This window comes from Scyliorhinus torazame, chromosome 4, assembly GCF_047496885.1.
Source record: "Scyliorhinus torazame isolate Kashiwa2021f chromosome 4, sScyTor2.1, whole genome shotgun sequence".
NCBI classification, from domain to species: domain Eukaryota; kingdom Metazoa; phylum Chordata; class Chondrichthyes; order Carcharhiniformes; family Scyliorhinidae; genus Scyliorhinus; species Scyliorhinus torazame.
In genome coordinates, this window is record NC_092710.1 from 340,382,193 (window position 1) to 340,509,067 (window position 126,875).

General features: G+C 50.4%; 2 protein-coding genes and 1 long non-coding RNA gene across 4 annotated transcripts; 2 read left to right on the forward strand and 1 right to left on the reverse strand.

The window, feature by feature from the left end:
• Window positions 1-60,294: 60,294 nt before the first annotated feature.
• Window positions 60,295-89,745, forward strand: glo1 (glyoxalase 1). Of its 2 annotated transcripts, none has more exons than XM_072500270.1 (6): window positions 60,295-60,467; window positions 62,834-62,916; window positions 63,956-64,096; window positions 71,513-71,580; window positions 78,534-78,623; window positions 88,960-89,745. In XM_072500270.1, exons 1-6 carry the CDS (start codon window positions 60,393-60,395, stop codon window positions 89,049-89,051), a joined length of 549 nt encoding a protein of 182 aa, XP_072356371.1. In that variant the 5' UTR covers window positions 60,295-60,392; the 3' UTR covers window positions 89,052-89,745. The 2 variants fall into 2 exon arrangements, with proteins under 2 accessions (XP_072356371.1, XP_072356372.1); XM_072500271.1 differs by lacking the exon at window positions 60,295-60,467 and adding an exon at window positions 60,474-60,630.
• Window positions 89,034-97,184, reverse strand: LOC140411182 (uncharacterized). Its single transcript, XR_011940835.1, has 2 exons — window positions 95,173-97,184; window positions 89,034-89,823 (listed from the first exon to the last, which is right to left on the reverse strand). It is a non-coding gene; the product is annotated as an uncharacterized lncRNA (long non-coding RNA).
• Window positions 97,185-107,634: 10,450 nt separating this feature from the next.
• On the forward strand, window positions 107,635-109,543 carry LOC140411180 (cold-inducible RNA-binding protein-like). The gene has a single exon (XM_072500272.1). The coding sequence runs from the start codon at window positions 107,736-107,738 to the stop codon at window positions 108,261-108,263; it is 528 nt and encodes a 175-aa protein (XP_072356373.1). The 5' UTR covers window positions 107,635-107,735; the 3' UTR covers window positions 108,264-109,543.
• Window positions 109,544-126,875: the final 17,332 nt, after the last annotated feature.

The window sequence follows — 126,875 nt, forward strand, 5'->3', positions numbered from 1 at the left end:
TTGTAACGACGCTTGCCACCGGGGCCGCGTACAAGAGTCTAACCCATCTAATGAACCCCTCCCCGAACCCAAATCTCTTCACCTCCCACAAATAGTCCCACTCCACCCTATCGAATGCCTTCTCTGCATCCATCGCCACCACTATCTCTGCCTCCCCCTCCGGTGGGGGCATCATCATCACCCCCAGCAACCTTCGTACATTGGCATTCAATTGTCTCCCCTTAACAAACCCTGTCTGGTCGTCATGTACCACCCCTGGGACACAATCCTCTATCCTTGTCGCCATCACTTTGGCCAGCAGTTTGGTGTCTACGTTTAGGAGGGAGATGGGCCTGTATGACCCGCACTGCAGCGGGTCTTTGTCTCGTTTCAGAATTAGCAATATCGTCGCCTCCGACATTGTCGGGGGTAATGTCCCCCTTTCCTTAGCCTCATTAAAGGTTCTCGCCAAAAGCGGGGCCAACAGGTCCATATACTTCCTATAAAATTCCACCGGGAACCCATCTGGTCCTGGGGCCTTCCCTGCTTGCATGTTCCCAACTCCTTTGATCACCTCATCCACCTCAATCTGCGCCCCAGACCTGCCACCTCCTGCCCCTCCACCCTCGGGAACTCTAGCTGGTCCAAAAAGTGTATCATTCCCTCTTTCCCCTCCGGGGGTTGGGACTTGTACAGCCTCTCATAGAATGTCTTGAACACCTCGTTCACTTTCCCTGCTCTCTGCTCCATCTTTCCCGTTTTGTCCCTAACTCCTCCAATCTCTCTCGCCACCCCCCTCTTCCGAAGTTGTTGGGCCAGCAGCCGGCTCGCTTTTTCCCCATATTCATCTTGCATCCCCTGTGCCTTCCTCCACTGTCTCTGCCTTTCCCGTGGTCAGCAGGTCAAACTCCGTCTGTAATCTTCGTCTTTCCCTGTATAGCCCTTCGCCTGGGGCCTCCGCATACTTCCTATCCACCCTCAAAATTTCCCCTACTAATCTCTCTCTTTCTTTACCCTCTTGTTTCCCCTTGTGGGCCCTGATGGAAATCAGCTCTCCTCTAACCACCGCCTTCAGCGCTTCCCATACTACTCCCACTTGGACCTTCCCATCGTCATTGACCTCCAGGTATCTTTCGATACATCCCCTCACCCTTCCGCATACCCCCTCGTCCGCCAGTAGTCCCATGTCTAATCGCCAGAGTGGGCGCTGCTCCCTTTCCTCTCCCAGTTCCAGATCCACCCAATGCGGGGCGTGATCTGACACGGCTATAGCCGAGTACTCCGTTCCTGCCACCCTCGGGATCAGTGCCCTTCCCAAAACAAAAAAGTCTATCCGGGAGTATGCCTTGTGGACGTGGGAGAAAAAGGGAAACTCTTTACCCATCGGTCTGGCAAATCTCCACGGATCTACTCCCCCCATTTGCTCCATGAATCCCTTAAGCACCGTGGCCGCTGCCGGCCTTCTCCCGGTCCTGGATCTGGACCGGTCAAGCACTGTGTTAAAGTCCCCCCCCCCCCCCATTAACCAGGTCCGGGATACGTCCCAGCATTCGCTTCATGAATCCCGCGTCATCCCAATTCGGGGCATATACGTTCACCAGCACAACCGCCTCACCCTGCAATCTGCCACTCACCATCACATACCTGCCCCCACTATCCACCACTATGGTCTTAGCCTCGAACGATACACGTTTCCCCACGAGTATTGCCACCCCTCTGTTTTTCGCATCCAACCCTGAGTGGAATACCTGTCCCACTCATCCTTTCCTTAGTCTAACCTGATCCGCCAACTTCAGGTGCGTCTCCTGGAGCATAACTACGTCCGCCTTCAGTCTCTAAGTGCGCAAACACCCTTGCCCTCTTAATCGTCCCATTTAAACCTCTCACATTCCACGTGATCAGCCGGGTTGGGGGGCCATTTACCCCGCCCCCCCCCCCTCGTCGACTAGCCATCCCCTTTTTTAAACCATCTCCTTACCCAGGTCTCACGCACCCGTCTGTCCCCCAGACGGCGCCCTCCTGTCCCGACCACCTCGTCTCGTATCAGCTCCCCCTTACTCTCAGCAGCAGCAACCCAGTTAGTCGTCGTCCCCCCCCCTCCCCGATCCCCCTCTAGCTTGATTAGTCCCCCCCATATTGATTCCGGAAGTCAGCTAACTCTGGCTGACCTCAGCTTCCCCCGTTCACTCTTTGAGCTCCCTGCGTGTGAGGCTCCCTTCCTTCCTGCGCCCTTTGTTGCCGCCATAGTTTCCATAGCGCGGGAAAATACCCGCGCCTTCCTCTCGGCCCCGCCCCTAATGGGCCAGTTCCCTCATTCCCCTTCCCTGTCCCCTTTTCCACCGGTGCCCACATTTCTTCATGTCCCCCACATCGGGGGGAGAAAAAAAAAATTCCCCGTCCAACATTATTATACATTAGCCCTCCCCTCTCCCCACTTTATATTTCTGTGCCACTACCTCGCTACCCCTCTCCGGGCATCAATTTCTCAAGTCTAGTCCAATTTCTCTTCCTGAATGAATGTCCATGCCTCCTCCGCCGTCTCGAAGTAGTGGTGTTTGCCCTGATGTGACCCACAATCTCGCCGGCTGCAGCATCCCAAACTTGACTTTCTTCCTATGGAGCACCGCCTTGGCCCGGTTGAAACTCTCCCTCCTTCTCGCCACCTCCGCACTCCAGTTTTGATACACGCGTATCACCGCGTTCTCCCACTTGCTACTCCGTGTCTTCTTAGCCCAGTTCAGGACCGTCTCCCTGTCCCTGTAGCGATGGAACTTCACCACTATTGCTCTTGGTGTTTCCCCTGCCTTTGGTCTTCTCACGAGGACCCGGTACGCTCCCTCCACTTCCAGAGGGCCCGTTGGGGCCTCAGCTCCCATTAGAGTATGGAGCATCTTACTCACATATGCCCCAGCATCCGCTCCCTCTGTTCCTTCGGGGAGACCTAAAATCCGTAGGTTCTTCCTCCTCGAGCTGTTCTCCAGGGCTTCCAGCCTTTCTATGCACCTCTTGTGTAGTGCCTCGTGCGTCTCCGTTTTTACCACCAGGCCCTGTATCTCGTCTTCGTTCTCGGCTGCCTTTGCCTTCACTCCACAGAGCTCCATCGCCTGGACCTTTTGTGTTTCCTTTAGTCCCTCGATTGCCAGTAACATCGGCGCCAGCACCTCTTTCTTGAGGTCCTCCACACATCGTCGGAGGAACTCCTGCTGTTCCGGGCCCCATACCATCTGGGCTCCCTCGGCCGCCATCTTGTTTCTCCCTTCTCATCTCTGCCGCTGCTCCAAAGGATCCTCCGCAATCCGGCCACTACTGTCGCTCCTTTCCATCCACACCTGGGGGGACTCCTTCCTTTGTCACCTCACACTGGGTTTGGCCGCAAAAAAGTTCCGTTGGGGCTCCCGGTAAGAGCCCAAAAGTCCGTTGAAACGGGAGGTGCCGAAACGTGCGGCTTAGCTGGTCATCGCCGCAACCGGAAGTCGTGCTCCGATTTTATTGTGCACTGGTGTCTAGTTTTGGCCACCAGCTTCAAAAAGGACGGACATGCTCCAGAGTTCATGGAATTTACAGTGCAGAAAGAGGCCTCTTGGCTCATCGAGTCTTTACCAGCCCTTGGAAAGAGCTGCTGTTGCTCTATTAATAATGTTGGTGAACCCCAAGCCTTCCCTTATATCGATCAAATGACCACACAACCAGTTAGTTGGTTCAAAAGATGGTTTATTTACATACACAAGAGTTAGCTCGACATGCAAACACAATATCCACTACGAGTTAGACGACACCTGTCAGCTACAATAACCTATACTTAACTTCAGGGCGACTGGCACTGTGCAAATGGATAAGGCCTTTATTTGGATTTCACTTGGCTGGTTCGAAGAAAGTGGCTCTGTCTCTGCTGGGCTCATCCGTAAAGTAGCGATCGCTGGTCTTGAACTTGGCTGGCTTTTCCTGCTACGATTGGGTTGGCACAGGCCGGATCCAAAAGAGACAGAACACATGGCTGTCCTCTCTTTTATCCCTCTGGGATTTTGCGCTCTTTGGGGCGGTCCTTAACCTTGGACCCAATAGTTCGACAGGGCTCTGATCACTGTCTTCAATTTAGGCCAATAAAGGGGGCGGGTCCTCAGTGGTCATTGACCTTGGCAGTTGGGCTTTCTGAGTAAAGGGAGTGATCACTCTGTGGCTGTACCGGTTGCTTTATTGGAGTTCTATTGTCCTGGGAAAATGGGCCATTAAAATGCAAACTAGCGGGGGTTTTGATCAGGCCTGGTTACCTGTGGTTCAGCTACACATAGGCTCTGTATCTGTCTGAGTCCTGGGTTGGCCATAACTCCCATGTCCTTTGCAGATGGCCATCTTAGATGGCTACATTCCATCCTCTTGATCCTGAAGGCGAAGCGTGGTGGATCACATTATCGATCCCTGTTCATCCTTGGTGGACCGGTCACCCTTGGTCAAGGCAAGGTTCTACTCTATCTTATAGTTTGGGACATTTATTTAATATTCAATTAATACATTCATAAATTAATTCATCTCTAACGGTCACTATAATTTAGGTCACGATAAAACATTTAATTTATCCGCACAGTTGATCTCTAGCTAACGCTCTCTAAGCTACTCTCATGCTGCTGGTGAATATCAAAGAACATATATACAGTACAAAATTTAAAACCGCAGCATCACATTTCTACTTAATTCTAATAAAGTTAAAGAGGTACATGGTTTATTCTTAGCAGCGATTGGTACATGAGTTTATTTTTGTTGAATTCCAAAGAAGGGGGATCGGACTGTATATATCGGGGAGCGGGAGGCTTTTGCTCGCCATTTACGGAGTCGGAGTGTCTGAATGACACTGCAGATTATTGCAATTACTATGTATGAAAGGGGGTTCCATTTGGCAATGTTTTCGCACCAAGTGGGGGTTTCGATGTCTGTCTTTACGTGTGGTGTAGTGTCCGGGCTGGTGGTGGCCTGCTGTGTGGTAGTGTTCGGGGCTGGTGCGGGGTTTGTTAAAGCAGTCCGTTGCGCGCGTAGTTGCAGAAGTCCAGCGATGATCCAAATGCATGTCAGCAGTCCTTGCTTCATCCTGTGTTTTGTTTTCCGTGTAATCCTGTGGATGCAAGCATAGTATCTGTTATTATCTTTGGTTAATATCTCGTTTTATTAGTCTTTCTCTCCTTACTCCAATTACGTGTTATGATTGTCACCATGTGTGACTCCCTCATTTTTTTTTCAAAATACCATTTTGGAGAGACAAGAAATGCAAATTTTTAAAGTACAGAGACTCTCGCAGCTTGTGGTCGATGCGGGGAGTGGGTGGACAATTTTTTCGACCAATCTTTTCTTTACTTGCAACCAGTGATAGTTGAGGCTTATCTTAACCAGCCGAATTTCAGGGCAGCCAGTTCTATAGAGTTTCGTCCCAGGGTTCAGAGGTAGTTCGCGTGTAGCAGCGTGTATAGCAACCAATAGTGTCATATGTGTAAATAGCAGGTGGAGAGCGACCAGGGGGTCGTGGAAAGTAAAGGAAAGAAGTGGTGAGCGTACGGAATGTGGCAAAATGCATTCTTTATACCACAACCAAAGGGAGAGTAGAGAAGGTGAAACTAAGGCCTGCCAAAGACAGTGTAGAGAACCATTCCAGAGCGCATGAAGTGAAGGGAACATGAAGTGCGTGTGGGCCGCTGCAGGATAAGAATGTGTGAAATCTCCGTGTAGGGCGGGGGTTAGTGCCGTTACGCCACTACCCGAGCTTAACTGACCGGATGCATTTGGGGTCCTCGGGTAGGGCGGGGATCAGTGCTGTTACTCCCGACCTGGATGATCTGATTGGACGGTAAGAGTTTGTAGTCGTGTGGAAACTTGTCATAAAGACTGGGAGAGGCAGCACGCTGGCGCAGTGGGTTAGTCCTGTTACCTCACTGCACCGAGGTCCAAGGTTCGATCCTGGCTCTGGGTCACTGTCTGTGTGAAGTTTGCACGTTCTCCCCGTGTTTGCGTGGGTTTCGCCCCCACAACCCAAAGATGTGCTGGTTGGGTGGATTGGCCATGCTAAATTGCACCTTAATTGGAAAAAATGAATTGGGTACTCTAAATTTAAAAAAAATAAAGACTGGGAGAACAGTGATGTGTTTCTTGACAAAGGTGTGCCTTTAACTGACATTGGGTATCATACCCTCGAATCAGAAGAGTAATTTTGTGTCGGGCCTGCGGTGGGCTGGAATGGACTAATTTTTTGTGCAAGCTTCTCTTAATTGGGTTATGGATAGTGGGGTGGTGTAAACGATATCCGGCTCATCCTGATCCGATGACTTGCGTTGTGTGGTAAACGGATTCATGGGGGTCGAATTGTGAGTGAGGGGTGTGTGCTGCCCGTACAGTCAGTGGTGCGGGTACTTTTCTTTTTGGGGCGTGAGGGGCTCGATTTTGATTTCCCGTATCCTCTACGTATCTTTGGCCGCTTTTGTTTAACTCTTGTCAATCGGGAGCATCTTCCTCATCTAAATCCTGCCCGAAAGTGTACCTGAAGCCATTCTGCACAGAGTAGCGACTGTAACTTCTTCTGTCGGCATTTAGCATGGTCAAAGGTACTCTGCCTCTGTTCCTTAGTGGAGTTGTGGAGCGCTCTCAAAGCTGCTTTTAAATCTGCGCATTTGCTAGTTAGCTGGAGCGACCTGTTGTTCTGTTTCCTCTCTTACTAGGACTGCGCGCTGTGTACCTTGGTAGGCTTTATCGTTCTGGGTCTGGAAGCTACTAAGGTGAACTAGACAAGATTGATGTGCGCGTTTTACATCGCCCATTTCCTTATCCTTAGCTGCTAACTGTTCCCGGAGTTGCTCAATTATCTTCTCGCTTTCGTTACTGTTTCCCTTGTTCTTTTCTTCCTTCTCAATTAACTGCCTACGGAGCGTCTTCACGACCTCCTCTGTGTCTCGCAACTGTGCCAAACAGGACACTATTGCCGTCGGCTTTCTGACATTCCCAACATTTTTCTTGTGGACCTTGCTTAGATTCTCCCACCAAATTTGTCCTATCTTTCCTGGACCTGACTCAGCATTAGCGCAAAAATTCGACCAAAGGGGCCATCCTTTCCCCTTTAAGTATTTCCTTAGCTCTTCCTCCCATATGGGGCATTGCTCTGCTCTGTTGGTCACTGCGAGCTCGGGTTCCTGTGGATTAATCAATCTTTCCATTGCTTTAGTGGCCATTGCTTCTCTTATCTCTTGCTCTACTTTTAATTTGGGACAGGGGAATAAGGCGGCGATTTGAACAGCGGGTATGGCATAAGCTATTTTCCAGCTCACAATCCCTCAATAGTTGTACATGATTCTAACGAGTTTACCTTAGTCTTCCTGTTAGGTACGCATGCAGGTTAGTACACACTTCCGAAATTCGGTTATTTGGTCGATATGGGACTTGCACTTGTGGTTCTTTCTCTTTCTCGCAATTGGATTCCAAGTTTGTGGGTTCTCTCGGAGTGACAAAGTCACTTCTAATCGAGTCCCATCAGAGTCCGCCAATAATGTTGCTCTATTAATGTTGGTGAACCACAAGCCTTCCCTTGCATCGATCAAATGACCACACAACCAGTTAGTTAGTTCAAAAGATGGTTTATTTACACGAGTTATCTCGACTTGCAAACACAATATCTACTATGAGTTAAACTACACCTATCAGCTACAATAACCTATACTTAACTTCAGGCCGACCGGCACTGTGCAAATGGATAAAGGCCATTTCACTTGGCTGGTTCGAAGAAAGTGGCTCTGTCTCTGCTGGGCTCATCCGTAAAGTAGCGATCGCTGGTCTTGAACTTGGCTGGCTGTTCCTGCACCAATTGGGCTGGCACAGACCGGATCCAAAAGAGACAGAACACATGGCTGTGTCCTCTTTTATCCCTCTGGGATTTCGCGCTCTTTGGGACCAACCATAACCTTGGACCCAATAGTTCGACAGGGCTCTGATCACTGTCTTTGATTTTGGCCAATAAAGGGGGCGGGTGTCTTAGTAGCTGGGCGGGTCCTTAGCAGTCATTGACCTTGGCAGTTGGGCTTTCTGAGTAAGGGGAGTGGCGCCGATCAGTCTGTGGCTGTACCGGTTGCTTTATTGGAGTTCTATTGTCCTGGGAAAATGGGCCATTAAAATGCCAAGGAGGGGGGTTTTGATCAGGCCTGGTTACCTGTGTTTCAGATACACATAGGCTCTGTATCTGTCTGAGTCCTGGGTTGGCCATAATTCCCATGGTCCTTTGCAGGTGGTCACCTTAGATCGCTACACCACCTAAAGCCCACAACTCCACCCTATCCCAGTAACCCCACCTAACCTTGTCATGATATGCAAACATGCAACCAATGAACACTCAGAATAGGACACAACCAATGGGCAGTCAGGACACTCAGAGGTGGCATGACATAAACACTATAAAAGGAATGAGGCACTCACACCCTGCCTCTTTCCACAGACAGACATCTAGAGAGTCAGACAGGGTTGATCTGCAGCATCACACCCCAGCACGTGGCTCAGAGCAAGCTGGTACAGTTCGACTGAGTTACTTCAGTTAGATCAGCAGAGAGTTGAACTAATTTGAGAACTGTGTTAATAGTTCAATAAACATGTTGAACTCATTTCAGAGTTAAGACTGCATCAAGTAGCAGCCTGTGTTATCCGAAGCAGCATAACACAACAAACCTTTCTGGACACTAAGGGCAATTTAGCATGGCCAATCCACCTAACCTGCACATCTTTGGACTGTGGGAGGAGGAAATCGGAGCACCCGGAGGAAACCCACTCACACACGGGGGAAAAAGTGCAGACTCCACACAGTCACCCAAGCCGGAAGTTACTTTTTAAATAGATGAGTTATTAGGAAAGAGAATTTCAGTTTCACTGAGACTTTCAGCCAAGGAGACATGGATTTTAAAAATGGAAATAGGCAGCAGATCTTGCAACAAGTCTGGAGAGAGGAACAGAGTAAATGGGCGGGATTTTTCAGCCATTGCTGCCAGCGGGATCTTCCAGTCCTGCGGAAGGGGGAGGGGGTGACAAATCCTGATGTTTCCGGTCGATGACTTCCCTTCAGAGCGAGGAAAAGTTAGAAATATGAGAGCTTTTGATAGCACTTCAAGGTGGCTATTTTTGAAAGAGAAATGTAAAGTAACGTCTTGCATGTGAATCCCTTTTAACAAATTAAACACTAATACAAAAACAAATGCATTCTGTGCAATACTGGGAAAGCTTGTCTGGGTAGGTTAGAGGAAAAACACTGGAAGGGTCCGTGTGGGTGAATTGTAAATTCTGTACAACGATGAGTTGCATAGCCTTTCTCATTCGTGCAACTCAAAATGCCTGGTCATGGGTCTGAAGAAATTGTTTTTTAAATTCATTTTGTGGAAGGTGGGTGTTGCTGGCTAGACCAGCATTTATTGCCCATTCCTAGTTGCCCTTCAGAAGATGATGGTGAGCTGCCTCCTTGAACCGCTGCAGTCCCTGAGGTATAGGTACATGCTCAGTGCTGTGAGGGAGGGAGTTCCAGGATTTTGACTCAGCGACAGTGAAGGAACGGCGATATATTTCCAAGTCAGGATGGTGAGTGACTTGGAGGGGAACCTCCAAATATGGGGGTTCCCAGATATCTGCTGCTCTTGTCCTTCTGGATAGTAGTGGTCGTGGTTTGGAAGGTGCTGTCTAAGGAACCTTGGTGAGTTACTGCAGTGCATCTTGTAGATGGTACACACGGCTGCCAGTGTTCATAAGTGGTGGAGGAGTCGAATGTGGAAGGGGGAGCAACAAGCGGGCTGCTTTGTCCTGGATGGCATTGAGCTTTTTTATATATAAATTTAGAGTACCCAATTCATTTTTTTTCCAATTAACGGGCAATTTAGCGTGGCCAATCCACCTACCCTGCACATCTTTGGGTTGTGGGGGCAAAACCCATGCAAACACGGGGAGAATGTGCAAACTCCACACGGACAGTGCCCCAGAGCCAGGATTGAACCTGGGACCTCGGTGCCGTGAGGCAGCAGGGCTAACCCACTGCACCACCGTGCTGCCCGGCATTGAGCTTCTTGAGTGTTGTTGGAGCTGCACTCTTCCAGGCAAGTGGAGTGTTTTATTATTTTTTTTCATAAATTTAGAGCACGCAATTGTTTATTTTTGACAATTAAGGGGCCATGGATGCCCAGTCTTGAGTTGCTCGATCTGTTTGAAGTCTATCCCATTTAGCATGGTGGTAGTGCCACACAACACGATAGAGAGTGAAGACAGGACTATGTCTCCACAAGGACTGTGCGGTGGTGGTCGCTTCTATTGACACTGTCATGATTTGAACTAATGTGGCAGGGGGATGGGAACCGATGCAGAAAGTCGGAGGGAAGTAAAACGGGGCCAGAAACAAAAAGCAGTAAGGGGGAAAGTGTAAAGCAGAGAAGCCATAGTCAAAAATCAAAAAGGGCCACAGTACAGGGTACAGTGACTGAGGAGAGTGAAAAGGGAGGTGGCCAAGGCAGGATTGAGGGCGTTGTACCTAAATACGCGCAGTATGCGGAACAAGCTAAATGAGCTTGTTGCGCACATTGAAATTGGTCGGTACGATGTTGTGGGCATCACAGTGACGTGGCTGCAAGGGGATCAGGGCTGGGATCTAAATATCCAAAGATATATGTCCTATCGAAAGGACAGGCGGATGGGCAAAGGGTCGGGGGTTGCATTGTTAGTATGGAATTAAATCAATAGCAAGAAGCAATATAGGATCTGAAGGCATAGATTCTCTGTGGGTAGAGTTGAGGAATTGCAAAGGTAAAAAGACCCTGATGGAAATTATGTACAGTCCCCCGAGCAGTAGTCAGGATGTGGGGCAGAAAATTAATCAGGAGATAGAAAAGGCATGTAAAAAAGGCAATATTACAATAATCATGTAATATGCAGGTGGACTGGGAAAATCAGGTTGGTAGTGAATCCCAAGAAATGGAATTTGTGGAATGTCTTAAGAGATGTTTTTTTTTGGAGCAGTTTGTGACAGAGCCTACTAGGGAACAGGCAATTTTGTATTTGGTGATGTGTAATGAAACAGGCTTGATTCGGGAACTTAAGGTGAAGGAACCATTAGGGAACAGTGACCACAATATGACAGAATTTACCCTGCAGTTTGAGAGGAAGAAGCTGCAATCAGATGTAATGGTATTACAATTAAATAAGGGTAACTACAAAGACATGAGGGAGGAGCTGGCCAGAGTTGATTGGAAAAGGAGCCCAGCAGGGAAGACAGTGGTACAGCAATGGCAGGAGTTTTTCGGGGTTATTCGGGAGGCACAACAAAAATTCAACCCAATAAGGAGGAAACATGCTAAGGGGAGGACAAGGCATCCATGGCTGACAAGGGATGTCAAGGTCAGCATAAACGCTAAAGAAAATGCATACAAAGTGGCGAGTATTAGTGGGAAGCCTTTAAAAGTGAGCAGAGGACAACTAAAAAAGCAATAAGGGGGGGGAAGATGGAGTATGAGTGCAAGCTAGCTAATAATCTAAAGGAAGATAGGAAGTTCTTTTCAATATATAAAAGGTAAGAGAGGCAAAAATAGACATTGGACCACTGGAAAACGTGGCTGGAGAAGTAATAATAGGAAACAAAGAAATGGCAGATGAACTGAATTGGTACTTTGCATCAGTCTTCACAGTGGAAGACACCAGTGGGATGCCAGAGCTCCAGGAGAACCAGGGGGCAGAGGTGAGTGCAGTAAGCATTACTAAGGAGAAGGTTCTGGGGAAACTGAAAGGTCTGAATGTGGATAAATCACCTGGACCGGATGGACTACACCCCAGGGTCCTAAAAGAGATAGCTGAGGAGATTGTGGAGGCATTGGTGGTGATCATTCAGGAATCACTGGAGGCAGGAAGGGTCCCAGAGGACTGGAAAGTGGCTAATGTAACACCGCTGTTTAAGAAGGAAGGGAGGCAGAAGACTACAAATTATAGGCCGGTTAGCCTGACTTCGGTCATTGGTAAGATTTTAGAGACCAGTGTTAAAGATGAGATCGCAAAGTACTTGGAAGTGCATGATACAATAGAACTGAGTCAGCACGGCTTTGTCAACAAAGAACAAACAAAGAACAAAGAAATGTACAGCACAGGAACAGGCCCTTCGGCCCTCCAAGCCCGTGCCGACCATGCTGCCTGACTAAACTACAATCTTCTACACTTCCTGGGTCCGTATCCTTCTATTCCCATCCTATTCATATATTTGTCAAGATGCCCCTTAAATGTCCCTATCGTCCCTGCTTCCACTACCTCCTCCGGTAGCGAGTTCCAGGCACCCACTACCCTCTGCGTAAAAAACTTGCCTCGTACATCTACTCTAAACCTTGCCCCTCTCACCTTAAACCTATGCCCCCTAGTAATTGACCCCTCTACCCTGGGGAAAAGCCTCTGACTATCCACTCTGTCTATGCCCCTCATAATTTTGTATACCTCTATCAGGTCTCCCCTCAACCTCCTTCGTTCCAGTGAGAACAAACCGAGTTTATTCAATCGCTCCTCATAGCTAATGCCCTCCATACCAGGCAACATTCTGGTAAATCTCTTCTGCACCCTCTCTAAAGCCTCCACATCCTTCTGGTAGTGTGGCGACCAGAATTGAACACTATACTCCAAGTGTGGCCTAACTAAGGTTCTATACAGCTGCAACATGACTTGCCAATTCTTATACTCAATGCCCCGGCCAATGAAGGCAAGCATGCCGTATGCCTTCTTGACTACCTTCTCCACCTGTGTTGCCCCTTTCAATGACCTGTGGACCTGTACTCCTAGATCTCTTTGACTTTCAATACTCTTGAGGGTTCTACCATTCACTGTATATTCCCTACCTGCATTAGACCTTCCAAAATGCATTACCTCACATTTGTCCGGATTAAACTCCATCTGCCATCTCTCCGCCCAAGTCTCCAGACAATCTAAATCCTGCTGTATCCTCAGACAGTCCTCATCGCTATCCGTAATTCCACCAACCTTTGTGTCGTCTGCAAACTTACTAATCAGACCAGTTACATTTTCCTCCAAATCATTTATATATACTACAAAGAGCAAAGGTCCCAGCACTGATCCCTGTGGAACACCACTGGTCACAGCCCTCCAATTAGAAAAGCATCCCTCCATTGCTACTCTCTGCCTTCTATGGCCTAGCCAGTTCTGTATCCACCTTGCCAGCTCACCCCTGATCCCGTGTGACTTCACCTTTTGTACTAGTCTAAAAGGGAGGTTGTGTCTGACAAATCTGTTAGAGTTCTTTGAGGAGGTAACAAGGAAGTTAGACGGACCTCCGGTTGCGGCTATGCAGAGCTAAGTCGCACGTTCGGCAGCTCCCACTTGGAACAAACTTTTGGGCTCTTTTCAGGGCCCCCAACTGCATTTTTTCAACATTTCCCGGTGTGGGACGAAGACTGCAACATTCCCCCGATGGTGTATGGCTTGGACCAGGAGCGGGGTGACTAAAAAAGTGGTGGTGAGCCCAAAGAAAGTGTGAGGGAAGAAGTGCAAGATGGTGGCGGGCGGGGACCAGGCAGCGTGAATGCAGTGGGCACAGGAGCAGCAGGAGGTTATCCAGCACTGCTTCAGGGAGCTCAAAGCGGACCTGCTGGAGCCGATGAAGGCTCCTATTGGCAAGCTGCTGGAGACCCAGATGGCCCAGGGGGTGGCGATCCGCGAGGTCCGACAAAAGATCTCAGGTAACGAGGACGAGACCTTGGGCCTAGCGGTAAAGGTGGAGGCGCTCCACAAGAAATGGCAGGAACGGTTCGAGGAGATGGAAAATCGGTCGAGGCGGAAGAATCTGCGGATCCTGGGCCTCCCGGAGGGGCTGGAGGGGTCGGACGTGGGGGCTATGTGGTCACCATGTTAAACTCGCTGATGGGAGCGGGGTCCTTCCAGGGGCTCCTGGAGCTGGAAGGGGCCCATAGAGTGCTGGCGAGGAGGCCCAAGGCTAACGAGCCGCCGCGGGCGGTGCTGGTGCGGTTTCATCGGTTCGCTGATTGGGAGTGCGTACTCAGGTGGGCCAAGAAAGAGAGGAGCAGCAGGTGGGAGAACGCGGAGGTTCGAATATACCAGGACTGGATCGCGGAGGTGGCGAAGAAGAGGGCCGGGTACAACCGGGCGAAGGCGGTGCTGCACAGGAAGGGGGTGAAGTTTGGCATGCTGCAGCCGGCGCGACTGTGGGTCTCCTACAAGGACCGGCACCATTATTTTGAGTCCCCAGAGGAGGCGTGGGCCTTTGTTCAGGCCGAGAAGCTGGACACAAACTGAGGTTCGGGATGGGTGGTCGGGGATTGTTGTTGGACTACATTTTGAGGGGGGGTTCTTTGTTCTTGTTTCTTTTTGATTCAGTGTGGGTGGGTTGGGCACTGTTTTGGCCGGGTCTGTCTGGTGGGCTCTTGGAGGGGGGCAAGTAAACGGAGTAGGGGTGGATGGCCGATAGGGGGGATGGGGCCCCGTGAGGGAGGGGGAGGCCCGAGTCGGGGGTGAGGGGACTGGGGCTGTAAAAGGAGCTGCGCCAGAGAAGGCGGGGCCGGGCAGGTGGAAAGCGCGGGCTTTTTCCCGCGCTGAAGGCTGGAGGGTGCGGGGCCGGGGCGGGGATGTGCGGGTTGTTTCTCGCGCTTGGGATGGAAGGGGGAGGCGGAGAGCCTGTGGATGGGTAATGGAGGAGGTGGGGATGTCCCACAATGGGAGAATCAAATGACTGGGATGGAGAGGCGGGAGTGACCGGGGTCAGCAGGAGTCAGCTGACGTGTGGGAGTGCAATGGGGGGAGCAAAGCAGCTAGGAGGGGTCCTAGCTATGGGGGGGGGGGGGGGGGAACCGGGTTGCTGCTGGTATGGTCAAGGGGGAGCTGGAGCAAGTAGAGGGGGTTGGGACGGGGGTCTGCCGCCATGGGGAACGGGCCGGGTGTGGGGTGCGGGCGCATGGCTGGCCGAGGAGGGGTTATGGCTAGTCGGCAGGGGAGGGGGTCGGGTAGCCCCCCGATCCGGCTGATAACCTGGAATGTAAGGGGACTGAACGGGCCAGTTAAGCGGGCCCAGGTGTTCACGCACCTGAAGGGGCTGAAGGCGGATGTGGTCATGCTCCAGGAGACACACCTGAAGATGGCAGACCAGGTAAGATTGAGGAACAGGTGGGTAGGTCAAGTGTTTCATTCGGGGCTGGATGCCAAAAATCGGGGGGGGGGTTGCGATCTTGGTGGGAAAGAGGGTGTCGTTCGAGGCGTCGAGCATTGTGACAGACAATGGCGGCAGGTATGTAATGGTAAGTGGTAAGCTGCAGGGAGAGAGGGTGGTGCTGGTCAACGTGTACGCCCCGAAGTGGGACGATGCGGGTTCTATGCGGCGCATGTTGGGTCGGATCCCACGGTGTTGGATCCAGCACTGGACCGCTCCAGGTCTAGGACGGATAGGAAGCCGGCGGCGGCTAAAGTGCTGAGGAGGTTTATGGACCAGATGGGAGGGGTGGACCCTTGGAGATTTGCAAGGCCGGGGGCTGGGGAATTTTCATTCATCTCGCACGTTCATAAGGCCTATTCCCGAATTTTTATTATGAGCAGGGCGCTGATAGCGAGAGTAGAGGATACCGAGTACAAAGAACAAAGAAATGTACAGCACAGGAGCAGGCCCTTCGGCCCTCCAAGCCCGTGCCGACCATACTGCCCGACTAAACTACAATCTTCTACACTTCCTGGGTCCATATCCTTCTATTCCCATCCTATTCATATATTTGTCAAGATGCCCCTTAAATGTCCCTATCGTCCCTGCTTCCACTACCTCCTCCGGTAGCGAGTTCCAGGTACCCACTACCCTCTGCGTAAAAAACTTGCCTCGTACATCTACTCTAAACCTTGCCCCTCTCACCTTAAACCTATGCCCCCTAGTAATTGACCCCTCTACCCTGGGGAAAAGCCTCTGACTATCCACTCTGTCTATGCCCCTCATAATTTTGTATACCTCTATCAGGTCGCCCCTCAACCTCCTTCGTTCCAGTGAAAACAAACCGAGTTTATTCAATCGCTCCTCATAGCTTATGCCCTCCATACCAGGCAACATTCTGGTAAATCTCTTCTGCACCCTCTCTAAAGCCTCCACATCCTTCTGGTAGTGTGGCGACCAGAATTGAACACTATACTCCAAGTGTGGCCTAACTAAGGTTCTGTACAGCTGCAACATGACTTGCCAATTCTTATACTCAATGCCCCGGCCAATGAAGGCAAGCATGCCGTATGCCTTCTTGACTACCTTCTCCACCTGTGTTGCCCCTTTCAATGACCTGTGGACCTGTACTCCGAGATCTCTTTGACTTTCAATACTCTTGAGGGTTCTACCATTCACTGTATATTCCCTACCTGCATTAGACCTTCCAAAATGCATTACCTCACATTTGTCCGGATTAAACTCCATCTGCCATCTCTCCGCCCAAGTCTCCAGACAATCTAAATCCTGCTGTATCCTCAGACAGTCCTCATCGCTATCCGCAATTCCACCAACCTTTGTGTCATCTGCAAACTTACTAATCAGACCAGTTACATTTTCCTCCAAATCATTTATATATACTACAAAGAGCAAAGGTCCCAGCACTGATCCCTGTGGAACACCACTGGTCACAGCCCTCCAATTAGAAAAGCATCCCTCCATTGCTACCCTCTGCCTTCTATGGCCTAGCCAGTTCTGTATCCACCTTGCCAGTTCACCCCTGATCCCGTGTGACTTCACCTTTTGTACTAGTCTACCATGAGGGACCTTGTCAAAGGCCTTACTGAAGTCCATATAGACAACATCTACTGCCCTACCTGCATCAATCATCTTAGTGACCTCCTCGAAAAACTCTATCAAGTTAGTGAGACACGACCTCCCCTTCACAAAACCGTGCTGCCTCTCACTAATACGTCCATTTGCTTCCAAATGGGAGTAGATCCTGTCTCTAAGAATTCTCTCCAGTAATTTCCCTACCACTGAAGTAAGGCTCACCGGCCTGTAGTTCCCGGGATTATCCTTGCTACCCTTCTTAAACAGAGGAACAACATTGGCTATTCTCCAGTCCTCCGGGACATCCCCTGAAGACAGCGAGGATCCAAAGATTTCTGTCAAGGCCTCAGCAATTTCCTCTCCAGCCTCCTTCAGTATTCTGGGGTAGATCCCATCAGGCCCTGGGGACTTATCTACCTTAATATTTTTTAAGACACCCAACACCTCGTCTTTTTGGATCACAATGTGACCCAGGCTATCTACACCCCCTTCTCCAGACTCAACATCTACCAATTCCTTCTCTTTGGTGAATACTGATGCAAAGTATTCATTTAGTACCTCGCCCATTTCCTCTGGCTCCACACATAGATTCCCTTGCCTATCCTTCAGTGGGCCAACCCTTTCCCTGGCTACCCTCTTGCTTTTTATGTACGTGTAAAAAGCCTTGGGATTTTCCTTAACCCTATTTGCTAATGACTTTTCGTGACCCCTTCTAGCCCTCCTGACTCCTTGCTTAAGTTCCTTCCTACTTTCCTTATATGCCACACAGGCTTCGTCTGTTCCCAGCCTCTTAGCCCTGACAAATGCCTCCTTTTTCTTTTTGACGAGGCCTACAATATCACTCGTCATCCAAGGTTCCCGAAAATTGCCGTATTTATCTTTCTTCCTCACAGGAACATGCCGGTCCTGTATTCCTTTCAACTGACACTTGAAAGCCTCCCACGAGTACTCGGCGATAGCCATTTCGGATCATGCCCCGCATTGGGTAGACCTAGAGCTGGGGGAGGAGAGGGACCAGCGCCCGTTGTGGCGCTTGGAGGTGGGGCTGTTGGCGGACGAGGAGGTGAGCGAGCAGGTCCGAGGAAGCATAGAGAGATACCTGGAGGCCAACGATAACGGAGAGGTCCAAGAGGTCCAACGGAGAGGTCTGGGAGGCGCTGAAGGCGGTGGTTAGGGGAGAGCTGATCTCCATTAGGGCCCACAAGGAGAGGAGAGAGCAGAGGGAGAGGCTGGTGGGGGAGATGGTGAGGGTAGACAGAAGGACGCGGAGGTGCCGGAGGAGGGACTGTTGAGGAAGAGGCGCAGCCTCCAGGCCGAATTCAACCTGTTGACCACCAGGAAGGCGGAGGCGCAGTGGAGGAAGGCCCAGGGGGCAGTTTATGAATATGGGGAAAAGGCAAGCCGGATGCTGGCGCATCAGCTTCGGAAGCGGGACGTAGCTAGGGAGATCGGGGGAGTTAAGGATAGGGGAGGGAGTGTGGTGCGGAGCGGGGTTGGTATCAATGGGATCTTCAGGGACTTTTATGAGGAACTGTATCAGTCCGAGTCCCCACTGGAGGAGGGAGGGGTGGGCCGCTTTCTGGACCAATTGAGGTTCCCGAAGGTGGAGGAGGGACTGGTGGTGGGATTGGGGGCCCCGATTGGGCTGGAGGAGCTGGCCAAAGGGATAGGGAGCATGCAGGCGGGGAAGGCACCGGGGCCGGACGGTTTCCTGGTCGAATTCTACAAAAAATATGTGGACCTGTTGGGCCCGTTGCTGCTTAGGACCTTCAATGAGGCAAGGGAGGGGGGGCTTTGCCCCTGACGATGTCCCGGGCACTGATTACATAGATTACATAGAACATACAGTGCAGAAGGAGGCCATTCGGCCCATCGAGTCTGCACCGACCCACATTAATCCCTCACTTCCACCTTATCCCCGCAACCCAATAACCCCTCCCAACCCTTATGGACACTACGGGTAATTTATCATGGCCAATCCACCTAACCTGCACGTCTTTGGACTGTGGGAGGAAACCGGAGCACCCGGAGGAAACCCACGCGGACACGGGGAGAACGTGCAAACTCCGCACAGACAGTGACCCAGCGGGGAATCGAACCTGGGACCCTGGCGCTGTGAAGCCACAGTGCTAATCACTTGTGCTACCGTGCTGCCCATGACTTTTGAACCCGGGACAAGGATCCCCTGCAGTGTGGGTCGTACAGGCTGATTTTGTTGTTAAATGTAGATGCCAAGGTGCTGGCGAAGGTCTTAGCCACGAGAATTGAGGATTGGGTGCCGTAGGTTATCCACGAAGACCAGATGGGGTTCGTGAAGGGGAGGCAGTTGAACGCGAATGTGCGGAGGCTCCTGAACATCATTATGATACCGGCGAGGGAGGGGGAGGCGGAGATAGTGGTGGCGATGGACGCTGAGAAGGTCTTCGATAGGGTAGACGTGGGTGTACTTGGGGGAGGTGCTGTAGAGGTTCGGGTTTGGGGAGGGATTCGTCACGTGGGTTAGGCTGTTGTACGAGGTCCCGATGGCGAGTGTGGCCACGAACAAGAGGAGGTCTGAGTATTTTCGGTTGCATCGAGGGATGAGGCAGGGGTCTCTCCTGTCCCCCCTGCTCTTCGCACTGGCAATTGAACCCCTGGCTATGGCACTGAGGGAGTCGAGAAACTGGAGGGGGTTGGTGCGGGGTGGGGAGGAGCATAGGGTGTTGCTCTATGCGGACGACTTGCTGCTATATGTGGCGGACCCGGTGGAGGGAATGCCGGAGGTAATGAGGATCCTCAGGGAGTTCGGGGATTTCTCAGGGTACAAGCTCAACATGGGGAAGAGCGAGCTGTTCGTGGTTCACCCAGGGGACCAGGAAAGGGGGATTGGTGAGCTCCCACTAAAAAGGGAGGAGAGGAGCTTCGGGTATTTGGGGGTCCAGGTGGCCAGGAGCTGGGGGGCCCTGCATAGACTTAATTTCACGAGGCTGGTGGAGCAAATGGAGGAGGAGTTTAAGATGTGGGACGCGTTGCCACTGTCCCTGGCGGGTAGGGTGCAGTCAGTCAAGATGACGGTGCTCCCAAGGTTTTGGTTCATGTTCCAGTGCCTCCCCATTCTTATCCCGAAGGCCTTCTTTAGGCGGGTCAACAGGAGCATAACGGGGTTTGTGTGGGCGCGAGGATCTCCGAGGGTGAGAAGGGTGTTCCTGGAGCGGAGTAGGGATGGGGGGCGGGTCTGGCCCTGCCCAACCTCTGTGGGTACTACTGGGCCGCCAATGTGGCGATGGTGCGCAAGTGGGTGATGGATGGGGAGGGGGCTGCATGGAATAGGCTGGAGACAGCGTCTTGTGAGGGTACGAGTCTGGAGGCGCTGGCAACGGCGCCACTGCCGCTCCCTCCAATGAGGTACACCACGAGCTCGGTGGTGGCGGCTACCCTCAAAATCTGGGTGTAATGGAGGTGGCACAGGGGGGAAGTGGGGGCCTCGGTGTGGACCCCAATACGGGGGAACCACTGGTTTGTCCCAGGGAGAATAGATGGAGGGTTTTCGGGCTGGCATAGGGCAGGGATAAGAAGGTTGGGGGACCTGTTTGTGGACGGGAAGTTCACGAGCCTGGGTGAGCTGGAGGAGAAGTATGGGTTCCCCCGGGGAACACCTTCAGGTATGTACAGGTAAGGGCGTTTGCCAGGCGGCAAGTGGTGGAATTCCCGCTGCTGCTGCCACACACGGTACAGGACAGGGTGCTCTCGGGGGTGTGGGTTGGAGAGGGGACAATCTCGGCAACATACCAAGTCATGCAGGAGGAGGAGGTCTCGGTGGAGGAGCTGAAAGGTAAGTGGGAGGAGGAGTTTGGGGAGGTGATCGAGGAGGGGACGTGGGCAGATGCCCTTAGGAGGGTGAACTCTTCCTCTTTGTGTGCGAGGCTCAGCCTCATACAGTTTAAGGTGCTGCACAAGGCACACATGACCGGGACAAGGATGAGTCGGTTTTTTGGGGGTGAGGACAGGTGTGTTAGGTGCTCAGGGAGCCCAGCAAATCACACCTGTATGTTCTGGGCATGCCCAGTGCTGGAGGAGTTTTGGAAGGGCGTAGCAAGGACGGTGTCGAGGGTGGTAGGATCCAGGGTCAAACCGGGCTGGGGGCTCGCAATATTTGGGGTTGCAGGGGAGCCGGGAGTGCAGGAGGCGAAAGAGGCCGGTATTCTGGCCTTTGCGTCCCTGGTAGCCCGGCAAAGGATTCTTCTTCAGTGGAAAGATGCGAGGCCCCCAAACGTGGAATCCTGGATCAATGATATGGCGGGGTTCATTAAATTGGAGAGGGTGAAATCTGCCTTAAGGGGATCGGTACAAGGGTTTTTCAGGCGGTGGCAACCGTTCTTGCGGTAGACAATCGTCAGCAGCAGCAGTAACCCGGGGCGGGGGGGGGGTTCTATTTTATTTTTGTTTGTCTATACTGGGGGAACTGAGGGGGTGTATATATTTCCTATGTTTGCTTTGTGTTAATTCGGGGTGGTAATTTATTATTTATGTATGGGGGGTGGGGGGGCACGGGGTTGTTTTATTTTGTTTTGTATTGGGTTCCTTTTACATTTTGTTGTTGATATTTTGTGAAAACTTCAATAAAAATTATTTATAAAAAAACAACAAGGAGAACCAGTGGACGTGATTTATTTAGATTTCCAGAAGGCCTTTGACAAGGTGCCGAATAGAAGACTGTTAAATAAGTTAAATGCCTAAGGTGTTAAGGGTAAGATCCTGGCATGGATAGAGGATTGGCTGACTGGCAGAAGGCAGAGAGTGGGGAAAAAGGGGTCTTTTTCAAGATGGCAACCGGTGACTAGTGGTGTGCTTCAGGGGTCTGTGCTGGGACCACAACTTTTCACAATATTCATTAATGATCTTGAAGAAGGTACTGAAGGCGCTTGCTCAGTTTGCAGATGATACAAAGATCTGTAGAGGGACAGGTAGTATTGAGGAAGCAAGGGGGCTGCAGAAAGATTTGGACAGGCTAGGAGAGTGGGCAATGAAGTGGCAAATGGAATACAATGTGGAAAAGTGTGAGGTTATGCACTTTGGAAGGAGGAATCTAGGCATAGACTATTTTCTAAATGGGGAAATGCTTGGGAAATCAGAAGCATAAAGGGACTTGGGAGTCCTTGTTCACGATTGTCTTAAGGTTAATGTGCAGGTTCAGAAGGCAAATGCAATGTTAGCATTGATGTCAAGAGGGCTGGAATACAAGACCAGGGATGTACCTCTGAGGCTATATAAGGCTCTGGTCAGACCCCATTAGGAGTATATGAGCAGTTTTGGGCCCCGTATCTAAGGAAGGATGTGCTGGCCTTGGAAAGGGTCCAGAGGAGGTTCACAAGAATGATCCCTGGAATGAAGAACTTGTCGTATGAGGAACGTTTGAGGACTCTGGGTGTGTACTCATTGGAGTTTAGAAGGATGAGAGGGGATCTTATTGAAACTTACAGGATATTGCGAGGCCTGGATAGAGTGGACGTGGAGAGGATGTTTCTGTCATGATATTCACATAAACATATCATGGTGCAATCACACACACACACTGATGGACAGATCAACGGACCAATCAACATCACAGCCAATCACCAGTGAGAGCACACGCACTATAAAATAGGGAACACCACAGTTCCCGCTCATTCCAGGAGGAGATAGCTCAGAGCACAGAGCTCACAGCGTGCCACTCAGACATACACCATGTGCTGAGTGATCTCTAAGATAGTGTTAGGGCTGGGTCCACAGGTTAACGGGCAAAGTACGAACCACAGCCATGAGTTAACAGATGTTGTTATCAAGAGTAATAAAACAGAGTTGTACCATCTACAACCGTGTTGGTTCGTTTGTATAGCGGAACACCCAACACGACATAGTACCAGGTTTGGAACCCAGCAACTGTGAGACCTACCTGCACATCTTCAGAGATCCGCCATCCTGCGCCATGGACACCATTAGCCCGCCGCAGCCGCTCCAAATCGCTGAAAACCTCGGCGTCAACTGGAAGCTGTTTAAACAGCGCTTCCAGCTCTTCCTAGAGGCCACAGAAAGGGAGAATGGCATCGGACACCAGGAAGATCGCCCTCCTCCTCTCCACGGCAGGGCAACACGCCATCCACATCTACAACTCCCTGGTATTCGCGGAAGGTGAGGACAAGACGAAGTACAAGACGGTCCTTCTAAAACTTGAGCAACACTTCAGCGTCGAGGTGAATGAGAGCTTCGAGAGGTACCTCTTCCAGCAGCGCCTGCAGGGTAAGGATGAGCCTTTTCAATCTTTTCTGACATACCTCCGTATCCTCACGCAGTCCTGCGGCTATGAGGCCACCTCCGATTCCATGATTCGGGACCAGATAGTTTTTGGGGTCACCTTGGGCACCCTACGCCAGCAGCTCCTCAAAATCAAGAGCCTCACCCTAGCCACCGCCATCGAAACCTGCGTCCTCCACAAAAACACGACCAGCCGGTACTCCCAATTCCAGGTGGCCGAATCGGCACGGCAGGAGTCCTACGAGGCCGAGCGGGTCCAGTCAATCGAGTTCCTCCCGGCCCGCGGCCCGGACGAGGGCGGCCATTTTGCGCTCTTTCCGCGGCCTCCCGCGCTTGTACGCGCCAAAAGAGACGTCGATGCAGAGGGACGTGATACACAGGCACGCTCTACGCAGGACCGAACTGCGCATGCGCGGTGGCGCAACGAACGCCATGACGTCACGACGTGTGGCAACTGTGGATCCGCACATTTAAAGCGGCAATGTCCAGCAAAAAATCGACAATGCCTCCGCTGTGGCAAGATGGGCCACTACGCTGCCTGCTGTCGAGCAGCTCAACCTGCCAACGCTCCCCAGTTCCGCCAGCCTCGCAGGGACGTGCGAGCCATTCAGCCTCCATACACCGAGCCATACCCTGACAACGTACAGACCGGTGATACAGACGACCGGGAAGCCTTCCGCGTTGCGGTAATTGACAGAAATCGGATGTCCCGAAGTAGGACCCACCAACCGATGCCAGTGCACAGCGTTAATCCGGGTGATGAATGGTGTGCCACCCTAACGGTCAACCGATCACCAATCACACTCCGTTTAGACACTGGTGCCTCCGCCAATCTCATTGCATGGTCAGCCTTCTACACCTTGAAGGTCAAATCACCGATTCGGCCATCCCGCTGTCAGTTGGTCGATTACAACGGTAATGTTATCCCGGCCATGGGATCCTGCCAGCTCGAGGTTACACATAATGCATACACAGCCACACTGTCCTTTCAGATAGTTGGATCATCGAAGGACTCCCTGCTAGGCGCACAGGCGTGCAAGGTTCTCCACCTCGTTCAGCGGGTACACACTCTGTCTCCAGAAGGCACGTCCAATTTCCCGGATGCAGACTTTAGGGCACAGCTCCACTCGCTCTTCGTCCACAACCAGGAGGCTTTCGAGGGCATGGGCACACTGCCCTACACTTACAGAATACGGATCAAACCGGATGCCACCCCGGTCATTCACGCACCTCGTAGAGTCCCAGCACCACTCAAGGACCGCCTCAAGCAGCAGCTGCAGGATCTCCAGGACCACGGAGTGCTTTCCCGGTCACGGAGTCCATGCCATGGGTCAGCTCCATGGTGTGCGTAAAAAAGCCCTCTGGCGAACTCCGGATCTGCATCGACCCGAAAGACCTGAACAATAACATCATGAGGGAACACTACCCCATACCCAAACGGGAAGAGATCACGAGCGAGATGGCCCGGGCTAAAATTTTTACCAAGCTTGATGCCTCAAAGGATTTTTGGCAGATTCAGCTGGATCAGTCCAGCAGGAAGTTGTGCACCTTCAACACTCCCTTTGGCAGATACTGCTACAATAGGATGCCGTTTGGCATCATCTCGGCATCCGAGGTGTTTCATCGGATCATGGAACAGATGGTGGAGGGCATCGAAGGGGTGCGCGTCTATGTTGACGATGTCATCATCTGGTCCACCACACCACAGGAGCACATCAGTCGTCTCCAGCGCGTCTTTGCTCGGATACGAGAACACGGCCTGTGCCTTAACCGAGCCAAGTGTTCTTTTGGCCAAACTGAGCTAATGTTTCTGGGGGACCACATATCCAGGTCAGGGGTGCGTCCGGATGCAAACAAAGTGACAGCTATGACAGCCATGTCGCAGCCGGCAGACAAGAAGGCAGTGCTACGCTTTCTCGGGATGGTCAACTTCCTGGGGAAGTTTATTCCCAACCTAGCCTCCCACACAACGGCTCTTCGCCACCTGGTGAAGAAAACTACGGAGTTCCAGTGGCTGCCCGCACACCAGAAGGAATCGGAGGAGCTCAAGATCAAGCTCACCACCGCCCTGGTATTGGCGTTCTTCGACACTGCTCGAGATACAAAGATCTCGACTGATGCCAGCCAGTCCGGCATTGGGGCGGTACTCCTGCAACGGGACGACACTGCATCATGGGCCCCGGTCGCCTGTGCCTCACGGGCCATGGCCCCCACAGAACAGCGCTATGTGCAGATTGAGAAGGAGTGCCTGGGTTTGTTAACTGGCATAGATAAATTCCATAACTATGTGTATGGTCTCCCTCAGTTCACTGTGGAGACCGACCATCGCCCCCTGGTCGGCATCATACAGAAGGACCTTAATGAGATGACATCTCGCCTCCAGAGCATTCTGCTCAAGCTCCGGAGGTACGACTTCCAACTGGTCTACACCCCGGGAAAGGACCTCATCATCGCGGATGCCCTGTCCAGAGCAGTGAGCACATCGCCCGACTCGGAGGGGTTCGTCTGTCAGGTCGAAGCGCATGTGGTCTTCACATCAGCCAATCTGCCAGCTATTGATGCAAGTCTGGCCCGTATTCGCCGTGAGACTGCGGCTGACCCCCTTCTACAACGTGTGATACGCCACATGATGGAAGGGTGGCTCAAAGGACAGTGCCCACAATTCTACAATGTCCGGGACGACTTGGCCGTCATTGACGGTGTCCTCCTAAAGTTGGTCCGGATTGTGATCCCACACAGCATGCAAAGGCCATCTCGGGGTTGAAAAGTGCAGGCGGAGGGCCCGAGAGGCGGTATACTGGCCGGGCATCAGCGATGACATCGCCAACATGGTGCTCAACTGCCCCACCTGCCAAAGGTTTCAGCCGGCGCAACCCCCTGAGACGCTTCAGCCCCATGAGTTGGTAACGTCCCCCTGGGCGAAGGTGGGTGTGGACCTTTTTCATGCGCTCGGCAGGGACTACGTCATCATAATTGATTATTTTTCAAATTATCCGGAGGTCATCCGCCTGCACGACTTGACATCATCAGCTGTAATCAGAGCATGTAAGGAAACCTTCGCTCGCCATGGCATTCCGCTTACCGTCATGTCGGACAATGGGCCCTGTTTTGCGAGCCAAGAATGGTCTTCTTTTGCCGCTTCGTATGGCTTCACACACGTGACGTCCAGCCCTCTGCATCCCCAGTCAAATGGCAAGGCGGAAAAGGGCGTCCATATCGTGAAGCGGCTCCTCTGCAAGCCTGCTGATGCCGGATCTGACTTCTGTTTAGCCCTGCTGGCCTATCGCTCGGCCCCACTGTCCACGGGCCTCTCACCAGCCCAGCTGTTGATGGGTCGCGCCCTCAGGACCACTGTACCGTCCATTCATGTTCCTAAACCCAACCATGCTCCAGTACTGCAAAGGATGCGACAGCAGCGTGCTGAGCAGAAGGTGGCACATGACACTCGGGCAACTGAGCTTCCTGCCCTGCCGCCTGCAGACAACGTCCGCATCCACCTACCAGAGGGTGGCTGATCGGCAACTGCCGAAGTTCTCCGCTGCGTGGCTCCCTGCTCGTTCCTGGTTCGCATGCCTGATGGCTCCATTCACCGGCGTAATCGGCGGGCCCTTCGGCTGCTTCCGCGCTCGCTACGTGATCATGCACAGGTGCCACGTCCTCCTGTTGTCCCTGATGTCGACTTCGTGGAGCTTCCTGCCACCATGCCTATTCCTCTATTGCCAGTGGCCAGGCCCATTCCTCAGCCGGTGGATCCTGACCCACCCTTGAGGCGGTCAACTCGAATTCGTCGCCCACCTACTAGGCTGGACTTATGAGCCTGTTTGCACATTGGACTCACTGAATTGTTGTGCAACAATGTTAATGTGTTTCTCTTTTTGTCGTTTCAGGAGTTCTCGTTCGATATTTGATGATTGCACTTGTTTTGTTTGTGGTACAACCTCGTTGCTATGTTGCACCTGACACCTTCCTATGTATATAGTTTAGCCTCATGTACATGTTGTAGATATTGCACACACATATTCAGCTGCACTCAGTACTCACTAATATTTATTACCATATAGGCACATATTCTTGTAAAAAGGGGGAATGTCATGATATTCACATAAACATATCATGGTGCAATCACACACACACACTGATGGACAGATCAACGGACCAATCAGCATCACAGCCAATCACCAGTGAGAGCACACACACTATAAAATAGGGAACACCACAGTTCCCGCTCATTCCAGGAGGAGATAGCTCAGAGCACAGAGCTCACAGCGTGCCACTCAGACATACACCATGTGCTGAGTGCCTCACTAAGATAGTGTTAGGGCTGGGTCCACAGGTTAACGGGCAAAGTACGAACCACAGCCATGAGTTAACAGATGTTGTTATCAAGAGTAATAAAACAGAGTTGTACCATCTACAACTGTGTTGGTTCGTTTGTATAGCGGAACACCCAACACGACAGTTTCCACTTGTCGGAAAAACTAGAACCAGAGGACATCATCTCAGACTAAAGGGACGATCCTTTAAAACAGAGATGAGGAGGAATTTCTTCAACCAGAGGGTGGTGAATCTGTGGAACTCTTTGCTGCAGAAGGTTGTAGAGGCCAAATCACTGAGTGTCTTGAAGACAGAGATAGATAGGTTCTTGATTAATAAAGGGATAAGCGGTTATGGGGAGAAGGCAGGAGAAAGGGGATGAGAAAATATCAGCCATGATTGAATGGCGGAGCAGACTCGTTGGGCCGAGTGGCCTAATTCTGCTCCTGTGTCTTATGGTCTTGTAGCCAGATGCATCTGCAGCAGTCAGACTGGTGACGATGAGGTTAAGTATGTTTTTCCATCTTGTTGGTTCCCTCACTACCTGCTGCAGCCCCAGCCTGGCAGCTAGGTCCTTTAGAACCTGACCAGCTCGGTCTGTGGTGGTACTACCAAGCCACTCTTGGTGATGGACATTGAAGTCCAGAGTATATTCTGCACCTTTGCCACCCTCCATGCTTCCTCCCAAGTGGTGTTCAACATGGAGGAGTACTGATTCATCAGCTGATGGTGGCAGGTGCACAATAATGTTTTAAAAAAAGAACCTTGGCAGCACCATCATTTTTTAAAAATTTAGAGTACCCAATTCATTTTTTCCAATTAAGGGGCAATTTAGTGTTGCCAATCCACCTAACCTGCACATCTTTGGGTTGTGGGGGCGAAACCCACGCAGACACGGGGAGAATGTGCAAACTCCACACAGACAGTGACCCAGAGCCGGGATCGAACCCTGGACCTTGGCACCATGAGGCAGCAGGGCTAACCCACTGCGCCAACGTGCTGCCCCTCAGCACCATTATTTTAACCGCCTGCATGCACCAGCCAGCGACAGCGGGAACAAATCCCTCCTCTTGAAATCCGCCTTCTTTCCATCCAACAGCCGTGCCAAATTCAATTTGGGTAGCAGGGCCCAGCTACAAACCTTGCAGCTCAGCAACCCCTGCCCCCCCCAACCCCCCACCTCCCCCCCCACCCCCAACCTACCCCCACCCCCACCGCCTCACAGCGCTCAACCCCCACATCCCCACCGCCTCACAGCGCTCAACCCCCCCCACCGCCTCACAGCGCTCAACCCCCCCCACCGCCTCACAGCGCTCAACCCCCACATCCCCACCGCCTCACAGCGCTCAATCCCCCCCACCGCCTCACAGCGCTCAACCCCCCCACCGCCTCACAGCGCTCAACCCCCCCCCCACCGCCTCACAGCGCTCAACCCCCCCACCGCCTCACAGCGCTCAACCCCCCCACCGCCTCACAGCGCTGAACCCCCCCCACCGCCTCACAGCGCTGAACCCCCCCCCCCACCGCCTCACAGCGCTCAACCCCCCCCCCACCGCCTCACAGCGCTCAACCCCCCCACCGCCTCACAGCGCTCAACCCCCCCCACCGCCTCACAGCGCTCAACCCCCCCACCGCCTCACAGCGCTCAACCCCCCCCACCGCCTCACAGCGCTCAATCCCCCCCACCGCCTCACAGCGCTCAACCCCCCCACCGCCTCACAGCGCTCAACCCCCCCCACCGCCTCACAGCGCTCAACCCCCCCCACCGCCTCACAGCGCTCAATCCCCCCCACCGCCTCACAGCGCTCAGCCCCCCCCACCGCCTCACAGCGCTCACCCCCCCACCGCCTCACAGTGCTAGACCCCCCCACCCCCCCACCGCCTCACAGCGCTCAATCCCCCCCACCGCCTCACAGCGCTCAGCCCCCCCCACCGCCTCACAGCGCTCAACCCCCCCACCGCCTCACAGTGCTAGACCCCCCCACCCCCCCACCGCCTCACAGCGCTCAACCCCCCCCATTGCCTCACAGCGCTCAACCCCCCCCACCGCCTCACAGTGCTCAACCCCCCCACCCCCCCCCCACCGCCTCACAGCGCTCAACGCCCCCCCCCACCGCCTCACTGTGCTCCACCCCCCCCCCACCGCCTCACAGTGCTCAAACCCCCCCCACCGCCTCACAGCGCTCAACCCCCCCCACCGCCTCACAGTGCTCAAACCCCCCCCACCGCCTCACAGCGCTCAACCGCCCCCACCGCCTCACAGCGCTCAACCCCCCCCACCGCCTCACAGCGCTCAACCCCCCCACCGCCTCACAGCGCTGAACCCCCCCCACCGCCTCACAGCGCTGAACCCCCCACACCGCCTCACAGCGCTCAACCCCCCCACCGCCTCACAGTGCTCAACCCCCCCCCACCGCCTCACAGCGCTCAACCCCCCCCCACCGCCTCACAGCATTCAACCCCCCCCACCGCCTCACAGCGCTCAACCCCCCCCACCGCCTCACAGCATTCAACCCCCCCCACCGCCTCACAGCGTTGAACCCCCCCCACCGCTCTCACAGCGCTCAACCCCCCCCACCGCCTCACAGCGCTGAACCCCCCCACCACGTCACAGCGCTCAACCCCTCCACCGCCTCACGGCGCTCAACCCCCCCACCGCCTCACAGCGCTCAACCCCCCCCACCGCCTCACAGCGCTCAACCCCCCCACCACCTTACAGCGCTCAACCCCCCCACCGCCTCTCAGCGCTCAACCCCCCGCCCACCGCCTCACAGCGCTGAACCCCCCCCACCGCCTCACAGCGCTCAACCCACCCACCGCCTCTCAGCGCTGAACCCCCCCCCACCGCCTCACAGCGCTGACCCCCCCCACCGCCTCACAGCGCTGACCCCCCCCACCGCCTCACAGCGCTGAACGCCCCCCACCACCTCACAGCGCTCAACCCCCCCCACCGCCTCACAGCGCTCAACCCCCCCCACCGCCTCACAGCGCTGAACCCCCCCCCACCGCCTCACAGCGCTGAACCCCCCCACCGCCTCACAGTGTTCAACCCCCCCCCACCGCCTCACAGCGCTGAACCCCCCCCACCGTCTCACAGCGCTGAACCCCCCCACCGCCTCACAGCGCTGAACCCCCCTCCACCGCCTCACAGCGCTCAACCCCCCCCACCGCCTCACAACACTGAACCCCCCCAACCGCCTCACAGCACTGAACCCCCCCCACCGCCTCACAGCGCTCAACCCCCCCCCCGCCTCACAGCGCTGAACCCCCCTCCACCGCCTCACAGCGCTCAACTCCCCCCCACCGCCTCACAACACTGAACCCCCCCAACCGCCTCACAACACTGAACCCCCCCCGCCGCCTCACAGCGCTCAACCCCCCCCCACCGCCTCACGGCGCTGAACCCACCCCACCGCCTCACAGCGCTGAACCCCCCCCACCGCCTCACAGCGCTCAACCCCCCCCACCGCCTCACAGCGCTCAACCCCCCCCACCGCCTCACAGCGCTCAACCCCCCCCCCACCGCCTCACAGCGCTCAACCCCCCCCACCGCCTCACAGCGCTCAACCCCCCCCACCGCCTCACAGCGCACAACCCCCCCCACCGCCTCACAGCGCTCAACCCCCCCCGCCGCCTCACAGCGCTGAACCCCCCCCACCGCCTCACAACACTGAACCCCCCCAACCGCCTCACAACACTGAACCCCCCCCACCGCCTCACAGCGCTCAACCCCCCCCACCGCCTCACAGCGCTGAACCCCCCCCACCGCCTCACAGCGCTGAACCCCCCCACTGCCTCACAGCACTGAACCCCCCCCCACCGCCTCACAGCGCACAACCCCCCCCACCGCCTCACAGCGCTCAACCCCCCCCACCGCCTCACAGCGCTGAACCCCCCCCACCGCCTCACAGCGCTCAACCCCCCCCACCGCCTCACAGCGCTCAACCCCCCCCACCGCCTCACAGCGCTCAACCCCCCCACCGCCTCACAGCGCTCAACCCCCCCACCGCCTCACAGCGCTCACCCCCCCACCACCTCACAGCGCTCAACCCCCCCCCACCGCCTCACAGCGCTCAACCCCCCCCACCGCCTCACAGCGCTCAACCCCCCCCCCACCGCCTCACAGCGCTGAACCCCCCCACCGCCTCACAGTGCTCAACCCCCCCACCGCCTCACAGCGCTGAACCCCCCCCACCGCCTCACAGTGCTCAACCCCCCCACCGCCTCACAGCGCTCAACCCCCCTCCACCGCCTCACAGCGCTCAACCCCCACCCACCGCCTCACAGCGCTCAACCCCCCACCGCCTCACAGCGCTCAACCCCCCCCACCGCCTCACAGCGCTGAACCCCCCCCACCGCCTCACAGCGCTCAACCCCCCCCCACCGCCTCACAGCGCTGAACCCCCCCACCGCCTCACAGCGCTCAACCCCCCCCCACCGCCTCACAGCGCTGAACCCCCCCACCGCCTCACAGCGCTCAGCCCCCCCCACCGCCTCACAGCGCTCAACCCCCCCCACCGCCTCACAGCGCTCAACCCCCCCACCGCCTCACAGCGCTCAACCCCCCCACCGCCTCACAGCGCTCAACCCCCCCCACCGCCTCACAGCGCTCAACCCCCCCCACCGCCTCACAGCGTTCAACCCCCCCCACCGCCTCACAGCGCTCAACCCCCCCCACCGCCTCACAGCGCTCAACCCCCCCACCGCCTCACAGCGCTCAACCCCCCCCACCGCCTCACAGCGCTGAACTCCCCCACCGCCTCACAGCGCTGAACCCCCCCACCGCCTCACAGTCCTCAACCCCCCCACCGCCTCACAGCGCTTAACCCCCCTCCACCGCCTCACATCGCTCAACCCCCCCCCACCGCCTCACAGCGCTCAACCCCCCCCACCGCCTCACAGCGCTCAAACCCCCCACCGCCTCACAGCGCTCAACCCCCCCCCCACCGCCTCACAGCGCTCAACCCCCCCACCGCCTCACAGCGCTCAACCCCCCCCCACCGCCTCACAGCGCTGAACCCCCCCCACCGCCTCACAGCGCTCAACCCCCCCCACCGCCTCACAGCGCTCAACCCCCCCACCGCCTCACAGCGCTCAACCCCCCCACCGCCTCACAGCGCTCAACCCCCCCCCACCGCCTCACAGCGCTGAACCCCCCCCCGCCGCCTCACAGCGCTCAACCCCCACCACCGCCTCACAGCGCTGAACCCCCCCACCGCCTCACAGCGCTCAAACCCCCCCACCGCCTCACAGCGCTGAACCCCCCCCACCACCTCACAGCGCTCAACCCCCCCCACCGCCTCACAGCGCTGAACCCCCCCACCGCCTCACAGCGCTCAACCCCCGCCACCGCCTCACAGCGCTGAACCCCCACCACCGCCTCACAGCGCTCAACCCCCCCCACCGCCTCACAGCGCTCAACCCCCCCACCGCCTCACAGCGCTAAACCCCACCACCGCCTCACAGCGCTGAACCCCCCCCACCGCCTCACAGCGCTGAACCCCCACCACCGCCTCACAGCGCTGAACCCCCCCCCACCGCCTCACAGCGCTGAACCCCCCCCACCGCCTCACAGCGCTGAACCCCCACCACCGCCTCACAGCGCTCAACCCCCCACACCGCCTCACAGCGCTGAACCCCCCCCACCGCCTCACAGCGCTCAACCCCCCCACCGCCTCACAGCGCTCAACCCCCCCCACCGCCTCACAGCGCTCAACCCCCCCCACCGCCTCACAGCGCTCAACCCCCCCCCACCGCCTCACAGCGCTGAACCCCCCCCCACCGCCTCACAGCGCTGAACCCCCTCCACCGCCTCACAGCGCTCAACCCCCCCCACCGCCTCACAGCGCTCAACCCCCCCCACCGCCTCACAGCGCTGAACCCCCCCCACCGCCTCACAGCGCTCAACCCCCCCCCACCGCCTCACAGCGCTCAACCCCCCCACCGCCTCACAGCGCTCAACCCCCCCCACCGCCTCACAGCGCTGAACCCCCCCCACCACCTCACAGCGCTAGACCCCCCCACCCACCGCCTCACAGCGCTCAAACCCCCCCCACCGCCTCACAGCGCTAAACACCCCCCCCACCGCCTCACAGTGCTCAGCCGCCCCCACCGCCTCACAGCATTCAACCCCCCCCACCGCCTCACAGCGCTCAACCCCCCCCCACCGCCTCACAGCGCTCAACCCCCCCCACCGCCTCGCAGCGCTCAACCCCCCCCCCAACCGCCTCACAGCGCTCAGCCGCCCCCACCGCCTCACAGCGCTCAACCCCCCCCCACCGCCTCACAGCGCTCAACCCCCCCCCCACCGCCTCACAGCGCTCAACCCCCCCCACCGCCTCACAGCGCTCAGCCGCCCCCCACCGCCTCACAGCGCTCAACCCCCCCCCCACCGCCTCACAGCGCTCAGCCGCCCCCACCGCCTCACAGCGCTCAACCCCCCCCACCGCCTCGCAGCGCTTAACCCCCCCCACCGCCTCACAGCGCTCAGCCGCCCCCACCGCCTCACAGCGCTCAACCCCCCCCACCGCCTCACAGCGCTCAACCCCCCCCCCCACCGCCTCACAGCGCTCAACCCCCCCCACCGCCTCACAGCACTCACCCCCCCACCGCCTCACAGCGCGCAACCCCCCCCACCGCCTCACAGCGCTCAACCCCCCCCACCGCCTCACAGCACTCACCCCCCCACCGCCTCACAGCTCTGAACCCCCCCCACCGCCTCACAGCGCTAAACCCCCCCCCACCGCCTCACTGTGCTCCATCCCCCCCACCGCCTCACAGCTCTGAACCCCCCCCACCGCCTCACAGCGCACAACCCCCCCCCCACCGCCTCACAGCGCTAAACCCCCCCCACCGCCTCACTGTGCTCCATCCCCCCCACCGCCTCACAGCGCTGAACCCCCCCCACCGCCTCACAGCGCTCAACCCCCCCCACCGCCTCACAGCGCTCAACCCCCCCCCACCGCCTCACAGCGCTGAACCTCACCACCGCCTCACAGCGCTGAACCCCCCCCACCGCCTCACAGCGCTCAACCCCCCCCCCACCGCCTCACAGCGCGAAACCCCCCCCCCACCGCCTCACAGCGCGCAACCCCCCCCCACCGCCTCACAGCGCTCAACCCCCCCACCGCCTCACAGCGCTCAACCCCCCCACCGCCTCACAGCGCTCAACCCCCCCCACCGCCTCACAGCGCGCAACCCCCCCCCACCGCCTCACAGCGCTAAACCCCCCCCACCGCCTCACTGTGCTCCACCCCCCCCACCGCCTCACAGCGCTCAACCCCCCCCCCACCACCTCACAGCGCTCAACCCCCCCCCCCCACCACCTCACATTGCTCAACCCCCCCCACCGCCTCACAGTGCTCAACCCCCCCCCCCCGCCACCGCCTCACAGCGCTCAATCCCCTTCCAGCCCCTCGACGCCCTAAGTGGCGCTGCCAACGGCTCTATCGCCAAAGTGAAAAGCAACGGGGAGAGCGGGCACCCCTGCCTCATCCCCCAATGTAGCCCAAAGTACCCTGAACTCATCCTGGTCATCCGAACGCTCGCCAACAGCGCCCTGAACAGCAGCCGAACCCAGTCGACGAACCCCTGGCCAAACCCAAACTGACCCAACACCTCCAACAAATAATGATAATAATCTTTATTATTGTCACAAGGAGGCTTACATTAACACTGCAATGAAGTTACTGTGAAAATCCCGAGTCGCCACATTCCGGGGCCTGTACCGGAATGCTGAGGAAGAATTCAGAATGTCCTAACAGGTAATTTGGACATTCTGAATTCTCCCTCAGCATTGGGGGATGAGGCAGGGGTGCCCGCTCTCCCCGTTGCTTTTCACTTTGGTGATAGAGCCGTTCGGGACTTGTGGGAGGAAACAGGAGCACCCGTAGGAAACCTACGCTCACGGGGAGAACTCCACCAGATGCTCCGTCGACCACTGGGCAGTCAGTGCTGCCCCCTTGCCCTCCGCCATCTTCACCTGTATTGCACCACAAAAGCTTTCCTGGTCCAACTGCTCTCTTTCTCTTGGCACTCCTCGTCCGATGAGCCGTACACCAGTCCCACCAGAGGAGTATTACATTCACTGAACAGTCATGCTTCTTTTGCCCTCATAATACCACACAATTCGGGTGTGGAAAGACCGAGAAAATCCACCTCAAGGGGGAGCAACTGAATGTGTGTTCATTCACTCCATGGCCGGCATCCGAAGTCCCCAACATTAAACACACTTAAAACTAAACCTTATTCTTTTTTTCCCAATTAAGGGGTAATTTAGCGTGGCCAATTCAATCCTGCACATCTTTGGGTTGTGGGGGTGAGACCCAGGCAGATACCGGGGGAATGTGCAAACTCCCCACGGACAGTGACTACCAATACAATTGGAATTCCCTTAAACCACCTTTGTTTTCCTAACATAAGTACGAAAAAACACTATAATGATGGAATGATGGAAATCTGAAATAAATGCTAGAAAATTACACAGTACGTTCGGTTTTTTTTAAATTAAGGAGCAATTTTGCATGGCCAATCCACCTAACCTGCACATCTTTTTTTTTGGGTTGTGGGGGTGAAACCCACGCAGACACGGGGCGAATGTGCAAACTCCACACGGACAGTGACCCAGGGCCGGGATTCAAACCCGGTGATGTACCATCAATGACCACGAGACAAAAATGGTGAAACTATTGAGGCTTTATTGCGCTAGATGTTCAGCGTCCTGCAGCTGGAACCAGAATGGAAGCAGCGCAGGAGAGCATACACTTTTATACACCGCCTGCTGGGAGGTGCCAGCAGGCTAGGATTTACCATGTTAACTGTAGTACAGTGGCAGTACCGTAATACACGTAGTGTGTGAGCAGTGGTGTTTACCACATTCACCCCCTGTTTAAAAAAAGTCCAGCGGGGGTGAAAAAACAACGTTACAGATTGAGTCTGTCGGGGGCTTTGACCCTCCGCCGCGATCGCCTCGGTCCCGGTTGTGGTGTGGGCGCCAATGTGGGTACCTGTGACTCCGGGAGCATGTTGTCCTCTCCTTCTTCACCCAGTAGTGGATCCGGTGAGGGGATGGATGCTGCTGGGGTGGGTGCTGCGGTGAAGGTCGCTGGTGGGAGGGTGAACGGCGCAGGGGCAGGGGAGGCAACCGGAGGGGGAGGGGACGGTACTAGGTCGGGGGTGGTGGTGGTTGTGGGTGGAGACTCAGCGGGTGCCAGGTCCCGGTGGGAGACTGTGTCCTGTCGCCCGTCATGGTGTGCCACGTAGGCGTATTGTGGATTTGCATGGAGGAGGTGGACTTTTTCGACAAGGGGATCCGACTTATGACTCCTCGCATGCTTCCGGAGGAGGAGGACGGGTTCAGGAACTGTCAGCCAGGTTGGGAGTGAGACCCCGGGGCTGGACTTCCTAGGGAAGGCAAACACACGTTTGTGCGGGGTCCCATTAGTAGCAGTGTGTGGTGATCCACTGTAATAGGAGTGCAAGCCCGTTGCCACTAGGAGCAGACGGTACAGCACCCAGGACAAGACCTTCATCAGGTCCGAAGTCCATCGGCTGCTTAAGGAGGGTATTATCGAGGCCAGCAACAGCCCCTGGAGAGCCCAAGTGGTAGTGGTTAAAACTGGGGAGAAACACAGGATGTTCGTGGACTACAGCCAGACCATCAATCGGTACATGCAGCTCAACACGTACCCCCTCCCACGCATATCTAATATGGTCAATCAGATTGCGCAGTACCGGGTCTTCTCAACAATTGACCTGAAATCCGCCTACCACCAGCTCCCCATCCGGAAGTCGGACCGGCCATACACTGCCTTTGAGGCGGACGGTCGCCTCTACCACTTCCTTAGGGTCCCTTTCGGTGTCACAAATGGGGTCTCGGTCTTCCAAAGAGAGATGGACTGAATGGTCGACCAGTACGGTTTGCAGGCCACCATTCCATACTTAGATAATGTCACCACCTGCGGCCATGACCAGCAGGACCACGATGCCAACCTCGATAAATTCCTCCGCACTGCCACTCTTCTCAACCTGACCTACAACAAAGAGAAGTGTCTGTTCAGCACGACCCGGTTAGCCATTCTCGGCTATGTAGTCCAAAATGGCCTTCTTGGGCCCGACCCCGAGCGCATGCGCCCCCTCATGGAACTACCCCTTCCCCAAACTATGCGGACAAGGCCCGCCCACTTATTCAGTCCACCCAATTCCCCCTTGCAGCCGACGCACAACATGCTTTCGCCCGCATCAGAGCAGACATCGCCAAGGCCGGGATGCGTGCAGTGGACGAGTCACTGCCTTTCCAAGTAGAAAGCGACGCTTCAGATGTCGCCCTTGCCGCCACTCTAAACCAGGCAGGCAGAATCGTGGCATTCTTTTCCCGCACCCTTCATGCCTCTGAAATTCGACACTCATCCGTCGAGAAGGAGGCTCAAGCTATCGTTGAAGCTGTGCGGCATTGGAGGCATTACCTGGCCGTTAAGAGATTCACTCTCCTTACGGACCAACGGTCGGTAGCCTTCATGTTCAATAACACACAGCGGGGCAAGATCAAAAATGATAAAATCTTGCGGTGGAGAATCGAGCTCTCCACCTATAATTACGAGATCTTGTATCGCCCCGGTAAACTCAACGAGCCCCCAGACGCCCTCTCCCGAGGTACATGTGCCAGCGCACAAGTGGACCAACTCCGGGTCCTACACGACAGCCTTTGTCACCCGGGGGTCACTCGATTGTACCATCTGGTCAAAGCTCCGTCGAGGAAGTAAGGACAGTCACCAGGGACTGCCAGGTCTGTGCGGAGTGCAAGCCGCACTTCTACTGGCCGGACCGTGCACGCCTGGTGAAGGCTTCCCGCCCCTTTGAACGCCTCAGCGTGGATTTCAAAGGGCCCCTGCCCTCCACCGACCGTAACACGTATATTCTCAGTGTGGTCGATGAGTACTCCAGATTCCCCTTCGCCATCCCATGCCCCGATATGACGTCTGCCACCGTCATCAAGGCTCTCAGCACCATCTTCGTTCTGTTCGGTTTCCCCGCCAACATCCACAGTGACAGGGGCTCCTCTTTCATGCGCGATGTGCTGCGTCAGTTCCTGCTCAGCAGGGGTACAGCCTCCAGCAGGACGATCAGCTACAACCCCCGGGGAAATGGGCAAGTAGAATGGGAGAATGGGACGGTTTGGAGGACCGTCCAGCTGGCCCTACGGTCCAGGAACCTCCCAGCCTCTCGCTGGCAGGAGGACCTCCCTGAAGCTCTGAACTCCATCTGGTCACTATTGTGCACCGCCACTAATAACACACCCCATGGACGTGTTTGTACCTTCCCCAAGAAGTCCACATCCAGGGTGTCGCTCCCGACTTGGCTCGCTGCTCCAGGACCGGTCCTTCTCTGTAGGCACGTCGGCCTCCACAAGGCGGACCCCTTGGTGGACAGGGTTCAACTGCTCCACGACAACCCTTAATATGCCTACGTTGATTTCCTCGATGGCCGCCAAGATACTGTCTCACTCAGGGACCTGGCACCATCAGGTCCCACCCCAACACACACCCCCATCACCTCCCACTGCGCCGCCAATATTGACCCCACCAGACCACCCCCCCCATCCTCCCCTTTTCTGCACAAGAGGACGAAGAGGACTTCTGCACGCTCCCGGAGTTTTTCATAGAATTTATCATAGAATTTACAGTGCAGAAGGAGGCCATTCGGCCCATCGAGTCTGCACCGGCTCTTGGAAAGAGCACCCTACCCAAGGTCCACACCTCCATCATATCCCCATAACCAAGCAACCCCACCCAACACTAAGGGCAATTTTGGACACTAAGGGCAATTTATCATGGCCAATCCACCTAACCTGCACATCTTTGGACTGTGTGAGGAAACCGGAGCACCCGGAGAAAACCCGTGCACACATGAGGAGGATGTGCAGACTCCGCACAGACAGTGATCCAAGCCGGAATCGAACCTGAGACCCTGGAGCTGTGAAGCAATTGTGCTATCCTCAATGCTACCGTGCTGCCCGATGACTGGCCAGCATCAGCACCGCCACCACCGCCATCGGTGCCACCTCCACCACCGCCACCGTTACGCCGATCCCAACAGAGCACCAAAGCACCGGACCGGCTGAAACTTTGACGGACATGGACGTTTCTTCCCTACCACTGTACATAATTCCACTAATTGTATATAGTTTCACGTCACCCCCGCCGGACTCAATTTTAACAGGGGGTGAGTGTGGTGATCCACTGTAATAGGAGATGTAAGGTAGGACCTGCACTATAGGTTCACCGGTAGCTCCTGCCGGCTGGCTCCGCCCACGGAGAACTGTATAAATATGCGTGACCTCCATTGCCCTGCCATTTCGCCAGCTGCAGCAGGAGGCCACGCATCTGACTGTAATAAAGCCACAGTTGTACCCAACTTTAGTCTTTGTGCAATTGATCGTGCACCTCCAACAGTAGTGCAGCACTCAACAAAATGCCTTGATTTTGAGCTCAAGTCCGGGAGTGAACCCGTAACCTTCTAACTCAGAGACAACTGTGCCTTTTGGCTAAGATCAAGTGTATATTTGATCAAGGGAAGCTGAGGATTTTGATGTCGATCGTGGATTGGAGAACACGGAGGGATTGAAGTCGTCGAAGAGGAAACGTTTAGAGCTTGGCTGCTATTGGTGGATCTACATGCTGGTCTAAGCCTCTGGTTTAGGCGTAACGCCGATACAGTTTAGACTCAACGTATGAGCTATGGCTGCAGCTGCATCCCGACCATCCGGCTGGGGAGTGCGAAAGACGGTCAGAGTCACAGCGAAGAAGTCGGAAGGGAAGTCACCCGTGGACAGCAATTTCTTTGTGAAGCGGGTGCTGCTCGAGTGCTGCGGGTTTCAAGCAACAGATATCTTCTGCTTGCAAGACTTCCCCAACAATGAATATTTTGACGTCACCTTCAAGAGTGTCGCAGCTTGCATCAAAAATCTTGAACGTGTTCAAAGAAAAAGGTAACCAGAGTCCCCTGTCTATCCTAACTGCGGAGCCTCGGTTTATGCTACCGTCGCAGCAAAACCGGGTTCTTACACTGCACACGTACAACCCCCACGTCCCCGTGTCTGATGTACTCACGTTCCACGCCAGGTACGTTGAGCTGAAAAGTAACAGCGTGCAACTGAAGGACACCTTTGGCATCTGGACAAGTGAGCACCAGATCAAGGTGACTCTGAGAACAGACGGCGATGGAACCATCCTGCATCCCCCCTCCAGTTTCGCCATTGGAGGAAATCGTGGCTACCTCTACTACGTGGGACAGCCGCGAGTATGCCGCACCTGTGGCAAAACGGGGCATGTTGCTGCCAACTGCAATGTCACCTTCTGCAAAAACTGCAGGCAGGAGGGACACATGACAAAGGACTGCAAGGAAGACAAGTGCTGCAACCTGTATGGGGAGGCCGGCCACCTTTACAGGGCCTCCGACAGACAGGGAAGAAAATAAAACACGCCAAGATCATCAACCTCTGGCTCATGGGAACAGCAATATGACCAACGGCCACCAAACGCCAGACATTAAAAACAAGGTCACAGACCAACTCCCGAAATTAACAAGCAACAACAACCCAGGCGAAGACCGGCCTGCAACCCCAACACCCACTGACTGCCACGACGGACACCAGGGCTACACTACACCCCCCCCCCCCCCCCCCCCAATGCATCCCCGTCGAGTTCACGGGCCCAGTGCGGACCAGGACAGCTTTCTCAGCCCTGCAACTGTGCAACAGTTTGCGAGCACCTCTGGCATGCTGGGAAACATCCAACAGCTGGAACAGCCAACTGTATAGACTCTGGACTCTGAGACTGGTAAATCTACCTTTTTAAAATGGTGTTTAAAATTGCATCCATTAATGTGCGAAGCATTAAAGATACTTTGCAGTGTGTAGCCACACTCAACTATTTAGCAAATGTAAAAGCTGACCTACTGTTCCTGCAGGAGTGCGGAATTCCGCACCTCAGCAACTACAGGCGCTGGTCGAGCTGGTGGCCCCACGGGCCATCCATCTGGTCAGGAGGAAACGACTGTCGCTCCTCCGGCCTGGGTATTCTGCTGCGGGGAGGCAACTTCACCATCTCCGACGTTAAGGAGGTGGTGGGCGGGCGCCTCCTTGTAGCAGACGTCAAATACAAAAACGCCCCTCTCAGACTTATTAATGTGTACGCCCCGGCCGTAAAAAGTGAGCGGCTGGCAGTCCTTCAGCAACTCCCACTGCTATTGGCCACCTCCAAGCCTGTCATTCTGGGTGGTGACTTCAACTGCATCATCGATGCGGCAGGACGATCCGGCAGAGCTGACAGCAAACTAGACGCTACGTCCAGACTCCTGATGGAAACGGTAAAAGACGCCAAGCTGCTCGACGTCTGCAGCAACCCTGCAGACGGAGTGCAGCGTAGATACACATGGTCACGGCCAGACGGGTCCGTCCGCTCCAGGATAGACTTCTTCTTTGTGTCCCGTGCTTTCACGGTCAGGTCCACCGATGTAAAGCCAGTGTTCTTCTCTGACCACTGCCTCCTACTGGCCGACTGCCACCTGCAGGAAAACCAGGGGGTAGGCAGGGGGACATGGAAGCTGAATGTAAAACTGCTGACCCCTGAGAACCTTGAGGAACTCAGGAGGGATTACAAAGGTTGGAGAACCGTGAAACCCCTCTTTGAGTCTCCACATCTCTGGTGGGAAGCAATCAAGGGGAATATCAAAAGGTTTTTCATCCTCAAGGGCGTTCAAAAGGTGAGAGGGAGACGAGGGGTCATGTCCAGGCTCCAGAAAAGTATGCAGAATTTGCTCCAGCTGGAGGGGGGTGGATGTCAAAGGAGGATCTCCAAGAGGTGAAGAGCCAGCAAGCCTCGCTCTACACCTCGGAGGCCTCCAAGGTTATCTTCCGTTCCAGAGTCCGCTCCGTGGAGCAGGATGAAAAGTGCTCACGCTTCTTCTTCCAAAAGGTGCACAGAGAGACCTCTGTGATCAGCAGCCTGAAGGAAGAAGATGGCTCTGTAAAGTCATTGCAGTCTGACATCCTGAGGATCAGCCAATCCTTTTATGCCGGACTGTATGACCTGAAGCCAACAGACAGCACTGTTTCCCAGACCTTCCTGTCGACCATCACGGAGGTCTTAGGCGACAGCGAGCCGGGAAACCTGGACAAACCGCTAACTCTGGATGAGCTGACAAAGGCCGTCAAGTACTTTGAGACGAGTAAAACTCCCGGAAGCGACGGCTTACTGGTTGAGTTGTATTCGGCTCTGTGGGACTGGATGGGCCCAGACCTGCTGGAAGTGTACGAGAGTATGCTTCTGGATGGCAGCATGCCAGAATCCATGAGGAAAGGTATCATCACCCTCATCTACAAACAGAAGGGGGAAAGGGAAGAAATTCGAAATTGGCGACCCATTTCACTGTTGAATGTGGATTACAAAATTATAGCCAAGGTCATCGCCAATCGAGTCAAGTCTGCTCTGGAGTCGGTGATCCACCCTGACCAGACCTGTGCTGTACCCGGCAGGAAGATCTCTGATACCCTCGCGCTACTCAGGGATACGATCGCCTACGTGCAGGACAGGAGGGTGGACACCTGCCTCATCAGCCTTGACCAGGAGAAGGCTTTTGACAGAATATCGCACACCTACATGATGGATGTGCTCTCCAAAATGGGGTTTGAGGAGGGAATTCGCAATTGGATCAAACTGCTCTACACAAACATCTATAGCGCAGTCTCAATCAATGGGTGGGAATCAGAAAAGTTCCAGATCAAATCCGGAGTCAGGCAGGGCTGCCCTCTCTCCTCTGTCCTTTTTGTGTGCTGCATAGAACCTTTTGCCGAGTCCATCAGGAAGGATCCTGGTATAAGAGGAGTGACGATCCCAGGCAGTGGAGGCATGCAAGTCAAGGCCTCCCTGTACATGGACGACGTTGCCGTCTTCTGCTCGGATCCTGTGTCTGTACGCAGGCTCTTGACCACCTGCGACCAGTTTGAACTGGCCTCGGGAGCCAAGGTAAACCGTGGCAAGAGCGAGGCTATGTTCTTTGGGAACTGGGCCGACCGGTCCTTTGTCCCCATCACTGTCATGTCAGATTACCTGAAGGTGCTGGGGATATGGTTCGGAGCTGCTGGGGCGTGCACCAAAAACTGGGAGGAGCGCATAGCCAAGGTAAGACAGAAACTGGGCTGGCGGGAGCAACCCTCCCTCTCCATTGCGGGCAAAACCCTGGTCATCAGGTGTGAGGTACTCTCGGTGCTACTGTACGTGGCGCAGGTCTGGCCCATAACCCGACCCTACGCCACAGCAGTCACCCGGGCCATCTTCAAATTTATCTGGAGATCCAAGATGGACCGTGTCCGAAGAGACACCATGTACAAACCTCTGGAGAAGGGAGGAAGGAACGTACCCAACGCCTCCCTCATCCTGTTGGCCACCTTTGTGTCCAGCTGCATCAAGCTGTGCGTGGACCCCCAGTATGCAAACACCAAGTGTCACTACATACTGAGGTTCTACCTGTCCCCGGTGTTACGAAGGATGGGCCTGGCCTCATTGCCGCGGAACGCTCCAAGTAGTTGGACCGTTCCGTACCACCTGTAACTCATGGAAAAGTTTTTGAATAAAAACACCTTTGACCACAAGGCAATGAAGCAGTGGTCAGCACGTAATATCCTCAAGGCCCTCAGGGAAAAGGAGACCGTGGAGGACGTTGGATGGTTTACTGAACAGACTGTCAGAGTCATCTGGCAGAACACTTCATCACCAGAACTTTCAAACAAGCACCAAGACCTAGCTTGGCTGGTGGTGAGAAGGGCCCTCCCTGTCAGATTCTTCATGTACACCCGAAGGCTCTGCACCGTTGCACGCTGCCCTCGGAGTGGCTGTGGGGGAAATGAGACGGTCACCCACCTCCTTGTGGAATGTGCCTTTGCAAAGAAGGTCTGGAGAGACATGCAGTGGTCCTTGTCAAGGTTCATCCCGAGCAGATCTATGACACAGGACTCTGCTCTACGGACTGTTTCCAGGGACACACACCGAGACAAACATCAACTGCTGCTGGCAGGTCATCAACTCGGTGAAAGACGCTCTTTGGTCTGCCCGAAACTTGCTGACCTTCCAGTGCAAAGAATTGTCCTCGACCGAGTGTTGCAGACTGGCACATTCCAAGGTCCAGGATTATGTGCTGAGGGACGCACTCAAGCTTGGGGCAGCTGCCGCCAAGGCGCAATGGGGAAAGACCACTGTGTAAGGTCTTACCAGCAAATGTACACCGAGGGGCGGGTAACAGTGTAAACCCCCCTCGGTCTGGGCCACCAACATTCCAATGAATAAAAGAAACATGGCAATGTAAATATTTAAGAAGGAATTATAACGAAAAGAGTGATATGTGTGTAATATTATCAAAATTGAATGGAAGAAAGTCAAGGGAATGTGTAACTCTGATGGAAATGTACAGTCAAGACAATTCGAAATGTTCTGTAATGTTTATGATAGATTTTATGAATAAAGTATATTTTTTGAAAAAAAAACTGCCAACTGAGCCACAACTGACATCAAATTATAGAATCTCTACAGTGCCGAAAGAGACCATTCAGTACATCGAGTCTGCACTAACCCTCTGAAAGAGCACTCGACCCAGGTCCACTCTCCCATCAACCCCATCCTCATAACCTGACCTGCACTAAATGGGCAATTTAGCATGGCCAATCTACCTAACGGTATGGTAGCACAGTGGTTAGTACTGTTGCTTCACAGCGCCAGGGTCCCAGGTTCGATTCCTGGCTTGGGTCATTGCCTGTGTGGAGTCTGCATGTTCTCCCTGTGTCGGCGTGGGTTTCCTCCGGGTGCTCCGGTTTCCTCCCACAAGTCCCAAAAGACGTGCCTGTTAGGTAATTTGGACATTCTGAATTCTCCCTCAGTGTACCTGAACAGGTGCTGGAGAGGGTGGTGCAGTGGTTAGCACTGCTGTCTCACAGCGCCGAGGTCCCAGGTTCTATCCCGGTTCTGGATCACTGTCCATGTGGAGTTTGCACATTTTCCCTGTGTTTGCGTGGGTTTCGCCCCTACAACCCAAAAAAGATGTGAAAGTTAGGTGGATTGAACATGCTAAATTGCCCCTTAATTGGAAAAAATGAATTGGGCACTCTAAATTTAAAAAAAAGAACAGGCGCTGGAGTGTGACGACTAGGCGATTTTCACAGTAACATCATTGTAGTGTGTGCCTACTTGTGACAGTAAAGATTATTAATTATTAAAAATTAATTAACCCGCACATCTTTGGACTGTGGGAGGAAACCGGAGTAGCCGGAGGAAATCCACGCAGACACAGGGAGAACATGCAAACTCTACACGGACAGTCACCCAAGGCCAGAATTGAACCCGGGTCCCTGGCATTGCGTGGCAGCAGTGCGAACCACTTTGCCACCGTGCCACCCTAAGCTAACATTACACTTAAACAGAACTTCCACAAAAACAGAAAAATGCCTTATTGAAATTGGCACAATGGTTTGCTCTTCTTGCTATGTTTGAAATGAAATGAAATGAAAATCGCTTATTGTCACAAGCAGGCTTCGATGAAGTTACTGTGAAAAGCCCCTAGTCGCCACATTCCAGCGCCTGTTCGGGGAGGCTGTTACGGGAATTAAACCGTGCTGCTGGCCTGCCTTAAAAGCCAGCGATTTAGCCCTGTGTGCTAAACAGCCTCTGTTGAATAAAAAGCAAATCAGATATTTTGTTTTTCTTTTTCTCCCAAGCCTTGTTACATTGGGTTGTATAAATGATCTTTAATACAGGATAGATTTGCCTTGATTCCCAGTGGGAATTTGGGCTGATGTATTCTTATTTTTAACCAGAAAGATTTGCGTTTACACAGTGCTTTTTATGATCACAAGGCATCCCAAACACAGTACAGTCAATGAGCCATTTTGCTGATCTCGAAGCCACCAGAAATAAATAGAAAGTGTAGTGAGCTGGATTGAGACAGGTTTAAACCCTTTCCATTTACAGCCCTGAGCGAGATCACCTTCATCTTCATTCATTTGGACTGGTAGGAGAAAAACCACTGCTAATCTACTGCTATTTAACTGCACTGTAGGGAACCCCTCCACTCACACCGGAGAAAATTCCTCCGTTCAGTGTTTGTGGCCGTTCTTGTGAACACGGGTCCCTGAGGTGAACAGACCAGTGCTTCAACATTCTCCACTAAATAGACAAGGAGGCATGAATATGCATCTCGATCACAACGGGTGGTCTCCAAACAATGGAACATATTCTGCCTACCCTTCCCCCACCACTGCAAGGTCTGTCAGCATTTCTGAAAAGGACAAGTTAACGTATAGATCCCCTTTGAGAACTGAAAACCAGTAAGCCTTTAAATGGAACGGAACAAAAGAGGGTGGGGGAGGGGAAATACAGAACAAATGACATGCTTTCAGCATTCCTGCTTTTGAACTGAGTAACTAGTTCTCTGCTCCACAGGTTTGATTCTAGTTAGCTCATTTTGGTTTTTTTTTAAATTTAGAGTACCCAATCCTTTTTTCCCAATTAAGGGGCAATTTAGTGTGGCCAATCCACCTAACCTGCACATCTTTTGGGTTGTGGGGGTAAAACCCACGCAAACACAGGGAGATTGTGCAAACACCACATAGACAGTGACCCAGGGCCAGGATCGAACCGGGTCCTCAGCGCTGTGAGGTAGCAGGGCTAACCCACTGCGCCACCGTGCTGCCCCAGGTTAGCTAATTTTGGGGCTAGCTTTTCAGTGCCAAATGATGTAGAGCGCATGCCGCAGTCATTATCCTGCTGTTTCTATTTTCAAGTACTCAAGAACCTATTGTGAGGGCGGCACATGGTACAATGGCGTAGCTGCCTACGGCACTGAGGACCGGGTGTGGTAAACTCCACTGGTCACACACTACGTGTATTATGGGACTGCCACCGTACTACAATTAACACAGTGTGATAGTCACCACTGTTGTATTATATTGTATATATGGGTATTACGGTAAGGCATTACTATGACTACAGGTACGGGGGTAGATCCCTGCCTGCTGGCTCCGCCCCGGAGGCTGAGTATAAATGTGTGTGCTCTCCGAACAGCAGCCATATCGTAAGCAGCTGTAGGAGGCCAGCATTGTGGATAGCACAATTGCTTCACAGCTCCAGGGTCCCAGGTTCAATTCCGGCTTGGGTCACTGTCTGTGCGGAGTCTGCACATCCTCCCCGTGTGTGCGTGGGTTTCCTCCGGGTGCTCCGGTTTCCTCCCACAGTCCAAAGATGTGCAGGTTAGGTGGATTGGCCATGATAAATTGCCCTTCGTGTCTAAAATTGCCCTTCGTGTTCTATGATAATCGATGATAATCTCTGTGTAACAAAGCCTCAACTACATTCTACTCTCGTCTCGTCGTAATTGATAGTGCATCACACAGTAAATCCCAGCCTGCTGGTTCCTCCCAGTAGGTGATGTCCAAAATTGCCCTTAGTGTTGGGTGGGGTTATGGGGCTAGGGTGGAGGTGTGGACCTTGGGTAGGGTGCTCTTTCCAAGAGCTGGTGCAGACTCGATGGGCCGAATGGCCTCCTTCTGCACTGTAAATTCTATGAAAAGTGTATGCTCTCCTGCGCTGCTTCCATTCTGGTTCCAGCTGCAGGACGCTGAACATCTCGTGCATTAAAGCCACAATAGTTTCACCATTTTCGTCTCGTGGTCATTGATGGTACATCAATTTATTGCACTAGAATTTTACAGATGAACGTCTTAATCGAGCCTGATCGCCTGGAGCTGAACCCTCACGCAGCCAATGCCATAGCCACCTTCGAGCACTGGCTAGCCTGCTTTGAAGGATACCTCGGAGCATCCACAGAAGCTCTCACAGACCCGCAGAAGCTCCAGATTCTCAACTCACGGGTGAGCCCACAAGTTTTCCCCCTCATTCGGGATGCACCCACCTACACGGAAGCGATGGCGCTACAAAAAGGACAGTACATCAGGACTGTGAATCACGTGTTCGCCAGGTACCTCCTGGCCACGGGACGGCAACTCCCGGGGGAGTCTCAAGACGATTTCTTGCGTTCTCTGCAGATACTTGGTAGGAACTGTAATTGCCAGGCGGTGTCGGCAGTCCAACACACAGAACTGCTGATCAGAGACGCCTATGTCACGGGCATTAAGTCCAATTACGTCGGCAAGCGATTATTGGAAGGGGGTACGCTCAACCTGACAGAGACTGTGCAGCTCACTAACTCCCTAGAAGTGGCCTCCCGCACTCTGGAGTCCTACACCTCCGACCGCGCAGCACACTCGTGGGCATCGTGGGCCCCACCATCTTCCGACCCGAGTACACCACAAGCCTGCACCGCGCAGCTGCCAGCCAACTCCGGAGGGCCCAAATGATATTTTTATGGCCAGAGCAAGCATCCCAGGCAGCGCTGCCCAAGCGCGGAGCGCGACCTGCATCGGGTGTGGCAAGAAGGGCCACTTCATCTCCGTTTGCCAGGCCCGATCGGTCGCTGCCGTTTTCAGGCCCAGCATCGCTACACCACCCACGTGCATTCCGGGGCGCCGCCATATTTGCTGCCCCCCACCATGTGCGGCCTGTAGGCGCTGCCAACTTGGACGTCGGCTGCCATGTGCCATTTTCGGCGCCATCTTGGACCGCGCCTCCGGACCCCTGCTCGCACAGCCGTTCGCCGGCCGCCGATACCTCTGCCACCGCCTATCAGCCCAACAACTCCCAACACCTTCCGCAGCTCACCTCCATCACCCTCGATCAGTCTCGGCCCCACAACCTCGCGACCGCTACGACGACTGTAAGGATCAACGGGCATGGGACGACCTGCCTCTTTGACTCCGGGAGAACAGAGAGTTTCATCCACCCTGCTATGGTAAGGCACTGCTCCGTCCCGGCACTCCCCGTCACTCAGAAAATTTCCCTGGCCTCCGGATCCCATTCCGTGCAAATCCGGGTGTACTGCGTCGCGACCCTCTCCGTACAGGGCGTAGAGTACAGTAACTTCAGACTCTACGTCCTCCCCCATCTCTGCGCTTCCCTGTTACAAGGTCTCGATTTTCCGTGCCACCTCCAAAGCCTTACTCTGAAATTCGGTGGACCCCTGCCCTCCCTCACAGTCTGTGGCCTCACGACCCTTAAGGTCGATCCGCCCTCACTTTTTGCAAACCTCATCCCAGACTGCAAACCCACGAGGAGCAGACGGTACAGTGCACAGGACAGGCCCTTTATCAGGTCGGAAGTCCAACGGCTTCTGCAGGAGGGGGTCATTGAGGCCAGTAACAGCCCCTGGAGAGCTCAAGTGGTGGTAGTTAAGACTGGGGAGAAACACCGGATGGTCAATGACTACAGTCCCGTACCAGCCTCCCCGAACAGGCGCCAGAATGTGGTGACTAGGGGCTTTTCACAGTAACTTCATTTGAAGCCTACTTGTGATAATAAGCAATTTTCATTTTTCATTTTCAGTCAGACCATCAACCGGTTCACAAAATTCGATGCGTACCCCCTCCCACACATATCTGACATGGTCAATCAGATTGCGCAGTATCGAGTCTTCTCCACAGTTGACTTGAAGTCCGCCTACCACCAGCTCCCCATCCGCCAATACACTGCATTCGAAGCAGATGGCCGCCTCTATTACTTCCTTAGAGTTCCCTTCGGCGTCACCGATGGGGTCTCGGTCTTCCAGCGAGAGATGGATCGAATGGTTGACCAATACGGGCTGCGGGCCACGTTCCCGTACCTAGATTACGTCACCATCTGCAGCCACGACCAGCAGGACCATGATGCGAATCTCCAGAAATTCCTCCACACCGCCAATCTCCTTAACCTCACCTACAATAAGGAGAAATGCGTTTTCCGCACCACCCGCTCAGCCCACAGGGGCTGTTTAGCACAGAGCTAAATCGCTGGCTTTGAAAGCAGACCAAAGCAGGCCAGCAGCACGGTTCAATTCCCGTACCAGCCTCCCCGAATAGGCGCCTGAATGTGGCGACTAGGGGCTTTTCACAGTAACTTCATTTGAAGCCTACTTGTGACAATAAGTGATTTTCATTTTCATTTTCATTCTTGGCTACGTTGTGGAAAATGGAATCCTGGGGCCCGACCCAAAACGCATGCGCCCCCTCCTGGAACACCCCCTCCCCCACTGCCCCAAGGCCCTGAAACGATGCCTGGGGTTCTTCGCATATTACGCCCAGTGGGTCCCTAATTATGCAGACAAGGCCCGCCCACTCATCAAGTCCACAGTTTTTTCCCTGAAGGCTGAGGCCCGCCGGGCCTTCAACCACATCAAGGCGGACATCGCCAATTCCACAATGCATGCGGTCGACGAGACCCTCCCCTTTCAGGTGGAGAGTGATGCTCTGGCCGCCACCCCCAACAAGGCGAGCAGACCCGTGGCTTTCTTTTCCTGCACCCTTCATGCCTTCGAAATCTGGCACTCCTCTGTCAAAATGCAGGCCCAAGCCATTGTGGAAGCTGTGTGACATTGGTGGCATTACCTGGCCGGCAGGAGATTCACTCTCCTCACTGACTAACGGTCGGTTGCCTTCATGTTTAGCAATACACAGCGGGGCAAGATCAAGAACGACAAGATCTTGAGGTGGAGGATCGAACTCTCCACCTATAACTACAAGATCTTGTATCGCCCAGGGAAGCTCAATGAGACCCCAGATGCCCTATCCCACGGTACATGTGCCAGTGCACAAGTGGACCGACTCCAGGCTCTCCACAATGACCTCTGCCACCCGGGGGTCCCCTGATTCTTCCATTTTATCAAGGCCCGCAACCTGCCCTACTCCATCAAGGAGGTCAGGATCATGACTGCCAAGTCTGCGCAGAGTGCAAGCCACACTTCTACCGGCCAGACAGAGCGCATCTGGTGAAGGCCTCCCGCCCCTTTGAGCGCCTCAGCATGGACTTCAAAGGGCCCCTCCCCTCCACTGACCGCAACGTGTACTTTCTCAATGTAATTGATGAGTACTCCTGTTTCCCATTCGCCATCCCATGCCCCGACATGACGTCTGCCCCGGGGGTCCCCGCTGCTACTTCTGCGGTGAGCAGAAGCACCCCAGCCAACACTGCCCGGCCCACACTGCCGTTTGTAAAGCCTGCAGTAAAAAGGGGCACTTCACGGCTGTGTGCCAGGCCCACGCAGTCGCTGCGATCACGCCCGCTAACACCCCCTCCCCCATGCCAGACGCACAATGGGAGCCGCCATCTTCTCCTCCCGGGTCCATGTGCGACCAATGGGCGCCGCCATCTTCTCCCGACCCCGCAATCTGCGCACCATGGGTGCCGCCATCTTGTCCCGACCCCGCAATGTGCGCACCATGGGCGCCGCCATCTTGTCCCGACACCAAAATGTGCGCACCATGGGTGCCGCCATCTTGTCCCCCACAGGGTCTCTGGACATCCCGACATCGGAACCGCACAGCTTGCCACCCTGTTGCTAACTTTTGGTTGGTTCAATTGGCTCTGTTTTATAACCTTTGCTCTCGAGTCGCCAGGGATCTTTATGATACCGCCATGAGGTTCAAGTTCAAGTAATGATCAATAACTCAATACACCGATTAGTAAGATTCAAATCAAAGCACATTTATTATACACAGTAAATCGCTAGTCATGCATAAATTCTACTTCTAAGCTACTTCTACAACTAACAGGCCTATACTTAGCTTCAGACTGGCCCACCAGGTCAGGGGAACAAATGGCCTTTCGCTCGGGTTCTGAGTCTGCGGGATTCGAAGTTGGTACGGATTGGTAGCTAGGAGTGCCTATCTCGTAGCGAGCGTTGACTTAAGACTTACTGGATATCGGCGGAAGTTGAACCGGTCACTGTCAAGGGTTGGTTTGCGCTGATGAGTGACCCGGTCAAGAAGAACGATTTGAACTTGGGGGGCTTAACTTTATAGTCCCCAGGGGCTTCCCGCCTTCCGGGGCGGACCCTGTACCTGGTTCTAGGTGATTGGACTTTGTTCCAATCGCTTGGTTCGATTTCTCCAATACTGGAGCGGTTCCCTGATCGATGGGCGGTCTTGAGGTGTCCGTTAACCTCTTTTATGTTGGCTCCTGCTGGCGCCGGGGAGTCTGACTTGGCTTTGTTTATCTCAAATGTTGCGATTGTTCCCGGGGATTGCTCATTAGTATGTAGATGGCTGCCACATTATTATGCCGATGGTCGCTGGTATCGATGCTGTCTGGGCTTTTGCAGAGTTTAATACACAGTAACTTGCACCTGCCAGTTTCTGCCTGTGTTGGCTGAATTTCCCTTCAGCCTTTGCTGTTCGCCATTTTAAATCGGGACTTGGCCAACTCAGGTGGCTACAACCCGAAGCGTCCGATGGCTACCCGCAGCTCGCTTCGATGACGCTGGACCAATTTCACCTGCACAACCTGGCCACAGGACCACGATGCCAACCTCGATAAATTCCTCCGCACTGCCACTCTTCTCAATCTGACCTACAACAAAGAGAAGTGTGTGTTCAGCACAACCCGGTTAGCCATTCTCAGCTATATAGTCCAAAACGGACTTCTCGGGCCCGACACCGAGCGCATGCGCCCCCTCATGGAACTTCCCCTCCCCCACTGCCCCAAGGCCCTCAAATGCTGTCTGGGGTTCTTTTCCTACTACGCTCAGTGGGTCCCAAACTATGCGGACAAGGCCCGCCCACTTATTCAGTCCACCCAATTCCCCCTTGCGGCCGACGCACAACATGCTTCAGAGCAGACATCACCAAGGTCGGGATGCGCGTAGTGGACGAGTCACTGCCTTTCCAAGTAGAAAGCGACGCTTCAGATGTTGCCCTTGCCGCCACTCTAAACCAGGCAGGCAGAATCGTGGCATTCTTTTCCCGCACCCTTCATGCCTCTGAAATTCAACACTCATCCGTCGAGAAGGAGGCTCAAGCTATCGTTGAAGCTGTGCGGCATTGGAGGCATTACCTAGCCAGTAAGAGATTCACTCTCCTTACGGACCAACGGTCGGTAGCCTTCATGTTCAATAACACACAGCGGGACAAGATCAAAAATCTTGCGGTGGAGAATCGAGCTCTCCACCTATAATTACGAAATCTTGTATCGCCCCGGTAAACTCAACGAGCCCCCAGACGCCCTCTCCCGAGGTACATGTGCCAGCGCACAAGTGGACCAACTCCAGGCCCTACACGACAGCCTTTGTCACCCGGGGGTCACTCGATTGTACCATCTGGTCAAATCTCGCAATCTGCCCTACTCCGTCGAGGAAGTAAGGACAGTCACCAGGGACTGCCAGGTCTGTGCGGAGTGCAAGCCGCACCCCTACTGGCCGGACAGTGCACGCCTGGTGAAGGCTTCCCGCCCCTTTGAACGCCTCAGGGTGGATTTCAAAGGGCCCCTGCCCTCCACCGACCGTAACACGTATATTCTCAGTGTGGTCGATGAGTACTCCAGATTCCCCTTCACCATCCCATGCCCCGATATGACGTCTGCCACCGTTATCAAGGCCCTCAGCACCATCTTCGCTCTGTTCGGTTTCTCCGCCAACATCCACAGTGACAGGGGATCCTCATTCATGAGCGATGAGCTGCGTCAGTTACTGCTCAGCAGGGGTATAGCCTCCAGCAGGACGATCAGCTACAACCCCTGGGGAAACGGGCAAGTAGAATGGGAGAATGGGACGGTTTGGAGGGCCGTCCAGCTGGCGCTCTGCACACCATCTGGTCACTATTGTGCACCGCCACTAATAACACACCCCATGGACGTGTTTGTATCTTCCCCAAGAAGTCCACATCCAGGGTGTCGCTCCCGACTTGGCTCACTGCTCCAGGACCGGTCCTTCTCCGTAGGCACGTCGGACTCCACAAGGCGGACCCCTTGGTGGACAGGGTTCACCTGCTCCACGCCAACCCTTAATATGCCTACGTTGAGTTCCCCGACGTCCGCCAAGATACTGTCTCACTCAGGACCTGGCACCGTCAGGTTCCACCCCATCACACCCCCCATTAATGCGACCCCGCCCCCCCCCCCCACTTCCTACCGCACCGCCAATATTGACCCCACCAGACCACCCACCCCCTCCCCTTTTCCGCACAAGAGGACGAAGAGGACTTCTGCACGCTCCCAGAGTTTTTCATAGAATTTATCATAGAATTTACAGTGCAGAAGGAGGCCATTTGGCCCATCGAGTCTGCACCGGCTCTTGGAAAGAGCACCCTACCCAAGATCCACACCTCCACCCTATCCCCACAACCCATCAACCCCACCCAACACTAAGGGCAATTTTGGACACTAAGGGCAATTTATCATGGCCAATCCACCTAACCTGCATATCTTTGGACTGTGGGAGGAAACCGGAGCACCCGGAGAAAACCCACGCACACACGGGGAGGATGTGCAGACTCCGCACAGACAGTGACCCAAGCCAGAATCGATCCTGGTACCCTGGAGCTGTGAAGCAATTGTGCTATCCTCAATGCTACCGTGCTGCCCGATGACTGGCCAGCATCAGCACCGCCACCACCGCCATCAATGCCACCTCCACCACCGCCACCGTTACGCCGATCCCAACGAAGCTGTATCACAGCTGTACTACGGGAGGACACCTCCGAGGGCAGTGAGGCTATATGGGTAGAGATCAGGAATAAGAAGGGTGCAGTCACGTCACAATTTTGGGGGTTTACTACAGGCCTCCCAACAGCCAGCGGGAGATAGAGGAGCAGATAGGTAGACAGATTTTTGAAAAGAGTAAAAAGAACAGGGTTGTGGTGGTGGGAGACTTCAACTTCCCCAATATTGACTGGGACTCACTTAGTGCCAGGGGCTTAGACGGGGCAGAGTTTGTAAGGAGCATCCAGGAGGGCTTCTTAAACAATATGTAGACAGTCCAACTAGGGAAGGGGCGGTACTGGACCTGGTATTGGGGAAAGAGCCCGGCCAGGTGGTAGAAGTTTGAGTAGGAGAGCATTTCGGGAACAGTGACCACAATTCAGTAAGTTTTAAAGTGCTGGTGGACAAGGATAAGAGTGGTCCTAGGGTGAATGTGCTAAATTGGGGGAAGGCTAATTATAACAATATTAGGCGGGAACTGAAGAACCTAGATTGGGGGCGGATGTTTGAGGGCAAATCAACATCTGACATGTGGGAGGCTTTCAAGTGTCAGTTGAAAGGAATTCAGGACCGGCATGTTCCTGTGAGGAAGAAGGATAAATACGGCAATTTTCGGAAATCTTGGATAACAAGAGATATTGTAGGCCTCGTCAAAAAGAAAAAGGAGGCATTTGTCAGGGCTAAAAGGCTGGGAACAGACGAAGCCTATGTGGAATATAAGGAAAGTAGGAAGGAACTTAAGCAAGGAGTCAGGAGCGCTAGAAGGGGTCACGAAAAGTAATTGGCAAATAGGGCTAAGGAAAATTCCAAGGCTTTTTACACGTACATAAAAAGCAAGAGGGTAGCCAGGGAAAGGTTTGGCCCACTGAAGGATAGGCAAGGGAATCTATATGTGGAGCCAGAGGAAACGGGCGAGGTACTAAATGAATACTTTGCATCAGTATTCACCAAAGAGAAGGAATTGGTAGATGTTGAGCCTGGAGAAGGGTGTGTAGATAGCCTGGGTCACATTGAGATCCAAAAAGACGAGGTGTTGGGCGTCTTAAAAAATATTAAGGTAGATAAGTCCCCAGGGCCTGATGGGATCTACCCCAGAATACTGAAGGATGCTGGAGAGGAAATTGCTGAGGCCTTGACAGAAATCTTTGGATCCTCACTGTCTTCAGGTGATGTCCCGGAGGACTGGAGAATAGCCAATGTTGTTCCTCTGTTTAAGAAGGGTAGGAAGGATAATCCAGGGAACTACAGGCCGGTGAGCCTTACTTCAGTGGTAGGGAAATTACTGGAGAGAATTCTTCGAGACAGGATCTACTCACATTTGGAAGCAAATGGACGTATTAGTGAGAGGCAGCATGGTTTTGTGAAGGGGAGGTCGTGTCTCACTAACTTGATAGAGTTTTTCGAGGAGGTCACAAAGATGATTGATGCAGGTAGGGCAGTGGATGTTGTCTATATGGACTTCAGTAAGGCCTTTGACAAGGTCCCTCATGGTAGACTAGTACAAAATGTGAAGTCACACGGGATCGGGGTGAGCTGGCAAGGTGGATACAGAACTGGCTAGGTCATAGAAGGCAGAGAGTAGCAATGGAAGGATGCTTTTCTAATTGGAGGGCTGTGACCAGTGGTGTTCCGCAGGGATCAGTGCTGGGACCTTTGCTGTTTGTAGTATATATAAATGATTTGGAGGAAAATGTAACTGGTCTGATTAGTAAGTTTGCAGACGACACAAAGGTTAGTGGAATTGCGGATAGCGATGAGGACTGTCAGAGGATACAGCAGGATTTAGATTGTTTGGAGACTTGGGCTGAGAGATGGCAGATGGAGTTTAATCCGGACAAATGTGAGGTAATGCATTTTGGAAGGTCTAATGCAGGTAGGGAATATACAGTGAATGGTAGAACCCTCAAGAGTATTGACAGTCAGAGAGATCTAGATGTACAGGTCCACAGGACACTGAAAGGGCCAACACAGGTGGAGAAGGTAGTCAAGAAGGCATACGGCATGCTTGCCTTCATTGGCCGGGGCATTGAGTATAAGAATTGGCAAGTCATGTTGCAGCTGTGTAGAACCTTAGTTAGGCCACACTTGGAGTATAGTGTTCAATTCTGGTCGCCACACTACCAGAAGGATGTGGAGGCTTTAGAGAGGGTGCAGAAGAGATTTACCAGAATGTTGCCTGGTATGGAGGGCATTAGCTATGAGGAGCGGTTGAATAAACTTGGTTTGTTCACGATGGAGGTTGAGGGGCGACCTGATAGAGGTCTCCAAAATTATGAGGGGCATAGACAGAATGGATAGTCAGAGGCTTTTCTCCAGGGTAGAGGGGTCAATTACTAGGGGACATAGGTTTAAGGTGCGAAGGGCAAGGTTTAGAGTCGATGTACGAGGCAAGTTTTTTACACAGAGGGTAGTGGGTGCCTGGAACTCGCTGCCGGAGGAGGTGGTGGAAGCAGGGACGATAGTGACATTTAAGGGGCATCTTGACAAATACATGAATAGGATGGGAATAGAGGGATATGGACCCAGGAAGTGTAGAAGATTGTAGTTTAGTCGGGCAGCATGGTCTGCACGGGCTTGGAGGGCCGTTGGTCCTGTTTCTGTGCTGTACATTTCTTTGTTCTTTGCTCTTTGATGCACCAAAGCACCGGACCGGCTGAACCTTTGACGGACTCCGGACCGTCAACATAGACTTTTCTTTCCCCAGCACCGTACATAATTGCACTAATTGTATATAGTTTCACGTCACTCCCGCCGGACTCATTTTTAACAGGGGGTGAACCACTGTAATAGGAGATGTAAGGTAGGATCTGCACTACAGGTTCGCCGGTAGCTTCTGCCGGCTGGCTCTGCCCATGGAGAACTGTATAAATATGCATGACCTCCATTGCCCTGCCATTTCGCCAGCTGCAGCAGGAGGCCTCGCATCTGACTGTAATAAAGCCACAGTTGTACCTAACTGTAGTCTTTGTGCAATTGCTCGTGCATCACCCACCCTGTACCTTTTCTGGCCACCTAATGGTAGAATAGGAGGTTGAGAAGGGCCAAGCCCCCCCATGTTCCTCCTTCTTTGGAGCACACTCACGTATCCTGGGGTTCTCCCCCCTCCCCCATACAAACACCATGATTAATCTGTCTACTTTGGTGAAGAAAGCCTTGATTTGATTTGATTTATTTCTTGTCACGTATACCGAGGTACAGTGAAAAGTATTGTTCTGCGTACAAGCCAGACAAATACTTCCATACATTTTCTTTTACAACTTTAGAGTACCCAATTTTTTTTGCCAATTAAGGGGCAAGTTAGCGTGGCCAATCCACCTACCCTGCACATCTTTGGGTTGTGGGGGTGAAACCCACGCAGACACGGGAGAATGTGCAAACTCCACACGGACAGTGACCCAGAACCGGGATTCGAACCCAGGTCCTCAGCGCCGAAATCATTCCATACATGAAAAAACATAGGAAATATGATATATACACAATGTAAATACATAAACAGACATCAGGTGAAGCATATGGAGTGTAGCAGTACTCAGTAGGGAAGATGTGTGAAGAGATCAGTTCAGTCCACAAGAGGGTCATTCAGCAATCTGGTGACAGCGGGGTAGAAGCTGTTTTTGAATCTGTGAGTGCGTGTTCTCAGACTTTTGTATCTCCTGCCCGATGGAAGAAGTTGGAAAAGAGAATAACCCAGGTGGGAGGGGTATTTGGTTATGAAGCCCACTTTCCCCAGGCAGCGGGAGGTGTAGATGGAGTCAATGGATGGGAAGCGGGTTCGTGTGATGGACTGGGCTGTGTTCGTGACTCTCTGTATTTTTTACGGTCTTGGGCCAAGCAGTTGCCATACCAGGCTGTGATGCAGCCCGATAGGATGCTTTCTATGGTGCATCTGTAACAATTGGTAAGAGTCAATGTGGACATGCTGAATTTCCTTAATTTCCTGAGGAAGTAAAGGCGCTGTTGTGCTTTCTTGTTTGTAGCATCGATGTGGGTGGACCAGGACAGATTGTTGGTGAAGTTTACACCTCGGAATTTGTCAACCATCTCCACCTCGGCACCATTGATGCAGACAGGGGTGTGTACGACACTTCGCTTCTGAAGTCAATGACGACCTAGTCAGTTTTGCTGACATTGAGGGAGAGATTGTTGTCATTGCAACGCACCACTAAGTCCCTATTTCCCTCCTATACTCTGACTCATTGTTGTTTGAGAGCCGGTCAACTACGGTCATGTCATCAGCAAACTTGTAGATGGAGTTGGAACCGAATTTTGCCACAGTCATGTGTGTATAAGGAGAGAGCAGCACAGTGGCGCAGTGGTTCTTCCCGCATCTGCGTGGGTTTCTTCCGGGTGCTCCGGTTTCCTCCCACAGTCCAAAGATGTGCAAGTTAGGTGGATTGGCCATGCTAAATTGCCCTTTAGTGTCCAGGGATGTGTAAGTTAGGTTAAGGGTTATTGGCATAGAGTAGGGAAGTGGGCTTGGGTGGAGTGCTCTCAGAGTCAGTCAGACCCAATGTGACTTCTGCATTGTAGGGATTCTGTGACTGTATATAGGTTGGGTTGGGGATTAGGATTGTTTGGCTAATGGGCAGCACAGTGTCGCAGTGGTTAGCACTGCTGCCTCACAGCTCCGAGGTCCCAGGTTTGATCCCGACCCTGGGTCACTGTCCAGGTGGAGTTTGCACATTCTCCCTGTGTTTGCGTGGGTTTCGCCCCCCCACAACCCAAAAGATGTGCAGACTAGGTGGATTGGCCACGCTAAATTGCCCATTAATTTGGAAAAAAATGAATTGGGTACTCTAATTTAAAAAAAAGATACAAATAGAACAAGTAATGATAATTCATAATATTGCGAACGACAATCATTGAAATAAAAATAAAGGATGAATAATAAAGATTGCACATATCTGAACAGCATACAAATAATTATAATATATTGCAAAGTGCAGGTCTTAATTTACAGAATAAAAATGAAAGGTTCGCTGCACTCTGTATTAAATTAGATCATATGTTATCCCGTACCAGCCTCCCCGAACAGGCGCCGGAATGTGGCGACTAGGGGCTTTTCACAGTAACTTCATTGAAGTCTACTTGTGACAATAAGCGATTTTCATTTAATTTTAATTTTAATTCATTTCAGGTTGAGTTTATTACATTCTCAATCATTTACAGACTACATAATGCGCTGCATCCTACTCGAGGACTGACTCGAACTAGACATGCTCTGGCAGTATCAAGCTGCAATGTGTATGATTGGTCCAGTTGTGGACCAATCGTGCCCATCATCTTTTCTAATTGGTTATCTCTTTCTACTCCTCTTGTGTTTGATTTGGTGCAGAGTATGGGGAGGGCGTTCTCGCTGGCTGCAGCGTTGTCATTGGTTTGAGTCTGGGAGGGTGGTGGCAGTAGTTCCGGCTCTCTGTGTCAAGGGGCTGCTGCCTGGGCTCAGGAAGCTTCTCTCAGCTACAATGTCTCAGGAGCAGAGTGGACTCACCGACGAACAGGTTTCCAGTGCCTGTTGCGACCCAGCCGCAGAAACCAAGGTTAGGCAGGGGGTTGGGAGAAGAGCTGCAGAGTTGGGCCGACTGGGGTTAAAGTCTGGCCTGAGCGGATCCATTGGGGAGGTGGAGCCGCCACAGTGGTAGCTGGACCGACCGACCGTGTAGATGAACACAAATGGCGGGGGTTGGGGCAGTCCCGGATCAGGTAAATCAATATGAAGCTCTGGTTAAGTGCTCATCTGGTGTGGTACTGAATCATTCTGAGCAGGAACATCATGTAACCTAACCTGGCTCTGCTGTCAGCTGGAAACGACTGATAAGCTGCAGTTGGGATCAGTGCCATTGAGTTTAGGGAAGGTTCAACAACCGCCTGCTGAGAAGTGCATATGAGAACAAGATCAAGCTGGACTGTGCAACAGTGTGCTGACATTGATTCCCTAGGATCACGTGTGAACGATGACTACTTAATATTAGAAAAATTACAATATACAAGGAGCAATGATTTAGGTGAAGGAGTTGTACACAAGCTTGTAAATGACATTTATGACGCACAGTTAATTGTGTAGACACAGGGGCAGTACGGCGGTGCAGTGGTTAGCACTGCTGCATCACGGCACCAAGGTCCCAGGTTCGATCCCGGCTCTGGGTCACTGTCCGTGTGGAGTTTGCACATTCTCCCCGTGTTTGCGTGGGTCTTGCCCCCCAAAACACAAAAATGTGCAGGGTAGGTGGATTGGCCACGCTAAATTGCCCCTTAATTGGAAAAAAATGAATTGGGTACTCTAAATTTTTTTTTTAATTGTGTAAACCGGATCAGTAAATTACCAAATGACATAGACAAATTAATTGAACTCCATTTGACAATGTACAGTAATCCACATTAGATTCAACAAGTAGGAATGAAAGTGGGAGATTTGGAGGAACAAATAGATATAATAATAATCGCTTATAGTCACAAGTAGGCTTCAATGAAGTTACTGTGAAAAGCCCCTAGTCGCCACATTCTGGCGCCTGTTCGGGGATCGAACCTGCACTGCTGCCTTGTTCTGCATTACAAGCCAGCTGTTTAGCCCACTGTGCTAAACCAGCCCCAAGATAACTAGCAGAGAATGGTTTTGATCCATCGATCTCTGGGTTATGGGCCCAGCACGCTTCCGCTGCGCATCTCTGCTTCCGATATGGTTATCTCTGTACATGAATCTAAAGAAGTTAGGGTATAGGTTAGAATATAAAATGAGCACAGGGCAGCACGGTGGTGCAGTGGGTGAGCCCTGTGTTTGCTTCCTGTGTTTGCGTGGGTTTCGCCCCCACAAAAAAAAAATGAATTGGGCACTCTAATGTTATGAGCGAGGTGTTTTTAGAACCCCAAAATGTATCATGGGAGTTCAACCAACCTCACCCTTTAATGGATTTGTTGCTTTTCTGAGCAGGCGGCTTTTTCCCTAGGTGTGGAATTACATTTATGGACACGTGGGTTATTAAACACAAAACACTGTTTATTCCATGAACTCAACTTAACATCTTAAATAAACATTGGATCTCTTAACACCCCTTACTTCAAGGATAACTCAGAAAATATTGCAACAGTAAATAACTCAAAATGTTCCTTCAAACTTCCAAGAGACTTAACACCTTTCAACAGAATCACATCAGGTTAAAGGCTTCACTATTATAAGTTTAAATCACCCAAATGATCCAGAGATAGTCTTTCATGGCAGATATCCAGTTCACTACTGTTTTCTTAAAGGTACATTGCTTAAACATCCATGTCTTAAAGGTACCCTCACATGACACTAAATTTAAATAAATAAATAAAATGAGCACATCATTCTTCATTGTACAGAACCTTGGTCAGACCCTACTTGAACTCCTGTGTTCATTTCTGGGCCGTACACTTACAAAGGATATAATGGTCTTAGGAGAGAGTACATATTCACGATAATGATACCATAGCATAAAGGTTTAAATACGAGGACAAGTTGCAGAAACAGGTTGTATTCCTCAAGTTTAGAGACCAAATGATTTGGGGTTAATACAGGGAAGCTATTTCCTCTGGGGAATTCTAGACCAAAGGGGCACAATCAGACCCAGGGCATTTAGGAGGGAAATTTAGGCGCACAAAATGTTGTGAAAATGTGAAACTCTTTTCCCTCAAAGGCTGTGAATACTGAATAACATCAATAGATTTTTATTAGTTAAGGATTTCTAGAGATATGGAGTAAAAATAAACAAGTACAGACCAGCCATGACTGATTGGCAGAAGGTTTGTTCTTCAGGTGAAGAGGTGCAATTAATAAATAACTTGCAAGTAATTTGTTTTCTTCCCTAAATGTTGTATGTTTTCAAAATAAAGTTTTTAAAACTAGCACATTTATTTCCCAATGTTCATAGCCGACCCTCTCTTTCAGGATTTTGTGATGCAACAGACAATGTTGAGGGTGAAAGATCCGAAAAAATCTCTGGATTTTTACACCAGAATCATTGGAATGACGTAAGGAGCTTTTTAAAAAATAAAAATATTAGAGAGAGAAAGGTAGGGAATGATTGTTTGTAGAGATAAAAGAAGCAAAAAATACGGAGCAGTCCACAGACTGAAAACAAGATGGTGCTAACAAACCCTCTTTGGTCAGCGTCTGAAAGCCGGGTTACTTTTTGGGCTGCAAGTTTTCATTCATCCATTTCTGCAGTGAAAGGTTAGATCTGAAGACAGTTGTATCTTTCCAGTATTTTGGCTTATGTTTTTTTGTCTTGCTAACTTGGATAACCTCTCCCTATCTCTGTAAAGAAACAAAGAACAGTACAGCACAGGAACAGGTCCTTCAGCCCTCCCAAGTCTGCGGCAATCACGTGTCCTACCTAGACCAACCGCCTGTATCCTTCTACCCGTCTGTTCCGTGCCTATCCAGATCAGTCTTAAAGGTCGCTAACGTATCTGCCTCAACCACCTCACTTGGTAGTGCATTCCAGGCCACCACCACCCTCGATGTAAAAAAAAAAAAAAAAAAAAAAAATTCCCCCGCACATCTCCACTGAACCTATCCCGCCTCACCTTGAACTTGTGCCCTCTTGTTATAGTCATGTCTGCCCTCCAACTGTTCACCCTATCTATACCCCTCATAATGTTACAAACTTCTATCAGGTCGCCCCTCAGCCTCCGTCTCTCTAGGGAGAACATCCCAGTTTATTCAATCTCTCCTCATAGCTAATACCCTCCATACCAGGCAACATCCTGCTAAGCCTTTTCTGTATTCTCTCCAAAGCCTCCACGTCCTTCTGGTAGTGCGGTGACCAGAATTAGACACAGTATTCCAAATGTGGCCTAACCAATAACTGTAACATAATTTGCTCTCTCGGATATCCTTTTAACTCTGGCATCTTGAGCATTCCAAATTATAATTGCTTCATGTTGGTGGTCTTCCTTTCAGGCCCTAAGCTCTGGAATTCCCTCCCTACACCTCTCTGTATCTCTAGTTTGCTTTCCTCCTTTGAGACACTCCTATCCTTATTCTGCTCCTTCAATTTGTTTACAGACTCCTGCAGAAATTCGACTTCCCATCTATGAAATTCACACTCTACTTTTTGGGTTTTGAGGACAAAAAGGAAATCCCAGCCGATACGAATGAGCACACAGCCTGGACCTTCTCGAGGACCGGGACTATCGAGCTGACACAGTGAGTATAGTATGGAGATAGGGAATTTGAATTCAACTTCGAGAGATTATTCTGCCTTCACTGAGTGCTGAAGATTGGAATTTCATTCCACTGTCAATGACTAGAGGTGTCATGTGTGGGTAAACACAGTTATTATAAATTGGAATGCCCTGCCTCTAAAGGTACTTGTTCCTTCCTTTCTCCTTTTATATGTGTCTTAATAAAAAGGTTTAATAAGACATTCCATGATTGTTGCATTTTACAAATATGTGTAATACATGGCAAACAGTAGGGCAGCACGGTGGTGCACTCCCTGTTTCCTCACGGCGCCGAGGACTCGGGTTCGAATCCCGGCCCTGGGTCACTGTCCATGTGGAGTTTGCACATTCTCCCCGTGTCTCCGTGGCTTTCACCCCCACAACCCAAAGATGTGCAGGGTAGGTGGATAGGCCACGTTAAATTGCCCCTTAATTGGATAAAATGAATTGGGTACTCTAAATTTATTTTCAAAAATAATTTAAAAAATACATGGCAAACAATAATGTACAAAAGCAAGTTAATAACTTATAACTGCCTTTTTACATTTGAGTACGTAATTCTTTTTTTTTTCCAATGAAGGGGCAATTTTCACGGCGCCAAGGTCCCAGGTCGATCCCAGCTCTGGGTCACTGTCCATGTGAAGGTTCCACATTCTCCACGTGTTTACGTGGGTTTCGCCCCCACAACTCAAAAATGTGCAAGCTAGGTGGATTGGCCACGCTAAATTGCCCCTTAATTGGAAAAAATGAATTGGGTACTCTAAAATTAAGGGGCAATTTACCAAGTAGCTGGCAAGAAGCCGCATGGCCAGAAGCTTGGGACCAAATATGATGATGAGGTTGTGAATTCTCTGTTCCGCCTCATACGGTGGCTGAGGAATGGGATGTTATTAGTGGTTATGGAATGCATTTTAAGACACTGAGGTGTCCCTGGATTAATTGATGGCCCCTTTTGTGTCTTTGGGAGTTGAGGAGAGTTATTCACTGAGAAGCGAGCCGAGACCTGACTGTATGTGAGACTTAACGAAATAGCCTCCTCATTATTTGCTCAGACTTTGAGAAGTCCCACAGCTGAGAAGGCGTATGTGATACTTGCCTTCTAAAAATTAAAAAAAAATCTTTTATAAATTTAGAGTGCCCAATTCATTTTTCCAATTAAGGGGCAATTTAGCGTGGCCAATCCACCTACCCTGCACATCTTTGGGTTGTGGGGGCGAAACCCACGCAAACACGGGGCGAATGTGCAAACTCCACACTGACAGTGACCCAGAGCCGGGTTCGAACCTGGGACCTCGGTGCCGTGAGGCAGCAGTGCTAACCACTGCGCCGCCGTGCTGCCCTGTGATACTTGTCTTTATTAGTCGAGGCATAGAGTAAAATAAAGTCAAAATAGTCCCAGATGACGATAGGCTGCTTTCCCTTGAGGCGGGGAGCTGACTGGTGGTGATTTAACCTGAAGGGGTACCACACCTCAGGCGAGGGGCAAGGTTGAGAAGGTTGAATAACCTTCATGAATAATCTCAGCCGGTACGGAATTAAACCCCCGCTGTTGACCTCGCTCTGCATCATGATGCTGCTGTCCAACCAACTGAGCTAACCCGGCCCCAAGGCATAGAAAGAAAGAGCAGGGAGCTGTGTAGAACGCTGTTTAAACCACTGCCGAGAAAGAAATGATTGCACTAGAGTGTTTGTGGAGGAGATTCACCGGGATGTTGCCTGGGCTGGAGCATTTCCGCTATCAAGAGAGACTGGATAAGCTGGAATTGTTTTCCTTGGAGCAGAGAAGGCTGATGGAGCACCTGAGGTGTATAAAATTGAGGGGCAGAGATGGGGTGGATAGGAAGAAACTTTTTCCCTTAGCTGAGAGGCACAGATTGAAGGTAATAGTCAGGAAGTTTGTCAGGATGTGAGGAGAAATCGTCTCACCCAGAGGGTGGTGAGAATCTGGAACTCTGACTAAAACAGTGATGGAGGCAGATATCCTCACAACATTTAAGGGAAATATCATAGCATAGGCTATGGGCCACGTGCTGGAAAATGGGATTAGAGTTATTAGGTGCTTGATGGCTGGGGTGGACACAATGGGCCAAAGAGTCTCTTTCCGTACTGTAAAACACTATGACTAAGACAGCACGGTGGCGCAGTGGTTAGCAGTGCTGCCTCACAGTGCTGTGGACCCTGATTTGATCCCGGCCCTGGGTCATGTCCGTGTGGAGTTTGCACATTCTCCCTGTGTTTGTGTGGGTCTCATCCCCACAACCCAAAGATGTGCAGGCTAGGTGGATTGGCCACGCTAAATTGACCCTTAACTGGGGGGGGGGGGGGGGGCAAGAATTGGGTATTCCAAATTAAAACAAAACTCTGACTGCGTTTTGGTCATATTGGCATGTGAAAAAATGGTCTGACAATCTGCTGTCTGTAAAAACTGAGATTATCTTGCAATCTGAGAGGAACTCTCCAAATGGAACAGATTTCTCCCCTCCTGCTTCTCAATATGGAATTGCTGCTCATCCCCCCACAATCTGCTCCTTAAACTCTGGATTAGCTCTGCTTCCCCACACCCTCTTCTCGGGATCACCCTCCGTAGCTTCCAAACTAATCTAATGGCCTGTTCCTGTGCTGCCATTCCTAATGCTTCAAGTTGTGGGCTCCTTTATTGTTGTAAAGTCAGTACCTTGGATTTCCCAACCTCACACTTGTGGGAGAGCCAACATCAAAATTTTTTAAATTTTAGTGTTTAAGGCGGGAACAGGAAGTTCGACCCACGGACTTCTGGGAAGACCCTCACCAATAAATTCTGGTGGAGAGGAAACCCGAGACACTACACGTGTAGTGTCTCCCACCCGCCCTCCTCCTCTAACCTAATAATAAAACCCATTGGTGTGAGGTAAGTACCATATTTTATTATTATTATTACTTTTTTAAAAGTTTAATTTAGTTGTTAGCCAGATCTTGGTAGAAAGTTAGCGGGATGGCAGGGAAGGGAGTGCAATGTTCCTCCTGCAGGATGTTTGTGAGGGATGCCGTTAGTGTCCCTGCTGATTTTACCTGCAGGAAGTGCTGCCATCTCCAGCTCCTCCAAGACCGAGTTAGGGAACTGGAGCTGGAGTTGGAAGAACTTCGGATCATTCGGGAGGCAGAGGGGGTCATAGATAGCGGCTTCAGGGAATTAGTTACACCAAAGATTGGAGATAGATGGGTAACTGTAAGAGGGACTGGGAAAAAGCAGTCAGTGCAGGGATCCCCTGCGGTCGTTCCCCTGAGAAACAAGTATACCGCTTTGGATACTTGTGGGGGGGGGGACTTACCAGGGGTAAGCCATGGGGTACGGGCCTCTGGCACGGAGTCTGTCCCTGTTGCTCAGAAGGGAAGGGGGGAGAGGAGCAGAGCATTAGTAATTGGGGACTCGATAGTCAGGGGCACAGATAGGAGATTTTGTGGGAGCGTGAGAGACTCACGTTTGGTATGTTGCCTCCCAGGTGCAAGGGTACGTGATGTCTCGGATCGTGTTTTCCGGGTTGTTAGGGGGAGGGGGAGCAGCCCCAAGTCGTGGTCCACATTGGCACTAATGACATAGGTAGGAAAGGGGACAAGGATGTCAGGCAGGCTTCCAGGGAGCTAGGATGGAAGCTCAGAACGAGAACAAACAGAGTTGTTATCTCTGAGTTGTTGCCCGTGCCACGTGATAGTGAGATGAGGAATAGGGAGAGAGAGCAATTAAACACGTGGCTGCAGGGATGGTGCAGGCGGGAGGGATTCAGATTTCTGGATAACTGGGGCTCTTTCTGGGGAAGGTGGGACCTCTACAGACAGGATGGTCTACATCTGAACCTGAGGGGCACAAATATCCTGGGGGGGAGATTTGTTAGTGCTCTTTGGGGGAGTTTAAACTAATGCAGCAGGGGCATGGGAACCTGGATTGTAGTTTTAGGGTAAGGGAGAATGAGAGTATAGAGGTCAGGAGCACAGATTTGACGTCGCAGGAGGGGGCCAGTGTTCAGGTAGGTGGTTTGAAGTGTGTCTACTTCAATGCCAGGAGTATACGAAATAAGGTGGGGGAACTGGCAGCATGGGTTGGTACCTGGGACTTCGATGTTGTGGCCATTTCGGAGACATGGATAGAGCAGGGACAGGAATGGATGTTGCAGGTTCCGGGGTTTAGGTGTTTTAGTAAGCTCAGAGAAGGAGGCAAAAGAGGGGGAGGTGTGGCGCTGCTAGTCAAGAGCAGTATTACGGTGGCGGAGAGGATGCTAGATGGGGACTCATCTTCCGAGGTAGTATGGGCTGAGGTTAGAAACATGAAAGGAGAGGTCACACTGTTGGGAGTCTTCTATAGGCCTCCAAATAGTTCTAGGGATGTAGAGGAAAGGATGGCGAGGATGATCCTGGATAAGAGCGAAAGTAACAGGGTAGTTATTATGGGAGACTTTAACTTTCCAAATATTGACTGGAAAAGATATAGTTCGAGTACATTAGATGGGTCGTTTTTTGTACAGTGTGTGCAGGAGGGTTTCCTGACACAATATGTTGACAGGCCGACAAGAGGCGAGGCCACGTTGGATTTGGTTTTGGGTAATGAACCAGGCCAGGTGTTGGATTTGGAGGTAGGAGAGCACTTTGGGGACAGTGACCACAATTCGGTGACATTTACGTTAATGATGGAAAGGGATAAGTATACACCGCAGGGCAAGAGTTATAGCTGGGAGAAGGGCAATTATGATGCCATTAGACGTGACTTGGGGGGGATAAGGTGGAGAAGTAGGCTGCAAGTGTTGGGCACACTGGATAAGTGGAGCTTGTTCAAGGATCAGCTACTGCGTGTTCTTGATAAGTATGTACCGGTCAGGCAGGGAGGAAGGCGTCGAGCGAGGGAACCGTGGTTTACCAAAGAAGTGGAATCTCTTGTTAAGAGGAAGAAGGAGGCCTATGTGAAGATGAGGTGTGACGTTTCAGTTGGGGCGATGGATAGTTCCAAGGTAGCGAGGAAGGATCTAAAGAGAGAGCTAAGACGAGCAAGGAGGGGACATGAGAAGTATTTGGCAGGTAGGATCAAGGAAAACCCAAAAGCTTTCTATAGGTATGTCAGGAATAAGCGAATGACTAGGGAAAGAGTAGGACCAGTCCAGGACAGGGATGGGAAGTTGTGTGTGGAGTCTGAAGAGATAGGCGAGATACTAAATGAATATTTTTCGTCAGTTTTCACTCAGGAAAAAGATAATGTTGTGGAGGAGAATGCTGAGACCCAGGCTAATAGAATAGATGGCATTGAGGTACGTAGGGAAGAGGTGTTGGCAATTCTGGACAGGCTGAAAATAGATAAGTTCCCGGGTCCTGATGGGATTTATCCTAGGATTCTCTGGGAGGCCAGGGAAGAGATTGCTGGACCTTTGGCTTTGATTTTTATGTCATCATTGGCTACAGGAATAGTGCCAGAGGACTGGAGGATAGCAAATGTGGTCCCTTTGTTCAAAAAGGGGAGCAGAGACAACCCCAGCAACTATAGACCGATGAGCCTCACGTCTGTAGTGGGTAAAGTCTTGGAGGGGATTATAAGAGACAAGATTTATAATCATCTAGATAGGAATAATATGATCAGGGATAGTCAGCATGGCTTTGTGAAGGGTAGGTCATGCCTCACAAACCTTATCGAGTTCTTTGAGAAGGTGACTGAACAGGTAGACGAGGGTAGAGCAGTTGATGTGGTGTATATGGATTTCAGCAAAGCGTTTGATAAGGTTCCCCACGGTAGGCTATTGCAGAAAATACGGAGGCTGGGGATTGAGGGTGATTTAGAGATGTGGATCAGAAATTGGCTAGCTGAAAGAAGACCGAGAGGGTGGTGGTTGATGGGAAATGTTCAGAATGGAGTTCAGTTACAAGTGGAGTACCACAAGGATCTGTTCTGGGGCCGTTGCTGTTTGTCATTTTTATCAATGACCTAGAGGAAGGCGCAGAAGGGTGGGTGAGTAAATTTGCAGACGATACTTATGTCGGTGGTGTTGTCGATAGTGTGGAAGGATGTAGCAGGTTGCAGAGGGATATAGATAAGCTGCAGAGCTGGGCTGAGAGGTAGCAAATGGAGTTTAATGTAGAGAAGTGTGAGGTGATTCACTTTGGAAGGAATAACAGGAATGCGGAATATTTGGCTAATCGGAAAGTTCTTGGAAGTGTGGATGAGCAGAGGGATCTAGGTGTCCATGTACATAGATCCCTGAAAGTTGCCACCCAGGTTGATAGGGTTGTGAAGAAGGCCTATGGAGTGTTGGCCTTTATTGGTAGAGGGATTGAGTTCCGGAGTCAGGAGGTCATGTTGCAGCTGTACAGAACTCTGGTACGGCCGCATTTGGAGTATTGCGTACAGTTCTGATCACCGCATTATAGGAAGGACGTGGAGGCTTTGGAGAAGGTGCAGAGGAGATTTACCAGGATGTTGCCTGGTATGGAGGGAAAATCTTATGAGGAAAGGCTGATGGACTTGAGGTTGTTTTCGTTGGAGACAAGAAGGTTAAGAGGAGACTTAATAGAGGCATACAAAATGATCAGGGGGTTGGATAGGGTGGACAGTGAGAGCCTTCTCCCGCGGATGGAAATGGCTGGCATGTGGGTACATAGCTTTAAACTGAGGGGTAATAGATATAGGACAGAGGTCAGAGGTAGGTTCTTTACGCAAAGAGTAGTGAGGCCGTGGCATGCCCTACCTGCTACAGTAGTGAACTCGCCAACATTGAGGGCATTTAAAAGTTTATTGGATAAACATATGGATGATAATGGCATAGTGTTGGTTAGATGGCTTTTGTTTCGGTGCAACATCGTGGGCCGAAGGGCCTGTACTGCGCTGTATCGTTCTATGTTCTATGTTCTAAAACAGCTGCAGTAATTCACTTCAGTGTCTGCTGAGGGCATCCAAGCTGATAGTAGACAAAATTAAGATTATGGGGAGATAAAGTCCTTTTCTAAATTTCTCCTTGTGGATATTTTTAAAAACCTACCTCTCAAACCAAGCATTTGGTCACCATTTTATAAAATCCAGATAATTGGCTCATCAACTTTTTTTAAAAATTAAACCTCTGAAACGCCTTGAGGCATTTTTCTATAAGGCTCAATATAAATGCAAGTTGTTATGGAATGAAAGTCTGGTTTCGAGATGTGTTTTAAAAGCGGGGGGGAGTAGCAAAGCGATGGGATTTCGGGACGGAGTTCCAGAGGATAGGGTCCAGAGGACACTACTGCCTTAGAGGAGTCCAGGAGTGGGTGCACGGCTGGACCTGGAATTGGTGAAGATTTCACAACTGAGTAGGGTTAGGCCACAAGTGATTTGATGAAGCGATGGTGTGATGTATATTTACAGAAAGGAACCGTGTGATCTTGAACTCTTAATGTTCTTGTTTGTGTCTTACAGCAACTGGGGAACTGAGAATGATGAAAACCAGGCCTATCATAATGGGAACTCTGATCCTCGAGGATTTGGTGAGTTTGACTCCTCATTTTGGTTCAGTTGTTTGAAGTTTTTGTGAGAAATCACTTGGCAAATATGTAACTGTGCTGCACAGAGAGAGAGAAGGCCCAGCTTCAATTCCCACATTGATGAAGTGACATTTCTTTGTTGGGCCACCATTATGTTAATTGGTCTCAATATTCTAGATGGGAAAACAGTGAGGAGTGTATATTTTTAGGGGAGGGTGAGGAAACTTGCAAGGGTCCTTGCTCCAGATTCCTTTTGTGTGTGTTAGAGGAATGGTTGGCTCTGGTACCTGCCACTGTTTTTTATAAAATTTACAGTGCAGAAGGAGGCCATTCGGCCCATCGAGTTTGCACCTGCCCTTGGAAAGGGCACCCTTATTAAGCCCACAGCTCCACCCAATCCCCATAACCCAGTAACCCCAAGTAACCTTCTTGGAAGGGCAGCACGGTGGCGCAGTGGGTTAGCTCTATCGCCTCATGGCGCTGAGGTCCCAGGTTCGATCCCGGCTCTGGGTCACTGTGGAGTTTGCACATTCTCCCTGTGTTTGCATGGGTTTCGCCCCCACAACCCAAAGATGTGCAGGCTACGTGGATTGGCCACGCTAAATTGCCCCTTAATTGGAAAAAAATGAATTGGGTACTCTAAATTGTTTTTAAAAAGTAACCTTTTTGGACACTAAGGGCAATTTATCATGGTCAATCCACCTAATCTGCACATCTTTGGACTGTGGGAGGAAACCGGAGCACCCGGAGGAAACCCACGCAGACACTGGGAGAACGTGCAGACTCCCACAGACAGTGACTCAAGCCTGGAAAGGAACCTGGGACCCTGGATTTGTGAAGCAACTGTGCTAACTGTGCTTTTTTATTATACTTAAAAAATGTTTTTTTAGAGTATCCAATTCATTTTATTTCCAATTAAGGGGCAATTTAGCGTGGCTAATCCACCTACCCTGCATATCTTTGGGTTGTGGGGGCGAAACCCGCGCAAACACGGGGAGAATGTGCAAACTCCACACTGACAGTGACCCAGAGCCGGGATTGAACCTGGGACCTCGGCGCCGTGAGGCAGCAGGGCTAACCCACTGTGCCACCATGCTGCCCAGTTTTGTATTTTACTAAAGATTAGACACTAATCAGCAGTGGCAAGCTTGTTTGATTTCTTTCTACTCCACCTATCGGCAAAGGATGCTCTGACATATGCTTGCCACCACTGTCAATTTGTCAGACTGTGAGCAGCTTAACAAATAAATTAAACTAAGATTCCAGGACATGGAGCTGAAGTAATCTTTCAAAAATACAGGACAGTGTATCTTTTATTTTTTAAATGCAATATCCCTTCCTCTGTTTTTTTTAAATTTAGAGTACCCAATTCGTTTTTTCCAATTAAGGGGCAATTTAGCATGGCCAATCCACCCAACCAGCACATCTTTGGGTTGTGGGGGTAAAACCCACGCAAACACGGGAGGAATGTGCAAACTCCACACGGACAGTGATCCAGAGCCGGGATAGAACCGGGGACCTCGGTGCCGTGAGGCAGCAGTGCTAACCACTGTGCCACCCCCTGCCTCAGCGTTGAGTCCCTCAAGGGCCAAACCCTATATTGTATACGGTTCCCCTCATACATCTTAGAGTACAAACTCCCCAAGTGATTCAGGGGTGGAGCCTCTTCCCTAATTGGGAGGAACCTCACAGGATATAAATCATGACCTGGGAGCAGGTTGGGGAGAGTGACCCTGTGGGTGAGGAGCTCTGCAATTGTGGTATTCAGTAGAGTAAATAAACCTAGTGTTAATCCTGCCTACTTGGTGTGGTACGAAGTCCTTACCTCCGGCTATCACACGGGTAATGAGTAGATTATTTTAAGAGGACAGGCTGATCCCGCCATCGCATCTGCCCGGGTCTAACGGTAGGCTTTGCTACAAACTGCCTACGAATACACCCTGGAGCACCACCCGTTCACAAAAATAACACGCACTGAGCCACCTGCCCCTCTCCACGAAACCACCAGCGCCCACTTAGGCTGCGAAGGTAAGCGTGCCCTCCACTTCATGGACACGTTGCCGGTCACGGCGGCTCGTACCAAGACGTGGACCCAGACAGACCCACAATTGTAACGGGTCTGGCAGTTGGTTTAATACAGGGCCCAGCATAGAGCACTGCCAGATGATCTGAGGGCCTACACCATGAAGCAACCAGAACTGTGCCTAGAAGACTGTGTCCATTTGTGGGGGAAGCAAGTGATTGTCCCCGAGCAGGGTCTAACATCCTTGTTGAAGGACCTCCACAGAGGGCACCCAGGGTGGCCAAATTGAAGATGCTGGCTTGCAGCTACGTTTAGTGGCCTGGGATGGACTCAGAGATTGAGAGAGTGGCCCAATACTATGGCCCTTGCCAGGAGCGGCCTCGATGTGTCCATGGGAATGGCAGGGGAAACCATGGTTCCACATCCACGTGGACTTCGCCGGCCTGTTCCTTATCCTGGTAGATGCCCATTCCAAATGGCTCATGGTCCATCAGGTACAAAACGTGATGACACGGACAACTATATACAGGCTACTACACATTTTTAGCATACACTGAATACCCAATGTCCAGGGGGGGGGCACGGCACAATGGTTGGCACTGCTGCCTCCTGGCACCTTGGACCTGGGTTCAATCCCAGCCCTAGGTCACTGTCCATGTGGAGTTTGCACATTCTCCCCATGTCTGCGTGGGTCTGAACGCCCACAACCCAAAGATGTGCAGGTAAGATGGATTGGCCACACTAAATTGCCCCTTAATTGAAAAAAAATGTAAAAACTGAATATCCGAAGTCCTGGTGACCACAAACGGGACAGCTTTTACCAGCCGAGACTTTGCATCATTCATGACTGCGAATGGAATCCGGCACGTGAGGACTGCTCCGTACCATCCAGCCTCCAACAGATTGGCTGAGCGGGCAGTCCATGAAGAAGCGGGCCATGAAGAAGATGACTGCTGGACCTTGGGAGACATGGCTGACTCGCTTTCTCTTCAGTTACTGTACCACACCGCATGCCACTGCCGGGGTTGCACTGACACAATTGCTTATGGGTTGATGGCTCAGAATTGACCTCTGTCTCGTATTCCCCAATGTCAGCGTACGGATCCGCCAACGGCAGGATCGCTCCAAGGCGGACTCACATCGACGCTCGCCACGATGCACTTTCTTTTTTAAAATAAATTTAGAGTACCCAATTATATATATTTTTTCCAATTAAGGGGCAATTTAGCGTGGCCAATCCACCTAACCTGCACATCTTTGGGTTGTGGGGGTAAAACTCACGCAGACATGGGGAGAATGTGCAAACTCCACACGGACAGTGTCCCTGGGCCGGGATTCGAACCCGGGTCCTCAGCGCCACAGTCCCAGTGCTATCCACTGCGCCAAATGCTGCCTCCCGATGCACTTTCAAGTGGGGGTAAAACCCATGCAGACATGGGGAGAATGTGCAAACTCCACACGGACAGTGACCCAGGGCCGGGATTCGAGCCTGGGTCCTCAGTGCCGCAGTCCCAGTGCTATCCACTGTGCCACATGCGCCCCCCCCCCCCCGATGCACTTTCAAGCCAGGCGACAATGTCTATGTGGGAAATGTTGGCCCCGGAACCACGTGGATCCCTAGCGTGGTCTTCCGAGTGAGGGGCCCGATCGAGATGCAAGGAAATGAAGCCAATCGCCACCTTGAGCACATTCGACGACGCATGCAAGAACTGCTAGAGCTAAGTCGGGGTGCCCCGACCAGGGTCTAGGCAGAACCCCCGATGCACCGCCGGAGCCAGAGCACCACTCGCCATCGCATCCTGTCAGACATCGGGAAGCCGAGGTACCCGATGCACCCGTGGGCCATCCTACGCCGATGGCTCCGACATGGACACCAGCCCTCCTGACGACAACAGACTGGTGCTGTTTGCAGCAACACATTTGCCAGCCAAGCCACTCCCACCTCGGCGCTCTTCACAAAAATGACAGTGTGCTACACGCCTCCCGGACCGACCTTACCGCTTCTGAACCACCGCCCGCTTCCCAAGCGTTCGAGGGAACCACTACCTGAAGCAATGGACGTTTCTCCAGACTTTTTTTTTGGGGGGGAGGGACCTTGGAGTACGAACCCCCCAGGTCCCAGGTGATTTGTGGGGGGCGGGGGGGGGGAGAGCCTCTTCCCTAATTGGGAGGAACCTCACAGGATATATACCCTGACCTGAGACTGGTACCGGGTTGGGGAGGGTGACCCTGTGGGGTGAGGGAAATATTTATACTGTGGAGTGAGAATGAAAGATGCGTCATAGCCAGGGAAACCCATAACTGTGGCTATGACTCATCCTTCATTCTCACTCCACAGTATAAATATTTCCCACTTCCTCTGTCTCTTAGCTTTGACAAAGAGTCATCGGACTCGAAACGTTCACTCTCTCTCCCTACAGATGCTGCCAGACTTGCTGAGATTTTCCAGCATTTTCTCTTTCGTTTCAGATTCCAGCATCTGCAGTAATTTGCTTTTAAACAGACGGATGGAATGGGCAGACACATGACAGATGAAATTTAAGAGTTAAGTGATAGATTTTGGGAAGAAGAACAAGGAGAGTCAGTATAAAATAAAAGGTGGAATTCTAAAGGGGTGCAAACAGAGACCATGGGTACATATGCACAAATTGTTGAAGTGGTTGAAAAGGCGTAAATTATAAATAGAGACATAAGAGTACAAAAGCAAGGAAATTATTACGAACCTTTGTTAAACACTGGTTCAGCCACAGCTGGAGTATTGTGTAAAATTCTGAGTACCACACTTTAAGAACAATCTGAAGGCTTTGGAGAGGGTACAGAAAACCTTTTATGGCAATGGTTCCAAAGAAGAAACCTCAGTTAAAATATAGGCTGGAGAAATGGGGTTGTCCTCCTGAGAGCAGCGAAGGTTGAGAGGAAATTTGATGGAGATGCTCAAAACCTTGTGGCCTAGGGACAGCACGGTGGCGCAGTGGTTAGCACTGTTGCCTCACAGCGCCGAGGTCCCAGGTTCGATCCCAGCTCTGGGTCACTGTCTGTGTGGAGTGATGCTCTTATTAGCCTTGGTTTTATTAGCTCTAATTCTGTCACCTTTGCTCACGAGTCGCCAGGTATCTTTCTGATACCGCCACGTGGTTCAAGCTCAAGTAATGATTAATAATACAGCACACCGCTTAGTAAATGTTAAATCAACGATCATTTATTATATACAGCAATAAATACTTATACAATAATCCTACTTCTAGACTATTACCTACCACTAAAGGCCAATACTTAACTTTGGTGATGGCCCACCAGGTCAGGGAAACGAATGGTTTATCGAATTGGGTCTGGCCTGCGGGATTCAAAAAAGCTGGTACGGGTCGATAGTCTGGAACACCTATCTGGTAGCGATCGCTGGAGTAAGACTTACTTGTTCTTTCGTCGAAGGGTCTCTAAGGTTGCGAGTAGGAGAAGAAGGGTCGATCTGAACTTGGCCCCTATCTTTATAGTTCCCAGGGGCTTCCCGCCTCTCGGGGCGGACCTTGACCCTGGTTGGACTTGGTCCCAATCACTGGGTTCGATATGCTCCAATAATGGGGCGATTCCTTGATCAGGGGGTGGTCGTTCACCTTTCTTTGTCTCAGCCACTGCTGGTGCCGAGAGGTCTGGATCGACTTTCAATTGCTAATTTGTAGCAATTGTTCCCGGGGACGGCCGATTAAACTGCGGATGGCTGGGTTGATGTGCTGTTAATGGTTGCAGGTATCGGTCTGGGCCGACTTCCCCAGAGCCGAATACACTGCTCTGTCTGCAGCTGTCCGCTTGAGTCCTGTTGGCTGATTTTCCCATCAGCCTTTTTAGTTCGCCATTTTAGATCGGGGTTTGGCCAAATTAATCGGGAATCAGCCATTTTAGGTGGCTACAGGAGTTTGCACATTCTCCCTGTGTTTGCGTGGGTTTCACCCCCACAACCCAAAGATGCGCAGGGTAGGTGGATTTGCCGTGCTAAATTGCCCCTTAATTGTTTAAAATGAATTGGATACTCTCAATTTATTTTTTAAAAATCTCGTGGGTTGAGAGGAACTGTTCCCAATGGTGGAAAGGTTGAGAACCTGAGGACACCAATATGAGATGAATTGCAAAAACCCAAAAGCGACATGAGGAAAAACATTTTTACACCACAAGTAGTTAGGATCTGGAATAATAATAATCTTTATTATTGTCACAAGTAGCCTTACATTCACACTGCAATGACGTTACTGTGAAAAGCCCCCAGTCACCACATTCCGGCGCCTGTTCAGGTACACAGAGGGAGAATTCAGAATGTCCAATTCACCTAACAAACAAGTCTTTTGGGACTTGTGGGAGGAAACCCACGGAGACACTGGGAGAATGTGCAGACTCCACACAGACAATAACCCAAGCCTGGAATCAAACCTGGACCCTGGCGCTGTGAAGCAACAGTGCTAACCACTGTGCTACCGTGCCGCCCACTAAGAGTACCCAATTATTTTTTTTCCAGTTTAGCACGGCCAGTTGACCTACCCTGCACAACTTTGTGCTGTGGGGGTGAGACCCACGCAGATAAGGAGAGAATGTGCAAACGCCACACAGACAGTGACCCGCAGCCGGGATCGAACCCGGGTCCTCGGTGCCGTGAGGCTAACCACTGCGCCTGGTTTCTAACTCAAATGTGCACAGGATACTGCTCCTTGGCTGAGAATTAATTTGAGGACAAAGTAGATTGTTTCAAGTATTTGTCAAAGAGTCACCCAGATCAAAACGTTAGCTTCCTTCTCTCTCACAGATGCTGCCAGGCCTGCTGAGATTGTCCAGTGTTTTCTGCTTTTGTTCCAAGTATTGTGCTGTTCTTAATGGAAGAGAATACTTGAGCACTCCAACTGACAGTCAGTGTTTTGAATTTTCATTTGGATCTCATGTTCACCTGCAGGTCACTTGGGCATTGCTGTCCCTGATGTTTATGCTGCCTGTAAACGCTTTGAGGAGCTGGGAGTAAAGTTCGTAAAGAAACCGGATGACGGTGAGTAATCACTGCAGTTGCTGCAATTTGTTTATTTTTTATTTTTTTTATAAACTTAAGAGTACCCAATTCATTTTATGCATTTAAGGGGCAATTTAGCATGGCCAATCCATCTACCCTGCACACCTTTGGGTTGTGGGAGCGAAACCCACGCAAACACGGGGAGAATGTGCAAACTCCACACGGACAGTGACCCAGAGCCGGGATCGAACCTGGGACCTCGGTGCCGTGAGGCAGCAATGTTAACCACTATGCCACCTTGCTGCCCCGATATTTGCTTATTTTGAGCAATCTCAACTGAGACTTTGCACTTGCAAATTTTACAATCAATTGATTATTGTTTCCAGAAGTATTCTCAAAATTCTTCCATTGAATGGAGATGAGGCTGCATATCTACAATTTAAATTTGCTGCCCAAAACATTTTCTGCTTTCACTTGTGCTTTTGTAGTTTTTGATGGTTGGTGGACCATCATATTGAATTTAAAGGGTAATGAATGCCTTATGTTTGAACACTCTAATATGCTCCATGGGCGGCATGTGGCGCAGTGGTTAGCACTGGGACTGCGGCGCTGAGGACCCGGGTTCGGATCCCGGCCCTGGGTCACTGTCTGTGTTGAGTTTGCACATTCTCCCTGTGTTTGCGTGGGTTTCGCCCCCACAACCCAAAGATGTGCAGGGTAGGTGGATTGGCCATGTGAAATTGCCCCTTAATTGGAAAAAATTAATTGGGTACTCTAAATTTATTTTTTAAAAACTTACACTTGAAAGCCTCCCCCATGCCAGATGTTGATTTGCCCTCAAACATCTGCCCCAATCTACATTCTTCAGTTCCTGCCTAATATTGTTGTAATTAACCTTCCCCCAATTTAGCGCCTGACTTATCAACTTTTTTTAATATATAAATTTAGAGTATCCAATTATTTTTTTTCCATATAAGGGGCAATTTAACGTGGCCAATCCACCTAACCTGCACATCTTTTGGGTTGTGGGGGTGAAACCCACGCAGACACGAGGAGAATGTGCAACCTCCACACGGACAGTGACCTAGGGCTGGGATTCGAACCCGGGTCCTCAGCGCCGCAGTCCCAGTGCTAACCACTGTACCACCTTGCTGCCCTTACACTTATCTTTATCCATCACTACCCTAAAGCTTACTGCATTGTGGTCACTGTTCCTGAACTGTTTCCCTAATGAAACGTCGACCACCTGGCTGGGCTCATTCCCCAATACCTGGTCCTGTATGGCATCTTCCCTAGTTGGACTATCTACATACTGTTTCAAGAAGCCCTCCTGGATGCTCCTTACAAACTCTGTGCCATCCATGCCCCTGGCACTAAGTGAGGCCCAGTCAATAAAGGGAAAGTTAAGAACAAAGAAAAGTACAGCACAGGAACAGGACCTTCGGCCCTCCAAGCCCGTGCCGACCATGCTGCCCGACTAAACTACAATCTTCTACACTTCCTGGGTCCGTATCCCTCTATTTCCATCCTATTTATGTATTTGTCAAGGTGCCCCTTAAATGTCACTATCGTCCCTGCTTCCACCACCACCTCCGGTAGCGAGTTCCAGGCACCCACTACCCTCTGTGTAAAAAAAACTTGCCTCGTACATCTACTCTAAACCTTGCCCTTCGCACCTTAAACCTATGCCCCCTAGTAATTGACCCCTCTACCCTGGGGAAAAGCCTCTGACTATCCACTCTGCCTATGCCCCTCATAAGTTTGTAGACCTCTATCAGGTCGCCCCTCAACCTCCGTCGTTCCAGTGAGAACAAACCGAATTTATTCAACCGCTCCTCATAGCTAATACCCTCCATACCAGGCAACATTCTGGTAAATCTCTTCTGCATCCTCTCTAAAGCCTCCACATCCTTCTGGTAGTGTGGCGACCAGAATTGAACACTATACTCCCAAGTGTGGCCTAACTAAGGTTCTATACAGCTGCAACATGACTTGCCAATTCTTATACTCAATGCCCCGGCCAATGAAAGCAAGCATGCCGTATGCCTTCTTGACTACCTTCTCCACCTGTGTTGCCCCTTTCAGTGACCTGTGAACCTGTACACCTAGATGGCGAGCAAAAGTGGTAAAGCAAAAAGTGCAGAGGATACTGGAAGTCTGCAGAGGGATTTGGATAGGCTAAGTGAATGGGCTAGGGTCTGGCAGATGGAATACAATGTTGACAAATGTGAGGTTATCCATTTTGGTAGGAATAACAGCAAAAGGGATTATTATTTAAATGATAAAATATTAAAACATGCTGCTCTGCAGAGAGACCTGGGTATGCTCGTGCATGAGTCGCAAAAAGTTGGTTTACAGGTGCAACAGGTGATTAAGAAGGCAAATGGAACTTTGTCCTTCATTGCTAGAGGGATGGAGTTTAAGACGAGGGAGGTTATGCTGCAATTGTATAAGGTGTTAGTGAGGCCACACCTGGAGTATTGTGTTCAGTTTTGGTCTCCTTACTTGAGAAAGGACGTACTGGCACTGGAGGGTGTGCAGAGGAGATTCACTAGGTTAATCCCAGAGCTGAAGGGGTTGGATTATGAGGAGAGGTTGAGTAGACTGGGACTGTACTCGTTGGAATTTAGACGGATGTGGGGGGATCTTATAGAAACATGTAAAATTATGAAGGGAATAGATAGGATAGATGAGGGCAGGTTGTTTCCACTGGCGGGTGAAAGCAGAACTAGGGGTCATAGCCTCAAAATAAGGGGAAGTAGATTTAGGACTGAGTTTAGGAGGAACGTCTTCACCCAAAGGGTTGTGAATCTATGGAATTCCTTGCCCAGTGAAGCAGTAGAGGCTCCTTCATTGAATGTTTTTAAGATAAAGATAGATAGTGTTTTGAAGAATAAAGTGATTAAGGGTTATGGTGTTCGGGCTGGAAAGTGGAGCTGAGTCCACAAAAGATCAGCCATGATCTCATTGAATGGTGGAGCAGGCTTGAGGGGCCAGATGGCCTACTCCTGCTCCTAGTTCTTATGTTCTTATCTCTCTGACTTTCAATACTCTTGAGGGTTAAAATCTACTGTGTACGTTTCCTTGGCCGCAGAAAAATACTTTTCACTGTACTTCAGTACACGTGACAAATAAATCAAATCAAATCACCCTCCGCAACAATCCTGTTACTTTTACACCATGCCAAAATCTGCCTACATATCTGTTCCGCTATCTCCCACTGGCTGTTGGGAGGCCTGTAGTAAACCCCCAAAGTTGTGACTATACCCTTCCTATTCCTGAGCTCTACCCATATTGCCTCGCTGTATGAGCTCTCTGAGGTGTCTTCCCGCAGTACAGCTGCGATATTCTCCTTAACCAGTAGTGCAACTCCCCCACCCCTTCTACATCCCCCTCTATCCCGCCTGAAACATCTCTGTCCTGTAATGTTAAACTGCCAACCTGTCCTTCCCTTAACCAAGTCTGTGTAATGGCAAGAACATCATAGTTCCAAGGCTGCTTGACCTTGCAATAAAGGCCAATATTCCATTTGCCTTTCTAATTACGTGCTGTACCTGCATACTAACCTTTTGTGGTTCATGCACTAGGACACCTAGGTCTCTCAGGAACCAAGATATGCCGTCTCTCTCCATTCAAATAATATACCGCTTATTTATTCTTCCTGGCAAAGTTGACAACCTCACATCTGCCAAACCTTTGTTCATTCACTTAACCTAACAGTATCCATTTGCTGACTTTGTATTCTCCACAAAACTTGCTTCACCACCTATCTTTATATCGGCAGCAGATTAGCTACAATACATTCTGCCCCTTCATCCAAGTCATTAATATAGAGATTGTAAATAGTTGAGGCCCCAGAACTGATTACTGGCATTTCAGAAAGTGTCAGGTGGAAAATACAGTCGCGAACCAAGAGGATTACAGAAGAGGGGAGGTAAAAAAGCTCATTGGAAAAGTGGAGAGGGATTATGAGAAAAGATTGACAGCCAACAATGTTCAGGGGTACAGGAAAATGGCACTAAGCCATGATGCTCTTTTGGAGATCTGGTACAGACATGATGGCCAAATGGCCTTGTTCTGTGTCGCAATGATTCTGTGATAAAGAGGAATACCAAAGTCTTCTATATAAATGGTAAAAGGAACAGGGACATTAGGGACCTAAAAGGGAATTTGCACATTGAGGCAGGGAGCATGGCTGAGGTATTAAATTAATACTTTGCATCTATTTTTAAAGCCATAGAGTCACTACAGGCTAGAAGGAGGCCATTTGGCCCATCGAGTCAGCACCAACACTCTGAAACAGCACCCTACCAAGTCCCTATCCCCACTTTGTTGGACACTTGAGGGACAATTTAGCACGGTCAACCCATCTAACCTGCACATCTTTGGGCTGTGGGAGGCAATTGGAGCACCCGGAGGAAACCCACGCAGACACTGGGAGACCATGCAAACTCCACACAGTCACGCAAGGCTGGAATTGAACCCAGGTCTCTGGCACTCTGAGGCAGCAGTGCTAACCACTGTGCCACTGTACCAAGAGCATAGGTGCTACCCACGACCCGTTGAATAGACTGTTGGTACTGAAATTTGACAAGGCACTGGGACTGGATGAGGTGCATCCAAGGGTATTGAAGAAAGTCAATGGAAATTGCAGGGGAACTGGCCATAATCTTTCCATCTTCCCTAGACTTGGGACATGCCAGAAGAATGGCAAATTGCAAACATTTCACCTTTGTTCAAAAAGGTTGTGGCGAGGGCCACAGAGGGCACACGTGGCCCAGTGGTTAGCACTGCAGCCTACGGTGCTGAGGACCCGGGTTCGAATCCCGACCCTGGATCACTCTCTGTGTGGAGTTTTCATATTCTCCCCATGTCTGCTTGGGTTTCACCCCCACAACCCAAAGATGTGCAGGCTAGGTGGATTGGCCATGCTAAATTTCCTCTTAATTGGGAAAAAAAGAATAATTGGGTACTCTAAATTTTTTTAAAAGGTTATATGGATAAACCCAGCAACTACAAACCAGTCAGTTTGAATTCAGTTCTGGGCAAACTTCTAGAAACAATTATTTGGGATGGAATTAGTAGTTACATGGAAAAATGTGGGTTGATTAGGGGCACCAGCGTGGATTTCGAAGAGGAAATCATATTTAACTCGCTGGAGTAACCGAGAGGGTTGATGAAGGTAAGGCATGCAATACAGTGCTACACAACAGACGTGCAAGAAAAGTTATAGCGTATGGTATAAAAGGTTGCATTCCAAGCATTGTTTGGCATCTTTGAATTTGTCTATATATGTGTTTCTGGAACATACCTCTTCATTCACCTGAGGAAGGAGCAGCGCTCCGAAAGCTAGTGACTTCGAAACAAACCTGTTGGACTTTAACCTGGTGTTGTAAGACTTCGTACTGTGCTCACCCCAGTCCAACGCCGGCATCTCCACATCAGGTATAAAAGGGGCAGTAGCAAAGTAGATACTAAATTGGCTGAGTAATAGGAAAGCGAGAGTAGTGGTCACTCAGTATTTTTCAGGGTGGAGGAATGTTTGTAGTGGTGTTCCACAAGGGTCGGTATTGGGATCCTTGCTCTTCCTGAGATATATTAATGATGTGGATCTTGGTGTACAGAGGACAATTTCAAAGTTTCCCAATGATATGAAACTTGGTGGTGAGTGTAGAACTTCAGAATGACATAGACAAGTTGGTGGAGTGGGAAGATAGGTGGCAGATGAAGTTCAATGCACAGAAATGTGAGGTGATGCATTTATTTAGGAAGAAAATGGAGACACAATATAGAATAATGAATATGTGGTTTAAGAGATGGTGTGAGGGGGAGGGTTTCAGATTCCTGGGGTATTGGGTTCGGTTCTGGGGGAATGGGACCTGTACAAACTGGACAGATTACACTTGGGCAGAACCGGGACAGATGTCCTTGCTAGAGCGGTTGGGGAGGGGTTAAACCAATATGGCAGGGGGATGGGAACCGATGTAAGGCTTCAGAACAGGGGGAATCAAGAACAAGAGAAAAAGACCAAAGGGATAATAAGAAAGGTGATAGGCAGGGAAATCAAGGGCCTGTATCGGACAATGACGCTGTAAAAAAAAATAGTAAGGACTGGACAAGGAACGTTAAAAGGACTAGGTTTTGTACCTGAACGTGCGGAGCATTTGAAATAAAATGGATGAATTAGTTGCGCAGAGAGATGTAAAGGGATATAACATAGTTGGGATTACAAACATGGCTCCAGGGTGACCAGGGATGGGATCTAAACATTGAGGTCGATTCAGTTTTTAGGAAGGACTGACAGAAAGGAAAAGGTGGTGTTGCATTGTTGATTAAAGAAGATGTAGATACAATATTGAGGAAAGATATTAGTGCAGACAATGTGGAATTTGTTTGGGTGGAGTTTAGAAACATCGAGGGGCAAAAATCATTCGTCGGGGTGGTACAGACCACCAAACTACAGTGGTAATGTTGGCAATATCATTAGACAGGAAATCAGAGATGCATGTGATAAAGGAACATCTGTGATTATGGGTGACTTTAATCTACATATAAATTGGGTGACTCAAATTAGTCACAGTACAATAGAGGAAGAAAATCTGGAGTGTATATGGTGACTTAGTACCAACTCCTACTTTTCCCCGAACCTATGCATGTGGTTTCCATTCAAATAATTGCCTAAAGCCCTTTTGAGTGTCTTCGAGCCTGCTCCACCATTCATTATGATCGTGGCTGATCATCAAGTTCAATACCCTGATCCCGCCTCCCCCCCCACATATTCCTTGATCCCTTTAGCCCCAAGTGCTATATCTAATTCCTTCTTGAAATTACACATTTTAGCCTCAACTACTTTCTGTGGTAGTGAATTCCACAGATTCACCTCTCTCCGGGGGAAGAAATTTCTCCTCACCTCAGTCCTAAAATATTTACCTCTTATCATCAAACTATGACCCCTAGTTCTGGACTCTGCCACCATCGGGAACATTCTTTCTGAATCTACCCTGTCTAATCCAGTTAGAATTTTGTGTGTTTCTATGAGATTCCCTCTCACTCTTCTAAACTCCAAAGAATATAATCCTAACTGATTTAGTGTCTCCATTGAACTGGCCTCCACCACACTTCCAGTCAGTGCATTCCAGACCTTCAATACCCAATTCTTTTTTCCAATTAAGGGCAATTTAGTGTGGCCAATCCACCTACCCTGCACATCTCTGGGTTGAGGTGATCAAGATGAACATACTGCCAGTGTTCCTCTTCCTGTTCAGATCATTCATCCCCAAAGCCTTCTTCCACAACATAGACAAAATGATCATGGCGTTTGTGTGGGAGGGTAAGAACCCAAGAATCCCCAAATTAACACTGCAGAGGAGAAAAGACATAGGCCTAGCACAACCACTGGGCAGCTACGGTAGAGAGAGGAGATGAATATGCGAACCCACTGCGGAAAAGGTGCAGATGGAGGAGTTCTCCTGCGAGGGAACAACGCTCCGGGCCCTCGCCACAGCTGCGCTCCCATTCCCCCTGACGAAACACACATCACACATCCTGCCCACTGGTGATAGCCACACTAAGGACATGGAACCAGATGAGGCAACATTTTGGTCTGACCGAGATGCCCCCCTATCTGCGGAAACCACAAGTGCCCACCAGCCATGCTAGACACCACTTTCGGAAAATGGAGACAGGATGGGGGGACGCTAACAGTCAGGGACTTTTACATGGGAGACAGACTAGCGGCACTGAGCGAACGGAATCTACCGACAGGACAGGAACTTGGACACCTCCAGGTAAAGCACTTTCTTTACAAGGAGACCGTAGGGTGCCCCGGGAACCACCTTGCTAGAGGACCTGATAAACACAGGCAGTAAGGAAGGGGGAAACTGCGGGAAAATCTATGGACAGCTACTGGACAGTGCAAGACTGCCACTGGACGAAGCCAGACGAAATGGGAAGATGAACTGAGACAGAAGTGGGCTGGGGACTCTGGAATGAAGCACTGAGCAGGGCCAACTCCACCTCCTCCTGCGCAAGGCTCAGCCTCATGCAGTTCAAGGTGGTGCACTGAGCGCACCTAATCATAACCGGAATGAATATGTTCTTCCCGGAGGTGGAGGATAAATGTGAAAGGTGCCAGAGAGGCCCGGCCAACCAGACCCATATGTTTGGGGCCCGTCCAAACTTGTAGGGTTCTGGACAGCCTTCTTCGGGGCAATGTCCAAGGTTGTGGGGGTGAGGGTGGAGCTGTGCCCAAGAGTGGCAATCTTCGAGGTACCAGAACAGCCAGAGAGGGCCGACACCCTAGCTTTAGCTTCCCTAATCGCACGTTGGAGAATCCTGCTCGGCTGGTGATCAGCAGCACCACCCACCGCTGCAGACTGGCTGGCAGACCTGGAGGAATTTCTCCATTTGGAGAAGATCAAATACACCAACCGAGGGTCGGAAGAAGGCTTCCTCAAAGTAAAGGGGCAGTTTGTCGGCCTGTTCGAAGCCAACAGTGAGTAGGGAAAAAGTGAGAGACGTGAGAAAACAGACCGGGACACACAACTCTAGGGGAGGGGGGGTGAGGAAGAGCGGAGGAAACTTGGCGAAACTACAAGGAGAAGCGGGGGCTAGGGGACAGAACATTCTGAACGAAAGAGGGGACACCGAGGGGGGGGGGGGGGGGGGGGCAGGGAGAAGGGAAAGAGAGGAGAAACACCAAAACTGATTATATGTATATAAGAACCTCACGTGTTGTAAATATTTTTTTTAACAAACAATTTTATTGAGGTATTTTAGAAAAAGTGACATTGTACAGTACAAATAAAAGAAGTCAAGACACAAATTAAACATAGTGCAAACCACGGCTCTGTTCACGCAAGGACCTGCCTCAATATCCCCCTACTCTACTCTTTCTACCCTAGCCCCGCCCCCCCCATGCTGACGCTTACTCCTCTGCGAAGACGTCAATAAATGGCTGCCACCTTCGGGCAAACCCTAATAGCGAACCTCTCAAGGCAAACTTGACTTTCTCTAGGCCAAGAAAGCTCGCCATGTCCGATAGCCATACCTCAGCCCTCAGGGGCTTTGAGTCCCTCCATGCTAACAGTATTCGTTGCTCGGCTACCAGGGAAGCAAAGGCCAGAACATAGGCCTCTCTCACTTCCTGGACTCCCGGGTCCTCCGAAACCCCAAAGATTGCCACCTCAGGGCTTATTACCACCCCAGTTTTCAATACACGGGACATGACATCTGCTAATCCCTGCCAGTACCCCCTGAGTTTAGGGCACGACCAGAACATGTGTACATGGTTAGCCTGTCCTCCGGCGCATCTAGCACACTTGTCCTCCAGCCTGAAGAATTTGCTCATCCGGGCCACCGTCATGTGGGCCCGTTGCACGATCTTAAACTGGATCAGGCTGAGCCTGGCGCATGTTGCTGTCGTGTTTACTCTGCTCAGGGCTTCTGCCCAGATACCGTCCTCCATCACCGTCCTCCATCTCCCCCCCCCCCCCCACCCCCCACCCCTAGAAACTACCCTGTCCTGCCTCCTCTTTGGTGGGAGACGTGGGAAGGATGGCACCAGTCTGCGTACAAAATCCGGCACCTGTATCTAAATTTGTTCCCCCACACAAGCCCAAACTTCTCCTCCAACGCCCTCATGCTCGGAAAGCTCCCTTCCAGGAACAGATCCCCCATCCTCACAATCCCTACCCTCCTCCACAGTCGATACCCCCTGTCCATGTTCCCCAGGGCAAATCGATGGTTGCCGCAGATTGGGGTCCACACCGATGCTCTTACCTCCCCTACATGCCTCCTCCACTGGCCCCAGATCCGAAGAGCCGCCACCACTATTGGGCTGGTGGAGTATCGTGCCGGCGGAAGCGGCAGAGGCACCGTGACCAGGGCTGCTAAGTTAGTGCCCTGCACCCACCATCCATTTCCTTATCATCGCTATGTTGGCCGCCCAGTAATAGTTGCTGAATTTCGGCAACGCCAGCCCCTCCTTCTCCTCTGTTCCTTTCAAGCATCATCCTCTTCACCCGCGGGGACTTCCCCGCTCATACAAATCCCAGAACAATTTTATTCAGCCTCTTAAAGGACCGCGGGATAAAGATAGAGAGACACTGAAAAATAAACTAGAACCGCGGGAGAATCATCATAACAGTCCTCCCTCACTCGTTCCACCAGTCGAGGTTGAGCAACTTGCCCCAGCGTGTTGTAAATATTGAATGTAAAGTGTTACTATGTATAATTGAAAATGCCAATCAAAATATTCAAAAAAAACAATAATGCCTCATGGGGCAAGTCACAGGCAAGACTTCAACAAGATGGAGTAGATGGGAAATGGAGTAAATTATGATACCAATGGTTGCTTTTTTTCTTCTTGCTTCAGGTAAAATGAAGGGGCTCGCTTTCATTCAGGATCCGGATGGTTACTGGATAGAAATTCTCAGCCCAAACCAAATGCTCACCATAGTTCCTTAGGTGTGGCCGATGAAGTTGAATGAGAAGTTTCATACTTAAATACACGGAGCATTGATTGCTCAAACCCTTGAGTTGTACCAACAAAACAAATACCTTCAGTCAGACACTACAGTACAGTATTGTTTGCCATGAAAGTAACTAGAATTAGGGTGGCATTTCAGCATTTAATATACATTTGTAGACTGGGAATTTTCCTTCAATGCCCTCATGCACCAGAATATCAACTCCCCACCCATCTCTCCAATTCAATTTTAACTTCTTGGAAACTCATTTCTGAAGGACATGTGTTGAGCTCAACTGATCATCATCCAATGAAAACTGGCTTGACAAATGTCAGAGAAAAGTCTTGGCTGAAGTTCACCTGCAAACCATTTCTGTCTAAAATTCTCAACCATTTCACTGAAGCTCCTCCAAAGAAAATTTGCTACATTGTGAGGTAGGTTATAACCTTCCACCTCTGCTCAGCTAGCTGAAGGAAACCTTTCCAGTCTGTTAATTTTGTTGGTACTTATTTTGTTTTAATGAGAAATCTGATTCTTGCTTTGTGATGCCCAGCTCTTTCAGCTAGACGTGGGAGAAATCCCACATGCAAATTTGTGGATTAACTGAATCTGAATTGCCATTAACAAGCATCATGGCTAATTGCTTTCATGTAGAACCTTACCTGTAATAAATGTTTATTTTCTACAATATACTTTTCAGTAGTTGATTGTCTTTTTGCCTCCCTGTTCATATACCGAATGGAAGCTTCTGGGTTTTAAGTTCCTTGGAGCTGTTAGTATAGTACAAGAAAATAGAAGATATTTTACAATAGCAAACTACCATCAAACCCACCCCGCCTCAATATCCCTCAGTTTCCCACTGTTCAAAGAGACCCCTCTTTGGCTGTGGAACCAATTTATCTTCAATCCCTTTTCCTAACAACTGTGAAGTGTGCAGCCCAGAAAAAGGCCCATGTCTGTGATTGGCCTGCCTCTGGAGAAAATTAGCGAGGAATACCAGGATGCACAAAATACTGGGAGAGACAGAAACCACGAGTATAAAGAATAGTAAGTTAATCGGTGAAGTTCGAGTGTGGGAAAGGAATGACTTTTGGGCGCTATTTAACGGAAGGTTTCAAAGTTCATTTGTGGTGTTTTTTTCAGGGAGATCCCCACCGCTATCGAATGACACAAAGTCACTTTTTTGGGCCTTGGGGAGTTTCTCACCAGTGTAGCCCACACTTAGAATTTTTTTCATCACTGGGGAGTTGAACTCTGAGATCGGCCCGCCGTTTTGAAAGTGTGCCACGATCTCTAAGTGGGATGGTGGGTCCCCCACAAGCCCCATCCATGGTCAATGTCACCCCCCACACACATGGGAATTACTAAGTGAGGGGCCTCCCCCTTCCAGGACCTCCCACACATCATCCCCCAACCTCCCAGAGGCCCCTTCTTAGCTGCCCTGCATCCCCCCCCCCCACACACACACAACCCTCCTGACTGCCACCTAGCAGTGCTTCTGCTAGCTTGGCAGTTCCACCTGGTTACCTTGGCAGTGCCAGAGTGCCCACATTCCAGGGGGCCACCCTGCTCTACCCCTGGCCACCCCCTGACTGCTGTTTGACCTGGTCCACGTTTGTATAGACCAGTACTGAACGGCACATACCAGGTAAGTAGGCCTCAAGTAGGTTGAAGGTCTACTTACGCGAGCGCGGCTTGGTCCCACCCATGGCGTCCTGGCTGTCGGGAAGCCTGCGGAAAGCTTCACCCGGCATCTACCAACCACACCGCGCTCCCATTGGGGTTACACCCTGAGGGTTACTGTGCATATATGTGAATGCACAAAGTATGGTAGCGCAGTGGTAAGCACTGCTGCCTCACGGCGCTGAGGTCCTAGGTTCGATCCCGGCTCTGGGTCATTCTCCCCGTGTTTGTGTGGGTTTTGCTTCCATAACCCAAAGATGTGTAGGCTAGGTGGATTTGCCACTCTAAATTTCCCCTTAATTGGAAAAAATGATTTGGGCACTCTTAAATTTTTTTTAAAAAGGAAATGAGATGAGCAAGTAGATCAAATGTCAGTGGGAGAACATTTTGTAGACTGTGATCATTGTATTGTAAGGTTTAGGATGCTGATAGAAAAGGAAAATAGGCAATCCTGAGTAAAAATAAATAACCGCGGGAGAGCTGATATCAATGGAGCTGGGCCGATTAGACTGGAACAAAAGGTTGGCGGGAAAATCTGTAGCTGAACAATGGGCTACCTTCAAAACTGAAATGGTCCGGACACAGTCAGAAGTATATTTCCTTAAAAAGAAAAGGTGGGGCAAACAAATCCAGAGTCCCTAGACGAAAAAGGAGATAGAAAGTAGGATAAGGAAGAAAACTGTCCCTATAACAGGTTTCAGGTGGAAAATACAGTTGGGAATCGAGAGGAATACAGAAGGTTCAGAGGGGAGGCGAAAAAGCACATTCAGGAAGCGAAGAAGGATAATGAGAAAAGACCAGCAGCCAACATAGACGGGAATCCCAAAGTTTTCTGTCGGCATTTAAATAGTAAAAGGGTGGGAAAAGAAGTCTCTGATTCTGCATCTAAAAGGGAATTTACACATGGAAGCATAGCTAAAATACGAAATGAATATTTTGCACCCATCTTTACCAAGGAGGTAGATGCTACCCAGAACATTGTGACAGTGAGCAAACTCTGTCCCTAGAAGGGTTCAAAATTCACCAGGAGGAAGTGTTGAATAGACCAGTGTTGTTTTTTTTTCCAAAAAGAAAATACTTTATTCATAAAATCTATCATAAACATTACAGAATATTTTGAATTGTCTTGACTGTACATTTCCATCAGAGTTACACATTCCCTTGACTTTCTTCCATTCAATTTTGATAACATTACACACATCGCTCTTTACGTTGCAATTCCTTCTTAAACATTTACATTGTCATGTTTCTTTTATTGGGATTCACCTGAGGAAGGAGCAGCGCTCCGAAAGCTAGTGACATCGAAACAAACCTGTTGGACTTTAACCTGGTGTTGTAAAACTTCTTACTATGTTTCTTTTGAACAACCAAGAACACTACAGACAGTTACCCGCAGATCTGACCAAGGAACACATCCGCCAACTTAACAGACTGATCAAGACCTTGGATCCAGATCTTCAGAGCACCCTACGGGCTCTCATCCCACGTACTCCCCGCATTGGACATCTCTACTGCATCCCGAAAATACATAAGGCCAACACACCAGGCCGCCCTATCGTTTCAGGCAATGGGACCCTGTGTGAGAACCTCTCTGGCTACATCGAGGGCATCTTGAAACCCATCGTACAAGGTACACCCAGCTTCTGTCGCGACACGACTGACTTCCTACAGAAACTCAGCACCCATGGACCAGTTGAACCAGGAACATTCCTTGTCACAATGGACGTCTCGGCACTCTACACCAGCATCCCCCATGACGACGGCATTGCTGCAACAGCCTCAGTACTCAACACCGACAACTGCCAATCTCCAGACGCAATTCTGCAACTCATCCGCTTCATTCTGGATCACAACGTCTTCACCTTCGACAACAAGTTCTTCATCCAGACGCACGGAACAGCCATGGGAACCAAATTCGCACCCCAATACGCCAACATCTTCATGCACAAGTTTGAACAGGACCTACTCACCGCGCAGGACCTTCAACCGACGTTATACACCAGATACATCGATGACATTTTTTCCCTTTGGACCCACGGCGAAGAATCACTGAAACGACTACACGGTGACGTTAATAAGTTCCATCCAACCATCAGACTCACCATGGACTACTCTCCAAGTCCAGTTGCATTCTTGGACACACTCGTCTCCATCAAGGACGGTCACCTCAGCACTTTGCTTTACCGCAAACCCACGGATAACCTCATGATGCTCCACTTCTCCAGCACATTAAAGAAGCCATCCCCTATGGACAAGCGCTCTGTATACACAGGATTTGCTCAGACGAGGAAGAGCATAACAGACATCTACAGACGTTGAAAGATGCCCTCGTACGAACGGGATATGGCACTCGACTCATCGAGCGACAGTTCCAACGCGCCACAGCGAAAAACCGCACCGACCTCCTCAGAAGACAAACATGGGACACAACCGACAGAATACCCTTCGTCGTCCAGTACTTCCCCGGAGCGGAGAAACGACGTCATCTTCTTCACAGCCTTCAACACGTCATTGATGACGATGAACATCTTGCCAAGGTCATCCCCACACCCCCACTACTTGCCTTCAAACAACCGCGCAACCTCAAACGAACCATTGTTTGCAGCAAACTACCCAGTCTTCAGAACAGTGACCACGACACCACACAACCCTGCCATGGCAATCTCTGCAAGACGTGCCAGATCATCGACATGGATACCATTATTACACGTGAGAACACCACCCACCAGGTACGCGGTACATACTCGTGCGACTCGGCCAACGTTGTCTACCTCATACGCTGCAGGAAAGGATGTCCCGAAGCGTGGTACATTGGCGAGACCATGCAGACGCTGCGACAACGAATGAACGGACATCGCGCAACAATCACCAGGCAGGAATGTTCCCTTCCAGTCGGGGAATACTTCAGCAGTCAAGGGCATTCAGCCTCTGATCTCCGGGTAAGCGTTCTCCAAGGTGGCCTTCAGGACGCGCGACAAAGCAGAATCGCCGAGCAGAAACTTATAGCCAAGTTCCGCACACATGAGTGCGGCCTCAACCGGGACCTGGGATTCATGTCGCATTACATTCATCCCCCACCATCTGGCCTGCGAAATCCTACCAACTGTCCTGGCTTGATACAATTCACACCTCTTTAACCTGGGGTTACCCCATCTCTGGATCTGTAAAGATTTAATCACCTGCTAATGGTCGCATTCCTAGCATTGTTTGGCATCTTTGAATTTGTCTATATATGTGTTTCTGGAACATACCCCTTCATTCACCTGAGGAAGGAGCAGCGCTCCGAAAGCTAGCAACAAACCTGTTGGACTTTAACCTGGTGTTGTAAGACTTCGTACTGTGCTCACCCCAGTCCAACGCCGGCATCTCCACATCATGTTTCTTTTATACATTGGAGTGTTAATGACCCAGACCGAGGGGGGGGTTTACACTGTTACCCGCCCCTCGGTGTACATTTGCTGGTAAGACCTTAAGTAACCAGGTACCAGGTACCAAGTACCAGGTAAGACCTGGTAACGCTCCGGGTAAGCGTTCTCCAAGGCGGCCTTCAGGACCCGCGACAACGCAGAATCGCCGAGCAGAAACTTATAGCCAAGTTCCGCACACATGAGTGCGGCCTCAACCGGGACCTGGGATTCATGTCGCATTACATTCATCCCCCACCATCTGGCCTGCGAAATCCTACCAACTGTCCTGGCTTGGTACAATTCACACCTCTTTAATCTGGGGTTACCCCATCTCTGGATCTGTAAAGATTTAATCACCTGCTAATGGTCGCATTCCAAGCATTGTTTGGCATCTTTGAATTTATCTATATATGTGTTTCTGGAACAGACCTCTTCATTCACCTGAGGAAGGAGCAGCGCTCCGAAAGCTAGTGACATCGAAACAAACCTGTTGGACTTTAACCTGGTGTTGTAAGACTTTGTACGGTAAGACCTTACACAGTGGTCTTTCCCCATTGCGCCTTGGCGGCAGCTGCCCCAAGCTTGAGTGCGTCCCTCAGCACATAATCCTGGACCTTGGAATGTGCCAGTCTGCAACACTCTGTCAAGTGCAGCATCTTTATCAAACTTTTCTCCTGGCAACCCACTTTTACCAAATGGCTGTCCCTCGTGACCCACACCACATTCACTTACTATTCAGGTGAGCCTGTCCTCCCTTTTAGGCATTCAAAATTAATATACTTGATCTTCCTCACTTGCATTCAGTTCTGCATACATAAAGCCAAGATGTTGCATGGCAACAAAATAATTCCACCTTGTATTTTGCAAATTTAACTTGCAAACAGTTTTACATCCCCGACGCTGAAATCGCTGGTTTTGTCCAATCGGACATTTCCAACTCAAAGCCGAGATTTAATTCTGGGCTCCAAAGTTTCAAAAGGCTGCTTAATCGATCTGAAGATTTGACACACTGTGTACCATCCCACGTACCTGAACACATTCCCTGATCTGGGAGCATTGTATCAACGTGAATTCAGCTGTAAAGAAATACGTTAAATGTTATTCTTTTTAAAAATAAATTTATATGATACACTTGTTTACAGTGCATCAGCTATCCATGTTTTTTAGGCGTCATCTCATTTTGAAATTAATTCAACAGCAAAATATTTCAATGCACAAAGGGAGAAATAATGAGTTGGATTGTAAGATAATGGCAATGCTCATCAAATTCTGAAGCCAGAGCCTGCCTTCATGGGGGGAAATTTGAGACTTGGGCAGAGTCCACTGACCAGCTGCAGTACTGCTACAATCGCAATCCAAACTGGATTCACTGTACATTTAAAAATACACCTACCCTTTTGTTTCATAAAGTACAAGTAACTTGAATTTTATGAGCTTTTCCTCCATATCAAAAGATTTCATGCTGGCTATATCATCATCTGAGAGGTCTTCATTGTAATACTGCCTTCTACAAAATGCATGCTATAAACAGAACAGAACCAGATCTATATGTAACACCATGCCAGTGTTGATGTCACAGCCATCTCAAATATTAGGTTTCATAATGAAACATTGTATTTGTGTTTTGGCGACCCGCTTTTCAACACCTGCGACCCACCGGCGGGTCATGACCCCCCACTGAGAAACTAAGGTACTGAAAGTTGACAAGTCACTGGGACCAGATGAGGTGGTGCAGATGAGGATATTGAAGGAAGTGAGAGTAGAAATTGCAGGGGCTCTGGCCATAATCTTTCCATCTTCCCTCAGCTTGGGACATGCCAGCAGACTAGAGAGTGCAAATATTACACCCTTGTTCAATAAAGGTTGTAAAGATAAGCCCAGCAATTACAAACCAGTCAGTTTAATTTCAGTGTTGGGCAAGCTTCTAGAAACAATTATTTGGTATAGAATTAGTAGTCACATGGAAAAATGTGGGTTAATTCGTAAGAGCCAGCATGGATTTCTAACAAGAAATTGTGTTTAACGAACTTGCTGGAATCTTTTGAAGTAACAGAAAGGGTCGATGAGGGTAAGGCATATGGTGCTACACAAGGCTTGCGAGAAATGTTATAGCTCATGGAATAAAAGGGGTAGTACCAACGTGGATACAAAATTGTCTGAGTAACAGGAAAGAGAGTAATGGTCAATGGATATATTTTCGGGTGAAGGAAAGTTTGTAGTGTTCCCCAAGGGTCAGTTTGGGACCCTTTTCCTGAGATATATTAATGATCAAGATCTTGGTGTGCGGGAGATAATTTCAAAGTTTCCGGATGACGTGTAAACTGTGAGGAGGACAGTGTAGAACTTCAAAATGACATAGACAAAGGGCAGCACGGTGGCGCAGTGGATATCACTGCTGCCTCATGGCGCTGAGGTTCCAGGTTCGATCCCGGCTCTGGGCCACTGACCGTTTGGAGTTTGCACATTCTCCCCGTGTTTGTGTGGGTTTCGCCCTCACAACCCAAAGATCTGCAGTGTAGGTGGATTGGCCATGCTAAATTGCCCCTTAAGTGGAAAAATGAATCGGGTACTTGATGCTCGATCAATAACTCCTGAAGCGAGATTGGAGACAATTAAAGGGTTTATTGTACTAGATGTTTCCCCCTGCAGCGCAGGTACAGAATGCAGCTGCTGGGGGACACAGGCTCTTGTACTCCGCCTTACTGGGCGGAACCAGCAGGCAGGCTTCATCAATGAAATAGCAGTCTCAGGTACCTCCCACGTCAATGGTCTTATAGCATTATTCAGAGTACCGTAATACCCCTAATACCAACTACCACATTCACCCCCTGTTAAAAAAGAGTCCGGCGGGGGTGGTGGTCTCGCATTATACAGTGGTAGGGGTGTAGGTTATGGTGGTATCCGGCATACATTTGCACAGTGTTTTGCTTTGTTACATGTCGCAACTATTTACAGTAATTATTTACAGTCAGAATGAAGCAATTAGTCGATCGGGGGCCCTGGTCGTCCTCTGCGATCATCGTAGCTTCGGCGGTGATGCAGGCGCCGGCTCGGGCATCCGTGGCTCCATGAGCGTGGCTTCGGCTTCTTCAGCAGCTTCATCACCCCTAGATGGGACTAGTGGAAGGACCGATCCACCTGGGAAGGGGGCGGCTGTGGGGTGCGCTGGTGGGAGGGAGGGTGGGGTCGGTGGTGGAGGTGTGGGTGGGGATCCAGCGGGCGCCAGGTCCCGTAGGGAGACCATATCCTGTCGGCTGTCGGGGTAGGCCATGTAGGCGTATTGAGGGTTCGTGTGAAGGAGGTGGACCCTCTCGACCAATGGGTCCGACTTGTGCGCCCGCACGTGTTTGCGCAGCAGGATGGGTCCAGGAGCTGCCAGCCAGGTTGGGAGGGAGGTCCCGGAGGAGGACTTCCTAGGGAAGACAAGGAGATGTTCGTGAGGGGTTTGGTTGGTTGTGTTACACAGCAGTGATCGGATGGAGGGGAGAGCATCCGGGATGTCCTCCAGCCAGTGGGAGACTGGGAGATTCCTGGACCGTAGGGCCAGTAGGGGGCGCATGCATTTGGGATCTGGGCCTATAACTCCATCATGCACTACGTAGCCAAGGATGGCTAGACGGTTGGTGCTGAACACGCATTTGACCTTGTTATATGTTAGATTAAGGATTTTTGCGGTATGGATACATTTTCAGAGGTTGGTGTCGTGGTCCTGCTGGCCGTGGACGCAGATGGTGACGTTATCGAGGTACGGAAACATGGCGCACAAATCGTACCGGTCAACCATTCGGTCCATCTCCCGTTGGACAACCGAGACTCCCATTTGTGACACCGAAGAGAACCCTTAGGAAGTGGTAGAGCCGCCCATCTGCTTCGAATGCAGTGTATTTGCGGTCGCTAGGGCGGATGGGGAGCTGGTGGTAGGCGGATTTTAGATCCACCGTGGAAAAGACCTTGTATTGTGCAATCTGATTGACCAGATCAGATATGCGGGGGAGAGGGTACGCATCGAGCTGCGTATACCTGTTGATGGTCTGACTATAATCGATGACTATCCTATGCTCTCCCCGGTCTTTACAACCACTACTTGAGCTCTCCAGGGACTGTTGCTGGCCTCAATAATACCTTCCTTCAGCAACCGCTGGACTTCCGACCTAATGAAGGTCCGGTCCTGGGCACTGTACCATCTGCTCCTGGTGTCGACGGGTTTCCAATCCGGGGTGAGGTTCGCAAACAGGGAAGGCGGATCGACTTTGAGGGTCGCGAGGCTGCAGACAGTGAGGGGGGTATTGGGCCGCCAAATTTAAAAGTTAAGCTCTGGAGGTTACATTGGAAATCTAACCTTAGGAGCGTAGCGGCGCAGAGGTGAGGAAGGACATAGAGCCGGTAATTTTTAAACTCCCTTCCTTGGACCGTGACGTTCGCTATGCAGAACCCTTTGAGCTCTACCCTGTGAGACCCGGTTAACTGGGTGGATGGGAAGAGAACAGCGCCTTACCGTATTGGGGTGTATGAAGCTCTCTGTGCTCCCGGAGTCTATCAGGCAAGATGTTTTATGCCCGTTGATGAGCACGGTCGTCGTCGCCGTTGAGAGTGTTCGGGGCCGAGACTGGTCCAGGGTCACCGAAGCAAGTCGTGGCAAAATTTGGATGTTTTCCTCGGGCGATGTGTGGTCATCCGAGTCGGGGTCCTGAGAGTCCAGCCAAGATGGCGGTACCCATTGGTCGCACATGGCTGGAGGTATACAAGATGGCGGTGCCCATCAGTCGCACGTGGTCCCCGGGGAACAAGATGGCGGCGCCCGGAGGCCGCATATGGCTCTGGAGAAGGAAGATGGCGGCGCCCAGTGGCCGCACGTGGCTCGTGGAGAGTTGTGGTGGCGGTTCCGGTTTGCCCCCGGAGACTGCGGCGACCACCCGGGCCTGGCATACTGCCACAAAATGGCCCTTTTTCCGCACCCTTTGCAGATGTATGAGCGGGCCGGGCAGCGCTGCCGGGGGTGCTTGACTTGCCCGCAAAAATAGCAGCGGGGCCCTGCGGGGTTGCCTGGCAGTCTCGCAGCTCAAGCTTGTGGGGGGATGGGGGATGCATCGGAGTCGGCTACGGGGGGGGGGGGGTTCCACGCTGCCCAAGGGGCTGCCGCACGGTCAGGAACTTAAGCGCGGGCGTTTCGGGAGGCCACATCCAGGGAGCTAGCAAGAGCCCGTGCCTCCTTGAGGCCTAGTGTCTCTTTCTCCAGCAATCGCTGGCGGATTTGGGAGGACAGCATACCTGCAACGAATGCGTCCCGGATCAAAAGTTCTGTGTGGTCGCTGGTCGAAACCTACGGGCAGTCATAGTTCCTCCCTAACACCAGGAGCGCACGGTAGAACTCCTCCAGCGATTCCCCGGGATTTGTCACCTTGTCGCTAGCAGATGTCGGGCGTAGACCTGGTTTACAGGGCGAATATAATGTCCTTTCAGCAGGGTCATTGCGGCCTCGAAATCGTCCGCATCCTCAATGAGGGTGTAGATCTCTGGTCTGTTGCTTGTTTTAGCCTTAGTTTATTTGCTCTAATTCTGTCACCTTTGCTCTTGAGTCGCAGGTATCTTTCTGATACCGCCACGTGGTTCAAGTCCGAGTAATGATTAATAATCCAACACACCGCTTAGTAAGAGTTAAATCAACGCCTCATTTATTAGATACAGCAATTAATACTTATACATTAATTCTACTTCTAAACTACTACCTACCACTAACAGGCCAATACTTAACTTTGGAACTGGCCCACCAGGTCAGGGAAACGAATGACCTTTCGAATGGGTTCTGAGCCTGCGGGATTCAAAAGCTGGTACAGGTCGATAGTCAGGAGTGTCTATCTGGTAGCGATCGTTGCATTACGTTCTCTTTCAGCAAGGGTCTCGAAGGGTGCGGAGAGGAGAAGAAGGGTCGATTTGAACATGGCCCCTATTCTTATAGTCCCCAGGGGCTTCCCGCCTCTCGGGGCGGACCTTGTACCTGGTTCCAAGTGATTGGACTTGGTCCCAATCACTTGGTTCGATATTCTCCAATACTGGAGCGATTCCTTGATCGAGAGGTGGTCGTTTACCTTTCTTTGTGTCAGCTCCTGTTGGCGCCGAAAGGTCTGGGCCGGCTTTGTGTTGCTAATTTGTAGCAATTGTTCCCGGGGATGGCTGATTAATATGCAGATGGCTGGGGTGTTGTGATGTTGATGGCTGCAGGTATCGGTTTGGTCTGGCTTCTCCAGAGGCGAATACACTGTTTTACCTGCAGCTGTCTGTTTGAGTCCTGTTGGCTGATTTTCCCATCAGCCTCTTCCGTTCACCATTTTAAATCGGGGTTTGGCCATTCTAATCGGGAGTCAGCCATTTTACATGGCTACATGGCTCACCCTCGAGTGGAGAACTTGCAGTTTCTGGTCCTCCGCGCGGGTGCGATTGGCGCCGATTCTCTGGTCGAGCTTCAATCGTTGGGATGTTATACAGCTTTTCTTCATTAACGTCAACAGTTCTCCCATTTGAGAGACCAAGGATTAGGAACAAAGGATTAAGCTCGAAGGCCCTGTCAAATATTCTCACAAGCTTCCTGACTACACCAGGCCAATAGGATTGAATTTTAACACGGGTCCATATGCAGTGTGTATAATCACCATTGACTACCAGGCATTTTAGGCACATCAGGCATATAGCAGAATCAAACATGTGTTTGACCATGCATGATATGCAAATTGTGCAGTATCTTAAACTAAGTCTCCTTAATTCTATTGCAAACCAAAATTTTATTGACATAATCCCATATACTACCCCATGTTGCCACCCAGGTTGATAGGGTTGTGAAGAAAGCCTATGGAGTGTTGGCCTTTATTGGTAGAGGGATTGAGTTCCGGAGTCGGGAGGTCATGTTGCAGCTGTACAGAACTCTGGTACGGCCGCATTTGGAGTATTGCGTACAGTTCTGGTCACCGCATTATAGGAAGGACGTGGAGGCTTTGGAGCGGGTGCAGAGGAGATTTACCAGGATGTTGCCTGGTATGGAGGGAAAATCTTATGAGGAAAGGCTGATGGACTTGAGGTTGTTTTCGTTGGAGAGAAGAAGGTTAAGAGGAGACTTAATAGAGGCATACAAAATGATCAGGGGGTTGGATAGGGTGGACAGTGAGAGCCTTCTCTCGCGGATGGATATGGCTGGCACGAGGGGACATAACTTTAAACTGAGGGGTAATAGATATAGGACAGAGGTCAGAGGTAGGTTCTTTACGCAAAGAGTAGTGAGGCCGTGGAATGCCCTACCTGCTACAGTAGTGAACTCGCCAACATTGAGGGCATTTAAAAGTTTATTGGATAAACATATGGATGATAATGGCATAGTGTAGGTTAGATGGCTTTTGTTTCGGTGCAACATCGTGGGCCGAAGGGCCTGTACTGCGCTGTATTGTTCTATGTTCTATGTCTCCTCATCAATATTAATTGCCAATTCTTTTCCCCAAGACTGAATGGTATCCAATGTACCAAAACAGGATATAGAACACAAAGTATCATAGAACTTGCTAATCACTTGTTTACCTCTGCAGAAATCAGGATTTTTTCCATCAGATAAATAGAGGAGTTAAAACGTACGGTTGTCTTATTCAGGACAAAGTCTCTGAGTTGCAGATACTTAGAAAAGGAGTGAGGGCGGCACAGTGGCAAGCACTGCCGAAGACTTGGGTTCGATCCTGGTCCCATGTCACTGTCCCTGTGGAGTTTGCATATTCTCCCCGTGTCTGTGTGAGCCTCACCCCCACAACCCCAAAAGATGTGCAGGGTAGGTGAGTTGGTCACACTAAATTGTGCCTTAATTGGGAAAAAAAGGAATTGGATACTCTAAAATGTATTTTTTTAAAGATGTTTCTTGGGTAATCAAATTGTTGGCAGAGCTGCTCCAAAGGATGAGAAGGAGGCATCACTGAATATATCTCCCAGCCTATAAATGGTATCCAATGGTTCAAAAGACCTGGTGGGAAGTCTGGGCTGCCCTGGATGGGAGAAAGAGCAGAAGTCAGTTTAGGTCTCCCTTCTAGTTGGCGGACCATTCTCCACGCTCTAAGAGTACTAATAATGATAGGATTTATGCATTTATTGCCCCCATAAAATAACAAGACGTACAAAAGATAGACCGACTGATCTGCTTCAATATTGAGCCAAATGGAGGCAGGATCCTTCCTAACCCAATCCACTATAAATCCACGGTGAGAGGCCAGTGATATAGCCTATTTGGTACCCAAACCTGGGAGTTGAAGCTTGCCGAACTTTAGATGAGACATTTTCTTATTCCAAATAAACAAACTGATCATTCTATTAATCTCCTTTAAGACTCTAAGTGACGAGGGCAGCACGGTGGCGCAGTGGGTTAGCACTGCGGCCTCACGGCGCCGAGGTCCCAGGTTCGATCCTGGCCCTGGATCACTGTCTGTGTGGAGTTTGCACATTCTCCCCGTGTTTGCGTGAGTTTCACCCTCACAACCCAAAAATGTGCATGCTAGGTGGATTGGTCACGCTAAATTGCCGCTCCAAGTTGAGTCAAATGAAATGAAAATCGCTTATTGTCACAAGTAGGCTTCAAATGAAGTTACTGTGAAAAGCCCCTAGTCGCCACATTCCGGCACCTGTTCGGGGAGGCCGGTACGGGAATTGAACCGTGCTGCTGGCCTGCCTTGGTTTGCTTTCGAAGCCAGCGATTTAGCCCTGTGCTAAACCAGCCCCTTAAATTGCTTGTCAATTGCTTTCTATCAGTGTCCGGCACCACAGTTTTCTTTTTATTCATTGGACGTGGGCGTCGCAGGCTGTGCCAGCATTTATTGCCCATCCCTAATTGCCCTTGAGGGGTAGTTAAGAGTCACATCACATGTAGGCCAGACAAGACGGCAGATTTCCTTCCCTAAAGGACATTAGTGAACCAGATGGGTCTTTACGTCAATCGACAATGTTTTCATGGTCGTCATTCAACATTTAATTTCAGATTTACATTAAATTCAAATTTTACCATCTGCAGTGGCGGGATTTGAACCTGAGTCCCCAGAGCATTACTCTGGGTCTCTGGTTTACTTGTCCAGTGACAATACCACTTCGCCACTGCCTCCCTGTAAACACAGTGCCGGATAACAAGCAGAGGAAGGTACTGGACAAGCGTCTCAGGTCTACCAACAGGGTAAAAGTGAAGCTGGAGAGTAGGACTGGAGGAGGTCACATGTTAATAATAATCGCTTATTGTCACAAGTGGGCTTCAATGAAGTTACCGTGTAAAGCCCCTGGTCGGCACATTCCGGCACCTGTTCGGGGAGGCCGGTACGGGATTGGAACCCGCACTGCTGGCCTTGTTCTGCATTGCAAGCCCGCTGTTTAGCCCACTGTGCTAAACCAGGTGAAGGGGGTAATGGATTAAAATGAGGGAATTGGAGGTGCAAAGGAAAGATAAATAGCTGTGGGGAAATCGAGAAGCAGCCTGATGGGACACAAGAGGCAACCCAGAGAAAACCCTTTAATTACAATGAATATAACCCATGTTTTATCCAGATTTTCATCAGCTCACAGGCCTCACATAGGTGACTTCATAGATCATAGAATCCCTACAGTGCAGAATGAGGCCATTCAGCCCATCGAGTCTGCAAAGATCCATGTCCCACCCTATCCCTGCAACCCCATAACCTAACCTACACATCCCAGCGCACTAAGGAGCAATGTAGCATAGCCAATCCAGTTATCCTGTACATCTTTGGCCAGTGGGAAGAAACCGGAGCACCTGGAGGAAACCCACGGGGAGAAAGTACAATCTCCACGCAGACAGCGACCCAAGGCCGGTATTGAACCCGGGTCCTTGGCACTTTGAGGCAGCAACCACTGTGCTACCGTGCTGGCCAGCTCTATTTATCGTTAAGTTCTGGTGCAGATATATTAATTTCTTTCCTTTGCATTTTTCCTTGTCGACTTGTGTAAAAAAACTCTCAACAGCCACTTCTACTGGAAATTTCCGATGTTGACTTTTGAAACTATAATTACAGCTGCCCCCTCTCCCCACTAAGGGAGACATTCTGCAGGAATCTAGAAATATAAAAATGAGTGAGCGGCGCGGTAGCACAGTGCCAGGGACCCAGGTTCGATTCCCAGCTTAGGTCACTGTCTGTGCAGATTCTGCACGTGTCTGCATGGGTTTCCTCTGGGTGCTCTGGTTTCCTCCCACAAGTCCCAAAAGACGTGCTTGTTAGGTGAATGTGACGTTCTGAATTCTCCCTCGGTGTGCCCGAACAGGCGCCGGAGTGTGGCGACAGGGGGATTGTCACAGTAACTTTATTGCAGTGTTAATGTAAGCTTACGTGTGACACTAATAAAATTTATTGTTAAAAAAAGTGTATTTCTTTTAATTGGGGTCTGAATTGTTTCTTTGCACCATGATCATGTGCCCTCTAATCATGGTCTCAACCCCTATGTGCAACATTTCCAGGCGATCAATTAATATTCTAAATGTCCGAGGTCTGAATAACTCCAGTAGATGTGCACTTACTCTTATATTCTTTACCTTTTCCGAGGAAATCATGTCTTTTGATCACATATCACCTTCCAGCTATTTATTCACAACATGGGTCGCAAATGTCTTCCTTTATCTAGTCAACTGGCTGATGCCATTTTAGATATTCTATTTGAAACAATACAACTACAGGGAACATTTCTTTGTCACAAAATTATCATTGTTGGCTCTCCCTCGATTTGAGAATGATGTCCACTCGGTTGAGAGTTTCTTCTGAGGGTCTTCAACTGGGGCTGGTTTAGCACAGGGCTAAAGAGCTTGTTTTTAAAGCAGACCAAGGCAGGCCAGCAGCACGGTTCAATTCCCGTACCAGCCTCCCTGAACAGATGCCGGAATGTGGCGACTAGGGGCTTTTCACAGTAACTTCATTTGAAGCCGATATGTGACAAACATTTTCATTTCATTTCATGTAACCGAACAGGCCGATTTTCAAAGCACAGATTTTTGGGCACATAGGGCAGGATGTTCCATGAGGCAGTGGGACCTGGAGTGCTCAATTTGTTTCCTTTTCTTTCTTTCTGCTACTCTGCCTCATCATTAAGACACAGCGCAATGCAACTTGGTGGACAATTGTTGTTGCCACTTTGAATGATTGGTAGCAAGCTCCTCCCAGTCATTCATGTCAATGTTGCTGTGCTTCAAGGAGAGCTTCAGTTTCTTTGAAATGATTCTCTTTGTCTTCATGGAACATTAGCCACTTGAGAGTTGAAGAACAACACCTGGTTTAGGTTGGGGGGGGCGTGTTGCTGGACATTCTTCAGTCCATTGAAGTTGATTTTACAGTTTTGCCTGAATTCTTGGCGAGCTGACCTCAAGAAGGAATAGTTTCACGCTCCTCCCAATCTAGAGCAGGGGTTTTCAAACTTGAGGTTGCAGTGTGGCGCTCGGCATTCCCGATTACAGGGGGAACGCCCAAATGTCGCGACCGGCTTTTAAAAATACTAGCTGCGACAGACTTTATGATTGCCGGCTCAAGCAGTGCGCAGGCCTGGAGCCCAGCGGGGTTGACTGTCTCCTCCTGACGTCAGCGCATTGTCCAGGGCCAGTTTTCTTCAGCAAATGTCGGAGTTCTCCCAGCGGAAGTGGCGGCAAAGAGCTGATCATGTGCCCCGTATGCTGACATCATGTGTTCTGGGCGAGAGATTGCTCCATTTTGTAGCTGCAAGCAGTGCTGATGAGAACTCCTGGTCCTTTGGTGAAGGCCCCATGAAGAAGCTGAAAATAATAATAATCATCTTTATTGGTTGGTGTCACAGGTAGACTTACATTAACACTGCAGTGATGTTACTGTGAAAAGCCTCTAGTCACCACATTCCGGTGTCTGTTCGAGTACACTGAGGGAGAATTCAGAATGTCCAATTCACCTAACAGCACGTCTTTTGGGATTTGTTGGAGAAAACCCACACAGACACAGGGAGAAAGTGCAGACTCCACACAGACAACTGAGAATCGAACCTGGGACCCTAGCGCTGTGAAGCAATGGTGCTACACACTGTGCTACCGTGCTGCCCAGGAACAAAACAGCATAAAGATGATTACTTGAGGTGTGGGTTTATAAATTGTGCCGCTGCAAAGCAGGATTGTGCCACTGCAAAGCAGGATTCACGTGTGTTATATGTAGGGAGGCACTGGCAAATGAAAGTTTAAATCCCTCAAAATTTCAAAGACATCTGAAGACTAAACAGGGCAAGTTCGAGGACAGACCTCTTTATTTTTCTCAACGGAGGTAGTGAGATCTTAAATCATCAGCTGAAGTCATTATCAGAAATGTAACATTGAATAACAAAGCAAGCAAGATAGTGAGGACCAAGCAGGCTCACCTGTTACATTAAAGGTGAGTGAAAATGGTGGGTCGCGAAGGTTGGCCAGTGAGGGTAATGTTGGGTCGTGAAGTTCGAATGGTTGGTAAAAATGGGTCCTGGCAAACAAGTTTGAAAAATACTATCCGCGTACAACAGCCGCATTCAAAATGGCCAGGAACAGATTTTAAAAATTGGGCCCCACTGCGCATGTGTGCCCGATCATCGGTGCGCATGTGCAACTATGTGCACCGAAGATCAGGCACGCATACACAGTGCGGCCGCATTTTTTCTATATGGTCACAACCTTCTTTTTCCAAGTTCGGGGGCCAAAGGAACCCAAAACCATTTTTGTCAGCAACAAGAGAAAATGGTGGGTCGCTAAGGTCAGCTGGTAGGTAAAAATGGGTCCCCGGAAAAAAAGTTTGAAAAACACTGATCTAGAGGATGTGGTGGAGGCATTGATGGCAGCATTTCTATAGGGCCCTTACGTGTCACTTATATACACAATCCAGGTCTCACTGCAGTCCAGAAGCGTGGTGTCAACAACTGCTCTGTATATGAGGTCTTTTGTTGACCATGGAGGCCTTTAATGTCAAACATAAGGCTACCATGGTTTGTAGAAGGCTGAGCAGGCACAGCTGATTGGTAGGTTGGGGTGGGTTGATACGAATTTTGTTTTGGCAGCAAACGCATTATTTCTTATATGCCGAGTTGAAGCGCTCGAGCCTGGCTTGCAATCAGGTGCATAGGAACGGCGACATAAAATACGTTGATTTGAAATTAAAGACTCCTTAAAGGGTTCCACACTTTACCCGGTCATTAGCAAAATGGCGGTAGAACGGAATTTGTCTTCGGTGAATTAGTATTTGTTATCAGTATTCATGTACATAAATATATCGAAAGAAAACATTAAATGCGCCGAGCACTGGCTGCTGTGCGGGTTGAATAAAGATTAAAACCCCGCCGCCAAAATGGCCGCCAGCGCCAAACCGCGCGTCTTCTTCATGAACAATGATCACGTGACCCTGCATCTGCACACCACGTGCAGAGCGGAACGAAGGTCCGGGCAGCGGCGGCCGGGGGACAGTTTACAGGTGGTGCACAGGGGCTGGGCTATAAAAGCGGGGTCCTCGCCAGTATCTGCGCATTACTGCTGTTGAAGAGGAAGGAGAAGATCGGGCGGGTAGTGGTCAGGCGGTCTCCTGAGCTGTGTTTTACAACAAAACACCAACATGACTGATCGGAATGACGACCGGAAGCTCTTTGTCGGCGGCCTCAGCTTTGATACAGACGAGCAGGCCCTGGAGGCGGTGTTCTCCAAGTACGGCGACGTTGTCGATGCTCGAGTGATCAAAGATAAGTGCACCTTGGCATCCCGCGGCTTCGGCTTCGTCACCTTCGAAAACTCGGAGAACGCCAGCGACGCCATGAAGGCGCTGAACGGCCAGTCCCTGGACGGCCGGCAGATCCGGGTGGACCACGCCGAGAAGAAGTCGGGCGACGGCGGCTACGGAGGAGGCCGCGGCGGCGGTGGCGGCTACCGGCGGGGCGGAAGCAGCTATGGTGGTTATGGTAGCAGCGGTGGTTACGGCGGCGGCGGCGGCTACAGCACCGGTTACGGCGGCGGCGGCGGTGGCTACGGTGGAGGTGGCGGCTACGGTGGCGGCGGCGGCTACGGCAGCTCCAACTACAAGCAATACGAGTACAAGGGAAGCGGCAACTCTCGTGGCGGCAGCTACGAACGATACAGCTCCAGATAGGGATAGCGGCCAGCCAGACATTTTCCAGGTCGTCATGATCATCGGCCGCTTAACTGTTTCTGAAGGGACTTTTTTTTGGGGCGAACGCCGTCTAATCTCTTGAATTCAATCTTGCTTATTCGGGACGCTGTCTAACTTCTCCCCACCCACACACACCTACTCTAGAATGGCAGTAAAGGGGTTTTCAATCCAACTGGGGGTCATGTTCCGAAATTTAAGTGCTGTTGCTCAAAAGTCCCTTGCCAGTGAACCTTCCTTAATTCCTCCACAATAACATAACACTGTAGTGTTTATTCAGTTGTTTAAGTATAAAAAAAAAATCACGTTTTTTTTATTATTTGGGTAAGTTGCACTTAGTATGTACTTGCAATTTTATCTTGGGTTTTTGTATGCTTTTCCCTGCATTGGGACTCGATGGTGTTCCCTCACATTCCTCGATTTTTGCTTTTCCTCCCCGGGTGGCTGTGGTGGTTTTAAAATGGCGCATTCACCTTGCGCACAGACTCCATGGTGGAGTCTCCACAACGTGCTCCCGCCTGGCTGGCTGGCCGCAGTAACTTTCTGGGCCGCCAGGATGCCTGGGCTTAACTTGGCGCCTATCTTCGACCAGTTTTGGAAGTGGGAATTCCACCCCCCCTTAATTCTCCTTTTTTGCCAGTTTTCTGATTTGAAGTGGGGGGGGCGGGGGTCTATTTCGACTTTTCTTTTCCAAAGAATAACCTGGGATAGCCCCAGTGTTTCTGCCGATTGGGGAAAACACTACCAATTTCGAGATTATGGTGTGTGAACAAATGTTTCTCAAACTTGTGTCTGCTGTTACAGAAAATACCATGCTTTAGCGATTGCAGGGCTTTAACAATCTGGGGGAGGAGGGGGGGGTGGTGGTTTGTGACACAATCCATCGATTACAATTTTTACTTGCCTAGCATTTTGTGGGTCGTGTTGTAAAAACAAAGAATCAGACGAACTGCTTTCTGTGTAACCTTAAAAGACTGGTGCCAACCCAGCTCGGACGCCACTGTGCTCACTGTTTCTGGTTTGGCCTCTGGTTCATCCAGTAATGAAAATTAGCCTGCAGTGAAATATTATGCCATCCTATTCTAGACAATACAATATCCTTTCTTTAAACTAATATTGAGTTTTTTAAAATTGCATACTGCTAGGAAGTTGAAAGCTGTTTCTATTGAATTTTCATGAGTTAGCATGGACTGTTTTTGTACAAAAAACTTGCCGCTTTGGAGACTGATGTCAAATGGAAAAATAAAGTGTTGAAATGTTCAGTTGATGTCTCGCATAAACTTTCTTTTAGAAACCAAAAATATAATGACTATGAAAAGTCCTCCAGTTTGGTGAGTATTCCACTGGAAATGTTGATTTCTGTTCTCTTCACAGATTCTGCCTGGACTGCTGACTTTCCAGCGTCTGCAGTATTTTGCTTTCTGTGCATAAATTAAAGCCCAGATTGTATGGGTGAACAGAAATTGAGTGCCAGTCGGCTGCTGGTCCAACTGGGAGCAGGAACCTTACAAATAGCCTGCTACACAGCCAACTGGCTATTGAGGCACTGTCCAGGATCGAGATGAAGAACAATGCACTGAAGGAGCAGGATACACAATTGCAGGTATAAGAAATTACAGTAAGTACATAATTAATTACCTGTCATTTTCAGCAGTAAAATATGTTGGTGCCTTGTTTCCAAAATATAGTTTCCAAAAATAGAGCAGTAATTTATGTAAATAAATCAGCTTGGGTAATTTGGAATTCCTGAAATAAAGGTAGTTGAGAGGAATTTGCTGTAGATTTCCTAGAAAGAAATCAAAGATAGGCCGTGTGACTGTTTCCTGTGCTCCCATAACCGTTGAAGCTTTCAAAAATCTATTTGGCTTCTTTAATTTAACGACCCAGTCTCCTGCTTAGAGGAAGAGAATTACAGACTAATGTGACCCTCAAAAACAACAAGTGTCACCTCCATATTAAAACCTGTATTTTTAAACTCCTAGTTTTACCATAAGAGGAAATTATCATAGATTATCATAGAATTTACAGTGCAGAAGGAGGCCATTCAGCCCATTGAGTGCACCAGCTCTTGGAAAGAGCACCCTACCCAAGGTCCACCTCCACCCTATCCCCGTAACCCAGCAACCCCACCCAACGCCAAGGGCAATTTATCATGGCCAATCCACCTAACCTGCACATCTTTGGACTGGGAGGAAACTCACGCACACACTGGGAGGATGTGCAGACTCCGCACAGATAGTGACCCAAGCCGGAATTGAACCTGGGACCCTGGAGCTGTGAAGCAATTGTGCTATCCACAATGCTACCGTGCTGCCCTAATTATCTTGGTATTCATCCTGTCCTTGTGCTTCAATAAGGTCTCTCCTTCTAAACTCTAAATAGATACAGGCCAGCCTGTTTAATGATCCAAGACATCCCTCATCTCAAGAATGAGAACCTTTTCTGAACTAATGCATTTATATCCTACACACTACTGCAGATGTTGTTTCACCAATACCCTAGGCAGCTGTAGTAAAACTTCCCCCGCTCTTTCAATTCAGGGGATGTGGACATTGATGGCTAGGCCAGCTTTTATTGCCTGTCCTGTTGCATTTCACTTTCTAAACTCTACTTGCATGCAAACTTTTTAGAATCATGTATCTACACCAGACGTCCTCTGTACCAGAATTCTGCACCCGTTAAAAAAAACAGTATATTTTTCTACCCGTCAGTGGACAATTTCATTTTCCTGCATTACACTTAAAATCTGCCAGATTTTTGCCCATGTCCCGCTGGAAACGTTTGTATCCATTAGTGATCACCTTACTGTGTTTTAAGAAGCTGCTTCTAATTTGCCAAAATGTGGCATAAATAGATAAGTTGGGACTGAATCACTTGATGGGTGCCCCTGAACGAGGTCAAATCAACAATTGGATAATCTATGGACCTCCATTTTCATCTTTCAACTGTCATGGTCTTCCCTTCACCCTACTGCATATCAAACTTTTATTTCTTCAAGACGATATTCTAGTGAAATAATCTTTATTGTCACAAGTAGGCTTACATTAGTGCAATGAAGTTGCTGTGTAAATCCCCGAGTCTCTCATTCTGATGCCTGTATGCTGAGGGAGAATTCCGAATGTCCAAATGGAGAATTCAGTGTCCAAATTAACAAATAATAGCATGTCTTATGAGACGTGAGGAAACTGGAGCACCTGTAGGATACCTGTGCTGACACGGTGCAGACTCCACAGACTGACCCAAGCTGGCAATTGAACCTGTGATCCTGGCGCTGTGAAGCAACCGTGCTAACCACTGCTGCTGTGCTGGCCATATGAAGATTGGAAGTGATCAGACAGCAGCTATGGAGAGGGCAGTTGATAGCCAGTTTCTCCATCTTGGTTATATTTATACCGCATATTCATTAACACTCCAAATCTCCCTTTGAATGAATCCACTGCCTTCTCTATAGCCTCAAGTTACATGATCTGAGACGGGTCCAGTACCCCATTAATTAAACCTCTCTCTCTCTTTCTCTCTCTCTCTCTCTCTCTCTCTCTCTCTCTCTCTCTCTCTCTCTCTTCTTTCCCCCCCCCCCCCATCCATCTTTCAGTTACACATCTGACTTGTAATCCCTGCAATTTCCAACTGTCCCACCCTTGGATGCATCTATAAGACATAGGGGTGGAAGTAAGGCCATTTGGCCCATCGAATCCACTCCACCATTCAATCATGGCTGATTTCAACTCCATTTACCTGCTCTCTCTCCATAGCCCTTAATTTCTCAAGAAATCAAGAATTTATCAACCTCTGTCTTGACACTCAACGTCCTGGCCCCCACTGCCCTCTGGCAGTGAATTCCACAGACCTACCACTCTGGCTGAAGAAATTTCTCCTCATCTCTGTTCTAAAGTGACTCCCTTTTTATTCTAAGGCTGTGCCCCCGGGTCCTAGTCTCCCCTGCTAATGGAAACAACTTACCTACGTCCACCCTATCTAAGCCATTCATTATCTTGTAAGTTTCTATTAGATCTCCCCTCAACCTCCTAAATGCCAATGAATATAATCCCAGGATCCTCAGACGTTCATCGTATGTTAGGCCTACCATTCCTGGGATCATCCGTGTGAATCTCTGCTGGACCCGCTCCAGTGCCAGTATGTCCTTCCTGAGTTGTGGGGCCCAAAATTGCTCACAGTATTCTAAATAGAGCCTAACTAATGCTTTATGAAGCTTCAGAAGTATATCCCTGCTTTTATATTCCAAGCCTCTTGAGATAAATGACAACATTGCATTTGCTTTCTTAATTACGGACTCAACCTGCAAGTTTACCTTTAGAGAATCCTGGACTAGGACTCCCAAGTCCCTTTGCACTTCAGCATTATGAATTTTGTCACCGTTTAGAAAATAGTCCATGCCTCTATTCTTTTTTCCAAAGTGCAAGACCTCGCACTTGCCCACGTTGAATTTCATCAGCCATTTCATAGACCACGCTCCTAAACTGTCTAAATCTTTCTGCAGCCTCCCCACCTCCTCCATACTACCTGCCCCTCCAACTATCTTTGTATCATCGGCAAACTTAGCCAGAATGCCCACAGTCCTGTCATCTAGATCGTTAATGTATAAAGAGAACAGCTTTGGCCCCAACACTGAACCCTGCGGGACACCACTTGTCACCAGTTGCCAATCCGAAAAAGAACCTTTTATCCCAACTCTCTGCCTTCTGCCTGACAGCCAATCGTCAATCCATGTTAGTACCTTGCCTCGAATACCATGGGCCCTTATTTACTCCGCAGTCTCCCGTGAGGCACCTTATCAAAGGCCTTTTGGAAGTCAAGATAGATAACATCCATTGGCTCTCCTTGGTCTAACCTATTTGTTTTCTTTTCAAAGAACTCTCTAACAGGTTTGTCAGGCACGACCTCTCCTTACTAAACCCATGCTGACTTGTCCTAATCCGACCCTGCACTTCCAAGAATTTAGAAATCTCATCCTTAACAATGGATTCTAGAATCTTGCCAACAACTGAGGTTAGGCTAATTGGCCTATAATTTTCCATCTTTTTCCTTGTTCCCTTCTTGAACAGGGGGGGTTACAACAGTGATTTTTCCAATCCTCTGGGACTTTCCCTGACTCCAGTGACTTTTGACAGATCATAACTAACGCCTCCACTATTTCTTCAGCTATCTCCTTGAACTCTAGGATGTAGCCCATCTGGGCCTGGAGATTTATCAATTTTTAGACCTTTGTTTCTCTAGCACTTTCTACTTTGTGATGGCTACCATATTCAACTCTGCCCCCTGACTCTCCTGAATTGTTGGGATATTACTCATGTCTTCTACTGTGAAGACTGACGCAGAGTACTTATTTAGTTCCTCAGCTATTTCCGTGTCTCCCATCACTAGATTACCAGCGTCATTTTGGAGCGGCCCAATGTCAACTTTTGTCTCCCGTTTGTTTTTAATGTATTTAAAGAAACATTTACTATCATTCCTAATGTTAATGGCTAGCCTACCTTCAGAATTGATCCTCTCTCCTTATTTCTCTCTTTGTTATCCTGTTTGTTTTTGTAGCCTTCCCAATCTTCTGACTTCCCACTACTCTTTGCCACATTATAGGCTTTCTCTTTTGCTTTGATGCATTCCCTAACTTCCTTTGTCAGCCATGGCTGCCTAATCCCCCCCCTCTGATAACCTTTCTTTTCTTTGGGATGAACCTCTGTACTGTGTCCTCAATTACTCCCAGAAACTCCTGCTATTGCTGTTCTACTGTCTTTCCCACTAGGCTCTGCTCCCAGTCGATTTTTGTCAGTTCTTCCCTCATGCCCCTGTAGTTACCTTTATTTAACTGTAACACCTTTACATCTGATTCTACCTTTCAAATTGGAGATTGAATTCCACCATATTATGATCACTGCCTCCTAAGTGCTCCCTTACTTTAAGATCTTTAATCAAGTCTGGCTCATTACATAACACTAAGTCCAGAATGGCCTGTTCCCTCGTGGGCTCCATCACGAGCTGTTCCAAAAAGCCCTCCTGTAAACATTCAATGAATTCCCTTTCCTTGGGTCCACTGGCAGCATTATTTACCCAGTCCACCTGCATATTGAAGTCCCCCATGATCACTGTGACCTTGCCTTTCTGACATGCACTTTCTATTTTGTGCCCCCGGTCCTGACTACTGTTAGGAGGCCTGTACATAACTCCCATTATGGTTTTTTTTTTGCCTTTGTGGTTCCTCAACTCTACCCACATCTGACCCTATGTAGTTTAGTGCTATTGATTTAATTTCATTCCTAATTAACAAGGCAACCCCGACCCCTCTGCCCACCTCCCTGTCTTTTCGATAGGTTGTGAATTCCTGGATGTTTAAATGCCAGTCCTGAACCCCCTGCAACCACGTCTGTGATGCCTACCACATCATACCCGCCAGTCACAATCTGGGCCACAAGCTCATCTACCTTGTTCCGTACACTCCGCGCATTTAAATATAGCACCTTTAATTCTCTATTGACCGTCCCTTTTTGTTTTCTTAGTGTGGTGGACCTTGGTTTACTGAGCCTTTTCATACACTGTCATATTTTGTGGGATGGGGTCTATCGTAACCTCTCCTGAGTTCTGTCTTTTCGTGCTTTTTTGTATTCCTAAGCAGCTATGCTTCCCACTGATTACTTCCCCCCCCCCCAAATCTCTAGTTTAAAGTCCTACTGACCACCCTATTTACTCTTTTCGTCAGAACACTGGTCCCAGCTCGGTTCAGGTGGAGACCATCCCAACGGTATACGTTCCCTCTGTCCCAAAACTGATGCCAGTGTCCCATGAAAAGGAACCCCTCTTTCCCACACCACTCTTTCAGCCACATGTTAACTTCCCTTATTCTTGCCTCCCTATGCCAATTTGCACGTGGCTCGGGCAGTAATCTGGACATTATGACCCTTGAGGACCTGTTTTTTAATTTGAATCCTAGCTCTTTATAATCTCTAAACAGGTCCTCTTTCCTAGACTTGCCTATGTTGTTGGTACTGACATGGACCACAACAACTGGATCCTCCCCCTCCCTCTCCAGTATCCTTTCAAGCCAGTCAGATGTCCCGCACCCTAGCACCGGGCAGGCAACATACCATGCGGGACTCTTTATCCTGCTCACAAAGGATACTATCTATCCTCCGATAATAGAATCCCCTACAACTACAACTTGCCTATTGACTCCCTCCCCTTGAATGGCCTGCTGAGCCATGGTGCCTTGGTCAGCTGACTCATCCTTCCTGCAGCCCTGTTCGCCATCCACGCAGGGAGCAAGTGCCTCATACCTGTTGGACAGGGTCAAGGGCTGAGGCTCCTGAGTTCCTGACTGCTGGTTCCCTTTACCTGCCTGACTTGCAGTCACACCCTGCTGTCCCTGGCCACTGGCAGGATTTAAACTACTTACTCTGACAGGTGTGACTGCCTCCTGAAACAGTGTCCAGGTAAGTCTCCCCCTCCCAGATGTGCCTCAGTGTTTGAAGCTCAGACTCCAGCTCATCAACTCTGAGCCGGAGCTCTTCGAGCAGCCAGCACTTACTGCAGATGTGGTCGCTGCAGCTTGCAATGGGACCTGCCAGCTCTCACATCAAGCAGCTCAAGCACCTCACCTGACCAGCCATCACTAATTAATTAATTAGTTTAATTTAAGTTTACGAGTTTAGCTGTGTTTTTTTAAAATTTGGGGCAGATTTGCTATCAACCAATCAGATCACAGCTTCCCTCTGACGTCACTTGGGGGGGGGGGGGGGGAAACTGGAAAACCGGAAGTAATGTTAGGTTTTTATACTCTGACTGCTCCTCCTCCGAACGGCTCCTGAAATTAGGCCCGAAGAAAGAGCGAACAAAACAGTAGGGAAAAAGCACCTTCTCCCACTCTTCACCGAATTACCTCACTGCACCAAATGACCCAATTCTCACTCGGTGTCTCACTCACTCAGGCTGTGTCTCCTTGACCTGCGCAATGCTCTAGCATTATGCACTAGCACACCCAGGTCTTTGCACAGCAGCATGTTTTAATATTTTATTATTTAAATAATAATCCCTGTTCCTACCAAAATGGATAACCTCATTTGTCAACATTGTATTCCATCTGCCAGACCCTAGCCCATTCACATAGCCTATCCAAATCCCTCTGCAGACTTCCAGTATCCTCTGCACTTTTTGCTTTACCACTCATCTTAGTGTCGTCTGCAAACTTGGACACATTGCCCTTGGTCCCCAACTCCAAATCATCTATGTCAATTGTGGGCCCAACACTGAACCCTGAGGGACACCACTAGCTACTGATTACCAACCAGAGAAACACCCATTAATCCCCACTCTTTTCTGTCGTATCAATTAACCAATCCTCTATCCATGCTACTACTTTACCCTTAATGCCATGCATCTTTATCTTATGCAGCAACCTTTTGTGTGGCACCTTTCTGGAAATCCCGAGATACCACATCCATTGGCTCCCCGTTATTTACCGCACTGTTAATGTCCTCAAAATTCCACTAAATTAGTTGGGCACGACCTGCCCTTTATGAACCCATGCTGTGTCTGCCCAATGAGACAATTTCCATCCAGATGCCTCGCTACTTCTTCCTTGATAGATTCCAGCATCTTCCCTACTCCAAAAGTTAGCCTATAATTACCTGCTTTCTGCCTACCTCCTTTTTTAAACTGTGGTGTCACGTTTGCTAATTTCCAATCCGCTGGGACCACCCCAGAGGCTAGTGAATTTCGGTAAATTATCACTAGTGCATTTGTAATTTCCCTAGCCATCTCTTTTAGCACTTTGGGATGCATTCCATCAGGGCCAAGAAACTTGTCTACCTTTAGCCCCATTAGCTTGCCCATCATTACCTCCTTAGTGATAACAATCCTCAAGGTCCTCACCTGTCATAGCCACATTTCTATCAGTCACTGGCATGTCATTTGTGTCTTCCACTGTGAAGACTGACCCCAAAAAACATGTTCAGTTCCTAAGCCAATTCCTCATCTCCCATTATTAAATCTCCCTTCTCATCCTCTAAAGGACCAATATTTACCTTAGCCACTCTTTTTTTTCTTTTATATATTTGTAGAAACTTTTACTATCTTTATATATTCTGAGCAACTTTACACTCAGAATCTCTTGCTCTTTATAGCTTTTTTAAGTAGCTTTCTGTTGCCCCCTAAAGGTTTCCCAGTCCTCTAGTCTCTCTAATTTTTGCTACTTTGTATGCTTTTTCCTTCAATTTGCTACTCTCCCTTATTTCCTTGGATATCCATGGTCGATTTTCCCTCCTTCTACCGTCCTTCTTCTTTGTTGGTGTAAACCTTTGCTGAGCACTGTGGAAAAATTGCTTGGAGGGTTCTCCACTGATCCTCAACTGTTTCACCATAAAGTTTTTGCTCCCAGTCTATCTTGGCTAGTTCTCTCATCCCATTGTAATCTCCTTTGTTTAAGCATAAAACACTAGTGTTTGATTTGACTTCCTCACCCTCCATCTGTATTTTAAATTCCACCATATTGTGATCGCTCCTTCTGAGAGGATCCCTAACTGAGATCCTGTCTCATTACACAGGACCAGATCTAGGACCACTTGTTCCCTCGTAGGTTCCATTACGTACTGTTCTAGGAAGCTATGGCGGATACATTCTATGAACTCCTCCTCAAGGCTGCCTTGACTGACCTGGTTAAACCAATCGACATGCAGATTAAAATCCCCCATGATAACTGCTGTACCATTTCTACCTGCGGCAGTTATTTCTTTGTTTATTGCCTGCCCCACCATAATGTTACTATTTGGTGGCCTATAGACTACTCCTATCAGTGACTTTTTCGCTTTACTATTCCTGATTTCCACCCAAATGGATTCAACCTTATCCTCCATAGCACTGATGTCATCCCTTACTATTGCCTGGATGTCATCCTTAATTAACTGAGTTACACCACCTCCCTTACCATCCACTCTGTCCTTCCGAATAGTTTGATACCCATGGGTATTTAACTCCCAGTCGTGACCATCCTTTAACCATGTTTCAGTAGTGGCCGCTAAATCAGTCATTCATGATTATTTGCGCTATCAACTCATTTACCTTATTCCGAATACTACAAGCATTCAGGTAAAGTACACTTGTGTTGGCTTTTACTGTTCTGAATCTTAAACACCTCGATCAGTAACCTCCTAAGTTGTATTCCCTCCTAACTTTTTTCCTAATTTTCCTTGTTGAACCCATATCTTCATGTAACAACCTGCTGCGTCGCTTACCATTAATGTTTTTACTTCCAGTTTTATTTCTTTTAGTATTCCTGGTCCTATTCACTGAGCTCCCCTCAGTCACTGTACCTTGTACTGTTGCCCTTTTTGACTATGGCTTCTCTGCCTTACACTTTCCCCCTTACTGCCTTTTTGTTTCAGTACCTGTTTTACTACCTTCCAACTTCCTGCATTGGTTCCCATCCCCCTGCCACATTAGTTTAAACTCCCCAACAGCTCTAACAATCCCCCCCCCCCCCCCCCCCCATGGACATCGGTTCCAGCCCTGCCCAGGTGCAGACCGTCTGGTTTGTACTGATCCCACCTCCCCCAGAACCAGTTCCAATGCTCCAAGAATTTGAATGCCTCCCACTTGCACCATCTCTCGAGCCACTCATTCATCCTATCTATCCTGATATTCCTACTCTTGACTAGCTCGTGGCACTGGTAGCAATCCTGAGATTACTACCTTTTGAGGTCCTACTTTTTAGTTTAACTGTCAACTCCCTGAATTCATCTTGTAGCCCCCCCCCCCCCAACACACACACACAATGTCCTGCAGCCACTCCGAGACATCCTTGACCCTTGCACCAGGGAGGCAACATACCATCCTGGAGTCTTGATTGCGTCTGCAGAACCACCTGTCTATTCCCCTTACGATTTGAGTCCCCTATCACTATAGTCCTGCTATTCTTCTTCCTGCCCAGTTGCGCAGCAGAGCCAGCCACACAGCCATCTCCATCAACAGTACACAAAGTGGTATATCTGTTTTGCAGGGAGCCGTAGGGGACACCTGCACTGCTTTGCTCTGTCTTTTGGTCACCTATTTTCTATCTCCCTCGGTACCTTTCACCTGCAGTGTGACCAACTCGCTAAATGTGCTATCCATGACAGCCTCAGCATCGCGGATGCTCCAAAGTGAGTCCATCCGCAGCTCCAGAGCCACCAAGTGGTCTAACAGGAGCTGCAACTGGACACCTCTTGCATGTGAAGGAGACAGGGACAGTGGATGTGTCCCTTAGCTCCCACATCGCACACTAGGAGCATGATATGGGTCTGAGATCTCCTGCCATGTCTTAAACCTTCGGTTAATTAACAGCTACAATTTCCCCCCAAAAAAACAACTAATATAAAAAAATAAAATAAAAAATACCAATGAAAAGGAAAAGAAAACAGAAAAACTACTTACCAGTCACTTACCAGGGATGAAAAGCACTTCATTCCCACCTAGATTCAAATTCCCAAACTCACTCTTTGCTGTCTGTGTCTTCTCTGGCTCACTGGGAGTGAGTTACAAGTTGCTCTTTTTAAATTGTCCTGAGTTGACTCCCCTCCCCCACCTGCTTTTAGATCAAAGTAGATTAAAGTAACTGCCAACCAGTTATGTGAGTGGGTGGGGCAGCTGTTGTTAACCTACACTGCACAATTCTAGATTAATTTAAACTCCTGAAATTTACAAGGAACTGCCGTACCGAATTGATTGGATTCAATTTCCCACCTAGATTCAAATTCCCAAACTTTCTCTTTGCTGTCTCTGGCTGTGTCTTCTCTGGCTCACTGGGAGAATAAGGTCACAGTGGGCAAAAAATGGAAGCAAGGATATTGGCATGCTTGTGGTATTCAATAAAGTATTTTGAAATGCTATCCACTAAATGCAGGTAACAACTGCAACTGTGTAAGGCATTGGTGAGACCACACCTGCTGGAGTATTGTGTACACTTGGCGAGGAAGAACGTATTGGAAGGTGTTTAGAAGATTCTCTAGGCTGATTACTGGAAAGGGTTTTCTTTTGAGGAAAGGTTGGGCCATACCTAGTGGTTATCAGAATGGGGAGGAATCTTTCAGATTCTGAGGGAGCTTGACAGGCTAGGTGTGGTAATATTTTCACTTGGAGACATTTACAACTGCAGCAGTTTAGAAATGGAATCAAGTTGGGGGTGGGGAGTTTCTTCTGTTGGGTCATTGGAACGCTCTCCTGTGAGTATGGAGGCCCCATGTATTTTGGTTGTCATTCACATTTATTCAAGGCTGACTCTAGATCTATTTTAGTTGACATTGGAATTTATTCAATGCTGAGTCAAGATCTATTTTTGATTGAAGTGAGTCTAGGGTAATGGGTGGCAGAAGAGTGGAGTGATGGCCATAATTAGATCAGCCGCAATAATTTGTATGGTGGCGCTGGCTCCAGGGGCTGAATGGCTGTCTCCTATTATGCTTACATATTCTACTTTTTATCAACTAGTATATGATTCTGTGATAACGCCATTAACTTTATTGAACCTGGTGGAAGGACGGGACTAAAACACTTTGGATGGCCTTCCCACTGGTTCCTCCACCCTGACCTCCACAAAGTTACTGGATTGGACAAGGGCTAGGCTGGCCTACCCTTGCCTCAATGGGGGCCCTTAAAAACTTATTGACCACTGGCTGTTTCTCGACAATTTTCAGGCTTGTGAGTGGAGGTTCAAGGATCGACAGTTTGATAGATCAAATCGGGGCAATACCTACTCAGTTGATGGTAGGGAGTTGGGGAGACTTACAGCACAGATTTAGGAATACAGGTCCATAGCTCCTTGAAGGTGTAGTCTCAGGTGGACAGGGTGGTGAAGGCATTTGGCATGCTAGATTTTATTGGTCAGAATATTTTCAAAAAATAAATTTGAGTTTCCAGTTCAGGGCAATTTAACAGCCAATTCACCTAACCTGCACATCTTGGTGTTGTGAGGTGAAACCTATGCAGACGCTGGGAGAATATGCAAACTCCACACGGAAAGTGACCCAGGGCTGGGATTTGAACCCAGGTCCTCAGTGTGGCAGTCCCAGTGTTAACCACTACACCACATGCTGCCCATATTGGTCAGAATATTGATTGCAGGAGTTGGGACGTCTTGTTAAAGTTGTGCAAGACATTGATAAGGCCACACATGGGATACTATGTTCAGTTCTGGTCACCCTATTAGAGGAAGGATATTGTTAAACTAGAGAGGACGCTACCAGGACTTGATGGTCTGAGTTATAAAGAGAGGCTGGATAGGCTGGGACTTTTTCCCTGTAGTATAGGAGGCTTGGGGGTGAACTTTAGGTCTATAAAATGAGAAGGTAGATAGTTGACATCCCCCAAAGGTACAGGAGTCTAGACTTGGAGGGCATACGTTTAGGTGAGGGGAGAGATACAAAAGAGACCAAAGGGGAAATTTCTTTTAGAGGGTGTTGAGCATCTGGAGTGGGCTGCCAGAGGCAGTGGTAGAGGTGGGTATGATTTTGTCTTAAGCAGTTAAACAGTTACATGGGCAGGTGGGTATAAAGGGATATGGGCCAAATGTGGGCAAGTGGGACTAGCTTAGTGATAGAAACTGGACGGCATGGACAAGCTGGGCTGAAGGTGCTGTTTCCATGCTGAAAACATGGTGCATTAAGGACTCGAGCAAAGTTGAAGCCCATGGATTGAAGTGTCAATAGCTGCAGAGATATGAAATTGCCTGAGGCAGTTGAGAGTAATGGTGAATGGCTGCTGGAGTGAGGAATGCATTGGAGCTTGCACTAGAACAGTTGTTTCTGCATCTATATTAATGACTTGGACTTGCAGTGCAGAAAACCATTTTTGAGATGGCACTGAGTGCGGGGAAATGTGAAGTGCTATTTTGGTAGGATAAGTAAACTGGAAGTATTAATGGATGCAGCTTAAAGGGGGATGGTTGCAAGGGTTAGGGGCTTCAGATGAGTACAGAGATTGGAGAAGCTGGGTTTGTTTTAAAAAAAAAAAAAATGTTCAGAATTTTTCAACACTATTTTCAACCATTCAAATCCCCCCCGTAACAAAAAAAGAAAAGTAACAGAACAAAACAAACATATCTATCCAACATAATACAGAACTTGTACAAATGGGTTCCTCCCGCACATATTGACATTCCCATATGTTTATGTTTTTCCTTTTACAGGTGCCCTTAGGAAAACCTCCATCCCCACCCATATTCCCCCCCCCCTCCCTGGGTTGCTGCTGACTGACCTTCCTCTAACGCTCCGCGAGATAGTCTAGGAACGGTTGCCACTGCCTGAAGAACTCCTGTGCAGACCCTCTCGGCAAACTTTATATTCTCCAGTTTGACGAACCCTGCCATGTCATTTATCCAGGCTTCCACACTGCGGGGCTTCGCGCCTTTCCATAGTAGCAAGATCCTCTGCCGGGCTACCGGGGACGCAAAGGCCAGGATACCGGCCTCTTTCGCCTCCTGCACTCCCGGCCTGCCCGTCACCCCAAATAGTGCTAGCCCCCAACTTGGCTTGACCTGGACTTTCACCACCTTAGACAGTCCTCGCAACACCCATCCAGTGCCGGGCACGACCAGAAGATATGGGTGTGATTCGCTGGGCTTCCTGAGCACCTCCCACATCTGTCCTCCACCCCAAAGAACCTACGCAGCCTCGCCCCTGTCATATGTGCTCTGAATGATCTTAAACTATCAGGCTGAGCCTGGCACATGAAGAGGAATTAACCCTACTTAGGGCATCAGCCCACAGACCCTCTTCAATCTCCTCTCCCAACTCCTTGTCCCATTTGCCCTTCAGCTCCTCTACCAAAGCCTCCTCTTCATCTCCTGATATATCGCCGACACCTTGCCCTCTCTGACCCATACTACTGAAATCGCCCTGTGCCGGGAGCAACGGGAATTTCCTCACCTGCTGCCTCACAAACGCCCTCACTTGCATGTACCTGAAAGCGTTTTCCGGGGGTAACTTCTCCTCCAGCACCCCTAGGCTCGCAAACTGCCCATCGATGAACAGGTCCCCCATTCTTCTAATCCCTGCCCGATACCAGCTCTGAAACCCCCCGTCCATCCTTCCTGGGACAAACCGATGGTTACCTCTGATCGGGAACACCACCGAGGCTCCCATCGCACCCCTGTGTTGTCTCCACTGCCCCCAGATCTTTAGCGTTGCCGCCACCACTGGATACGTGGTGTACCTTGTCGGCGAGAGCGGCAGCGGTGCCGTCACCAGCGCCCCCAGGCTCGTTCCTTTGCAGGATGCCATCTCCAACCTCTTCCATGCCGCCCCCTCTCCCTCCATCACCCACTTACGGATCATCGCCACGTTGGCTGCCCAATAGTGGCCACCCAGATTCGGCAATGCCAGCCCTCCTCTGTCCCTACTACGCTCCAGAAACCCCCTCCTTATCCTCAGGGTCTTGTTTGCCCACCCACAACCCATGATGCTCCTGCCTACCCTCTTAAAAAAGGCCTTGGTGATCATAATAGGAAGGCACTGGAACACAAAGAAACCTTGGGAGGGCCATCATTTTAATCGAATGTACCCTGCCCGCTAGCGAGAGTGGCAACACATCCCATCGTTTGATGTCCTCCTCCATCTGCTCCACCAGCCGCGTCAAATTAAGTTTGTGCAGGGCCCCCCAACTCCTAGCTGTTTGGATCCCCAAGTACTGAAAGCTCCTTTCCGCCCTCAACGGTAGGTCGTCTATCCCTCTTCCCTGGTCCCCTGGATGCACCACGAAGAGCTCACTTTTCCCTACATTGAGCTTATAGCCAGAGAAGTCTCTAAACTCCCTGAGGATCTGCATGACATCCACCATCCCCTCCACTGGATCCGCCACATACAGCAACAGGTCGTCTGCATACGGCGGCACTTGATGCTCCTCTCCCCCTCGGACCACCCCCCTCCATTTCCTGGACTCCCTTAATGCCATGGCCAAAGGCTCAATTGCTAATGCAAACAGGGGGCACCCCTGCCTCGTCCCTTGATACAGCCAAAAATACTCTGACCTCTGCCGATTCGTAACCACACTCGCCACCGGGGCTCTATATAGGAGCTTAACCCAACTGATAAACCCCTCCCCAAACCTCTGCAGCACTTCCCCAGAGATACTCCCACTCTACTTGGTCAAAGGCCTTCTCCGTGTCCATAGCTGCCACTATCTCTGCCTCTCCCTCCACAGATGGCATCATAATCATGTTTAGGAGCCTCCGCATGTTGGTGTTTAGCTGCCTGCCCTTTACAAATCCCGTCTGGTCCTTGTGAATCACCCCCGGGACACAATCCTCGTAGCCAGCACTTTTGCCAGCAACTTAGCATCCACATTAAGGAGCAAAATCGGCCTATATGACCCACATTGCAGTGGGTCCTTATCCCGCTTCAGAATCAAAGAGATCACCGCCCCGGACATTGTTGGGGGCAGGGTTCCCGCTCCCTTGCCTCAAAGTCCTCACCAGCGGGAACTGCAGAGGTACAGTGGAGGAAGGCACAGGGTGTACAGTATGAGTATGGGGAGAAGGCGAGCAGGTTGCTGGCCCATCAATTGAGGAAAAGGGGAGCAGTGAGGGAAATGGGGGGAGTGAGGGATGAGGAAGGAGAGTGGGGAGCGGAGAGAGAGTGAATGGAGTGTTCGAGGCATTCTATAAAAGACTTCATTAAGCTCAGCCCCCAGATGGGAAGGAGAGAATGATGTTCTTCCTGGACCGGCTGGAATTTCCTAAGGTGGAGGAGCATGAGAGGGTGGGACTGGGAGCACAGATCGAGATAGAGGAAGTAGTGAAAGGAATTAGGAGTATGCAGGCGGGGAAGGCTCCGGGACCGGATGGATTTCCAGTCGAATTTTATAGGAAATATGTGGACTTGCCCCGCTGCTGATGAGAACCTTTAATGAGGCGAAGGAAAGGGGACAGCTGCCCACGACTATGTCAGAGGCAACGATATCGCTTCTAAAGAAAGAAAAAGACTCGCTGCAATGCGGGTCCTATAGACCTATTTCCCTCTTAAATGTAGACGCTAAGATTCTGGCCAAGGTAATGGCAATGAGGATAGAGGATTGTGTCCCGGGGGTAGTCCATGAGGACCAAACTGGGTTTGTGAAGGGGAGACAGCTGAATACGAATATACGGAGGCTGCAAGGGGTAATGATGCCCCCACCAGAGGGGGAAGCGGAGATAGTGGTGGCGATGGATGCCGAGAAAGCATTTGATAGAGTGGAGTGGGATTATTTGTGGGAGGTGTTGAGGAGATTTGGATTTGGAGATGAGTATATTAGATGGGTACAGCTGCTGTATAGGGCCCCGATGTCGAGCGTGGTCACGAATGGATGGGGGTCTGCGTATTTTCGGCTCCATAGAGGGACGAGGCAGGGATGTCCTCTGTCCCATTATTGCTTGCACTGGCGATTGAGCCCCTGGCAATAGCATTGAGGGGTTCCAGGAAGTGGAGGGGAGTACTCAGGGGAGGAGAGGAACACCAGGTATCTCTTTACGCGGACGATTTATTGGTGTATGTGGCGGACCCGGCGGAGGGGATGCCAGAGATAATGCGGATACTTGGGGAGTTTGGAGAATTTTCAGGATATAAGCTGAACATTGGGAAAAGTGAGCTGTTTGTGGTGCATCCAGGGGAGCAGAGTAGAGAAATAGAGGACTTACCGCTGAGGAAGGTAACAAGGGACTTTCGCTACTTGGGGATCCAGATAGCCAAGAATTGGGGCACATTGCATAGGTTAAATTTAACGCGGCTGGTGGAACAAATGGAGGAGGATTTCAAGAGATGGGACATGGTATCCCTGTCACTGGCAGGGAGGGTACAAGTGGTTAAAATGGTGGTCCTCCCGAGATTCCTCTTTGTGTTTCAGTGCCTCCCGGTGGTGATCACGAAGGCTTTTTTTCAAAAGGGTTGAGAAGAGTATCATGAGTTTTGTGTGGGCCGGGAAGACCCCGAGAGTGAGGAAGGGATTTTTGCAGCGCAGTAGGGATAGGGGGGGGGGGGCTGGCGCTACCGAGCCTGAGAGTACTACTGGGCCGCCAACATCTCAATGGGAGAAGAGGAGGGAGTGGCGTGGAAGAGATTGGAGAAGGCGTCCTGTAGGGGGACTTGCCTACAAGCCATGGTGACGGCGCTGTTGCCGTTCTCACCGAAGAAATACACCACAAGCCCGGTGGTGGTGGCTACTCTGAAAATTTGGGGGCAATGGAGACTGCATAGGGGAAAGACTGGGGCCTCGGTGTGGTCCCCGATAAGTAATAACCATAGGTTTGCTCCGGGGGGAATGGATGGGGGATTTGGAACATGGCAAAGAGCAGGAGTAACACAATTGAGAGATCTGTTTGTAGATGGGACGTTTGCATGTCTGGGAGCACTGACCGAAAAAGGGGTTGCCCCAAGGAATGCATTCCGGTATATGCAACTGAGGGCTTTTACGAGGCAACAGGTGAGGGAATTCACGACGCTGGAGGTGCAGGATAGAGTGACCTCAAAGACATGGGTGGGGGACGGTAAGGTGTCAGACATATATAGGGAAATGGAGACGAGGGGGAGATCGTGGTATATGAGCTGAAAGGGAAATGGGAAGAAGAGCTGGGGGAGGAGATTGAGG

Excerpts from the sequence above, each read along its gene's own strand:
- LOC140411180 (XM_072500272.1), top strand. The coding sequence starts at position 107,736 with ATGACTGATCGGAATGACGACCGGAAGCTCTTTGTCGGCGGCCTCAGC.
- glo1 (XM_072500270.1), top strand. The coding sequence starts at position 60,393 with ATGTCTCAGGAGCAGAGTGGACTCACCGACGAACAGGTTTCCAGTGCC. Across the intron at positions 62,917-63,955 it reads ACCAGAATCATTGGAATGAC|ACTCCTGCAGAAATTCGACT; the intron begins GTAAGGAGCTTT and ends ATTTGTTTACAG. Across the intron at positions 71,581-78,533 it reads CTCTGATCCTCGAGGATTTG|GTCACTTGGGCATTGCTGTC; the intron begins GTGAGTTTGACT and ends GTTCACCTGCAG.